This window comes from Canis lupus, chromosome 14 (genome assembly GCF_011100685.1).
Source record: "Canis lupus familiaris isolate Mischka breed German Shepherd chromosome 14, alternate assembly UU_Cfam_GSD_1.0, whole genome shotgun sequence".
Taxonomy (NCBI): domain Eukaryota; kingdom Metazoa; phylum Chordata; class Mammalia; order Carnivora; family Canidae; genus Canis; species Canis lupus.
The window spans coordinates 6603643-6747821 of record NC_049235.1 but is presented as its reverse complement, the minus strand read 5'-3'; the positions used below and the strand labels follow the sequence as shown (position 1 = coordinate 6747821).

The 144179-nt window shown below is 40.9% G+C and overlaps 2 protein-coding genes and 1 non-coding gene across 4 annotated transcripts; 1 reads left to right on the top strand and 2 right to left on the bottom strand.

Moving 5' to 3' along the window:
• Window positions 1-41122: 41122 nt before the first annotated feature.
• On the bottom strand, window positions 41123-63165 carry ZC3HC1 (zinc finger C3HC-type containing 1). 2 transcript variants are annotated; one of them, XM_038556530.1, is made up of 10 exons: window positions 62567-63159; window positions 60938-61049; window positions 56399-56549; window positions 55774-55857; window positions 50153-50280; window positions 46893-47047; window positions 44903-45146; window positions 44348-44560; window positions 43680-43886; window positions 41123-41564 (listed from the first exon to the last, which is right to left on the bottom strand). In XM_038556530.1, exons 1-10 carry the CDS (start codon window positions 62710-62712, stop codon window positions 41496-41498), a joined length of 1509 nt encoding a protein of 502 aa, XP_038412458.1. In that variant the 5' UTR covers window positions 62713-63159; the 3' UTR covers window positions 41123-41495. The 2 variants fall into 2 exon arrangements, with proteins under 2 accessions (XP_038412458.1, XP_038412459.1); XM_038556531.1 differs by lacking the exons at window positions 44903-45146; window positions 46893-47047 and having other exon boundaries at window positions 62567-63165.
• TRNAM-CAU lies at window positions 60231-60303 on the bottom strand. Its single transcript has one exon. It is a non-coding gene; the product is annotated as a tRNA-Met (tRNA).
• Window positions 63166-80683: 17518 nt separating the features above from the next.
• KLHDC10 (kelch domain containing 10) lies at window positions 80684-142868 on the top strand. The gene is made up of 10 exons (XM_038556529.1): window positions 80684-80966; window positions 111688-111774; window positions 127245-127466; window positions 128799-128953; window positions 131323-131471; window positions 133055-133139; window positions 133983-134049; window positions 134620-134667; window positions 136680-136819; window positions 137699-142868. Exons 1-10 carry the CDS (start codon window positions 80795-80797, stop codon window positions 137906-137908), a joined length of 1335 nt encoding a protein of 444 aa, XP_038412457.1. The 5' UTR covers window positions 80684-80794; the 3' UTR covers window positions 137909-142868.
• The last annotated feature ends 1311 nt before the right edge of the window (window positions 142869-144179 follow it).

Genomic DNA, 144179 nt, shown 5'->3' with positions numbered 1-144179 from the left:
GGATCCCGCCCTGAGCCCAAGGCAGACCACTGAGCCACTCAGGTGTCCCTCCTTTCTAGATTTCTATCTCAGGTGGCCATGGCCCATTTCTGTGAAGAATTTCTCTGCTGGCCTTCCTTGCCATCTAAGAAAGAAGGCCCTGGGAGTTCCTGTGGCACAGAGGCATTCCGTCCAACAGCATCAGTTCTCATCCTCTTTCCTTCCCCTGTTCTGTTCTGCTCCCTCACCGCTGCATTCTGTCTGTATCAGACACACGGTGACCCCCTCAACCCACCGCACCCCCGCCCCACACTGACTTCTCACATCACACCTTCCATGAGGAAGCCACTGCTGCCAGGCCCACCGGTGGGCTCTCTCTTGTCTCCCTCCCCGTCACCCAAGCAGGACCCTCTCAGGCCTAACCTGAGCGCGAGTGTGCCCGCACTGGGAGGAAAATCACAGTGTTAGAGTTTGCTTCCCACTGCCTTCCAGCTCTCTACCAGATCAGTAATTAAGTCAGGGAGAGAAAAGAAAAGAATCTGTAAATGTGTTTGGTACGACTTGTTTTGGAGAAATAAATGTTTGTTGGTTATTAGATACCTTTCTCTCAAACCCTGCTGGGTTTTGATTGGTGTCCCTTGAGCTCCCACACACAGCTTGCTAGAATTAAATTTCTCTCGCTGAGGGATAACAATGTGTCTGCTCTTGAGATAACAGAGTGCATTTCCAACCCCTCCTCTGTTTCTAGGGGAAAGGAAGGAGATACTGAGTCAGAAGATTATGCCAAGGAGCCTTCCTTTGGCTGCCTGCCTTCTGGAATGAAATAACCCTGCTTGCAGTGGTCAGCTGTGCTAACAGTGTTCGTTTTCAGCACGGGTGGAACACTTCATCCCATGGTACCTTGGTTTCTGGGGCAGTGCCGTTTCAGCTGTTTATTATTTGGTCAGTTTTATTAATACCTGGAAGCCAAGGGTTTGATGGAGCAATCCCTAAACAAATAAAAAACAAAACAATCATTTACATATACACAAGGAAACAAACAAAAACCTGTCCAATCACACAGATGGTCTTCCAGTGTTTTCCTCGGGTGAAAATTTCCTCAAATGAGACTATATTTGCTAAATTATGAACACATTGACTATTCACTGCCTGGAATCAGGAACATTGAGTCTACTGACTAAACATGAAACTGATCTTCACAAGCTGGCAAAGATTTGGCCAGATATGATAGAAAATTCCAGTACAAACTTTCAACTTTACGCAGACCCGTCCCCAGTCTCGGAAGACAAGCTGCTACTACTCGGTGAAAATCAGAAGCTCTCTGTTGGTGGAAGAGAATGCCAAACGGAGACCTTGATATTTATGCCTTGCAATGTGGCCCGTAAGTACAATATTGTCCCGAGGGTTCTGAATTCCACGGGCAACGTGTTCATTCATCCGACATTTATTATGCACTCATTTTGGGAATAAAAAGATTTGTAATATGAGATATCTGGCCTCAAGATATTTCTAAGGCTCTTAGGGAGACTGAAACACAATTATAACACAGGTGAATCTTTTTCTTTATCTCTTTTTTTGGTTAGGACACATGTAAATGCATGACATATGTAGTAGAGTCATCTAAGAATCCACTTGTGTTCCTTTTTGCTGCTGTGAATGCCTTAGAGGGAATGAAAGGCATTTCCCCTCCCAGTATGGTAGGGCAGGCCTCTATTCCAATTCCTGGGAAATCTTTACCTTCAGAAAGTGATAATGGGAGGTACTATAATCTCCTATCAGTTAGATTAGATTTTATTGTCTAAGAAATGGGTGGGATATTCAAGGAGTTGGAAAGAGTCTGAAGCTAGGTTCCTGGAGAGGTTCAAGACTGGAACGAAGAATTAGGTTGGTTAAGATCAGGAGGCCTGGGGGAGGGGTGGAGATGCAGGGAGCTGAACCAGGAGGCAGCTGGATCCTATGGAACGGGTCAGTGACTACGACAGTCTAGGATGGGGCCTGAAGCAGCAGCTCCGGCTCATAGCACAGAAACAGCAGAGCAGAAAAAAAAAGGGGTGGTGGTGGTTGGACACGCCTGGGTGGCTTAGTGGTTGAGCATCTGCCTTTGGCTCAGGTCCTGGTCCCAGAGTTCTGGGATCAAGTCCCGTGTACGGCTCCCCATGGGGAGCCTGTTTCTCCCTCTGTCTGTGTCTCTGTCTCTCTCTATGTCTCTCATGAATAAATGAATAAAATCTTAAGAAAAAGAAAGAAGAAAGAAAAGAAAGAAAGAAAGCAAGCAAGCAAGCAAGCAAGCAGAGCCAACCAGGGCCTCTTTGTGCTGGAGGACTAGGAGTCTGGGGTATGCCTTCTAAGCACTCCATGGTTGAGTGATGATCCAAAAGAGTGGAACCCATCTCTGGAACAATTAATATCAGACTTCTCTCTAATCCAGGTGGGTGGGCTTGGAGTGCTTCTAATTAATGCCGAAAACTTTTTTTTTTTTTTTTAAGATTTTATTCATTCATTCATTCATGAGAGACACAGGCAGAGGGAGAAGCAGGTTTGTGTTGTCTGCTTGGTCTTCTCACTCTGCAGTCTCAGGATTATTTCTGTGATGAGAGGAGCACCAAACATTAGTTTTGTTTTGTTTTGTTTTTTAAAGATCTTATTTATTCATGATAGACATAGACATAGAGAGAGAGGCGCAGAGACACAGGCAGAGGGAGAAGCAGGCTCCATGCAGGGAGCCCGACGTGGGACTCGATCCCGGGACCCCAGGATCATGCCCTGGGCTGAAGGCAGGCGCTAAACTGCTGAATCATCCAGGGATTCCCCCGCCTTTTTAAAAAAATAACATAACTGACACTCTCACTGTTGTTGAACAGTTCATATCTGCTACCTGTGCAGGATGCTCAGTCTGGACATGTAGCCCAAAGTGAGGAATTTCAAGGAGGGCTTCCTGGAGGAGGTGACCCTTTAGCTGAGAGCTAGAACATCTAAATGAGCCAGGCTAAGGAGGGATTTGGGATAGCAAAAAAAGAAGTATTTAGGGAACAAGAGGCACAGTTAAAGGGCATGAGGGGAGACAATGGGGTACCTAGAACACAACAGAACATGTTAGATGGGCTCCTGGTAGTTCAGGGAGGCTGGGGAGCAGGGAGGGAGGAGAGAAGAAGAAGTTCCATATTCCATCTACCACAGGGTCTAGAGGTAGGTCAGGTAACTTTCAGGATGTTCCCAAACCACTTCTCTGTCCTTGCCCAGAACCCCCATCTCCTCAAAGCGTAAGCTATCAGTCTATGACAGCTGCCAGCCTTTGGTAGCAAAAAGTACTGAGCACACAGCCTTCCTTTCCTTCTAGCTAGGATAACTCCAATTTTGTTGGGGAAATCCATCTTCCTTCACACTGATACATGTCAGTGTGAAGTGATACGCTAAACCAATAATAATCATCTCTTTCCCGTGCTAGAGATTTCAGAATAGAATGTAATACAATTTCTGACCTCTGAGACATAAAATGGAGACAATGCAGGCCTTCTGGGAAAGAGCTCTTTGTTCCTAAAATGCAGTGGAAGAAACGGAGCCTCCTCTTTTGAGAGATGTTAGTGGGTCTGCTTGTGACTCTGGAGCTGGGTCAACCATCTTAGGGGCCATTTGAGAAGCCAGCCAGAAGGTGGCTTGACACTTTGAGGATATGACAATCTGTTACTCTTGACCATCACTTCCTACTTTGCTAGCTCACTTGCTCTGGGACCTTCCACTCCATGGATCGTTCATCGTCATCAGGACAACACTGCAGTGTCACTGTCCACACCCTCTTCAGGTACTTACATCCTTCTTATCCACTTAGGTTCCTTGGTCCATTGCTGTATTTGTTTGCTAGGTCTGCCATAGCAAAATCTCATAGACTGGGTAACTTAAACAACAGGAATTTATTTTCTCATAGTTTTGGAGGCTGGAAGGCCAAGATTAAGGTGTCAGAATGATTGGTTTCATCTGAGGTCTCTCTGCTGGGCTTGCAGAGGGCCACCCTCTTGTTGTTTCCTCCCACAGTCATCTCCTTGTGGCCCTTGTGTGTCTTCCTCTTATACAAACCCCACTCGGATTGGATTAGGGCTCTATCCTATGGGTCTTATTTTAACTTAATTGCCCCTTTAAAGATGTTAGCCACAAATACAGTTACACTTTGAAGTACTGGGGACTGGGACTTCAAAATATGGATTTGGGGGATGCCTGGGTGGCTCAACAGTTGAGCATCTGCCTTTAGCTCAGGGCATGATCCCGGAGTTCCAGGATTGAGTCCTGCATTGGGCTCTTGCAGGGAGCCTGCTTCTCCCTCTGCCTGTGTCTCTGCCTCAGCTCAGACCCAAACCATGACAGTTGTTCTTTGTTGAATAGTGTAAGCAAGGCACAGAGTATGCTGATACCCGACCCCCACACCCCCACACCCCCGTAAATTCTCAGCCCTGAAGTTAGGTAAAATCTCCCCTTTTATCTCTGTTTCTGTCTCTCTGTCTCTCTGTCTGTCTCTCTCTCAGGCTCCAACTGGTACTACTTTGGATCATTAGCAAGCTGAGAAAATGGACACTCTGGTCATACGTATTCAGGAGCTAAGTCATACAGGGTAGGCATACAATCCTAAATAGATAAGAGACTGTAGAACACTTACCTTCCAGAGCTGGTGCCCCAGATAATGATCACAATATCTCACATTGTATATAATTTTACACGCTTTACAAAGGGTTTTTACAAATGTTTCCATATTTAATTTTCACAGGAATCCTGTGAAAAAGACAGTACAGGTGTTATTTATCTTAATTTTTTATGAGGAGAGACATTGGATTGCCCACCACATCCTGTGTACAGAGCTACTCAGGTACTGAGCCTTGATCTTCTCACTCCAGGCCACCCCTGATTCTGTAAGGGCAAGCAAGGTCATGGCCCAGATCTCCACGCTCTTAGGTGTTGAGATTCCCGTAGAGAGATGATTATGTGCTGGGGTCTTCAAACGTATGTATGTATATATTTTTAAATATTTTATTTATTTATTCATGAGAGGCAGAGACACAGGCAGAGGGAGAAGAAGAAGCAAGCTCCATGCAGGGAGCCTGACGTGGGACTTGATCCCAGGTCTCTAGGATCACGCCCTAGACTGAAGGTGGCGCTAAACCACTGAGCCACCCGGGCTACCCTTCAAATGTATTTAATATAGATACATTACCTGGGCTCAAGGACTTTTCAATCTAGTAATGAAAAAACAAGAGCAGTTCTAGACATATGCAGAAATAAGAAAATTCTGAAATAGAATGTAACAAGGTCAAAAGTATTAGAGCACAAGTATTTGCAACCTTACTCTCCTCCCAAGTTCGACCTAAGAGGCTGAGTTCTGAGTGTTTGCATCCACCCCAAACCCATATGGGACCTTTGGAAGGTAATTACATTTGGATAAAGTCAGGACGCTGGGGTGGCTCAGTGGTTGAGCATCTGCCTTCGGCTCAGGGCATGATCCTGGAGTCATGGAATCGAGTTCCACATTGGGCTCCTTGCATGGAGCCTGCTTCTCCCTCTGCCTCTCTCTGTGTCTCTTATGTATAAGTAAATAAAATCTTAAAAAAAGAGAGAGAGAGAAAGAGAGTTGGATGAAGTCATGAGAATGGCCCCCTATGATGGATGGGATTAAGTGTCCTTATAAAATGAAGAGACCAGAGTGCTCTCTCTCTCCAGCGTATGAGGAGACAGCAAGAAGGCAGCCATCTGCAAACCAGGAAGCAGGCACTCACCAGACACAGAATCTGCCAGCACCTTTGTCTTGGACTTCCCAGCTTCCACAATGGTTCCCAGCTTCCACAATGGTGAGAAATAAATGTTGTTTAAGCTCCCCAGTCTATGGTATTTTGTTACAGCAGCCCAAGCTAAGACACTGAACTTCCTCAAAATCAGTTGTGTGGGGTGAAGCTCTAGGGCTGGAAGAAGTTTAGAGAGGGGTACCTGGGTGACTCAGTTGGTTAGGCGTCTGCCTTTGACTCAGGTCATGACCCCAGAGTCCTGGGATTGAGCCCCACCTTGGGGTCCCTCTCAGTGGGGAGTCTGCTTCTCCCTCTCCATCTGTCTGCCACTCCCCCTGCTTGTGCTCTCTTTCTCTCTCTGTCAATTAACTAAATAAAATCTTTTTAAAAAGAGAGAAAGGAACTTTAGAGATGTATGGAGGGTGGGGAGGACAGGGAGGTCGGAGCAATATCTCTACCACAGGAAGCATGACGGTAGAAGCAACAGATGCACAGAGACTTCAGAGCAAGCCTGTGGTAGAGGGTGAGAGCAAGGCTTATTTCCACCTCCCAATCTTGGCTAGAGAATCTGATTTAGGAGCTACTCTAACTTCCCTCCAGGTCCCAGGTGTGCATACATGCATGTGTGCGTGCATGCGTGCGTGTGTGTGTGTGTGTGTGTGTGTGAATTTCTTGGGGACAGGGGAGGTCATAGAGCAGAGACATTCAAGGTGAACTGCCCATCAGAGATACCTCCATCATGGACTTTGGGAACGTAGTCCCCGAAGGGATCCACCAACAGGTTTCCAGACGAGCGAGAGGAAGAGTGAGGGCCCCGGCTGCTCTGCACCTGCTCCTTCCTTTCCTTTCACCCCAGGGCTGAGGAAGAGTCATCTTTTTTGCCAAAAGGAAGAGCTCCTCACCTAGCTACAGGACTGTTACCAAAGAAGAGGGGCACAGAAAGGAGAGTCACTCAGGCAATTTGGGAGGATATGTGTAAGTGCTCTGAGTTGATTGAACAGGAAAGACTCAAAAGTAGGAGTAGATTTTGAAAGATAAGATGTAGAATCACTGGGGTGCCTGGGTGGCTCTTTTGGTTGAACACTGGACTCTTGGTTTTGGCTCCGGTCATGATCTCTGGGTAGTAGGATCGAGCCCCACGTTGGCCTCCACACTCAGCGCAGAGCCTGCTTTGTATTCTTTGCCTCTCCCTCTGCCTCTCCCCCACCTCGAAAAAACCAAATAAATAAAATTTAAAAATCTTTAGAAATGTATTTTATTTATTCATTTGAGAAAGACAGAGAGCATGAGTCAGGGGAGAGGCAGAGGGAGAGGGAAAAGCAGAATCCCCAGTAAGCAGGGAGCCCAACTTAGGGCTCGATTCCAGGACACAGAGATCATGACCTGAGCCAAAGACAGATGCTTAAGCATTTGAGCCATCCAAGCCCCCAAATTTAAAAACCTTAAAAAAAATAAAAGGTACAGAACCACCACTAGCCTGGGTAGAGACTACAGTTCCAGGATCAGACATCAGCTTGCATGAATGAAGTGATGTCAAAGCCTGGAAGGCATTGAGGTGACCAGCCATGGTTACACACACACAGCAAGTGAGTGATAACAACTTTGCTGATCATGTAGAGTAGATTGAAATGAGGGTGAAGAAGGAAGCTTCTTTCACGAACCCCAGGTGTACATTTCCAGGTGTCTGTTGGAAATCTCCAAACAACATGCTTGAAACCCCATCCAGTGTCTTTCTCTCAATCCTGCTCCAGTGTCCCCTGTGTGTATTCACAGCACTCTTATCTTCCTACTTACCCAGCTTAGATGCCTCTGCCCCCTGCCTTCCCCTTGCCCTATCCATTATCAAGTGCCATGGATTCCACCTGGAGAAGGTCTTCTAGCCCTCTCTCCTGCAGGCCTGAGCCAGGTCTTTATCTCCTGCCCAGATCCCACCCATTATAGCAGCTGCCCGTGCCCTCTTCTTTTACATTCCCTTCTGAGTTACCCTTTGCCCTGCTGCCAAGCTTCCTGCCTTCCTAAAGGTGGGTGCCTAGCCCTTGGGTCTAAAGTCCTTGAAACTCTCCTTCTGGGTGTCTACCAGAACCTCGTCCACAATTGAAGACATGGTAGATATTACTGATGGGATTGTGGGGAGGGCGACAGAAGGCTCCCATCCCCAAAGAAAGACCATTCGCTGATAGGATAAAAAGCCCAGTGCAGTAGCTGTGATATTGTAGCAGAGCCCAGCCAAGACAGGAAGGGATGATTCCATGTGCAATGTGGAGGCTGATTCTAGAAAACAGTTATGTCACCTCCTGGCTTGATAAACATAGGCTGGCCCGCACTGGCTATGGGATAAAACCCCAACTCCTTTGCTCGGTCTACAAAGTCATTTGCAATCTGATCTCACTTTCTCTCCCCTGCTTCCCTCCCCTGTCTGCCACCCCCACACTCTCACTCCACCCTTCCTGAAGTGCTCTCATTGCTCTAAACAAGCCTTGACTCTCTATAACAACTTATATTTGCCCATACATTCTTCTACCTGGAATGCCCTCCTTTCTTTATTTCCTGGGCAGACACTTGCTCCCCCTTCAAATGACCTTTGCCTCTGTGAAGCTCTCCCTAACCCCCAGGGCTGGATTCACTCAGACCTTGGCTCATTGTTTGGTGCCAATCATATCTGCCATAATTTATGTTCTTGCTTGTTTACCTCTAAAAGTTGGTATATTTTAGGGACACGCCCTTCAGTGTCCCTTTTTGGAAAAACACCTTCTCTCACAGGCACGGAAGGAGCTGTATTTCAAATCTTTTTTTTTTATTTTTATTCATGATAGGCACACAGTGAGAGAGAGAGAGGCAGAGACACAGGCAGAGGGAGAAGCAGGCTCCATGCACCGGGAGCCTGATGTGGGATTCGATCCCGGATCTCCAGGATCGCGCCCTGGGCCAAAGGCAGGCGCCAAACCGCTGCGCCACCCAGGGATCCCAGGAGCTGTATTTCAGACAGGACTCTGCTACCTGTGTCCACAACTAACTGGGCTAGAGCTGGAGCCTGAGCCAAGGACGGCTATCAGTAGGCTGACCATCAACTGTGACTTGCAGCCGCCTCCAGAAGATAAACCAAGGCAATCAGATATCTTTTTAATTTAATTTAATTTAATTTTATTTTATTTTATTTTATTTTATTTTATTTTATTTTTTAATTTATTCATGAGAGACACAGAGAGAGACAGAGAGAGGCAGAGGCACAGGCAGAGGGAGAAGCAGGCTCCATGCAGGGAGCCCGACATGGGACTTGACCCCCGGATCCCAGGATCCCACCCTGGGCTGAAGGTGGCGCTAAACTGCTGAGCCATCAGGCTACCCTCAGATATCTTTGTTGGGAATTTAAAAGTAGAGAATTGAGAAACTGAGTCAGTTAGCAATAGGGATAGAAGCTGAAAGAAAGACTGCCTCAAGAGTAGCCATGGAATGGGGGAGCCACTGGGGCTAGTGTTCAAGATGGGATCATGCAAAGGTGAGGGGCACAGTAGGGCAAGAAAGAGCAGCCTGGCACAGAAAGGCCGTGAGATCGGGGGCAGGGGTGGACACAGAAGGCTCCCCACTTTCTGGCTTTCTTGGCTCCTCTACTGGGCTAGAGGAGGTTCCTCTTCCTTCAACAATCCTCCTTCCTTCCTCTTGAAAAAACCTCTGTCCCTGTAACCAAAAAAGCCTGAGATATTTGGCCCTGGACTGTAAGAGCTTCAGCTTTTCCCACAGTGTTGGCACTGGAGTCAGTGCTTATTGTCTGAAAGTTTTTTCTTTCTTTTTTCTTTTTTTTCAACTTATTCATGAGAGATACAGAGAGAGGCAGAGACTTAGGCAGAGGGAGAAGCAGACTCCCTGTGGGAAGCCCGATGCGGAACTCGATCCCAGGACCCCGGGATCATGACCTGAGACGAAGGCAGGTGCTCAATCACTGAGTCACCCAGGCACCCCTGAAAGTTTTCTTAGTGGCACTTTTCTGGTCTTTGGGTCAGAGAAAGCAGGCTTCTGGCGGAACTTCATCAGTGCCCATTCACTTTTCTGGTTTCTGCCTTCTTCAGCTCCATCTCTGAGATATATGAGGAAAAAAAAGATCCAGGGAACTCACCAGAGTATCATTCTTTGGGATATGAAGTCCCTTTCTGGCTTGACTTCTGCCCACCTTTCAAAATCTTCTTATATTTATTTCATGTTGAATAGCTGGGGCTTTGGGCACCTGGTGGCTCAGTTGGTTAAATGTCTGCCCTTGGCTCAGGTGGTGATCCCAGGGTCTTGGGATCAAGTCCTGCATCAGGCTCCCTGCTTCTCAGGGAGCCTGCTTCTCCCTCTCTCTCTCTGCCTCCCTCGCTCTGTCTCTCATGAATAAATCAATACAAATCTTTAAAAAATAAAAAATAATAGCTGGGGCTTTTAGTTGCAGCAGTGGGAAGAACAGGGAAACGTTTGTCTACTACATCTTCTGAGAAGCCGAAGTTCTTCGAAGAAAAATTTTGCAAAATGACCACCAATTACCTTGCACTTAGCCTGAGAAAGAACATATCTGCTGTGCCTGTGTGCCTCTGGCTGTCCCTTCTCAGGTGGCTTCCAGTGGGAACCTCTTCCCTCCACTTTCTCTCTCTCTTTTTTTTTTTTATTTTTTTTAAGATTTTATTTATTGGGCAGCCCGGGTGGCTCAGCGGTTTAGCACCACCTTCAGCCCAGGGCGTGATCCTGGAGACCCGGGATCGAGTCCTGCGTCGGGCTCCCGGCATGGAGCCTGCTTCTCCCTCTGCCTGTGTCTCTGCCTCTCTGTGTCTCTCATGAATAAATAAATAAAATATTTATTTAGTATTATTATTTTAAAGATTTATTATTTATTTATTCATGATAGACAGAGAGAGAGAGAGAGAGAGGCAGAGACACAGGAAGAGGGAGAAGCAGGCTCCATGCAGGAAGCCTGACGTGGGACTCGATCCTGGGATTCTGGGATCACAACCTGAGCCAAAGGCAAGACACTTAACCGCTGAGCCACCCAGGAGTCCCTCCTCTACTTTCTTTATAGTTTCCCACACGTGCATATTTGCTTAAATGACATTGGATTATCTTTTAAACCTTATATAATTGGGACCATGCTGTATTATCCGGTCAGCCTTCCTCACTCAGTGGTGTATCATGAGTTCACCAATGCAGGTGAGAGCGGCTATCATTTATGTATTCGTTGCTGTATCGTAATCCCTTGTATGAATGTACTACGGTTCACATAGATACTCTTTTATTTATTTTTTAGTTTTTTAAAGATTTTATTTATTTGTTCAACGGGAGACAGAGAGGCAGAGATATAAGTAGAGGGAGAAGCAGACTCCCTGTGGGGAGCCCGATGCAGGACTCGATCCCAGGACCCCGGGATCACGACCTCAGCCAAAGGCAGACACTCAACCACTGAGCCCCCCAGGTGCCCCTGGATACTCTATCTTCAATGATGTTTGCATGGTTGTCAGTTTTATGCCCCTGGAACGGTGCCACCACGCGTATTCCTGCGTGCATCTTCTGGTGCAAGTGTATATAACTTTCTCTCTTTCTCTGGGTACATACCTTGGAGTGCAGTTGCCTGGTCATGGGATAAGGACCTGCTCACCTTGATGGGGTAAGGTTACCTTCCAGAGTGGCTGTACCAACATTACCAATGGGACTTTTACCTGTTTAGCCCTATTTATGACTGCTTTCTGTTCACTTTTTATGAGACTATAAATATTTTTAAACGTTTTATTCATTTATTTCACACACACACATACACACACACAGAAAGCACAAGTGGGGCACGGCAGGCAGAGGGAGAGGGAGAAGCAGGCTCCTTGCTGAGCACGGAGTCAGATATGGGACTTGATCCCAAGACCCCAGGATCATGACCTGAGCCAAAGGCAGATGCTTAACCGACGGAGCCACCCAGGAGCCCTAAAGAAATATTTTTTAAAATATTTATTTATTTATTTATTTATGATAGACATAGAGAGAGAGAGAGAGAGAGAGAGAGAGAGAGGCAGAGGCAGAGGCGGAGGGAGAAGCAGGCTCCATGCCGGGAGCCCGACGCGGGACTCGATCCTGGGACTCCAGGATTGCGCCCTGGGCCAAAGGCAGGCGCCAAACCGCTGAGCCACCCAGGGATCCCCATAAAGAAATATTTTTAAGTGAGAAAAGAAAAATGATAGATGAAGCAGGGGGACAGGTGACCCCTGATGTCCCTTCCAGCCTGACATTCAGTGAGGCCATACCTCTGCCTTGATGCTGGACACATACTCCTTCCTGAGTTCTCCTGAGAGACTGGGGTTTGCTCCCTACAATCTCCCCGCCTCCCTGCCCAGGCAGAGGTGATGGGCATGAGATGGAGAGAGGTGCAGACAGATGGCAGGTGAAAGTTACCTTCCCGGAGGACCAGGCACACGTTTCCCCAAGTACCCAGGGAGATGGAAAACTCCAGATGGAGGCCTGTGCAGGTGTCCTGGTGAGCGAGTACCATGGAGCTTTCCCACTGGGGAAGAATTTACAGTCTGAAGAAAAGAAGGCTACAGAGAAGGCATGTGCCCCAGGTGTGTGACTGTTCCAGGGACTGTGACCTCCTTGTGGCAGTAACTGTCCACCCCTGGTAATTACTCAGGAATATAGGGGTGACTGTGTTGTCATTGAGCCTTGTTTTGGGGTAGGTAGACGGAGGCAGAGAGGGAGGAGAGGAAGAAGGGAGAGAAGAGAGGAGCTAAGGGTAGGTTTGGCTAGAGGCGTGCAGTTCTATACCTTCCGGAAGCTGGGATATATAGCCAGCTTGCTTCAACCCCGGGCCTTTGCAGTTCCACTGCCTGGAATGCTTCATGCCTGGTTTTGCTCACTGTCTCCTTCCTGTCTATCAGGGATCAGCTGAAATGTCAGCTTCTCAGAGAGGCCTTCCCAACCTCCTCCTCTAACACGGTTGCCTCCATCCCACCCCACCCCCACTCTTTATCATGCACTTTTATTTTCTGCAGAGTACTTCATAGCCGGCACTGTTACCTGTCTCCCCAAAGGCCATCCCCCTTCTGCCTAGCCAACAGAACTCTGATTTTGTTCAGGTGACTCTTCCCACCCCCACTCATCTCAGGAGTGAATTTTTTTTTTTTTTAAAGATTTTATTTATTCATGAGAATACACAGGAGAGAGGCAGAGACACAGGCAGAGGGAGAAGCAGGCTCCATGCAGGGAGCCCGACGTGGGACTCGATCCCAGGTCTTCAGGATCATGCCCTGGGCCCAAGGCGGCACTAAACCTCTGAGCCACCCGGGCTGCCCTCAGGAGTGAATCCTAATTAGCCTGAGCCAATTCTGGTGCTCCCAGTCCCCTTGCCAGTTTGGGACTGATATGTGATGATGTCCTGACCAATGAAAGATGAGGGAAATCTATTGGGGGACTCCTGGGAAATCCTCTTTTAGTTTCTGAAAAGGAGAAACGTGGCATGAAACAGTCCCTCTTTCCTTCCAGAGAATTTTGTCCTGAGTGGGATGACTGGAACTTCAAAACACCCTTCAGGGGCACCTGGGTAGCCCAGTCAGTTACGCGTCTGACTTTGGCTTGGACCACGATTTCCTAGGCAAGTAGGAAATTCTTTATTTTGGAGATTTGGTGTCTGCATAATTTCAACAGAAACCTTACTTTTTAGAGGGGCAGAAATGATGTTTGGCTCCAATCAAAGCGTTGGGGATTTCCAGTTGCAATCCAACAAGGAAGTGAGCTCAAAGAGAGCGTGACGGGTAAGGGCATTGACTCTGAGGTTGGCGTGAATCAGAATCACCCGGAAACTTGTTTAAATAATTCAGATGCCTGGCTCCACCACATGGACTCTGATTTAACGAGTTTAACGTGGAGCCCAGGCATCTGTATGTTTAACAAGCCATCCAGGTAACTTTAACAAGCTACCTATGTTTTGAGACACGCCTGACCAGGAAGGAGTCTGAACTGAGGAGGGCTGGGAAGAGAGGGGATTCAGCTGCTCTAAGGCCTCAGGCTGCGAGGGAAACTTGAGTCAGGTCCGTGAAGGCCAGAAGGCTTAGAGGTTGGGACCACCTTTCTGTTTAGGTCCAGTTGGGCCTGAAGGTGTTTGGACCACATCAAGCATGAAGAGCAGGTGATTACCTCAGGCCCAGACCTGCCCCCTCCAACAGGAGGCTGGACCTTTGACCTGCTATCCTTTTCTCTGACCCTTACATTTTCTGTTTTCTGGTCAGTTCTAAGGAGGGAACAGACCTGGCTTGAGTTACTGAAACTTCTGCCGGTAGCTTGGGAGTACGTGAGGACTGGAGATAATCCAACCTGCCACACGTGTCTAAAAATAGAACCAAGCCAGCAAGAAGCCAGCTGGTTAGTGATCCTGAGGCCTTCCTGCGTGATGGAGATACCTCTGAGGCATTGCAGCCCTCTGGAAACCATAGCCTTCTTTTCAGCCTGGCCCTTGGCAGCTCCCACTGTGTCAGGTAGCTACCACCTGACCCCGAAACAAAGCCACTCTTCTCTGGAGCAGCCAGCCATGCAGGTTCAGCTCTACTGTCATGTTGGGTCAGTTGGGTTCCAGTGGGCCTTTTGAGTCTGCCCTGGCCACCAGGAGGATTATTTTATTTTATTTTATTTTATTTTATTTATTTTATTTTATTTTATATTTATGTATGTGTTTATTTATACTTATTACTATTATTATTTAAGTAGGCCCCATATCCAGCATGGAGCCCAACGTAGGGCTTAAACTCATGACACAGAGATTAAGACCTGAGTTGAAATCAAGAGTCAGACACTTAACCAGCTGAGCGACCCAGGAGCCCCATGGTGGGGCTCTATTTTAAATTGTGACAGGATGGTCCCCATGGAACAGTTGAAGCAAGTACTTAAAATAGAGGGCCCTCTGTTTCCCACTCCTACTTCACTCTTGGCTCACCCTGCCTTCCAGAGAGCAGAGAACTGCCTCAGTCTCTTCATTTGTTCATACCATAGAGAACCAAGGTGGAGGGGAGACATTATCACAGTAAACATACCCAAGGGGAAAGGAGTTGGCAAGGGGCTGCTATCTGCTGAAGCAGATCTGTGTGTTGGGACCTTGAGCTCTTAGAGGTGTATGTGTGTGTGCTTTATCCTAGAATTTTTTTTAAGTTTTTTTTTTAATCCAGAGAGATTTTTATTACAACAATTTGATTTTTACATCAATAAAATCTTAATATATACTAATACAGATGAAAAACTATTTTTGAAAGTTTTTTAATTTATTTTTTTAAGACTGTATTTATTTGATAGAAAGACAGCACAAGCAGAGGAAGCAAGAGAGGGAGAAGTAGGCTCACTGTTGAGCAGGGAGCCCAATGTGGGGCTCAATCCCAGGACCCTGGGATCATGACCTCAGCCAAAGGCAGATGCTTAACCAACTAAGCCACTCAGGCGCCCTTAATAACTTTTTTTAAATAAATGTAAAAAAAATTTTTTTAAATAAATGTTTTTATGGATGATGTACCTTGTTGATAGATCCATGCTGGGGACCATGAAGCACAAAAGAACAGCTCTGGTCCCTGCTCCTGGAGAACTTGCAATGTGCTGGGAAAGTTACTCGCTCACTGAGCTCGACCATGTGCCAGGCACTGTTCTCAAGGCCTTCCAATACCCTAACTCATTTGATTTTCACAATTATCTTATGTAGCAGTTATAAGGTGGTCACAATTATTATTTCCTCTCTAAAGATGAAGACACTGGGACTCCTGGGTGGCTCAGTGGTTGAGCATCAGCTCAGGTCACGATCCCAGTGTCCTGGGATGGAGTCCCACATGGGGCTCCCCACAGGGAGCCTGCTTCTCCCTCTGCCTGTGTCTTTGCCTCTCTCTGTGTCTCTTATGAATAAATAAATAAAATCTAAAAAACAAATAAATGAAAATAAATCAAGATGAAGATACTGAAGCAGAGAGAGACCTAGGCCACAGATAATGAGGGACAGAACTGGGGTTTGAATCCAGTTGCAGGTACCCAAGGCTGGACCATCATTCTGGTGCTAGACTGTCCTCAGTGTGTTTGGCACAGAGTGTGGGTTGGAGAGAGGGAGAGAGAGAGAAAGAGAGAGAAAGCGCAAGCACAAGGGGAGGAGCAGAGGGAGAAGGAGAGAGAGAGCTTCTCAAGCAGACTCTGTTGTGCTCAGAGCCCAAAATGGGACTCGATCTCACAACCCTGAGATCATGACCTGCAGACTTGGGGTTGGGAAGATGTTGCCTCAGGCCCCTTCCTCCTCCTGGGAATTCATAACTATGAAGTACTTAGATCACATTTTACACAAAAATAAAACCCGGGGCTCTCCAGTTCACAAAGAATGCAAAGGTTGTGGAGACCAACAAGCTAGCTGTTCTCTGGAACTTCACATCTGAGTGACTGTTGCCCTTTTAACCTTTGAAGGCCACACAGTGATGCTGTTGTGGTTCCAAACATTCTTGGCTTTCCAGTTTTGGAGCTGCTTCCAGAGACTGTTTTTGAGCATGACAAGAATCGGCCCCAAGAGTCACATTTATTTTTTAATTTTCCTACCCACAGTGTTATTACCTAGCTTTATCACACCAATTACCTGCCAGACTTCACACCGAATGTCTTCTATTTCTGAGAGTCAGATCCACTGCACACCACTCACAGTTTTGCCACCACTGAGGTTATTCAAAGAATGTTCCAAAGTCTCCAAACACTATTCCTTGTGAAAAGCTAAAAAAACCAAACTGAACCAAACAAAACTTTCTTTAAAAAAATATTTATTTTAGATAGAGAGTGTGTGTATGTGAGCAGGAGGAGGGGCAGAGGGAGAGGGAGAGAAATCCTCAAGCAGACTCTCTACTGACTGCAGAGCCTGATGCTGGGCTCAATCCCAGGACCCTGAGATCATGACATGAGCCGAAACCAAGAAGCAGCTGAGCCACCCAGGTGCCCCCAAACAAAACTTCCTGATCAGTGGCAGCCTTGTTAGAAGGTCAGGGGGGTGGGGATCATCTCCTGTGGTGACTTTTAAAGGAGAGGACTCATTTAGAAATCTCCATTCTGTATGTTTGTTAGAAATACCAATCTCAAAACAAAACCAAAAACAATCTCACTGCCTTATGACCATTTTCTGTCCACTAGGCTACACACTCTGGGGGCAGATGTTCATTTTGCCCACCTTTGTATCCCCAGCACCTAGCATAATACCTGACCCACAGCAGGTGCTCAATAAAGCTTGTTGAATGAGGGACGCCTGGGTGGCTCAGCGGTTGAGATTTTGCCTTTGGCTCAGGTCGTGATCCCAGGGTCCTGGGATCGGGTCCCACATCAGGCTCTTCACAGGGAGCCTGCTTCTCCCTCTGCCTATGTCTCTGTCTCTCTGTGTGTGTCTCTCATGAATAAATAAATAAAATCTTAAAAAAGCTTGTTGAATGAATGAAATGATACACCAAGTAATAATAGGTGCTATGACCATTAAAGGAAGACAGTAGGCAGCCTATGCCCGTGGTGTATCCTCAGAACTTAAGAGATGGTTACCTTCCCAGGAGAATGAAAATCAATCACACCAGAGGTAAAATTATTCCCCTTTGAAGTAGGTTTGTGGATACGCTTGCCATTGAAGACTGGGGCAACCCTCAAAACCATTAACAGTGCACAGTCAGATCTAGAACTAAAAGGGCATGTCAGAGAACTAATGGTTTTGTCACTTGGCTAAGGACAGGATGTCCTATTCGAGTGCAGGCATGGGGGGGATCCACCTGCAATTTGGAAACTAGCACGTTGAAGAGGAGACACTAGTTGGTGTGACCTCCGGTGACAGAGCTCATGAAGAGGGTGCTCTGAGCAGTACGCCAGGCAGCAAAAGCCATCCCTGCAGAGTCAAGGGAAACCGGAGTGGCCAGGCCTCAATGCCACCAGTGGTTAAAATCTCCTGCTCCTTGGCCTCTGATTCCACACTGTAAAGAATCTTTTGACAACAGTCTGTTTTCCAGGAGGCTTTCTGAGAATGGGCGTTTGGACATCTGGTTGATCAAATTCCAGGGAATTTACCTCACACGAGTTGATACAAGTGGATTCTCTTGAGCCTGGTGAACCCCAGATGCAGTGACGAATCATGCTTCCAGATCTGTGTTGGCCACAGTAATCCCCAAATGACTGCCACCTTCTGCCTTCGACCTCTGTAGCTTTAGTGAAGATGGTAATTTGAGAGATGATAACAATAGTAGCAACTATTGAGCACTTACTCTATGCCACGTACTGTTCTAAGCACTTTCCTGGGAGAAGGGGGGTTTAAATTGTGATAAAATACACAAAGCACAAAATGTACTGGTTTAGCCATTTTTAAGTGTGTGATTTGTGACGTTAAGTACATTCAAAATGTTGTACAGCTATCACCACCATTCATTTCCTAAAGTTTTTCATCATCCCAAACAGAAACTTGTACCCAGTGACTGCCCATTTCTCCTTCCCCAGCCCCTTGTAATCTCTATTCTACTCTCCACCTCTATGAACTGCCCATTTCTCCTTCCCCAGCCCCTTGTAATCTCTATTCTACTCTCCACCTCTATGAACTAGCCTATTTTAGGTGCCTCATATAAGAGGAACCATATGATACTTGTGCTTGTACGTCTGGCTTCTTTCATTAGGGTAATGTTTTCAAGGTTCATCCATGTTATAGCAGGTGTCAGAATCCCAGCAATTTCAAAGCTGAATAGTATTCCAGTGTATATAATATCACCTTTGGTTTATCCATTCGTCTGTTGTTGGACATTTTGGGTTGTTTCCAACTTTTGATCTATGTAAATAGTGCTGCTATGGACATCAATGTGCAGGTATCTGTCTGAATCCTTGCTTTTAATTCTTTGGGCTAATTGGGAATTGCTGGATCATTTGGTAATTCTATCTTTATAAGTATTTTTGTGTAATAAGTCACTTAACCATCACATCAGATCTTATAAAGTAATTAGCATTAGTATCTTCTTCATATGAATGAGCACAGAGAAGTTAGGTAACTTAGTCAAGGTCACATAGCTTATAAATGACAAAGTCAGCAACTCAGGGAATCTCACTCCAAAACCTAAATCCTTCCCCCACCCCCGGAGCTTACATTCTTTTTTTTTTTTTTTTTTAAGATTTTGTTTTTAAATAATCTCTGCACTCAACATGGGGCTTGAACTCACCACTCCAAGATCAATAGTTGCATACGCCACCAAGTGAGCCAGCCAGGCACCCCTCTGGAGCTCACATTCTAAATCATCATGGTAGAGCAAAGATGTTGCAAGATAATAAGTAACCAAGAAATAAATGTGGGTGTTACAGGTAGCAGATACTATGGGAGTTCAGAGCAAAGAATCATGTGAACTGATGTGAGGCTGGATTAAAGCTGAATCTTTTTTTTTTTTTTTCTCAATTTTAAGTAGGCTCTATACCAAACATGGGGCTGAACTCAGGACCCTGTGATCAAGAGCTGCATATCCTACCAACTGAGCCAGCCAGGAGCCCCTAAAGATTAAAGCTGAACTTTTTTTTTTTTTTTTAAGATTTTTATTTTATCCTGAGAGAGACAGAGGCAGAGGCCAAGGGAGAAGCAGGCTCTCTGTGGGGACCCTGGCATGGGACTCAATCCCAGGACCCTGGGATCACAACCTGAGCCAAAAACAGACCTCAACTGCTGAGTTACCCGGGTGCCCTGAAGCTGGATCTTTTTTTTTTTTTTAAGATTTTATTTATTTATTCATGAGTATACACAGAGAGGAGAGAGAGAGGGGCAGAGACACAGGCAGAGGGAGAAGCAGGCTTCACTCAGGGAGCCGGACGTGGGACTCGATCCAGGATCTCCAGGATCACACCCCGGGCTGCAGGCGGCGCTAAACCGCTGTGCCACCAGGTCTACCCGAAGCTGGATCTTTAAAGGGTGGATACAGTCTAGGTGGGGAGAGAGACACAGGAAGGGCATGGAGGCAGCCTAAGTATGGTTTGCTCAGGAAGTTTATACGCAGACCAGGCTGGCTACAGCAGACTCTTCCTGTGGAATTTAAATTTACAAAAGTTGTGAAATCAGACTGGGAAAGCTCCTGTTCCATAGGTAATGAGGAATCGTTGAAAGATTTTGAAAATGACAGGGACTGGGTAAAAGAGCATTTTGGAGTGATCATCTGGCAGGAGTGTGTGCAGGATGGGTTAGACCAGGCAAAGGTCTGGAGCAGAGTCAATGTGGACAGCAATGTAGACAGGGTGCCAGGGGGGTTTGGGCCTGCAAGGGAGAACAGCACAGGTGGGAAAGAGATGCTTGAGGCTGCAAGGGAGGCAGGAGAGACCAGGCAATAGGGAGGAGACTGACCGAGAGTGGCTAGAGAGAAGGACACACAAATTCCAAAGATGACTCTGAAGCTCCAGCCCAAGTGACTAGATGATTATGATGTCAGTGATGGAAGGCAAGAAGTGACATGGGTCACATTGAATGAATTTGAGGTGACAACACGGCATCCAAATGGCAACATCCAGGAGATTGTTAGAAATGTAGACAAAGCACCAGGCAAAAATCTGGGCTAGAGAAAGAAAAGTACAAGAAATCTTATAAAGAAAAGAAAGAGGGATCCCTGGGTGACGCAGCAGTTTGGCTCCTGCCTTTGGCCCAGGGCACGATCCTGGAGACCCGGGATCGAGTCCCACATCGGGCTCCCGGTGCATGGAGCCTGCTTCTCCCTCTGCCTGTGTCTCTGCCTCTCTCTCTCTCTGTGACTATCATAAATAAATAAAAATTAAAAAAAAAGAAAGAAAAAGAAAACAAAGAGCTTGTCAAGGAGAGGCCCCCCAGAACCCCTCTTGCAGCCTCAGTGCTCTCTGACCCCTATCCACCGGAGGGTCCCAGGCCTGCTGAGCAACTGCCACCCTCCTGCTGCCACCCAGGTAGAGGGCTGACCCCTCCCAGCCCGACTTAGGGTACAAATATGTCCTTTCTCTCTACTTCAGAGGACAAGGTTGTATTTTTCATACCAAACATTTTCTAAGATCTGTTGGCTAGAAGGTTTGGGGCCACAAGAAATTAAAAAAAAAAAAAATCCAAAAACCATCGTAATAAAAATTGGTTCAGGCAAGAGTAACTAGTGGAAGGGACTTAATGAGGAACAAGATACTATGCAGTCTCAAACTATGTCCCCATAAATTACTTATTAATTACAAAAGGATTAAGAATAACCATATGGTAGGGATGCCTGGGTGGCTCAGTGGTTGAGCATCTGCTCATGGAGTGATCCCAGGGTCCTGAGATCGAGTCCCGCATCAGGTTCCCTGCATGGAGCCTGCTTCTCCCTCTGTCTGTGTCTCTGCCTCTCTCTGTATGTCTCTCATGAATAAATAAATAAAATCTTAAAAAAAAAAAAGAAGAACCATATGGTAGAGAAATCAGACAATACTCTCACCAAGGGACCAAAACTAACATTTCATTGTGGGGTGAAAAGATACCATGTATCTCCCATCGTGGTACCTGAGGACATTATGTCACTTATGTAATATTCAGGTCAAAAATGTGTAACCTGTGGGGCATCTGGCTGGCTCAGTGGGAAGAGTGAGTGACTCTTGACCTGGGGTCATGAGTTCGAGCCCCATGTTGGTGTAGAGATTACTTAAGAATAAATAAACAAAACTAAAAAAAAAAAAATCCAGTTTGAAAAAAAGAATGTGTAACCTGAAACTAATAATGAGGAAACATCAAACAAACCAAATTGAGGAACATTTTATAAAGTAAAATAACTGAATAACAGGCCTTTTCAAAAGGGTCTTGACGGGCACGTGGGTGGTTCAGTTGGTTGGGGTCTGCCTTTGGCTCAGGTTATAATCCCAGGGTCCTGGGATCGAGTCCCGCATTGAGCTCTCTGCTCAGCTAGGAGCCTGCTTCTCCCTTTCCCTCTACCCTCCCCCTGGCTCTCTCTCTCTCTCTCTTTCTTTCTCTCTGCTCTCTCTCTCTCTTGCTCTCTCTTTCTCATGTGTGCTCTCTCTCATAAATAAATAAAATGTTAAAAAAGAAAAAGGGTCTTGAGATCATGAAAGACAAAAAAAAAAAAAAAAAAAAAACCCACAAAAACAAACAGAAAAACTCAAAGGCGAAGAAATGGTTACATATTAAAGAAGACTGAACAGTGATGACAATGAAATGTAATAGGTCATCCTGAATGAGATCCTAGGATAGGAAAAACAAATATGAGACAACATTGAGACTGTTGACAAAATTAGAATATGGACTATGGATTAAATAAGATTATTGTGTCAGTATGCTCTCCTGGATTTCATAACTGGACTATGATTGTGTAAGAGGCTATCTTTGTTCTTAGGAAATACACTGAAGGAGTATAGATAATAAAGGGACATGAGATATGTAGTCTACTCTCAATATCAGGGGGAAAAAAGTTGTCCGTGTATGTATAAAGGAAGGCTTAGAAAACAAACATGGCAGGAGTGCCTGGGTGGTTCAGTTGGTTAAGCATCTCACTCTTGGTTTCGGCTCAGGTCTTGTTCTCAGGGTCCAGAGATCGAGCCACACTCACTGGGGAGTCTGCTTGAGAGTCGCTCTCCCTCGTCCTCTTCCCCTTCCCGCAGTCATGCTCTCTCTCTCTCCCTCTCTCTCAAATCAATCAATCAATCCTTAAAAAAAAAAAAGATTAAAAGAAAACAACTATGATAAAGTGTTACAAGTTGGGAACTTGAGGAAAGGTTTATGAGTGTTTTCTTTACTATTTTTGTAACTTCTTTGGAAGAAAAATTATTATTTAAAAAATATTTTATCTATATATTTGACAGAGAGCACAAGCAGGGGGAGGGGCAGACGGAGAGGGAGAAGCAGGCTCCCCGCTGAGCAGGGAGCCTGATATGGGACTTGATCCCAGGACCCTGGGACCATGACCTGAGCCGAAGGCAGCCACTTAACCAACTGAGCCACCCAGGCTCCCCGAAAGTAAAATTATTTTATTTTGTTTATTTTTTTTTAAAGATTTTATTTATTTATTCATGAGAGACACACACATACAGAGAGAGAGGCAGAGACACAGGCAGAGGGAGAAGCAGGCTCCACGCAGGGAGCCCCATGTGGGACTCGATCCTGGGCCTCCAGGACCATGCCCCAGACCGAAGGCAGGCACTAAACCTCTGAGCCACCCAGGGATCCCCAGTAAAATTATTTTATTTTATTTTATTTTAATTTGTATGTATTTATGATAGTCACAGAGAGAGAGAGAGAGAGAGAGAGAGAGGCAGAGACACAGGCAGAGGGAGAAGCAGGCTCCATGCACCGGGAGCCCGACATGGGATTCAATCCCGGGTCTCCAGGATCACGCCCTGGGCCAAAGGCAGGCGCTAAACTGCTGCGCCACCCAGGGATCCCTAAAATTATTTTAAAATAAAGTTAAAAGCAACCACCACCACCTGACTTGAACAGGTTTACGTAGTATGGTAGTTTATTATTTCCCATAAGAGTAAGTCCAGGGCAAGACAGGCTACAGGTTAGTGGTCCAGTGACCCCACAATGTCAGAGAATTTAGGTTCTTTCTGTCTCTCCGTTCTGCCACATTTAGCACAGACTTCATCCTCAGGCTGGCTGCAAGGGGCCCCCGTGGCCCCAGGCTCACATGTGGACATGAGCTGTGCGAAGGGAAGAGAGACTGTTTCCTCCTCTGGCTCTTTTCTGCTTGGGTACTCTTGCCCCTACTTTCTTCTCAAACACGGTGCTCCTGCAGTTAACACACACACTCTCCCTCTTTCTCTTGTTCTCTCATATCAGCACTGTTTGTCATGTCTGCCCCTCCCCTCACTACTGGATCATTCCCTCAGCATAAGACACTCAGTAACATCCTTTCTCTCGCAACAAAAACAAGTAAAGTGCTCTTCTAGCCACCACTCCCATTCCCCTTAGAGCAAAAGCCCATCAGTGGTGTTATCTGTATCTGTTTTCGTTACACACACACACACACACACACACACACACACACACACCTCTCATTGGTCTCTTCACCCCCATCCCATCTGGACTTCGCCCCCACCACTGCACTGAAACCACAGCCTCCAGCTTCCCAAGGTCACCATCAGTCCTCAGCCCTCATCTTAGTCAAATGACACCATTGATCATCCTCCCTTAAAACTTCTTCATCACCTGTCTGTCTTTCAGGACACGTCCTTTCATGTCCTAGGTCCCTCCACCTCCCCTCTTCTTGGCTTTTATTTATTTTTATTTAATATTTTTATTTTTATTTTTTTTTTAATTTTTATTTATTTATGATAGTTACAGAGAGAGAGAGAGGCAGAGACACAGGCAGAGGGAGAAGCAGGCTCCATGCACCGGGAGCCTGACGTGGGATTCGATCCCGGGTCTCCAGGATCGCGCCCTGGGCCAAAGGCAGGCACCAAACCGCTGCGCCACCCAGGGATCCCTTATTTTTATTTAAAAAAATATTTTATTTATTCATGAGAGACACAGAGAGGCAGAGACACAGGCAGAGGGAGAAGCAGGCTCCCCACAAGGAGCCCGATGTGAGACTCGATCCCAGGACCCCGAGATCACGACCTGAGTCAAAGGCAGATGCTCAACCGCTAAGCCATCCAGGCATCCCTCTTGGGCAGATGCCTCTGCCCAGCCAGGCATCCCGGCTTTTAAATATCAGGGTTCCCAGACTTGGTTCCTTGACTCTCCCAGGTGACTTCCTCCAGGCCCATGACTTTATTTATTTATTTAAAGATTTATTTATTTATTTATTTATTTATTTATTTATTTATGATAGACGAGAGAGAGAGAGAGACAGACAGACAGACAGAGGCAGAGACACAGAGACACAGGGAGAAGCAGGCTCCATGCAGGGAGCCTGACGCAGGACTCGATTCCAGGACTCCAGGATCGCACCCTGGGCCAAAGGCAGGCGCTAAACCACTGAGCCACCCAGGGATCCCCAGGCCCATTACTTTAATACCAAGTTTATACCTCTAACCTGGCCTCTTCCTGGGGGCCCAGGCTCATGTACTGTAATTTTTCCTTCCTTCCATCTTTTCTTTCAAATGTATAGAAAATCTATAGAAAATGAATCCCATAGTCCTAAGTGCTTTTGTGATGTCTTGCTAGGGATTTCTTTCTTTTTTCCTTTCTTTCCTTTTCTTTCTTTTTTTTCTTTCTTTCTTTCTTTCTTTCTTTCTTTCTTTCTTTCTTTCTTTCTTTCTTTTTTCTTTCTTTCTTTCTTTCTTTCTTTTCTTCTTTCTTCTTTCTCTCTTTCTTTCTTCTTTCCTAAAATTTTATTTGAGAGAGAGAGAGAAGAAGAAGACTCCCCACTGAGCAGAGAGCCCAATATGGGGCTCTCCATCCCAGGACCCAGGAGTCATAACCTGAGCTGAAGGCTGACGCTCAATGGACTGAGCCAACCAGGTGCCCCTTGCCATGGATTTCTAATGAGCATCTCTAAGTTAACTATGGCCAGATGAAAACTCTTGACACCCCCTCAAATATGCTCCTTTCTTGGTCTTTTCCTTTCTCTGAGCTCACACCCAAACCCCAACTGGCATTCTTTATTGAATGAAGAGCAAGCAGGGCCCAGACTATGCAGATCCTCTGTTATACACCCTGAAAAATTGCAGTTCCAAAACTGGTGAGGGCTGCACATTCATCTCTGTCCACAGGGTAAATATACACCCTCAATAGATACAAGGCTGTAGAGCCCTTACCCTCCCCTGCTGGAAGGTAGATAAACAAGCCTACCTACCCCTGAATCCAAGAAAAAAAAAAGCTGTGTCCTTTGGGAAGAAAAAGGAAGAAGAGAAATGTGTGCTGGGTGGGTGATGACTGGTCTACTATACTAGCCCATTGCTAACATCCCTCTACCCAAATGAAAATAAGAGTAAAAGGCAAAAACCAGATACAGTGTATAGATCACTACACACACACACACACACACACACACACATGCATATACATACATATATATACACACACACGCAAATCTTTCTTCATCTGTAAAATAACATTCATATAGTATTCACATAGTATCTTACTTCACTTAAACCTCATAATGCTGTGATAAAGACAATAGCATAACTAATATTTAAGTTTCATAAATGCAGAAATTGAAGTTGAGAGGTGAAATGATGTGCTTAATGCTGCAAAGGCTAATAGGAACTAAATCCTGGAACTAAATCCCAGGTTTTGTGACCTCATATCTGTTGTTACCTTGCCCTACACCCCAAAGATTTGCCATGTATAGTTGGGCAGGCTGTTCACCATGGTAGAGGCCATGCTCTGCTAGAAAGACTTCGTAGGGGTGGGCCAGCAGCAACCCTGACCATATGCTGTATCACAACTTAAAAAAATATCTTATGTATATGTAAAGCTTTATGTTTTACAAGGTGCTTTCAAAACTACCTTTATCTTGAATTTTCCATTGTAGTGTTTTAACAATAGTGATGCAATCAATAAAAAGTAAACTAAAGTAGAAACAGTCCAGGTCCTGAGTTGGATGGGCTCAGATCTTTACTCCATTTACTGACTCTGCAATTCTCACTTCTCTCATCTGCAAAAGGAAGTTGAGACTAATGTCTATTTACCTAATTCTATGGAGTTTTTGTAGGTCGGATCAGACAATGCACTTATGAGAGGTTTGTGAGTGATAAAGCTCTTTGCAAGGCTACTTACCCTTATCTTAATAAAAACTAAATAGGGTGCCTGGCTTGCTCAGTCGGTGGAGCATAGGACTCTTGATCTTGGAGTTGTAAGTTCGAGCCCTACATTGGGTGTAGAGATTGCTTTAAGAAGAAAATATAAAAAACAACAACAACAACAAAAGCTAAACCCATGTACTTGCACAGAAGCCCTCTCATGTACCTACCCCATGCTGAGAATGTTAGATGAGCTGGAGAGGTGTCTTATGTTACAACCTTCCTTTTTTAAAAAAAAAAAAAATTTTTTAAAGATTTTATTCATTTATTCATGAGAGACAGAGACAGAAGGGGGGGGGGTAGAGGCAGAAACACAGACAGAGGGAGAAGCAGACTCCATGCAGGGAGCCTGATGTGGGACTTGATCCTGGGTCTCCAGGATCAGACCCTGAGCCAAAGGCGGTGCTAAACCACTGAGCCACCCGGGCTGCCCTGTTACAACCTTCCTCATGTGGGAAAGTCAGACTACACACCTGCTGGGGCACTCCGCCCTTCATTTCTCAGCCTAAACACAGCCCCAAATTTCCCCTTCCTAGCACACGGCTAATTTCCTTCTCCACTTCCCACCTGGTTGGCCCTCTTGAGGCCAAAGCATGTCTTCCAGACCCCAATCAAAGTAGATTCTTCAAGGGACCAGAATGAAACCGTTCATCTCTATGCTGTCCATTGTTGTGGTTTTTTGTTTGTTTGCTTGTTTTCATGAGAGACACAAAGAGACAGAGACATAGGCAGAGGGAGGAGCAGGCTCCCTGCAGGGATCCTGATGCGGGACTCGATCCCAGGATCATGACCCAAGCCAAAGGCAGATGCTCAACCACTGAGCCACCCAGGTGCCCCTATGTGCAAGACAAAATGAGCTCTGCTTCCAAACTCCTATACCAACTATCAATGTCTGTTTGCTCATTTATGCAGCAATTACTTCTGGAGCACTGTCTCTGGGTCAGGCACAGGGCTGAGTACTGGGGATACAGGAATGGGGAAGACATAAAGTAGTTCAGAAGTTCCGAGAGATGAAAGTCATCTTATGCGCAATTTTGCATTTTTTCAGTGCTCAGTTGCTTGGTTCCTTTTCTTTATTTCTCACACCCTTATGTAATGTTGTGTCCCGGAGAAACTCAGGCCCAGGATTTTTGGAACCCAGGGGAACAATCAAAATCAGCTTCTTATTGGAAAGCTGTTCCTGTACAAAGCTTCAGTATGCCTCGAGGGCACCCAGGTCCTTTGTTTCAGGAAAAAGTGCTAAAATTGGTCTTGTACATATGGAAATACAAAGGCAGAGCTTTTTCCAAAATGAAGATGTTGAATGTGTTCTGACTACGAGAAGCCAAATCAGCCTTAGGATGCTGAAGGCCAAGAGCAGAGGTCTGTGGAGAGGAGGAAGTTATGTCTCTCACCCAGCAGATCCATGGTCTCCATTCCCATCCCCATGGTTTGAGGACCAGGGCCAGAAGCACAACCAAATGGTTCACAAATGACTTTGGGAGACTTGGACCATACACTGAAGCTTTGGGGTGCATTGACAAAGCTTGGCACCGAATCAGGGTGAGGGGCATTATCCTCACACAGAGAACCCCACTTCTTGCGGGCACCCAGAAGCATGGCAGTTTGGGCTCCCTCAAGTGGCCTTAGGGGTATGTGTGGTCAGCCAGTGGGAGCTGATGGAGGCTGGCTGCCCCATGGCAGACTGGCTTGTGGATGCACATGAAGCACCCTTTTGGGACTCCCTGAGAGATCTGGGGACCTGGTCTGCCTTCGGCTCAGGTCATGATCTCAGGGTCCTGGGATCGAGCCCTGTACTGGGCTTCCTGCTCCACAGTGAGAAAGTACAAGTGGGGAAGTGGCAGGCAGAGGCAGAGGCAGAGGGAGAAGCAGGCTCCTCGCTGAAGAGGGAGCCCAAGGTTTGGCTCAGTCCCAGGACCCTGGGATCATGCCCCATAGCTGAAGGCAGACACTCATAATCACTGAGCCACCCAGATGTCCCATAATTCAAATGTTTAAAAAGAATAAAAATTAAATCTTAAGAAAAAAATCAGAATTTTCAAAGGATTGTCTTATTTGCCTAAGATGGACCACAAACCACGAGGTGGTGACCTGCTCTGCTGAGCTAGTGCCAGCTCTGGCATTCACACCCCACGGTCTCTAGGCTTCTACTGTCTGTTTCTGGCTTAGCAGGCAGTGCTCAGGGATGGGGTACAGCCCAGCACCCAAACAGCCTGCTCCTTGGCGGGCAGGCTGGGCACCAGCTTCAGGTCTGCATGCATCTCAGAAGGGGAAACCTCAGCCACCGAGGGGAAGAACATCACTCTGCCCAAGGCACCACCTGATACCCCTTCTTCTTCCAAACCACAGCCCCAGAGCTTCTGGGCCTGACTTCTCAGGGTTTTTTCCTTGGTCCTCAACTTTCCACGGCCATCTCTCCCTTCTGCTCTTTCCCTGGTTTTGTCTTAGATGCCAGCTGCTGTCTGCACCCCACCCCCGTCCTTGTGGTAGCACCTCTCATCCCCAGATCAAGTCCAGCTGTGACTCCTCACAGCTCAGGTGCGGGGAGGGGTGTGTGAGACAGAGATGGAGACAGAGACAGACAGATACTTTCAAACTTTTCCCAGAGGCCTCTTGGCATCACCAGTAAGTTCTGGACAAGTTAAATATTCATGATTACCCCACTGGACAGACATGGAGATTGACTTGCCCAAGGTCTCCAGGGTGACCTGGTGTTGGGGCAGTGGGACGGCCAGGCCCCACATTCCAGGCCTGTCATCTCCACACCACAGTACTTCCTGTAGGCAGTGTACCAGGCATGCACAGACTGTCTCATGTCTTCTAGGGCGGTTCTGAACTGTCATTGTTTTATTTTTTTTAAGGTTTTATTTATGGGAGCACCTGGGTGGCTCAGCGGTTGAGCATCTGCCTTCATCTCAGGGCATGATCCTGGGGTCCTGGGATCGAGTCCCCCATCAGGCTCCCTGCAGGGAGACTTCTCCCTCTGCCTGTGTCTCTGACTCTCTCTCTGTGTCTCTCATGAATAAATAAAATCTTTAAAAAAAAAGATTTATTTATTTGAGAGAGAGAGAGTGGGTAAGAGAGAGAACACAAGCAGGGGCAGCAGCAGAGGGAGAGGGAGAGGCAGGCTCCCTAGGGAGCAGGAAGCCGATGCGAGGCTCCATCCCAGGACCCTGGGACCATGCCTGCAGCTGAAGGCAGATGCCTAACCGACTGAGCCCCTGGCGGCCCCTAAACTATAATATTTTCACAAACACAGTCCCCCTTGTTAGGTCACACATGTCAAGTTTTTCCTCAGAATGCGCGGTGGTGAAGGAGTCTTCCGGGCCCGCAGGGTCCAGGCCCGTCCTGAGGGGTCAAGCCGCGAGGCCTGGAGGAGGAGCGCTGGGCCGGCGCCGGCAGAGCTCGTCGGGTGAAGCCCAGGCCTGCTCCCTGCCTGCCGGGAGCCACACAATCCTTTACGAGGCCGTCATAAAGGTCAAGCCTGGGAGTCGCCCTCGGTTAGCAAGTTAACCAGAATGCCAGTCGCGATGACACTGAGGTCATGTTCTAGTGAGCAAGTCCTGAACTAGGTCTTCCTCCACCCTCCCGACTGGCTTCTCCCTTCCCTGCGGGGATAATCTGTCATCAGCCTCGCTTCCTGCCAAACTAGAAAGCGTGAGGGGCAGTGGGTGGCACCAGGAATGCTGAGGCTTTAATGGGGAGCAGATTGTACTGTAGGAGACATGACTGCCAAGCCCCTAATTACTTGGGGGGGGGGTGCTGCAGGGAGACCAGCAGTAACCACAGCTGTGGGGGGGCAGGGCCTGAGGCAACGCCACCACTCAGGTCCCCGAGGCCCCGGGGAAAGCTGGCCTCTTGGCCTGCACTTCGTTTTATGGGGCTCTTCTGCTCTTTTCTTGGAGGAGCTACATGCCTAGGTTTTGGGGATTGCTGCCTTAAAGCACTGCTTCCTGTGTCCCCAGACCCACCCACAGGTGTCCCCATTTGACCTTCTTGGGTCCCCTTTACCAGCTGTGCCACAGATGGTCCTTCCGTGGAAATCACCTCCAGGCTGTAAACTTCTTCCTCCAGCCCCAGGGACGGAGTCCACATCTCTCCTCTTGCCACATCCTTCTCGTTTCCCTTACTCTGTGAGTCAGAGTGGGTAGGGGACTTCATTCCTACTTTTTTTTTTATACTTTCGAAAAAGTATTTTCTAGTTCCAACTTGAAAATATTTCTGTGAACTAGAGCATCAATTTTCTTCCACATTTTACTTTGGAACAAACCCCAGGTGGAGCTAGTGGGAGTGGAGCCTAGTTCCCTGCTGGCCTGCTGGGTTGGCCTAGGGAAGGTTAGGGGGCCTGGGGCGTGGGGACTCCTGGGTGGGGCCCAGGGAGTAGCCCAGGGGTGAGGCTGCAGGTGGCAAGGAGGCGGTGAGGAAGCCACTGCCTGGCAGTCTTCTAACTCCTGATCTCATTTCTGATCCATGGAAGTGATTTTCCAAAGGCTGTGAGGCCTCTACCCTGGTCTTGCTCACCCCAGAATGAGGCCTGGGCCAGGCTCCTCGCTCAGTTTGGAGCTGTGTGTCCCAAGCCACACTGCCTTGACTTGCTCTCTGAGGGGAGAACAAGGAGGAAGGGCTAGCGCTCACCAGGGTCAGCACGCAGAAGGTGTTCTAGACTCCTGGCAGCCTGCTGGTTCAGGTCCAGGCCCAGGTGGCTACAGGCCACAGGATGGATGACTCACATATGTTGTGCTGGACAAACAGACTAGTATTCTCAACCCAGTAGAGTGATGACAGTAATTAGCTTTTGTGTCGTCATTATACCACCACCTTCTGAGGGTGGACTTGCCAGGCCTGCAGCCAGGGAGGTTGGCAGGAATGTGGTTATCTTGGTCTGTATCTTGTTGCCTAGGATTCTTCTTGATGCTTCTAGAGCTGGGCTTGGAGCTGAGCCAGCAGCACCTGCGTTGTATGATGATGTCATGGAGGCTGCTGGACTCAAAGAGCCTACTCAGAGCAAGAATAATGTGAAGTAATTCTGGTGAGCCTCTTTCTCTTGAGCCCGACACCCATCCTTTCATTGCACCCTTCCCTCAGGAGACCCAGAAGACCAGGAAAACTGGAGAAATGGCCAGAGGGATGGTTGGGTGGAAGCCAGTAGGGTAATTGAATGCCAGGTGCGCAGCTACGAATTGTTGTATCTGCCTTATTTAAATAATATTTTAAAAAGAGCTAGTATTTACTGAGCACTTTACGTATCTGCTTTGCTTCTCAAAACATCCCTATGATGTAGCTACTAGCCTTAGCTTCATTTTATAGATAGAAAAACTGGGGCATGGAGTAGCTAGCTCGGAAGCACATAGCTAGTAACCAAAGAATCCAGAATTTGAACCCTGACTACTGACCTGAAGCCCATGCTTATCACTCCCATGGTCCTGCCTCTCTTCTGCTGTCACTGGGGCTGTTCAAGGGGGCTGTACACAGAAATTTAGGATTCTAGGCCTGGCCCACTCACTACACCCACGGTGTGATGTTGGCTATCACTCTGGCCTTCGGATCCCTCACTGTAGAAGCAGAGACTGTGTACAGGTGTTGGGCCAAGGAGTCTTTGCAACCGGGAGTTTCTCAGTCTATGGCTCTGGGGCACATGGAAACAGCCCTGAGGAAAGATCCCACTCTTCTCCTCTGGACAGCCCACTGGAAGTGTTTACTCCTGATTATCAAGGGCAGCGTCAAGAGCATTTGGACAGGGCAGTGATAAGCTCATGGCCTGGTACCCCTGCCAGAGGGAGCAAAGCTGCTTCCCCACTCCACACATCAGTTTCCCTACTGGATTCAGTGGAGACAATGACTACTTTGTGCTCTGTTACAGTGAGTCAGGGTTAATTAGTATTAGTCACAGGCTTTGGAATCTTCACAAGGAGAGGTCATCTGCTGGGTCCTCGCTGCACTGTGGCCGTGATGACACACATTCTGGCCCATGCCCCTATGAATGTGTCCTCAAAGCTTCATTAGTGGCTTGCCTAACTCTATGGGTTGACCCTTAGGTGACCTAGCTTCAAGTGCTGGTGCTGAAACTGGCATGAGGATGACACCTCAGGAAGGCCACCTCATTGATGCCAATGTAGTTGCCAATGGCCTATCATGCTCTGGGATTCCTCTCGCAGCTGAATTCCTATTCAAACTGGCTTCTTGGCCATGCTACTCTTGCCTCTAACCCTGGACACAGTGTCCTACACCTACCTTAAGGTGTTTTTCTTTCTTCTCTGGCTTCTCAGTAAACATCCATTCTCTCCATTTTTCTCTCTCCCCACCGACTGTCTTGTGTTTTCTGACCATCTCTTTTCCCAATCCCTGTATAAGCCTATGGAGGAAGCAAGGCAGCTGCAGCCTTTAAGGAATATCAGTTTGGTTGGGAGAAAAGACCGTAGCAAAGTGAGGACAAATGTAAGAATGATGCTGAAAATGAGAATAAGCCGAGTGAGAAAGAAAGAGCTGTAATATCTGCCACGGTCGATCTGTTAGTGATTAATATGAAGTGGAGAGGCAAGGCTTGTCTGGTCTCTGCAATTCGTGTTCAATTCAGGCCCCTGAGGAAGTCAGATGTGGAGCATGGGGGCCATCTGGTGGCTCCAGAAGGTACTGCTGCATTTCTGCTCAGCACTAAGGCCACACACCTGATCTTGACCCTCAAAGTCTGTTACAGTGACTTGGGGACTTCCCGCCCAACGTCACATGATGGTTAAGGAGGTGAGCTTTTCCAGTCACTTAATATCTGATACATCACCTTTCACTTGACAGATAACTTCCTTAGATCTACAGAAGAAAGGTTTCACATCCGTTTTCTTCCCCTAATAGAGAAGGAGGAGTCTTCATAGAAGACGAAGACGAAGACCATGGCACAGCTCGAGGGTTTCAGAGCAAAGATGTACCCAGACATGTCGATGAAAGGAAAAGGGATGATGGACGATACTGCCCAAATCTAGATGGGAAGGATTAAAAGGTTCTACAAAAGTAGCCATTTGTTTTCTTTTTAATGTGGTAAAACACATATAAAACATACCATCTTGGGGGTGCCTGGGTGGCTCAGTGGTTGAGCATCTACCTTTGCCTCAGATCATGATCCTGGGATCCTGGGATCAAGTCCACAGCAGACTTCTCGCAGGGAGCCTGCTTCTCTCTCGGCCTATGTCTCTGCCTCTCTCATGAATAAATAAATGAAATCTTTAAAAAATATACCATCTTAACCATTTTTGAGAGTACAGTAAGTAGTGGTAACTACATGCATATTGTTGTGCATAGATCTCTAGAACTTTTTTGTCTTACACAACTGAAACTCTATACACACTGAAGTCCCCATTTCCCCCTCCTCCTAGTACCTGGAAACCACATTCTCCTTTCTGTTTCTATGAATCTGACTCCTTCAGATAGAAGCAGAATCATACAGATTTTGTCTTTTTGTGACTGGCTTATTTCACTCAGCATAATGTCCTCAAGGGTCATCCATGTTCTAGTGCCTGACAGGACTTCCTTTTTTTTTTTTTTTTTTTTAATGGCTAAATAATGTTCCATAGTATGCAGATACCACAGTTTTCTTTATTCGTTTATCTGTCCATGGACACTTAGTTTGCTTCCACCTCTTGGCTATTGAACAACGCTGCAGTGAACATGGGTGTGTAGCCATTCCTTTATTAACAGTCTCTCTCCATGAAGAGACTCAGCTCAGAAAAGGATGAATTAGATTCCACAGTGGAGTGAAGGTGAATTGAAGATGAATGGAAGAAAGGGAGGGAAGGGGGACAGAGCACTCTCTATATCCATTCCCATATTATTTAGAACAGGTCACCTTCCTATCCAGTCTATAAACTGTGAAAAAGAATACATGGTATGAGCTAGGAAGCTACAAAGAATGTTTTTTGTATATTTTTTAAAAAGATTTTATTTATTTATTAATGAGAGACTGAGAGAGAGAGAGGGGCAGAGACACAGGCAGAGAGAGAGAAGCAGGCCCCATGCAGGGAGCCCGATGTGGGACTCAATACCGAGTCTCCAGGATCGCACCCCAGGCTGAATGCAGGCACCAAACTGCTGAGCCACCCAGGGATCCCCTGTTTTTTGTATATTTGTTCACGTATCAAATATGTAGCAGAACTAGGTAATAACTTACTTGGAAACTTTCAAGATAAAGCTTTATTGTTATTCTATCTGAACATGGTGATTTATTGCTACTTTTACTGTTTCTCACCTACCTTATGTCAAAGGCAGACAAAAGGGAACAGCAGAAACAATAAAGTGTGAAAACTTAGATACCTGGGGGTGGTGGTGGAGAGAACATAAAGTTACCAGAAATGTTTGCTAGGCCACTGAATACTGGTTATAGAATTATAAAGATGAAGGAGACACAAGTTTTAATTTATTGTATAAGCAGTAGGATGAAGATTAAAACAAAATCCAAAGGACATCACATGTCCCATTTGAATACATTATCTTTTCATTCTCTCAAGTTCTCTTCTAGTCATGGCTATATAAACCCCACCAGAGAGAGGTACATGCCCCTGCACCATTGCCCACGTATGTCACGAATGACTTTCCTCCCTGCAACAGGTTTATTACAATTATTATAAATTATTATAACTTTTTGAATCATATTACACTGATTTGTACTCTGTGAAGCTGTTAGATGTTTAGGTTATGTTCAGTTTCTTCTTAGAAGTTACCATCGAGTGAACATTTTCCTATAAATCCCTTTTCTTCTTTTGAACTATATTCTTGGTTAGGAGGCAGAGAGAGTGTTAGCAGAGTCATTAAATTACACTTTAATTTGCTTGTTTGTAACATGGAGATAGTGTCTCTTTCTCACTTGCTATGAGGATTCAGTGAGGTAAAAAATGTAGTGTTTAGAATAGTACATGCCCACAGTGCTTCCTTGGATTGAGAGCTATTTGTAGTGGTAGCAAATTCAATTTTTAGGGCTTCTATTCAAGATTGTTCCTGTCCCCGGTTCAGGTCACACTAAAACGGCAGGCTCTAGCTGCAGGCTTTGCTTCACTATCGCTTCAAAATGGCTCGAAACCCACCCACCACCAAGCCATCCGTGTGTGTATTTCCTTCTTCTCCTTTGGTTCTGGTCTTGGCTGGACAAGACTCACTAGGAAACGGACATGGAATCTAAAGATGATTTTCTTGTCTCTGGGATCTTGGTTTTCCTCACGAGAACTCTGAGAGTCCCGGAGGTGAACCTGGAATTATTTCCTGGTCAGACATTTATGTTTCGACTTGCATCCTCTTGAAGGTTGTTACTGACCTACTGTGGGAAACAACCCTACCCCCACCCCCCATATCTACCTACTGCAATAGGAACAGGCAGCTGACAGAAATGAGGACACAGAGCTGAAAAGTGTATTATTAAAATGGCCTGAATCTTTGGATGGTCTGACTAAACTACCATGTCTCCATGGCCTACCACTCCTCCCCAGAGACCATACAAACTTGGTTCCCCTGCCTTCTTTCTCTTCCTCATTGGCTTCTGCTACACAACAGCCAACTGATGCAGATTGGCACAGTGTAAAGAAAACCAGTAGCCACTAGGAACACTTTAGCCAATAAGCAACAAGAGAAAAGAGAGAATGAGACAAAGATGGAATGAGTGGCCTCTGATTAAAGCTGCAGCATTCACTTCGGAGGGCATGGGTCAATTGATCCAGATACCAGCTACCTAAAGCCAAAGAAGACCAGGGTAGGGATAAAACTATAAATAGCAAGGAAAACTGAGGAGGCAGTGTTTGTACTTTTGCTGTTGGTCAAGCTGTTTTTGTTACTAAGATGGAACAGGGTGGAAGGGATTTAAAAGCTGGCTCTGAAGCAGCCACAACTGGTCTAAGGGTGTGACGAGTAAAAGAGGAAAGCCCCCAAAGAGCATGTTGCACCTGCTAACTTAGTCTCTTAAACTTGGCTAAACTTTAAAAAGAGCCAGGTGAGAGACTCACGTCTGGATACCAGTATCCCATGAGCAGTTACAAGATATTCCTGTCAGCTGTGAGACACAGATCTCAACTTTGTGCCCAGGGAAGGAAGATCACAGAGCCATGGCACTGAAAGATATTCCCAGCTGTATCATAATGGAAAGTTCAGAAGGCTGGGAAGAATGGGTCAAATGCAGCTCTGCCACATTCTAGCCATTATGATGGAGCTTGTTGTAAAGGCCATGGAACTCAGTCTTTCCCTTTGTAGAAACAAAGTCTCCTTGGATGGGAAGTGTAATTTTTGTTAAAACAAAACATAGAATCTTAGAGACCCCAGTGGAGAAAAACAGTAAGGGGAATAATCTGAAAGCAGGAAGGATTGGCCGAACCAGGGAGTCTAAACAGCCTAAAATACCAGGGGGTCTCCACCCTGTTGCTGGCACCAAGACTGCAAAAGAAGGTTCTCAGCTGTGAAGTAGAGAGGAAGGCCATGGAAGTTCTGTTTGCCAGCAGATGACTAACACAGAGATTACACAGCATCCTCATGAGCTACCTACCGTGGTTAATGAAAGCAAGAAAATTCCTTACAGTGATGATTTATAGTGCCAACTCTGGGGATGGTAAAGTAGCAAAAATGACATTTTAGGCAATTATCTTCTTTAAAAGAATCTGCCAAAAGAAGAAAAAAAAATGTATTTTCAAATAAAGAATCAAATCAGGAAAAGTGGGTTCCTAGAAAGGCCACACCAAACTTTTATGGGAACAAGAAGAACACTTCAGCCTGGGTTTGAAGTGATGTCCTGGTGTGTGGAAGAGAGAACAGCAGCTTTGGGAAGAGGTTCATGAGCTCAATTCCATTTGTATCAGCGTTTTCCAGGGAAAGAGAAGTGGTATGATATGTATAGATACAAAGATTTACTAGGGGAATTGGCCCACACGATTTCAGAGGCTGAGGAGCCCCCAATCTGTCTCATGATAGTTGGAGGTGAAGGAAAGCCGGTGGTGCAGCTCCAATCCAAGCCCGAAGGCCCGAGACCCAGGAGCTCCGAGGTCCAAGAACAGAAGACAGATGTCACAGCTTGAGCAAAAAAACACATTCACCCTTCCCCTGTCTTTTGTTCCATTCAGGCCCTCAATGATTGGACCATCCCCACTTGCATTGGTGAGGGTGATCCACTTTACTTCTTCGCCAATTCAAAAGCTCATCTCTTCCTGAAACACCCTCACTTATATGTCCAGAAATAATATTTTCTCAGCTATCTGGTCATCCCTCAGACGAGTTAAGCTGACACAGAAAATTAACCATCACTCTATCTGAGAACACCCACTACTGTTTGAAAGTCCAGTCTAGTAGTGTAGTCACCAGAAACTCGGACAGGTAGTCTCGAGCTTTGGTACATGGTAACACAGGCTGATGTAAGGTGGATGGCTTTACTTCTACTCAGCTCTCTAGATTGTGAGCATTTGAAACAATGACCCTCGACTGCAGCACACTGGGTCCTCCTCTTCTGCGCCCTGGGACATTGTTTGTAGACACTGAACTCAAAATGTTAAAAATACAACTGTTGTGTTCCCTCTCCACTTGGGTTCTCGATCTGAAACGGTTGGCCACAGACCATGAGGTCACCCTTGATTCCTCCCTCTTCCTCATGCCCACATTGTTCATGTTAAAGTTGTCACTGACGTTGCTGTCAAGTCATCCATTGTCTCTGCCATCACACCTCCCTTAGAGCTTTTTTCTGTCTCCCCTAAGGTGCTATCCACACACACCACAATTATCTTCCTCAGTACAAATGTCATTTCCCTACTAAAAAATTCACCAAGGTTTCCTTTTCTCACAGAATCAAGACCACAGTCCTCTGGAGAACACAAAAGACTCCAATCTGGCCCAACTTCTATTCTCTCACCTCTCTCTTCAACTCCTCAATGTACAGATCTAGCCACAGCAGAATACTTGCTCTTTCAGGAACATAGGAAATTCTGTCCATTTGCTCACAACATTCCTTCAGCCTCAAATGACATCATTTCATTGTCTACTGTATGCCAGGCAGTTTCAAGTGCTGAGATGACAAGACAGACAGTGGGGAGCCTGGCTGGCTCAGTTGGCAGAGCATATTGACACTTGATCTTGGGGTCATGAGTTCGAGACCCATGTTAGAAATAGACTTTATTAAAAAAAAAAAAAAAGATGGACAAGGTCCCAGTTCTCCCAGAACCTACATCTCCTACTCATCTCCAAGTCCAGATCAAATCTACCCACTTCCTGGAAACTCTCTCCAATTCCATTCATGAGAAAACACTTTTTAAAGAGGCTCTACACCCTAAGTGGGTCTTGAACTCACAATGCTGAGATCAAGGGTCACACGTTCAGGGCACCTAGGTGGCTCAGTTGGTAGAATGTCTGACTCTGTTTTGGCTAAGGTCATAATCTCAGGGTTGTGAGATCCAGCTCCACATCAGGCTCTGCGCTCAGTGGGAAGTCTGCTTGAGACTGCTCTCTCCCTCTACCCCTCCCACTCATGCTGTCTCTCACATCTTAAAGAAAAAAAAAGTCGCGCCCTCTGCCAACTGAGCCAGCTGGTGCCCCTCACTTCTTTTTATACTTCTCCTGGTGTATTGAGCACTAAAAAAAAAAAAAAAAAAAAGATTTTATTTATTTATTCATGAGAGACACAGGAGAGAGAATGGCAGAGACAGAGGTAGAGGGAGAAGCAGGATCCATGCAGGGAGCCTGATGTGGGACTCGATCCCAGGATCCCAGAATCACACCCTGGACTGAAGGCGGCGCTAAATCACTGAGCCACCTGGGCTGCCCTGTACTGAGCATTCTTGTGCAACATTTGTGTAGAAACGTGTCTTCCAGCCTGGATGACGAACTCCTTGACGAACTCCTGTTGAGCCCTCTCCACTGCAATTTTTAATCTCTATTTCCCTCCGAGGAAAGTACTCAAATTTCTTTAAAATAAGCAAAGCTCAGGACGCCTGGGTAGCTCAGCAGTTTAGCACCTGCCTTCGGCCCAGGGCATGATCCCGGACTCCTGGGATTGAGTCCCACGTCGGGCTCCCTGCATGGAACCTGCTGCTCCCTCTGCCTGTGTCTCTGTGTCTCTCATGAATAAATAAATAAAATCTTAAAAAAATAAAAAATAAATAAAAATTGCAGTGGAGAGACTTTAAAAAATTCATCCACACTATTAGAACCTGGAATTAGGGTTGTAGTCCTTTTGAACTACATCTTGTCAACGTTAATGATTCTACACTACTCCTAAAGCAGTGACCTAGAAGATGTGAGCTTCTAGAGGGCAGACTTCAAACTCATTTAGTCACCAGTTAGTGAAAGGTTTCCACTCTGGGGCTCTAAGTCTCATCTCTGTGAATGTTTGAGAGCTGTCTGCCAATCAATATCTAAGGGGGACCACGGAAACTGACAATGAACACTCATGCCAAAGGCAAAAGAGTACCCTTACAAAAATAACCTAGAAGCAGCCTCTGGGTCTCATCCACTGATAGAAGTTTGATTTAGGAGAGCTATCAACACTATTTACTCTCTTAAAAATTAGGATTGAAAGATGACAAATTTAAAAATCTGGCATGCATGAAAAAAAAGGGACTGTCCTTCAGACTAGAGATTTATGCAACCTATGATCCTGAATTGGACCTGGTTTGGGCAAATCAAATGTGAAGAACATCTTGGAATACTTAGGAATTTTACATATGGACCAGGTGGGTACTAGATGATGTTAAGGGGTCATTAATTTTTTTGGGTGAAGAATACAGAAACAATGTACTGTTGAAAGATGGAAATTGAAGTTCAGCATGGGTAGAATATAATGATGTCTAGTATTTTCTTTAAAATATTTCAGTATAAAAGTGAATCAGAAATCCAACCAAAGTTACTAAAAGAAAATAGGACATTTCAGACAATAACTACTTTCTAGCTTTCCCGGCCCCTTTATCAGTGGGTAGTCTTATTTAGATGGGGCAGGTCAGGGTCAATCTTCTTCACCACAGACACTGATGCTTCCCACCAGCAGTGAAAGAGCCTTGGGGAGCCCCACTCAAGGGAGCCATATACAGAAGGCACATGGAGAGGCAGGTCCTTCTGCCTCTCATTCAGTTATTGTCAAAATGAAGAGAGAACATTGTCAGCCTATCATTCACTATAACACATCAGGAAATCTCCTGGGGACATAACAAACACTCTCTGGTTCAGAAATACCTCTTTGGGGGCACCTGGGTGGCTCAGTGTCCAACTTGTGATTTTAGCTCAGGTCATGATCTCAGGGTGATGAGATTGAGCCCCACGTAGGACTCTGTGTTCAGAGCAGGGTCTGCTTGGGATTCTCTCTCTCCCTCTTTCCTTTATCCCTCCCCCACCTATAAAAAAAGATGAGAAAAAAAAAAAGAAATACCTCTTTGACTAGAATCTCAAGTAAATTAACACATGTCAGGCTTTGCAGCCAATCTGCAAACTCAAATTTTGATTTTGTTGGGGCGCCTGGGTAGCTCAGTTGGTTAAGTGTCTGCCTTTGGCTCAGGTCCTGATCTCAAGGTCCTGGGATCAAGCTCAGTGGGGAGTCTGCCTCTCCCTCTGCTCCTCCCTATTGTTCATGCTTTCTCTCTCTCAAATAAATCTTTTTAAAAATAAAACAAAAATAAAATAAAATTTTGATTTTGCTTAGTGCTCCACTGAAGTTTTCTGAAGGTCTGCCTTATTTATAAACATCAGCCCAGGAGGCAAGAAGGAACACAGCTCTCCAGCAGTAAGAATATTCACAAATATTTTATTAATACATATTGTCATATTCCCAGTATACAAGAGCCCTTGAGACACTGCCCAGTACGGAAAGACACTAAACGTGCTCAGGGCCTTGGTCTTCTGTCTGGTTGAAGTGACCCCACACTCTTTTAATAGGACCACATGTGTTGTACCTCACCTGTCCACACCCCCGCATGGAAACAGGCTTCCCTTCAGTCAGATGCAGAGAGTGACACTCACTGCCTTTTGCAAGGATGATGGCTTCTGATGGTTATACCAGAATGGAAAAAACTTGGCATCAGCTGACCACAAAGAAATTCAGACTTCATTTCCCAAAGTCATTCATTCTGCTTCTCTCTGGGAAGGGCTAGAATGTCTTCAGGATGAGCATAAAGATTCCCACTGCCGGAATATTCGGAATACTTTCCTGGATTTCTCAGAGAGACTCTATAGGTAAAAAAGCTCATTATTAGAGATTAAATTCTTTTATAGAGATGAATGATGGGGTAATAACAGCTTTAAGGGTTGGTCTGAAAATTTCTCCCATGGTGATCTAAATAGGTCTAGGATTGAGAGAAACTAGTTAATTTTCTATTACTACTTTATATCATATATATGTAATATACACCTAACACCAGACTAAAAATCAAGATAGCCTGCGTTCTACAGTTAGACTACTGCTAACACACTCTGACCCTCTCAAACGCAGCTCACGTCCTCCCTCCACGTAGCTGCATCTGTCCTAACCTTGTTGTGTGAGGCTGACACTACTGACCCACCATTAGTGGGGCACACAGGTTGCACTGGTTTCCATTAGTGATGCTGAATGGGCCCTAGTTCATTATTTCTTGTGAACAAGGATTCACATTTACATGATGCCTCACTGGGGTTAATAGTATAAACCAAGACCAAAGGGTAAAACAGATTTAATGACTCTTTAAACTATGACCCTGGCCTTCTCAGCTTCATTTTTAGCCAGCAGAGCTAATAATAGGAAGACTCTCATTGCCACTTGATCGTGCCTATGAAGTGATCTGAGATTCTGAGAAATGGTGTTACAGGGAGACAAAGCTATTTACTGAAAGATAAAAGTTCTCAGTGAATCAGAACACTTGGTTCTCTCTGACTTTGAGAGTCACAGTGAAGAGCACAGGGTCTCAGTGAGAATATAAATAATAATCTAGCAAGATAATCGATAAAGTTGCCTCCAGCTTCTGACATCAGAAGATATGTCTTCTTATCCTCTTTGCTGGATGAATGTTTCAAAAAAATAAAAGTCCCGGGGTAGGGGGTTGGGAAGAATGTGAGCTCTTCTTAATGATGGAGGGGAATTTACTGAACATACTGACAAAGTTAAAAGAAACTTAAGTTGAGAAAAATAACTTTCTTCTAACATCAATATCTTTGGTCCAGTCTTATTAAACTCTGAATTTCCCCGTCATTGCAGCTATGGAAAGGTTAAACATAAAACCAAAAAGCATCTCAAGTCCTGGAACCCAGGGTCAATTATGAGGCCAACTTCTCCCACTACAAATACAAAACAAAACAAAAAAACCACCAAACAAAAACCCCCACAAAAACCCTGTAGGATTTCTTGTTCGTAAGACAGTGACAGAGGTCAGTCAATAAGACTCTGTTTCATAAAGATCTAGGCAGAGAAGATACATGCAGACATTTGTCTTTAGATAGCTTTACATATTTTTAAAAGTTTTTTAAATTGGAAAGATACAGCTTTTTTTTTTCCTGTGGAAAAACTTTGGGAAGCCTTCATTTATGTTATTTACCGAGGGTACAAATGTACAGTCTTAGGCTTTTAGCACAGTTATATTCTTCTCCAGTAGAATCCCACAAACCTGGGAGTGCTTCTTATAAACAGCTATTGGCATGTATTATTTTACTTTGCCCTTGGAGGACACAGGGCTCAGAAATTATTCTATTCATACCACACTATAAGGCAAATTTGGGAATAAACCAACAAAAGAAAGAGAACCCAGTTGCCATGATTCCTTCAAGTCCACACTCCTATCACTTCCACCCTTTACACAGAGTAAACAATTGACTTGTTTTCTCAGCTGTCATGATGGATTTGCATCTGCCCACATTTTGTAAATAGCAGCAAGCATGACTGCAATGGCTAGCTGAGGCAAAGTAATGTGCCACTGTGAGGAACGAAACTAATTCTGGGGTCAGAGTACAGTGCTCCAGACAGCTAACTGGCCAGGCTCCAAATGCAAGTGACAGCAACTGATAGAAAAAGCAGCTGTTCTGCAACAAGAGGCCGGAGCAGCTGCCTCTCCATCTATTTCTGTTTTTGTACTTCTCTGCTTGGAGTCATTTTAGTTGAGAAGACAAAGAATTTACCATAATTTTAGGGAAGGCCAAATGCTAAGCTACAGGAAGACTGAATCAGTTCCATGTCGATTCTCTAGGACGAAACCTGATTCTGTCTAACTTGACTTCCGAAAGCTGAGGGCAGGCAGGGTGCTAATTATAGTACCAGCCTCTGTTCCTTATCCCATAAACAGCAAGTGCTGCACACACACAGGCAGTGGCTTATCTCACCATGGAGTCTGTTTCAGCTGGCTGGTTGGACTGCTTGTGGGCCAAGAGGATGTTCAGCACAGCCTTCCAGCCTGGCTCTGTAGAGATACTGGCATCTGTCTCCGTTCCACCATGCTCCCTGGTTTCCTTGCCAAGTGTCACATTTACCCAAGGGCACCAGTCTCTATGCTGAGAGGTGGGGTCAAAGCAGCTTCGGGAAGATGTGTCCTGAGAGGAAGAAGAGAAACAGTGTTGATGAAGGGCAGATGCCATGTCAATTCAGGAAGGCACTGCTATGAGTTGTCCAGTCCAGAATCTCTCAACTGCCCAGGTCTCCAGTTGGATATTCTCCTTTAAACACTGTCTATGTTGTGGCTGCTCTCTTTATGAATACTTTCATTCCCTTCATGTTAAACCAATAGCGCCTGATCAGGTCTGTCCCCCTTACCTCATGCCATCCCCACATGCCTGAAATACTACCTCTCCAGAATCCATTCCAAAGAAATAAAGGACAAACCTCTTAAATTTTTTTCCCTTTGGATACCCAGCTGTTCCATCTTCAAACTTATTCACACTGTCTACTTTAGCCACAGGACCCGGGAAGGGGTCAGGCCTGCTTCTCTGTTTGACCCAGTGAGGGCCTGGTGTGCTGCCTGTGCTCAGTAACTTCTACACACAGATGGACTCACTGAGCTGCTAGAAGAGCAGAGGCGAGCTCGTTTGGCTCTCCGGAGAGGACTAGACGGCACTTCCAGGCCACTACTGTCTCCTGTTCCCATACTTCGGGTCACAGGACGGGTTCTGGTGGTGGGGCTAGCGGCCTCTGGCTCAGGACGGTCAACAGGACTGGAAGAGTCCCAGCTCCGAGTTCGGGAGACAATGGGACCTGGGCTCCTTTCAGCCTGAAGGGAAGAAGAGGTAACAGAAGTACAACAATATAAATGACAATGGTCAGAAGAAATATTTCTAGAAGCAAGTAAAAGCTAATTCTTTACAATTAAGTCTAAGAATTTACTTTCTGAACTATTGACATAACTAAACTCTTCAAAAAATGATAGATTTTTATACAAAATCATGAATTTAGCTTCTGTAATGCAACTGGCAAATAAAAACACAGTATTCTGATCAATGTAGTCAGAAGAGAAGCTTACTTGCCTAAAGTAATTTTCAACTTTTCCACCACACTTTTGGCAAAAATGCTGCTTTTGAAAAGGTCATCCCAAGCAAGTTGATTAAGTTTATACCTGCTCTGAGCCAGGAGAACATGTGGCATCCTGGCTCCGAGTCATCATCCTCCGAGGAGACTCAGGCACAAGAGGGAAGCGCTCTGGCCGTCCCTCAGGGCCTGGGATGGGGGAGCTGGTCAGGCCAAAGGATGCATCCAGGTCGGTCATGGATGACTCAATCTGCTGGAAGCCCCAGAGCCCCACCTTCCTCATACACTGTGAACACGTTATTAGGGAGAGCTGCATGGGTTCCAAAGAAGAACTAGGCAGGAACAGAAAAGAGTTTTCTCAAAGAGTAACCTTTCCAAGGGATTAAGTGAAATTATTTGTGAGACAGTTTTATCTTATCAAACAAATCTCTGGAACAGTCCAGTGGACTGGGAATCATGTCATCTCAGGGCCCTGTCCTGTGATCTCAGGACCCCAACTCCATTCTCTCTCATAAAGTTCCTGTAGAAAGATTAAAGGGTTGGATGCCTGGGTGGCTCAGTTGGTTGGATGTCTGCCTTCGGCTCAGGTCATGATCCCAGAGTCCTAGGATCGAGCCCCACATTGGGCTCTCTGCTTGGCAGGGAGCCTCATTCCCCCTCTCCCTTTGTCTGCTGCTGCCTCCTGCTTGTGTTCTCTGTCAAATAAATAAATAAAATCTTAAAAAAAAAAAAGTAAATCTAGATTGGTTCCAACAGTTTTCTTTTCTTTTCCTTCCTTTCCAGGTTTTATTTTTTGTAATCTCTACACCTAATGTGGAGCTTGAACTCACAACACTAAGAGTCAATGCTCCCCGGACTGAGCCAGCCAGGTGCCCCAGTTCCAATAGTTTTCTATCTCAGAGGGAGTTTATGCCAAATTGAGAAGCTAGAATGGAAATACCAATATGGGGACTTGACTCCAGCTGGTATTTCCTTTGGTAGGTTTTATGAATTCAACTGATTTTTCTTTCTTTTCTTTTCTTTTTCTTTTCTTTCTTCCTCCCTCCCTCCCTCCTTCTCTCTCTTTTTCTTTCTTTTCTTTTCTTTTTCTTTTCTTTCTTTCTTTCTTTCTTTCTTTCTTTCTTTCTTTCTTTCTTTCTTTCTTTCTTTCTTTTCTTTCTTTCAGATTTATTTATTTATGATACACAGAGAGAGAGAGGCAGAGACACAGGAGGAGGGAGAAGCAGGCTCCATTCCAGGAGCCCCACGCAGGACTCAATCCCAAGACTCCAGGATTGCGCCCTGGGCCAAAGGGAGGTGCTAAACCGCTGAGACCACCCAGGGATCCCCATTTTTTTTACTTTCTATAAACAGAAAGGAGTTGCACTGTTTACAGGAACATGAACTCTCAGCTGGGAAGTGATAGTAAAAACAAAACAAAACAAAAAAAACTCGGGCGCCTGGGTTGCTTAGTCCGCTGGGCATCTGCCTTTGGCTCAGGTCATGATCCTGGAGTCCTGGGATCAAGTCCCACGTCTGGATCCTTGCTCAGCAAGAAGCCTGCTTCTTTCTCTCCCTCTGTCTGCTGCTGCCCCTGCTTGTGCTGTCAAATAAATGAATAATATCTTAAAAATAAATTAAACAAAACCAAAACCAAAACTAAAATTCAGGTGTTTCCAGCAATTCCTGAGTTCTAATTCTGGTTTTGTTAGATTCTTACCATCCCCTCACCATTCTCTCAGGTTTTCTTTCTTTTTTTTAGAGATTGATTGATTGATTTGAGAGAGAGAGGGAGAGAGAGAGCACGAACAAGCACACATGCACAAGCAGGGAGAGGCAGAGGAGAGGGAGAAGCAGGCTTCCCACTGAGCAGGGAACCTGATGCAGGGCTTGATCCTAGGACCCTGGGATCATGACCTGAGCCAAAAGCATCTGCTTGCTTAATCAACTGAGCCACCCAGGCACCCCTCCCTCGAGTTTTCCTTGTCTGTTTTTCTGACAGGAAATACCATGAGATCTCCAAATGCTATTAGTGACTGATGTGGACCAGTGTATGATCGTGTCAGAGTTCTCATTTTCTTGCAAATTCAGTGACTAACCTACAGGCCCAGCCACATACAGAGAGAACACATGCAGTGACATGGACTTGGATGTCTGAGCCTAATTTGCTTGTAGTTTTTCTCTCTTCAGTTCGGCAATCAAGTTCATCTTCAAGCAAGTGCAGAAGAAGACTGATCTTGTCTTCTGTCAAACACTACAAAAGAATCAAGGTAACAAACTGAAATTTCCAACCACAAAAATCACATACGAGGATGTACCTAGAGGGTACAAGGCAAAAGTCATGAAAGAATTGCCAAACATGAAGACAATTCTCTTCATTATGGAAGGCTTAGTTCTAAGACTGCAATAAGGTTTTACATAGAAGCTTTCTGAATTGCCCTGGATCTGCTGATTGAGGAAAGTGGCAATTTTCCTAGAGCTACCAAATCTTTTCTTAGTTTTAATTTGTTTTCTTTTTTCTTTTTTTATAAAGATTTTATTTATTTATTCATGAGAGAGAGATAGAGAGAGGCAGAGGGAGAAGCAGGCTCCATGCAGGGAGCCCGACATGGGACTCGATCCCGGGTCTCCAGGATCACGCCCTGGGCCGAAGGCACTCAACCACTGAGCCACCCAGGGATCCCCTTAATTTGTTTTCAACTTACCAATTACAGATTTTCTCTGAAACTTGCAAACTTCAAAACCCAAATAATGAAAACAGATTACTATTCATATCTTAGCCTGACAGTGAATTTATTTCTTATGAGAACAAGAGAACTTGTCACAGTCTTTATTTTTATTCTAAGAATAATAAGGTAGTGATAAAGTGAACAAAAAAGCTGCCTTGGCTAGGGACGAGGGACATTTAAAATAGGCACAGAGCTGGGGCACCTGGGTGGCTCAACTGGCTGAATGTCCAACTCTTGGATTTCAGCCTGGGGAATGATCCTGGGGACATGAGATCGACCCTGGTATTGTTTTGTTGTTGTTGTTGTTTTTTAATGATACTGAACCTACCTTCCTCCCTCCCTCCCTTTTCTTTCTTTTTCTTTCTTTCTTTCTTTCTTTCTTTCTTTCTTTCTTTCTTTCTTTCTTTCTTTCTTTTTCTTTCTTTCTTCTTTCTTTCTTTCTTTCTTTCTTTCTTTCTTTCTTTCTTTCTTTCTTTCTTTCTTTCTTTCTTTCTTTCTTTTTCTCTCTCTCTCTCTTTCTCTTTCTTTTTTAAAAGATTTTTATGTATTTATCCATGAGAGACACAGAAAGAGAAGTAGAGACACATGCAGAGGGAGAAGCAGGTTTCTCACAGGGAGCCTGATGTGGGACTTGATTCCCCAACTCCAGGATCACACCCTGAGCCAAAGGCAGATGCTCAACCACTGAGCCACCCAGGTGTCCCCTGGTATTGGGTTCTGTGCTCAGCTTGGGAGTCTGCTTAAGACTTTCTCTCCCTCGGAGGCTTAAGGCAGAGTACCATCACCTCAGGCTTCTCCATTCCGTCTTCCTCAGCTGCCCCTGTCCTCTCCCTCAGAATTTGCATTCTCTGCCTCTTTTTTCCCCCCTTCTTTGGAGGGGGGGTTCCTAGAACAGTGCCTGGCACATAACAGCTGCTCAATAAATACTTGTCGTTTGTTGAATGTCTCCTTTCTTCCACTCTGGGAAACCTAGATTTCTTCTGTTCTGGGTGACTCTGTATTTTCTTTAGGTGTCCACTTTTCCCATTTGTGCAGTTGATATTTCCCTTTGTTTTTTAAGGTTATTCTCTGAGAAGCTGGTCTCGTTAGATCCCATTTAGAACATGTGCTGAAAACATGGCCACCATCCTAAGCCCATGTGGTAGCCCAGGGGAAAGGAAACCAAGCTACCTCATAGCAGTAGAGGTACATATCAAGAAGGTAGGGTTTTCTATTCTAGAGCAGTTTTAGAAAGGGATATCCAGGCTCTTGAAGTCCAAATCCAGGAATCTTCCTGCTCCTCTCAGCTTCAGGGGAGATGTTGACAGTATTATATCTATTTTTAGTCTTCTCAAGCTCTGTCCTGAGCTGTTTCTTTTGTAGGGGTCTGCGCCACTTTGTTGAGTGGGATCCTTCCCTCCTACATAAACTGCTTCACATGTTGGATTTCTTCCTTTTCCCCTGGGGAAAGAGGGACTAGCCTTGATCCCTAAAGTCTCTGGAAAGGCTCCCTCCCACTCCCCACTTTTTTTCCCCCCCACTTTTTCTTAACAAAACTCCAGCTCTGCTGTGTACATATGGAAAAGTGTATATTGCCACCTAAATCATTTGAGTCATTCTTCCAGAGGGGACAAGGAGACCCTCCACCTTTTGGCAACACCTCAGCTCTTCCGTCTGCTATTCCCTTTCCCCACACACCCTTGATTTTTTTTGTCCTGTCCTACATTTCAAATTTCTACTTTGTGTTGAACTTGCTTTTTTTTCATATTGAAAATATACCATTGCCCCAAGAGCCAAAAATAAATGAAAACTGGAAGAAAAAAAAAAAAAAAAGACTTTCTCTCCCTCTCCCTTTGCCCCTCCCCCCATGTTTTCTTTCTAAAATAAATAAATACATCTTAAATAAATAAAGTAAAATAGGCACAGAGGTCAAACTTTGGTTAAAATCTAAACAGCCTCTCAACTAGAAGAAGCAAAATAATAGCTTCTATTTTCCTATAATAAAGTTTGTCTTTGGAGTCTCTACAGGGTGATGAAATGGGACATCAGATATTCAGTTTCGAAGTACATATGCCCCAGTGCATTTCTAATTTCTATTCACAGGGGAGAAAGGAGTTTATAATTTCTCCTGTAGTATTTTCTTTGGGAAATGATATTTGACCATATGAAGTCAAATTTGTTTCTTTTTTTCTTTTTTTAAAGATTTATTTACTTATTTATTCATGAGAGACAGAGAGAGAGAGAGAGAGAGAGAGAGAGGCAGAGACCTAGGCAGAGTGAGAAGCAGGCTCCATGCAGGAAGCCCGATGTGGGACTCGATCTTGGGTCTCCAGGATCACGCCCTGGGCGGAAGGCAGGCACTAAACCACTGAGCCACCCAGGGATCCCCTCAAATTTCATTTCTTCTGTTAAATAAGTACTAAATCAAGATAAAATTGGATGTATGCCATTTAAAGAATCATATCTAGAAGTTTCAATGGAACCCATTATTTAAACTCTGATGCCCTTTTGATGGAGACTGGAAGAGGTCAGTTGAGGGACCACTAGTTCTCTCCATAGCAATCTTAATCCTCTGTCATGTAAAGAAATACTTTATGTACAAATGGTAGTGACAACTGAAGGCCACTGTAGGCTAGCCAAGAAGAACTCACCATAGTTTTCAAGTCCTCTGGCCTCAGGGAAGGAAGCTGGAGGTCCAAGTGACAAAGGCTTTGAAAACGATCTAGGAATTCGCTAACAAGAACAGCAGGCTCATCCAATGGCAACATCCCAAATCGATCTGTGGACAAAGTACACTGGAAGGTCATATTGATGCAAATTGTAAAAAATACAAAATGTGTATAAAACAACGTGGGATAGGTACTGATAAAATATTTGAAGGTATTAAGAATTACTGACTTTTTTTGATGGGGCTATGATGATATTTTTCTGATAGTATTCAAAAAAGAAGATTCTTAAGAAGGGTTTCTCAGGAGTAGTCAGCTGAATTTAAAGACCAACGACAGTGTGTAAAAGCAAAGGCCCTAAGGATGGCACAGGTGGGGAACTCTAAATAGGTTCACAGGATTGGAACACAGTGTGCCTATAGGGAAAGGGAGTAGGAGATGGGCTAAAGTGTAAAGAGTAACTAGCCATGACTTTACTAATGTATGTGATGAGAAATTACTGAAAGATTTTTTTTAAGGGAGTGATATTACGAAAATATGCATTAGAATAGAGATTGTAAGGGGTCAGTTGGGATGTAAAAAAATAAGCTTAACAGATATTAAATTATTTTTTTAAAGGATTAAAAAAAGGATTTCATTTACTTATTTGAGAGCGAGTGAGTGCACAGCACACATACATGCACAAGCAGAGGCAAGGGCAGGCAGAAGGAAAAGCAGGCTTCCTGATGCTGGCCAATCCTCCTGGTATCATGACCACGCCCTCAGCTGAAGGCAGATGCCTAACTAACTGGGCCACCCAGGCACCCTTGAAGGATGTTTTTTTTTTTTTTTTTAAGATTTTATTTATGTATTTTACAGAGAGCATGCGCGTGCAAGCACAAGAAGGGGGAGCAGCAGAAGGAGAGGGAGAAGCAGGGAACCCGACGTGGGGCTCGATCCTGGGACCCTGGGATCATGACCTGAGCTGAAGGCAAATGCTTAACCAAATGAGTCAACCAGGTGCCCCCATTAAAATGATTTGAGGTAGGGATGCCTGGGTGGCTCAGTGGTTAAGCATCTGCCTTTGGCTCAGGCGTGATCCTGGGATCTCAAGTCCCAAATCGAGCTCCCTGCGAGGAGCCTGCTTCTCCCTCTGTCTATGTCTCTGCCTCTCCCTCTGTGTCTCTCATGAATAAATAAATAAAATCTTTAAAAATAAATAACAGTGATTTAAGGTAATAATCCCTGTTAGGTACTAGTGGCAGAGGGATGGAGAGAAAGATCATCAATGTTATAAAACTCTTAATGATCAATAAAATCTCCTATTGTAAGAAATATAGGGCAAAGTAATATACAGTGCTAAATTAGGAAAATGAAAATAAACCTATGATTTTTTTTTAAGATTTTATTTATTTATTCATGAGAGACACAGAGAGGCAGAGACACAGGCAGAGGGAGAAGCAGGCTCCATGCAGGGAGCCCGACGCAGGACTCGATCCCAGGTCTCCAGGATCACGCCCCCTGGGCCAAAGGTGGCACTAAACTGCTGAGACACCCGGGCTGCCCTAAACCAATGATGTTAAATAGAAATCTAGCCGTGACAGTTTCACGAGCACACAAATACGTCAAAACTTACCTAACAGTACACTTAATATGTGCAGTTTATTTTATGCCAGTTATTACTCAATCATAAGGCTGCTTAAAAAAAATTTAAAAAAAAAATCTCTTTTCCAGTTTTGTTATTACGAGGTACAAAAGCAGTAAAAATAGCACTTTGTTCACCATTTATTGTATCATTAGCAACCACATTTTGGTCTCTAATTTAGTAAATATTATCAAACTATGAAAAGTTGTTGCAAGTAATCATATATGCCAAAACACATGCCAACAATTTAAAAAGATGCATCATTTTACTAGAAAAGTCCAATATAAAAAAACCAAAATGAACAAAAAAAGGTATGGATTTTTAAAAATCAAGTAAAGGGGTGCCAAGGTGGCTCAGTTGGTTGAGTGTCCCAACTCTTGGTTTCAGCTCAGGTCATGATCTCAGGGTTGTGAGATCCAGCCTCACACTGTGCTCCCTGCTCAGCGTGGAACCTGCTTGAGTCTTTTCTGCTTCTTCTCCCCCCACACCCTCCAATCAATCCATCAATCAATCAATAAAGTGAGGTTTAACAATAACGTTTGGTCTGATTCCTACAGTCTGAAGAAAATACTAGTAAATATTGATAAAGGCAAAAGAGCAAACAGAAGAAATTAAACCCACCATGAAAATGTTTTAACATAAGTTAAAATATATGTTTTATAATTAATACATGGATTTTGTCTATTTCAGTGTTTGATATGTTCAAAATAATCAGTCTAGCAAATTAATAATTATAAATTAAAATGTTTAAAGAGATTTAATTTAGTTGGTAAATGTTAGAAAAAATTACTTTCAAAATTGTTATCAGATACGCTTAATAAATGTAAGCATTGAAATAGAAATAGTTGTGGGGGAAAAAAAAAGAAAAAAAAAATAGTTGCAGGTGTTCCTCTCTTCACACTAAAGTCTCCGGAATGTGAAAGAACCAAACCAAGGAATGGTATAATTGAAAGGTCACATTTGAGATCTATTTAGGAGGCAGAATGGATAGGACTGGGTGGTGAGGATATGGAAAGGAAGCTAAAGTGACTTCCAGGTTTCTTGCTAGGAGAACTAGAGGGGAGGTCAGTACCATTTAAGACGGAGAAAATATAAGAAGAGAAGTAAGTTTTAGTATAAAACAAAGACTTCAGTTTTGTATATATTGAATTCCAGGTATCTACAGCAAGATACAACACGAAAACGTTTAGAAGGTAGTTGAAAATGAGTCAAGCTCAAAAGAAAAGTCTGGATAGGAGTTAGAAGTCTGTAAGTAGATGGACTAAGAAACCAGAGTCTAGTCATAAGTCAGGACCCCAGCAGAGTCCTGGGCAGATCCTAAAAACCTGGACCAGGTACACTGAGAGAAACATTCACATCCTCTTGGGCCGGAGTTCAGTTGTACTACACAGTGAAATAACTAGACCAATAGCAAAAACTCCTTGTTACATATCATCTTCACTTAAAAATGTTTTTCCTTAACAGTCCCTTTCTGTCACCCCATCATTATCAGTAAATGGTACTCTATGGACACTTTCAATCTCTTTTTTCCTCTCAGTGGTTTGTGGAATATCCCCAGTCATCAGTGACCCTGGAATTGGCCTGAACTGTCCTATTGAAATAAAAACTACACCCACATGGCACTAATCTGGTCAGGCACGAAGTTCTGTACCTAGTCTTGGTAAGCCCTCCAGAGAGTTCTGCTTTGGAGCCTAGTTAGCAGAGTACGCCTATGTGATCAGTAAAATATATATATTTATTTTATTTATTTTCTAAAGATTTTATTTATTTATTTGAGAGAGAGCATGTGAGAGGTGGAGAGAGGCAGAGGCAGAGGGAGAAGCAAGCTCCCCACTCAGCAGGGAGCCCGATGTAGGGCCCAATCCCAGGACCCTGGGATCATGATTTGAGCCGAAGGCAGATGCTTAACCAACTAAGCCACCCAGGTACCCCAAAATATTTATTTATTTTAAAAAGGGTTTATTTATTTGAGAGAGAGAGAGACAGAGACAGCATAGTGAGGAGGGGCAGAGGGAGATCCGAGAATCTTTTTTTTTTTTTTTTAAGATTTTATTTATTTATTCATAGAGACAGAGAGAGAGGCAGAGACACAGGCAGAGGGAGAAGCAGGGTCCATGCAGAGAGCCTGACGTGGGACTTGATCCAGGGTCTCCAGGATCACGCCCTGGGCTGCAGGCGGCACTAAACCACTGCTCCACCAGGGCTACCAGAGATCCGAGAATCTTAAGCAGATTCTGCACTGAGTGCTGAGCCTGACCTGGGGCTTGATATCACCACCCTGAGATCACAACCTGAGCTGAAACCAAAAGTCCAATGCTTAACCAACTGCATCATCCAAGTGCCCAGCCAGTAAATAAAATACTTAAAAAATGGCACTTCTGGGGCGCCTGGGTGGCTCAGTCAGTTAAGTGTCTAACTTTTGATTCAGCTGAGGTCATGATCTCTGGGTCATGGGATTGAGCTCCACATCAGGATCGGTACTCAGTGGAGAGTCTGCTTGAAGATTTTCTCCCTCTGCCCCTCTCCCCACTTTTGGACAATTTCTCTCTCTCTGAAATGGGTAAATAAGGGTGCCTGAGTGGCTAAGTCAGTTAAGCGTCTGCCTTCAGTTCAGGCCATGATCATGGAGTCCCAAGATCAAGCCCTACATCAGGCTTCCCGCACAGCAGGGAGTCTGCTTCTCCCTCTGACCCTCCTTTGTCTTGTGCTCTCTCTCAAATAAATAAATAAAATATAAAAAAAATAAAATAAAATGGGTAAATAAATAAAAAAAAATCCCACTTGTTACTACATTCTGGGCTTTTTGTGTAGACAAACATTTAAAGGCAAAGAGCCTTTATGAGTACAGATACAACTAAAAATAAAAGATACAAAAATATTAGCAACGCATCTTAATATTTTTCACAAAACAAGTTCTAAATCAAGATCCTAAGATCAGTAACAAAGGAGGTATCATCATGTATCTTATAAGGCAGGGCATTCTAGAGTGTGAGGCTTCATAAAACTCTTGTGTCTCTTAGCCTAAGTATAAATTTTGGAACCACAGAGAAAACATACCCTGCTGTTAGTTTCACAGAATACATAGTCAGGTTCACTCTAAAGTAGCTTAGTTCTAAAAAATAAAAAAATAAAAAAATAAAATAAAATAAAATATAATAAAATAAAATAGTAATGACTGAAGTTAATAACTAGAATGAAGATAATCAAAATGCACCTGATTCAAGAGAGTGCGCCCTGTCAAGGCCTTTATACAAGCAGTCTTTGGCTTCAATGCTGTTACAATGTGTCATTTCACTGTGATAAACTATACATTTGTAATCACTCTCATCTGGCTTCCTGTGAGTTGGCTTGAGCAATAGAACCCCATTTAACTGCCACCATTAGTGTACCAAAGGAAGCCTGGGGAGAACATGGGACTGCTTGTTACGGTGGGAAAAGCAATTAGAAATCTGATAAGGGGGATCCCTGGGTGGCGCAGCGGTTTGGCGCCCGCCTTTGGCCCAGGGCGCGATCCTGGAGACCCGGGATCGAATCCCACATCGGGCTCCTGGTGGTGCATGGAGCCTGCTTCTCCCTCTGCCTGTGTCTCTGCCTCTCTCTCTCTCTCTCTCTCTGTGACTATCATAAAAAAAAAAAAAAAAAGGAAATCTGATAAAACCAGTTTTGCCTCCTTACCAGTTGGTTTTAAGATCTCTGATTCTGTTTCCTCACCCCCAAAACTGGGTTGATAATCTACTTCCCAGGGTCCCTGTGAGGATTAAACGGGATAACGTATGCATGGCTAAGCTGTTGGCATGTCAAATACCCTTAATAAAGTTAAGTAATAACCTAATAGGTAGATGAGTGTAAATTCTCCTTGAAAAGCACAAAGAGAAAGGAAGGAAAGAAACTTCAAAGACTAGATTTTCACAAAGAAATAGACAATACTAGAAATGCAATAACCAAGGAGAGATGGTAAATGGGAAATCTTGGAAATAAGTACCTGGGGAGGGGCTGTCTGGCCAGAAACAGAACTTTTCATGGGCAGTGCACAAGGCCTTCTTCAGCTCGGCACATCGGTCCTTATCTGAAACCCACACAGGGAGCAATGCCTTAGAAAACATTATGTAGATTCAAAATCGAATGGCCAAGAACCTTTAGGAGTATGCACAGAATTAAAAATAAAAACAACCAAGATAATTTAAAAAGATATAAAAATATTAGTAACTACATCTTAATATTTTTCACAAAACAAGTTCTAAATCATGATTCTAGGATCAATAACAAAGGAGACAGTATGTATTTTATAAGGCAGAGCATTCCAAAACACAAGGCTTCATCAAAGAGCTGTCTCTTTATCTAAGTATACATTTTTAGAACCATAGTGTAAACATACCCTGTTGTTAGATTCCCAGAATGCATTAAGTCAGGTTCAGTCTAAAGTAGTTTAGTTTTTTTTTTAAATATTAACTGAAGCTAATAATTATAGATGAAAATGATCACAAATTCACTTTGCTATATATAATAGTATGCATTCTTTGATCAAACACATGACTTGTCTTTTTAGAAAAACTAGTCTAATACATCTTTGAATATGGAGGAAAATATAATTTGTACTTTATACTTACATCGGTCAAAATCAAAAGCTGGTTGCAAACTGGCACAGAGAAAAGCCTGACAACTGGAGCACTTGAGCATATCACATTCAACTGTGACCCAGCCATATTTTGCACAGACAAGTGGAGACAGCTCGGCGGGCTTACCTGCCCATTTCAGAGAGTATTCATGTTAAGGAAAACAAGGCTGCAAGTATATTAAAATGAGTAAGTAAAAAAAAAAATGAGTAAGTCAGAAATTAAAACTTTTAACTTATTCTTTTACAGTTACATTAAGAAGAAAAGCAGTAAGAAAAATTTGGAAAACTCTTCTTTTCTTTTTAAATATTTTATTTATTTGGTAGAGAGAGAGCACAAGCAGAGGGAGAGAGAAGCAGGCTCTCTGCTGAGCAGGGGGCCTAATGTGGGGCTTGATCTCAAGACACTGGGATTATGACCCGAGCCAAAGGCAGGCACTTAACAGACTGAGCTGCCCAGGTGCCCTTGAAAAGCTATTTTTAAAGCACACATACTTTACAGAATAATGAAAAGTCATCTGAGTAATAACCAAAGGGGAAAAAATTATGAACTTCTCCTCTACAAAGCCCTGTGTATTTTATGTTTAAAATGTGTAAGTGAGTATGCCTGGGTGGCTCAGTGGTTGAGCTTCTGTCTTCGGCTCAGGGCATGATCCTGGAGTTCCACCCTGTGGGGAGCCTGCTTCTCCCTCTGTCTATGTCTCTGCCTCTCTCTCTGTGTTTCTCATGAATGGATAAATAAAATCTTAAAAAATAAATAAATAAATACTTAAGTTATTATTGGCTGTGGGGGCGAATATAGAAGCCATTCACTTTCACTTATTGTGAAATACTAAAGATTAAGAGCACTAGTAAAAGCACAGAGATATGCCTAAGCAATAACAAGCAGAAATTTTTCCTGCCACTCATCTGTGCTCTCCTATTGTACCATATCTACTTTTACATTTTAAAGAATAGTCAGTAAAATTAATAGTATTCTTCATTATTCCCCTAAAATTTGATTTGTACTAATGTGTGTATCTAGACTATGTGTCTTAAATAGGCTAACAGCACACAGGAATCTCTAAATATGTGCTTGGAAAAATGTCCTAAAACATTTACTAATCTTTAATATTCAACACTTAGTTTTTTATATTTTACCTAAAGAGCTCTTTTTCACAGAATACACACACACATTAAATATGAAAGAAGATGCTGGAAAGTTCTATATTTTTATAAGGGATATGGTAATTTGAAAACATTCCAATATCAGCAAAAGAGGGCCTAATGGCTAGAAAATGGAATTTAGTTATAAACATTAAAGGAGCTGGCATTATCTAAATTATAGGAATGGGGGGGGGGCGCCTGAGTGGCTCAGTCGGTTGAAGGTCTAACTCTTGATCTCTCAGCTTACATCTGGATCTCAGGGTTGTAAGTTCAAGCCCTGTACTGAGCTCCATATTGGGTGTGGAGTCTACTTAAAAAAAAGTAAATAAAATAAAAATAAATAAAAGTAATAGAATCATTTAGTAGCTAAGTTAAATAAATGTCATATCCAAAGCAGTGATCAATTTATATCCAATGAAAACAAAAAAGAATCAAAGAAAACAGTTCTAAATACTGCAGCATAATCAGGAATTAGTCTAAGGAGTAGCAGTAGAAGGACAGTTAAAATAAAATTCCTCGGGGCTCCTGGGTGGCTCAGTTGGTTAAGCATCTGCCTTCGTTCAGGTCATGATCTCAGGTCCTGGGATCAAGCCCCACATCAGGCTCCTTGCTCAGCAGGGAGTCTGCTTCCCCCTCCCCCTACTCATGCTCTCTCTCTCTCTCAAATAAATAAATAAAATCTTTAAAAAAAAAAATAAAATAAAATAAAATAAAATTCCTCTTCCTGAGCAATTTATTCCTAAAGCTACCAGGTGGTAAGCAAGGAGGAGGACAGCCAGGAGGGTGAGGGGAAGCAGCTCAGTGCCAGGTGTCAGTACCCAAGTTGGGGAAAAAGGGGCTGATCACCTTGAAGTGCTGAAGCCAAGTAGGATATAAAGAACATCACCATGGAGCCCCAGTCACAAATCAGGGATAACTGGAGTACCAAAATATATCATGATAGTAATGGATTATATAATCAATGAATTAAATAAGCAGCCCTTGCTATCAATAAATTACTACTTAGTTACTAAAATTTGATGAGGAATGGGATATTTGCATAGTTTCAAAGCACTTCTGCACAAAACACTTTTTAATTTACAAAGGAAGAAGAGAGTTACTTTACAATGGAGAAAAGATGGGGAGACATTCCTTTAATCAAGTGATCAAAGGAACCTTGCCAGGAAAGGAATAAATCAAAATTATTATGCCACCTGAAAAGCTGCAGTGAGAATACAGCACCATTCTGTGATGCTCCTACACTACCTGAATCCAACCCTAAGGAAATATCATACAGATGTGAATTGACATACACTGTACAAAACAACTTGCCTATGATCTCCAAAAGTATCACAATCATGAAATTCAAAGAAAAACAGGAATCTCAACTGGATCCTTTTGCTATAAAGAATAGTATTAGGAAAACTGATGAAATGATTAGACTCTGAGGGTTAGACAGTAATAATTTATTAGGCGAAATTTCCTGATTTTGATTGTTGCATTGCAGTTATGTAGGAAAAAGTCCTTGTTTGTAGGAAATATTTGGGGGTAATGAGGTATCACTTTGACAACTTATTTATAAGTGGCTCAAAGAGGAAGTTCTTTGTAACCTGTGCAACCTTTCTCTAGGTCTATAATTGTTTTATATTTTTTAAAAAATCACTCTACTGAATAGAAAAGGGCAAAAGTGATGGAACATCACCTCTGAGATTAGGTCACAAACAGTCTAGCTTTTATCTTGTTCCCTTTTATTCACTCACTCTGATGGAAACCAGTTGTCTGTGTGGAGAGGCCCATGTTGTAAGGAATGTAGGGAGGTCTCCAGCCAAGAGCCACTAGAGACCTGAAGCCCTCAATCCAACAGTCATGTGAGTGAGCTTGGAAGTGCATCTTTTCCTAGTGCAGCCTGGAGATGGTTGCAGGTCAGCTGCCACCTCGATTGCAGTCTGTAAGAGACCCTAAGCCAGAGGACCCAACTAAGCCACACCTACATTCCTGACCCATACAAACTGTGACATAAATGTTGTTGTTTGTAAGCCACTAAATTGTAGTGTAATTTATTATGCAATAATAGATAATTAATATACACAGGGAAATCTAAAGACAGGAAGTGTATTATGCACAGTCTCAAAAAACATTAGGTTTGGGTACCAACAGCCTTACACTGTAATCCTGGCTCTGCCATTTGCTAGCAGGTTGATCAGAGGCAAGTCAGATAACCTACCTGAAACTGCTTCCTCTTCTGTAAATGAGTATAATAATAATAATAATAATAATACCTATTTTCATAGGTTTAAAGTGAAGATCAAATGTAATAATATATGTGAAAGCACACTACATATAAGCATTAGTTATTATTTCTTCTCCTCTCAAGCTCTTGGTGTTTTCTTCTGTGAAAAGAAAACGTCAGGTCATCTCAAATATCCCTTTGAGGAATAACATTTTTTTAAAAAAAGATTTTATTTATTTATTCATGAGAGACACAGAAAGAGAGGCAGAGACACAGGCAGAGGGAGAAGTAGGCTCCATGCAGGGAGCCTGACGCAGGACTCCATCTCTGGAATCTGGGATCACGCCCTGAGCCAAAGGAAGATGCTCAACTGCTGAGCTACCCAGGCATCCTGAGGAATAACATTTTATGATGCTAATTTTCCTATAAAATTTCTTACCAATTCTTCTTTTTCAATCTTAACTAGGCTCCATGCCCGAAATGGGACTTGAACTCATGACCCTGAGATTATGAATCACATGCTCTACCAACTGAGCCAGCCAGGCACCTCTTACCAAGTTTTTTTTTTTTTTTTTTAAAGATTTATTTATTTATTTATGATAGAGAGAGAGAGAGAGAGAGGCAGAGACACAGGAGGAGGGAGAAGCAGGCTCCACGCCGGGAGCCCGACGCAGGACTCAATCCCGGGACTCCAGGATCGCGCCCTGGGCCAAAGGCAGGCACTAAACTGCTGAGCCACCCAGGGATCCCCCCCTCTTACCAAGTTTAATTCTTAAATTAAAGCATCAGAGTAGCTGAGTGAAGTAAGTCAATCAGGAGAAGGACAAACATTATATGTTCTCATTCATTTGGGGAATATAAATAATAGTGAAAGGGAATATAAGGGAAGGGAGAAGAAATGTGTGGGAAATATCAGAAAGGGAGACAGAACGTAAAGACTGCTAACTCTGGGAAACGAAGTAGGGGTGGTAGAAGGGGAGGAGGGCGGGGGGTGGGAGTGAATGGGTGACGGGCACTGGGGGTTATTCTGTATGTTGGTAAATTGAACACCAATAAAAAATAAATTAAAAAAAATAAAATAGAATAGAAAAAAAAATAAAGCATCAGAGTAAGTGGAGGAATAACAGTTCCAAGAGCAGGCAGAAAGTGCAGTTCACATGACCTAATAAAAAAGGATATAGAAAATGTTTCCACTCTGCTAAAGAAGGCTTCTTTACTTGTAGATTCCAATGGCGGCTGTTCTGCTTGGGGTGACCCATTAACTGACTGGAATGTGGCAGATGTGTCCTTCCTAAAATAAAGTGGCAGAACTCTTGGTAATCCTTTCACAGCATCACTTTGCCCAAACATCTTTATCTCACCTCTTGGCACATCATAGCACCAATCATGCAATGCTGGATTTTAACCTTTCTAAAAATCATTTCAGTTATGTCATTCCTTTGCTTAAAATTGTCAATGGTTTCATAATACTTACTAAATAGAATCCAAATTCTTCAGTCTGGCATTCAAATCTCTTTACAGTTTGGCTATACTTAAATTTCAAATAATTTCTACCTCCAGAGTGCTCCACTAATTCTATATACCAGCAAACTGTTGTAGCTTACTGTTCTCCAACAGTATTTTATGCAACTTTAGTAGACACAACACTGGACTCAAGGCTTCTATGCACTATACAATTCGAAACACCTTAGAAATTTAACTCTTTTAACACAGAGATAATTTTGATATTTCTACCTGGGTCTGACTCTTGATACCCACTCTCCCAGAAAAAAACTAATTAAAAATTTCAAATCAAAGTAGAAATCTTTAGGCAATTTCATGAAAAAAATTCAGGGAGGAAAAAAAACCAACAAAACAATTATCTTATTTTCGGTGAAAGGCATTTCAACAGTGCCTGAGAGGAGTAGAGAGAGGAACTGCTGAGGACAAAAGTCATCTTAATAAAAATAGGGTGACACCAGCTATTATAACTCAAAAGAAATAAACTCATTCTAAGAATCTTTCTGAGAGTCAGAGAGCCTCAGGGAGGTGTGCTTCTTGAAAGAAATTGAGAGGATCCATAAACCTGAATGAGTTAAAGGTGACTTTTTTTTTTTAACTTACTAACCTTTAATTGAAATTTAGCATTTCCTTCAATTATGAATGAAGGTATTAAAAACCCCACAAAATATAGCATCAGCAGGTACCTGTGAATTTGTCACCAATGGAAATCAGATTTTGTCACCAACATTATGGTTGTTGCACATGTTTTGAAATACCATTTATGTTCAGAAGTGTGGTAGATAATAGAATTACTAGATGTTACTTAACTCTTTAATAAAATGAAGCATGTTACTGCCTCCCTTTTTTCTTTTACTATCTTGATAGCTGCATTCCAATATAATTGGTTTTTTATAATCCTATGTAATTTATGCGCTTAAAAATACTCTGAGAAAAAAATATTCTGAGAAGGGTTCATAGGCTTTACGAGGCTGCCAAAGGTGTCTAAGGCTCAAAAAAAAAAGGTTAAGAAACCCAACTAAGAGATGTCAGGTGCATATTGTTAGCGGTCCTCTTTTTTTTCCCTCTTCCCCCCCAAAACCTGTCTTGTGGCAAAATTCCACGGGTGGTGTGGAATCCAGTATATCCCCATAATATTAAAGCCAAGTAAACGCAGTAAACCCATTCTCCTTCAAAACCCAGGAGGTAGCCAATGCCACCAACCGAGGTGCCGACCCAGGGGATCCCCCCACTCCCCGCCCAGGCCCGCGCTCCCCAAACCCCCTCCGATCCGCCGGTGCGGGACCCAGGGTGGACTCCCGAACTCACGCTTCGGCGCCTCCCTCTTCCGGGGCAATCCCCTCATCTATCAGCTGCCGGACCTTTTGAGGGGTCCCTTCTGGGGAGCGAACAACCGCACCCCAAGTCTTTTCAACCCCCGAGGCAAACGCTTGCCCCTCACTGGGCGCCGCCATCTTGGTCCGCTGCCGAGTTGCTTCCCCGCGGGTCTGAAGGCTCAGGAACTTCCGTTCTGCGGGGTGAAGGTCCTCCTCTGGAGGCGCGGTCCCGCGCGTTTGCCCACGCGACTCGCAGAATCCGGCCGCGGGGCCCACCCGGTCGTGGCCATCTTAGAACGAGGTAAACCCTCATTTTAGAACGAGTTAAACTACCACGGGAGGCCCCGGTATTTAAACCTAGACTCCCTGTTTCCTTTATGCACGAGCACGTTTGGGCCGATAAGGGGTTTTTAGAGCGCCGTTTCTCCGAATTCGATAGGGTCCAGGGGCCACGTTTAGTCTTACAGTAATTAACTGAAATGGCCCTCCTAAGTCACATCTTTTTTACAAGTGAAGGGATGGCGACCGTCCCCTGAGCGTACATGATCTAGAAGCTTTCTTAGAAACCGCGTTACCGGTGGGGTTAGAAGTCCGTGGCACTTGGCCTCACCGCACAGCCTCCCTCCTTTGTCCGGTGTGTGGAGCGCCCCCTGCCCACGCTGCGCTGCGCTGGGCTGCGCTGGGCTGCGCTGGGCTGCGCTGGGCTGGGCTGCGCTGCGCTGGGCGCTCGCAGTGACAGCAGTGAACGGAGACCAATGTTAGTGAACAGGACCGCAGACAAATACATGTTCCTGTAGTTTTGAGCTTAGGATCAGGAGTGCCCTGGAAGGGACGCCGGGGTGGCTCGGTGGTTGAGCGTCTGCCTTTGGCTCAGGTTGTGATCCCGGGGCCCTGGGATCAAGCAGGTAGCCTGCTTCTCCCTCTGCCTCTCCCTGTGTGTCTCTCACGAATAAATACATAAAATCTTAAAAAAAGAAAAAAAGTGCCCCAAAGAGGTACTGAGTGTACACAAGGAGGGCCTAATTTAGTCTGCAAGTTTTGCCAGACTTCCAGGTGCTGGAGCTAGAATGGATGAGATTATGGGAAAGAGATCCAGTTGGAAGGAGTTTGTCTCTGATCAATTGGAAAAGAAGACTTGTGACTGAGGCATAGACAGAGATGAAAGTGGGACCACCCCCACCCCTCCAGCTCACTTCTGTGGGCTTCTGACTCCAGTAATGTCCCCGCCAGCCAGGACCTTCAGTCTATTGATCCAGCCTCCTTTCCATGGTCCGGAGCCTCCCTTCCCTCCCTAGCCAGCTAAGTTCATTGCCACTCATCATCATCATCATCATCATCATCATCATCATCATGTCTTTGCAAATTTTTAATATCTGCTCAGAATTAGTTAAGATTGAAGCTTTATTATTTATTTATTATTTATTTATTTATTTATTTATGATAGTCACAGAGAGAGAGAGAGGCAGAGACACAGGCAGAGGGAGAAGCAGGCTCCATGCACCGGGAGCCTGACGTGGGATTTGATCCCGGGTCTCCAGGATCACGCCCTGGGCCAAAGGCAGGTGCCAAACCGCTGCGCCACCCAGGGATCCCAGATTGAAGCATTATTGTTAGTGTGTCATATTTGATAAATGGCATTGTTAATGATTTTTTTTTTTTTTAGATTTTATTTATTTGTTCATGAGGCACACAGAAAAAGAGACGCAGAGACGTAGGCAGAGGGAGAAGCAGGCTCTATTCAGGGAGCCCGATGCGGAACTCGATCTCCAGGATCAGGCCCTGCGCGGAAGGCAGACTCACTTAACCGCTGAGCCTGGGCATCCCTGTTATGATTTTTTTTTAATTTATTTATTTATGATAGTCACAGAGAGAGAGAGAGAGAGAGAGAGAAAGAGAGAGAGAGGCAGGCAGAGACATAGGCAGAGGGAGAAGCAGGCTCCATGCACCGGGAGCCCGACGTGGGATTCGATCCCGGGTCTCCAGGATCGCGCCCTGGGCCAAAGGCAGGCGCCAAACCGCTGCGCCACCCAGGGATCCCCTGTTATGATGGTTTTTTAAAAAAATTACTTACTTTAAAAACAAGGCCTTAAAAACAAAAACAAAAATAAAAAAAAAGAATAAGGACTTAAAAGAGATACATCCCAAAGTATTTATGGTATTATGGTATGATGTCTGGGATTTGCTTTAAAATTCTTTTTTTTTTAATTTTTTAAAAAAATTTTATTTATTTATTTACTCATGAGAGACACACACAGAGAGAAACATAAGCAGAGGGAGAAGCAGGCTCCCTGCAGGCAGCCCAATGTAGGACTCAATCCCAGGACCCCAGGATCACGACCTGAGCCAAAGGCCAACGTTTAACCACTGAGCCACCCCGGATCCCTAAAATTATTGAACAGAAGGACACCTGGCTGGCTCAGTTGGTGGAGCTTTGGACTCTTGATCTAGAGGTTGTGAGTTTGAGCCCCATGTTGGGTGCAGAGATTACTTAAAAAGAAAATCTTTTTTTTTTTTTTTTTTTTAGATTTTATTTATTCATGAGAGCCACAGAGAGAGGCAGAGACATAGGCAGAGGGAGAAGGAGGCTCCCTGCTTGATCCCAGGACCCCAGGATCACAACCTGAGCTGAAGGCTGATGCTCAACCACTGAGCCACCCAGGTGCCCAAAAATAAAATCTTTAAAAAAAAATTCTTGAAGAGAAAAATGTATGGAGGAATAGATGAAAGAAGATTGCAAAATGTTTTTAATTGTTGGATTTGGGTGATGGACTCATGGGAGTTCATTATCATTCTATCATTGACAACATCATAATAAAAAGCAAAGTAAATAAGCTAAAAATAACACATTTTCATGAATATCCTCTCAATTTCCTTGAACGTCTCTTGCCTTATAGTACTCATTTGGCAAAACTTCACTCCCAGTTGAGTTCAACTCTCCACCTACCTCTCTGCTCCTGCACTCAATCAACTGAAAATGGTTAAAGAAAAATGCAGGACATGCTTATTTGTCTCTATATTCTTGACGTCATGGGGGCTGTTAATTCTGTGCAGACATTTTGTCTTTTTTTCTATAATTTCACAATGCCTGGTACATAATAGATGTTGAGAAAATGGCTGAAGGGCCAACCAGCCTTAGAATTTCCCATAGGATCCTCTGGGGCCAACTTTGAGACTTCATCGCATTCCACCTTCTCCCCCTGTCCTATCCTGCAGCCTCCTCCTTTCCATGGTGTGCCCTTCTCTTAATTCCTCTGGACTGCTAATCTCACTCTCAGGGTCAGTTTATCCATTTTGTTTATCCCATGGAAGCAGACAGCTCCTCTGATAGCTCTGGCTGTCAGACTGTCTTTATTGCCTGTGAGTTTTTTTTTTAATTTGTTTTTTTCTAGTAACCTCTACACTCAATGTGGAACTCGAACTCATGACCCCTGAGAGCAAGAGCTGCATGCTCTTCTGACTGAGCCAGCCAGGTGCCCTTGTATGTGTGGTTTTTTAATGTGAGAATATACAAAAATTTATGTAGCTAAGCATTTTATGCAATGTAGGACCTCTTAAGAATGAGTCAAACAGGGATGCCTGGGTGGCTTAGCATTTGAGCCTTTGACTCAGGGTGTGATCCTGGGGTCCTGGGATTGAGTCCCTCCTGCATCAGGCTCTGGAAGGGAGCCTGCTTCTCCCTCTGCCTATGTCTCTGCTTCTCTCTCTGTGTGTCTCATGAATAAATAAATAAAATCTTAAAAAAAAAAGAATGAGTCAAACATACTATGTTTGCTAGTATAATTCTTTAATGAACCACAAAAATGTGTCAGACAGCTAAATTGACATTTTTAGTAAAAATTTAATTTCTGTAAAATGTGACATTTGATAAGTTTTTAAGTGGGGACACATTTATCAAACATTTTGATTTCTTATGGGCTATTTTTTGTTGATCTATAACTTATATAACATAAAAATCACCCTTTAATAAAGTGGTTTTTACTATACTCACAGAGTTGTGCAACCATCACCACTATCTAATTCTTAAACATTCCATCTCTTCCTAGAGAAACCCCATACTTGTCAGCAGTTATTCCCCATTACTTCCGCCAGTCCACTAATATAATTAACCACTAATTATAATTAACCACTAATCTATTGGTCACTATGGATTTGTTTATTCTAGACATTTCATATGAATGGAATCATATAATATGTGGCTTTTTATTTTTTTATTTTTTTTTATTTTATTTATTTATTTTTTTAATATGTGGCTTTTTAAAAAAAGATTTTATTTTTAAGTAATCTCTACCCCCAACATGGGGCTTGAACTACAACCATGAGTTCAAGAGTCACATGCTTCACCAACTGAACCAGCCAGGTGCCTCCAAGTGCTTTTATGTTTAGCTTCTTTCATCTCACATAATGCTTTCAAGGTTCATTCATGATGTAGCATGTATTAGTACGTCATTTTTTATGGCTGAGTAATATTCTATTGTACTGATGGATATACCTTATTTTGGTTTTCCATTCATCAATTGATAGACATTTGTGTTGTTTACATTTTTTTGGCTATTATGAATAATACTGTTATCGATATTTGTGTGTCAGTCTTTTTGTGTGGACATATGTTTTCAGTTCTCATGGATGTATATCAAGGAATAAAATTGGAGTCATCTGGTAACTCTATGTTTAACCCTTTGAGAAACTCTCAAACTTTTCTAAGGTAGCTGTACCATTTTACAATCCCACTAGCAGTGTATGAGGGTTCTAATCTCTTTACTTCTTGTCAACACTTATTATTATCTACCTTTAAAAAATTTTATTTATTTATTTATTTGAAAGAAAGAGGGAGACTGTTCAGCGAAGGGTGGAGGGTCAGAGGGAGAGGAGGAGGGAGAGAATCTCAAGCAGACTCCCCACTGAGCATGGATGGAGCATGACATGGGGCTCTATGCAGGACTCAATCTCATGACCCTGAGATCAAGATCTGAGCTGAAATTAAGAGCCAGATGTTTAACTGACTGAGCCACCCAGGTGCCCCTATTGTCTTTTATTTTAACTATCCTAGGGAATGTGAAGTGGTATCCTATGTGGTTTTGATTTGCATTTCCCTAATCATAGGGTTGTCAAGCATCTTTTCATGTGCTTATTGGCCATTCTTCTTTGGAGAGGTGTCTATTCAGATCCTTTGCCCATTTGTCTTTTTGTTGAATTTTAGGAGTTCTTAATACATTTATGATATTAAAACCTCAGATATATTGCAAATATATTCTCCTATCTTGTAGGCTGTCTTTACTTTCCTGATAATGTTCCTGGGTGGATACATTTTAACTTTACATTTTGATGAGATCTAATTTATCTATTTTATCTTTTGTTACTCATTGACTCCTTTGGTGTCATATCTAAGAATTTCTTGCCAGGGATCCCTGGGTGGCGCAGCAGTTTAGTACCTGCCTTTGGCCCAGGGCGCGATCCTGGAGACCCGGGATCGAATCCCACGTCGGGCTCCCGGTGCATGGAGCCTGCTTCTCCCTCTGCCTATGTCTCTGCCTCTCTCTCTCTCTGTGTGACTATCATAAATAAATAAAAAATTAAAAAAAAATTTCTTGCCAAGCCAAGATCATGAAGATTCACCTCTATGTTTTCTTGTAATAAGTTCTTTATGGTTTTAGAACTTATATTTAGGTCAGTGATCCATTTTGGGTTTATTTTTATCTATGGTCTAAGGTAGAAGTTCAACTTAATTCTTTAGCATGTGGAAATCCAGTTCTTCCAGCACCTTTTATTAAGACTGTTATTTCTGCACAGAATGTAGTGACATCCTTGTCAAAAATACAATGGCCACAAATATGGAGGTCTCTATCTCTTTTTAATGAGGATGTTTACTAGTGTTTTTAAATGTCATTGTTTTATGGCTTTCATAGTTTGTATTTATCCAAGAATCCCTTAAGTCTATGAGATTTTGTACGTATTCTTTTTTTTTTTAATTTATTTTTTATTGGTGTTCAATTTACCAACATACAGAATAACCCCCAGTGCCCGTCACCCAATCACTCCCACCCCCGGCCCTCCTCCCCTTCTACCACCCCTACTTCGTTTCCCAGAGTTAGCAGTCTTTACGTTCTGTCTCCCTTTCTGATATTTCCCACACATTTTTTCTCCCTTCCCTTATATTCCCTTTCACTATTATTTATATTCCCCACATGAATGAGATCATATAATGTTTGTCCTTCTCCGACTGACTTACTTCACTCAGCCGTATTCTTTTTATACTAAAAGAATTAAACATGACTCTATGTTTTTTCTTGAGAGAGATTTTTCAGATAATTTGTAACTTCACAGATATATAAACCAGGAGCCTGACCCCTTTTACCTGCCCAGGTCCCTTTGCCTTTATGCTGATAAAATTATCCAAGGCCAAATTCAAAGGCAATTTTGTTACCTAAAAAGTTGCCAATGCTTAAAATCAATAACATATTATATCTTCATTTTTTAATTCTAAAAGTAATAAAAATCATGTTCTACAACATTCTGAAAAGAGAGATAAGAAGAAAAAATCCATAATTTCACACCATTAGCATTGTTCATCATTTCTGTCTTTCAGATTTGGTACAGATTCCACTTAAACCAAGAAGTCTGTAAACTTAGACAGTATACTGGGTTGAATAGTGTCCCTCTCCAGAATTTATGTCTACCTAGAACCTATGAAGATGACCTTATTTGGAAATGAGTCTTTGCAGATGTAATTAAGTTGAGGTCATACTGGATTTGAGTATGACTAAATCCAATATGACTGGTGTCCTTATAGAAAGAGGAAAATTTGGACACAGAGATACACAGGGAAAGCATCAAGTGATAAGACTGGGGTGATGCAGCTGGAAACTATGGAATGTCAAGGATTGCAACCACCAGTATTTTGGCAGCCCTAGCAAACTAATACACCAATATGACTGGTGTCCTTATAGAAAGAGGAAAATTTGGACACAGAGATACACAGGGAAAGCATCAAGTGATAAGACTGGGGTGATGCAGCTGGAAACTATGGAATGTCAAGGATTGCAACCACCAGTATTTTGGCAGCTCTAGCAAACTAATACACCAAGGAAACTGATATAGTTAGGGAAAACAAGTACCATTATTTTCACAATCCCCTAATTAAAATTTAGCATTTAGCATTTCTTTCTTTCTTTTTCTTTCTTCCTCTCTTTCTTCCTCCCTCCCTCCCTCCCTTCCTTCCTTCCTTCCTTCCTTCCTTCCTTCCTTCCTTCCTTCCTTCCTTTCCTTCTTTTTTAAGATTTTATTCATTTATTCACAAGAGGCAGAGAGACACAGGCAGAGGGAGAAGAAGCAGGCTCCACACAGGGAGCCTGATATAGGACCTGATTCCGGGACTCCAGGATCACGCCCTGAACCGAAGGCAGACGCCCAACTGCTGAGCCACCCAGGCATCCCAAATTTAGCATTTCCATCAATATTTTTATTTGTTTATTGCTGCCTTTGTAAACTTACATCCTAGAAGACAATGTACTGCTTTGGAACTAAGAGATCTTCACTCTTACTGTTGCTACCAAAGGACAGAAGAATGGCCGGAGGTTTAAAAAAAAAAAAAAAGAATAACAAAATCCTGTTAAAAAATAATAACAATGGGGATCCCTGGGTGGCTCAGTGGTTTAGTGCCTGCCTTTGGCCCAGGGTGTGATCATGGAGTCCTGGGATCGAGTCCCACATCGGGCTCCCTGCATGGAACCTGCTTTTCCCTCTGCCTGTGTCTCTGCTTCTCTCTGTGTCTCTCATGAGTACATAAATAAAATCTTAAAAAAAATAATAACAATGAAAAAAATTAGTAACAATGTGTCTAAGACATATTGTATAGGAGAATAAAAGCCACCTGTAGACTACACTCTGTATAATCTCATCTATGTAACAAGCTAAAATAGAATACATTTTCTGTAAATATTTCTGTAAATACATAGAAAAAGATCTAGAAAAATAGACATCAAATCGTTAACAGTCTTTTCGGAAGTAGGATGGGGTAGCAAGTGAGGGAGAGAGTTTTGCTTTTTCTATGTTCTACTTACAGAAGATTACACAATAAAGATGTATTCATTACTTTAAAATTAGAGTTTGATTTAAAGACTCAAAATCATTACTCATATGGCTATTGGGCCAATCTTGGGACTATTACAATCTTATGTATTATTATCTTATTTCACGTCTCCCAGCTAATTAGAAAGCACTTCTTAAGAATATACTTTGTAAAAAAAAAAAAAAAAAAAAAAAAAAAAGAATATACTTTGTGTAGGCAATAGCTCATATTTGCATTGAGACCATAACTATATGGTTTGCATCTGTTTCCTACAACTCTAGAGGTAGTATATCGATTAGGATTTCATTGGCCTTGGGTGACAAACCCAATTTAATCTATTTTAAGAAGGAGCGTTTGGTAGAACAATGTTGCTTAAAATGATTAATGTTCATTCCACCTTTTGATTTTATTCGTCTTGTTTTACACAGAAAAAAGCCTCCTCCTCAATGTTGGCATGTTATTTTTATCAAGTTACTTCAATGCATAAATTATTTATAACCTTGTAGTGCTTAGAAGACAAATCAGAATAAACTTATAAATTAAATAACCATAAATTCGAAACAGTTCTCATGAATAAATGATATTTGCTGAGTTACAATCACCGATGTTGGAGAAAAGTAGAAAAATAGGGCCCAGTTTTGGTTCTTTAATCTCGTGTAATTTACTTTCAATAGTATTAACACATGCAGAGAGTGCCTGTTCATATAAGCTTACCATATCGAAAATACAAAATGATATTAATAGTTTTAAGGTTTGTTTACTTGTTTGGGATAATCAGACTTAATATTTTATAAATCTTTGCCAGAGAGTGTTCTCCTAAAGTCAATTTACTGAGCTGTCATTTATTTGTTTTTTTTTTTTTTAATTTTTTTTTTTTAATTTTTATTTATTTATGATAGTCACAGAGAGAGAGAGAGAGGCAGAGACACAGGCAGAGGGAGAAGCAGGCTCCATGCACCGGGAGCCCGACGTGGGATTCGATCCCGGGTCTCCAGGATCGTGCCCCGGGCCAAAGGCAGGCGCCAAACCGCTGCGCCACCCAGGGATCCCTGAGCTGTCATTTAATATCTTCATAAAACTGTCTTGTTCCCTTGCAACTGCAAGTTAGAGTCACTTTAATCTGAATCAAATGAATATATGACAATTATTGCTGCAATTGGTAACAGGAAATAATATCTGGACTTCAAGTTCAATATCGCAGATTTTGGAAAAAAATGTCTAGATTTAGCCCAGAGCTTTCTATTAGATTGTTGAAGTTAATAAGTAAACACTCAAATGACTCATTCACAAAACTTGAAAAATGAATGACCATAAAAAAAAAGAGGTGGTAGCACCTGGGTGGCTCAGTTGGTTAAGCGTCCAGCTCTTGTTTTCAGCTCAGGTCATGATCTCAGCCCATGTGGAACCCGCTCAAGAGTCTCTCTCTCCCTCCTCTTTTGTCCCTCCCCCCAAAATATAAATCAAAATAAGAATGATTGACCATTATTCAGTTTTCTTTAGAAACTTCCATTTTTTTTTTTTTTAGAAACTTCCATTTTTTATTGGACTTGGAACATTAGGACCACTGTGAAACTTGCTTTTGCATTGCCTGCTGTAACGTCATGCAGCTGTCATTTGACAGAGGTGCATGTTCATGTGCCGTGGCAGCCCTGTCCTCTTCTCATGAACCTTCAACAACTAATATAATATATTACTGCATCTCATCAAGTCATTTTCCAGATGTCAAGTGTAAAACTAAACTTACTCAATAACAATAGAGTTCAATTCTGTTTCAGCCTTTCAGTTATAAAACACCACTACATGAGTATTACCTTCTTTTTTTAAAGGTTTATTTGTTTGTTTGTTTATCTGTACTTTTTAATGTAAGTGCTATGCCCAACATGGGGCTTGAACTCATGGCCCTAAGATCAAGAGTTGACTGAGCTAGCCAGGTACCCCAAGAGCATTTTTTGTTTCTTTTTTTTTTTTTTTTTTTTAAGATTTTATTTATTTATTCATGAGAGACATAGGCAGAGAGAGAAGCAGGCTCCCTGTGGGGAGCCCAATGCAGGACTCGATCCCAGGACCCTGGGATCACGCCCTGAGCCAAAGGCAGACACTCAACCACTGAGCCACCCTGGTGCCCCCACCCTGTTTTTATAGTTGATGATTCTAAGACTACATGGCTTAGCACTAGAACAATATTGCATTTAAACCATGGCCTAAACAAGAATTCCAATCTTTTGTGATACTGCTCTCAAACATGCATGATGTGACATGATAGATCTTCAGTGTAACAGGTAGAAGATCCCTGGGAGCAGAAGTCTTTTCCCTGAGGCTGCTGCCTATAGGGCAGGTTCACTCATGGCAATGAGGAGGCTCCCATTGAAATCCTCAATCCTGGGATGCCTGGGATTGGGCGTGGTTCAGTGGTTGGGCGACTGCCTTTGGCTCAGGGCTGATCCCAGGATCTGGGATTGAATCCCACATCAGGCTCCCTGCATGGAGCCTGCTTCCCCCTCTGCCTGTGTCTCTGCTTCTCTCTCTGTGTGTCTCTCATTAATAAATAAATAAAATCTTAAATTAAAAAAAAATCCTCAATCCAGGGTGTCTGGATGGCTCAACCGGTTAAGTGGCTGATCCTGGAGTCCTACGGGGAGTCTGCTTCTCCCTCTGCCTCTCCCCAACTCTCATTCTCTCTCAAATAAATTAAATCTTAGAAAGAAAAAAAAAAAAAAAGAAGTCCTCAACTCAATTCACTGTAGTGGTCTTTGAAAACATTTATCTAGGGATCCCTGGGTGGCGCAGCGGTTTGGCGCCTGCCTTTGGCCCAGGGCGCGATCCTGGAGACCCGGGATCGAATCCCACGTCGGGCTCCCGGTGCATGGAGCCTGCTTCTCCCTCTGCCTGTGTCTCTGTGCCTCTCTCTCTCTGTGACTATCATAAATAAATAAAAATTAAAAAAAAAAAAAAAGAAAACATTTATCTGATCATGTCATCTCTTTTCTTAAGGACTTCAATGGCTTCAGTCTAAACTCCTTAATGCGGTTTGCCTTCCCCGTGTTTGTCCCAAGCAGAATTGTTTAACTACTTTTCTATTCCAGAATGAAATCTTGGTTTTACCTTTATAAAGCCCAAGGTCTTTTTTCCCAAATATCAGAGGCAAATTTAGGCTCTTATATTTAGAGCTACACAAAGAAACATGGAAGCTTTGAAATTAGTGGTCTGTGTGTGTATGTGTGTGTGTGTGTGTCTGTGTGTCTGTGTTTAAATGGGGGTGGGATAGGGGCAAGAGTTGCCTTCAGAATTTCCATATCAATTTCTTAGGACTGAAGTTACTGGGCCTCTGAGAACCTAAAATGCTGGTAAACACATTGGTCATCTACCCTTATGTTGATCAAATGGCTGCCTAAACATTGTGAGAGGGGAGCTTAAGGTTTGTATAAGGCTTCAGGCGCTTTCAATTTAAATATCTGGAGACAAAGTGTTTCAAGACCTACCTGGATCCCTTTGTCCCCCTACTCCTTTTTCTCTTGCACTCTTTTTTTTTTTTTAATTCTTTTTTTTTTTTTTTTTTATTTACTTATGATAGTCACAGAGAGAGAGAGAGGCAGAGACACAGGCAGAGGGAGAAGCAGGCTCCATGCACCGGGAGCCCGACGTGGGATTCGATCCTGGGTCTCCAGGATCGCGCCCTGGGCCAAAGGCAGGCGCTAAACCGCTGCGCCACCCAGGGATCCCTTCTCTTGCACTCTTATATTTTTATTCTTCTTTCAGGAAATACTGGTCAGGTCCCATTGGACTGATTTCAAGACTTAATGTTTCAAAAATACTATATAGGTTAATCTGCCTATTAAAAAAGATGATATGCATAAAAGTGCCTAGTTCACAAAAGGTGATCAGTAAATGTGAGCCTTCTTCCTTCTTTTCTTGGGGCAGCCAAACTTAACCTTAAGTACAATTTATACTTTATGTTTCTATGACATCTATACATATAAAGCTTGTGTGTATAATGCTTTTATGTATATAGATGCTTGTAATTTTTATAATCAAGTACACCAAAGACTCATTAGTTTGGGCTTCCCAATATGAATGCTGATTTGATCTGGGCTAACGACAAGCAATTAGTCACCTTTGACTATCAACCAAGGAATTTATATGATTCTGGGTGATATTTAATCTGCAACAAACTAACGAACAGTCCAAGAAGTAAACATTTTTTTTTAAATTTTTTATTTATTTATGATAGTCACACACAGAGAGAGAGGCAGAGACACAGGCAGAGGGAGAAGCAGGCTCCATGCACCGGGAGCCCGACGTGGGATTTGATCCCGCGTCTCAAGGATCACGCCCTGGGCCAAAGGCAGGCGCCAAACCGCTGCGCCACCCAGGGATCCCGAAGTAAACATTTTTTAAAGGATTGCCATACGTTGATACATCTATTGATTGCTAATGTGAGAATAAGACTTTATATTTACATAAAACATTATACTTTTCCATGTACTTTCTTTTTCTTTTTAAGTAGGCTCCACACCCAACATAGGGCTCGAACTCACCACCCCAACCAAGGTCAAGAGTCACATGCTCCGATTGAGCCAGCCAGGGGCCCTTCTACGTACTTCCACTAATACTATTTTATTGGTCTCTCATACTAACTCACATGGTGTTAAAAAGGAAGATATTACTATCATTTGCATGTAGTAAAACTAGGGTACAGTTTTTTTGCATGTAGTACAGAGGACTACACCTGTGTTCTCAACCATGGCTATAAATTAGAATAACTCAGGGAACTTTAAAATTATGGCCAGTGGGGCACCTGGGTGGCTCCGTAGTTGGAGTGTCTGCCTTTGGCTCAGGTTGTGATCCTGGGGTCCTGGCATTGAATCCTGCCTGCATCAGGCTTCCTGTAGGGATCCTAGTTCTCCTTTTGCCTACATCTCTGCCTCTCTGTGTCTCTCATGAATAAATAAATCTTAAAAAAAAAATATAGCCAGTGCCTATGCTCTAGAGATTCTGATCCAAATGGTCTGTATGGAAATTGAACATCACTGTTTTTCCAAAACAGCCTCATGTGAGTCCAGTGTGCAGTCAGGGGTCAGAGGCACTGGGTTACACAGTGCTGAGCGTAAGATGTCAATATGATAAATACAACTAGATTTCCTACTGTGATGTGTACTTTTTAACCCTCTCCAATCCTCTGCTCTCTAACTATCAAATGTTGTAATTATAGAAGCTCTGATGGAAAATCCTGGAAATATGTTTGAATCATTGTTTGTGTTCAACATTTATAAAACAATTTCCTGGAAAATACTGTCAATGCAGACTTCTTGCTAATTCTAACTGACTGGTTTTCTAAGTTAGTGTGAACTGCAGGCTCTAACTGCTTGTCAGGCTATTTTTATCAGTAAGCTTCAAAGAGAGTAGAGATTGTCCTGCCATCTCGAGGTGTTATGATAATCCGCCCTTAAATATTTAATTATGAATAATTTAAAAAAGAGATTAAGAAACTGTAACCTTGATATCATTATCATATCTAACAACTATAATGTTATTTCCCAATATCCCCTATAACCTTTCCAAATTCCAATTGGGGAAATTTCCCAATTGTCCGCAAATTATCTTTTAATGTTGATTTGTTCAGGAGGATCCCATACATTTGGCTATAAATTGCATTTAATTTAGCACTGTTCTTTTGAGGACTATTTTGAAAAACCTTGGTATGAGGGAAAAATTAAGAAAAGGAGAGAGAATAGTGCTGTGAACTCCAACTACCCATCACCCAGCTACATGAAACATTAACTCCAGGCCATCTTTGTTCCATCTGTATTCTCATTCTGTCTCCCATGCCCCACTTCCTGGATTATTTTGAAGCAAACTCTAGACATCATAGCATTTTACCTATAAATATTTCATTGTCTTTTCTCTAAAAGATAGCTTTTTAAAAAGACATGTATATGTCCATAATACCTTAAAATTTTAATAATGGTTCCCAAATATAATCCAATATCCAATTAAATTTTCCCATTAAAAAAATAGCTGGCTTATTCTAACCAAAATGCAAACAAGGCCCACACACTGCATTTGGTTGATAAATGTAGAGTTTCGTTGATAAACTCTATTAATCTGTGGGTTCCTTTTCCTTCTTCTTGAAATATCAAGTTGAAGAAAACAGGCTATTTGTTCTATAGAATTATCCACATTCTATATTTTGCAGATTACATCTCCAAGATATAATTTAACATAGTCTCTGTCCCCTTTATTTCCTATAAACTGATTGAGCTAAGGTTTGACTTTATTTGGATTCATTTTTTGGCAAGAATACTTCACCAATAGTTGTACTTGTCAGCACACACATACTGCCCACTTGTTTCTTTTTTGTTATGCTAGCAGCCATTGATTATTATTGCCTACCACTATTATTTACTTAGGGGTCACAACCTGCCCATTGTTTTGTGTTATTTTATTTTGTTTTTCATAACATTGACTTATTGACGAAACCAGACTAGATATGGCGAAGATTGTCCCCCTTGGATTTGTTTGATTGTTTCATGTGTCATTTAAATCTTCCTTTGTGCCCTGAAAATTCCTGTAAACTGAATGTTAGAGTTTAAATCTTGATAAGATTCTAGTGCATGTTTTTGATATGATGACTTCATAGGTGTTATCATGTACTTCATATTATGTTACGTTAGCAGGTACATATTGTCTGCTTGCACTTATTTTTGTTAACTTTAAAAAAATTTTTTTAAGATTTTATTTATTTATTCATAGAAGACAGAGAGAGAGAGAGAGAGAGAGAGAGAGAGAGGCAGAGACACAGGCAGAGGGAGAAGCAGGCTTCCAGGCAGGGAGCCTGATGTGGGACCCAATCCTGGGTCTCCAGGATCACATCCTGGGCGGAAGGCGGCATTAGACCACTGAGCCACCCAGGCTGCCCTGTTAACATTTTTTTTTTTTTTTAAGTGATCTCTACATCTAATATGGGGCTCCCAACTCACAGCCCCAAGGTCAAGAGTTGCATGCTCTACAACTAAGCCAGTCAGATGTGCCTGCACACACTTATTTACTTATTTTTAAAGATTTGTTTATGTATTTAAGAGAGAGTGGGAGTGGGGGGGTGGGAGGAGCAGAAGGACATGGAGAGATAGAATCTCAAGCAGACTCCCCACTGAGCATGGAGCCAAATTCAGGGCTGGATCTCATGACCCTGAGATCATGACCTGAGCTGAAATCAAGAGCCGGAGGCTCAACCAACTGAATCACTTAGGTACTCCTGCACACATTTTTTTTTTTTTTTTAAAGATTCCGTTATTTAACAGAGAGAGTGAGAGAAAGAGAACACAAGCAGGCAGAGCACAGGCAAAGGAAGAGGGAGAAGCAAGTTTCCCGCTAAGCAGGGAGACTGACATGGAGCTCGATCCCAGGATCCTGGGATTATGACCTGAGCTGAAGGCAGATGCCCAACTGACTGAGCCACCCAGGTGCCTCCATACTTATTTTGAAGACTCCTCTGCAAATCATGTAAATATCTATCAAAGTATACTTATATTCCACAGTAAAAAGTTTGGGCTGCAACTTCTCTGGATTTTGCTGTTTGCATCTCTCATAATATTTTTTATATTCCTCTCCTCTGTATTTCCTATAAATTGGTAGTTAGATATAGATATCTGATGAGATTCGGGTTCAATTTTTTCTTTTTCTTTCTTTTTTCTTTTTTTTTTTTTTAGATTTCATTTGTTTATTCATAAGAGACATAGAGGCAGAGACATAGGCAGAGGGAAGAGAAGCAGGGAGCCGGAAGCGGGACTCGATCTCAGGACTCTGGGATCATGCCCTAAGCTGAAGGCAGACACTCAACCACTGAGCCACCCAGGCATCCCAGGTTCATTTTTTTTTCTTCAACAAGACTACTTCATTGTTAGTATGTGTTCTAGAAGCACATGTATGTCATCTTTTTTAAAAAAAAATATATATTTTTTTTTAATTTTGATTTCTTTATGATAGTCACACAGAGAGAGAGAGAGAGAGAGAGAGAGAGAGAGAGCAGAGACACAGGCAGAGGGAGAAGCAGGCTCCATGCACTGGGAGCCCGACGTGGGATTCGATCCCGGGTCTCCTCCAGGATCGCGCCCTGGGCCAAAGGCAGGCGCCAAACCGCTGCGCCACCCAGGGATCCCTAAAAAATATTTTTTATTTATTCATTTGAGAGAGGGAGCAGGAGAGCACAAGCCAGGGGGAGAGACAGGAGAAGCAGACTCCCTGTTGAGAAGTGAGCCCCAGGCAGAGCTGATCCCAGAACCAGAGGATCACAACCCAAGCCAAAGGCACTGACCAAGCCACCCAAGCACCTTGATATGTTATCTTTCATTTTGTGATGCTAGCAGTGGGTGATGTTCAATGGGTTCACTGCTAAATTTACTAAGGGTTGCAAAATGGTAATATTGTATCATTATTTACACTTGGAATACTATAAAAAGAAAATTTCCTTCTTCTGTTTGGTTTACTCAATGGTACAATTTCTTTAGAAAAATTAACACTTACTGATTTTGACTTTCGTATTTTAGAGCCATCAACTTTTTTTTTTCAGGCCTCAAACATTTTCTTAAGTAGTGTACTATAAAGCGCTTACTGGGTAAAACACCTGCTGGGAGGGACTGAAAGGAAAATAAGGAGGCTGGCCCAGTGGTGACATGAAATTTGACCAAAAGCATGTGTATCCTCAGCTATAGCAGATTTTCTCTCCTTTTTTTTTCTTTTTCTTGTACCACGTAAGGTTTGTTTTTTTTTTTTTTTTTTTTTTAAGATTTACTTATTTATTCATTCAGAGAGAGTGAAGAGAGAGGCAGAGACACAGGCAGAGGGAGAAGCAGGCTCCATGCAGGGAGCCGGATGTGGGACTCAATCCCGGGACTCCAGGATCATGCCCTGGCTGCAGGCGGCGCTAAACCGCTGCGCCACCCGGGCTGCCCAAGATTCTCTTCTAAAAAGGTTTACATTAAAAAAAAAATAAGCCACAATACCCAAGAACCTTGTAAAGTTTTGTTTTCCTTGAAGAATATATACGCTTCTCCCTTATCATTCATAAACGTCAGTGAACTAGATTTATTTTTGTGCTTAGCACAGCGCCCAGTATGTTCGAAGCCAAGTTTTCGGTTTAATTTTGGAACAACAGGAATTTCTGATCTATACATCTGCATTTTTCCTCGATTTTGATCTTCCGTACCTGTTTGTCTTTAAGGTGAGTCAAATTTTCTGTGAGGAAAAAAAAAGTTTATTGAACAAAAACATTTTCATAGCCATCGGTCATCTATGAAAGTACCTTTTTCTTGGCACTCTTCTCACTGCTATGTGTTATTTTAAAAATCTTTACCAACGTAATAAGCCAGAAATGGTTTCTCACTGGGGTCTCCACTTGTATTTCTGTGATCACTGATGAGCTTGAACTTTTTTTTTTTTTTCCATGTTTATTAACCAAGCCGAAAATTGTTTGCTTAGGAAGTGGCTTGTATTTCATTAGGGAGGAGCTCAGCCAGCCATTTCGAAGACAAGATAAACGAAACCCAGGAATACCTCTTACATTTAAGCTTTGACCACCCCCCGTCTTTGGGTTTTTTTCCTCCTCCATCCGAGCCCTTTGTGTGTGTCAACTGTCAGGGAAAGGGCTCTCAGTCGGCCAAGCCGGCGAAACACTGTATTTGCCCCAAATACGTGTAGCATGTGCTTATCCTCGTTCGGATTCCGGTGTTTCTGGAAAGGGCTCCCGAACCCGACCCGCGCCCGCAGGACCGGCGATCACGCGGACTCGCTCTGCAGGAGGGGCCTCCCTCGCTCGGCCTTCGATTGGCCCGCCTGATCCCGCAGGCGTCGCCGCGACACGGGCTGGTTCAGCGCGGTCGATGCGTGTGTCGAGTGGCTGCTTCTGTCTGTCTCTCCCCCCACTTTTTTTTAGCCATAGCTATGGTTACCACGTCTCTCCCCGCCTCCCCCCACCTACCAACAAGGCGACTGGCCATTGGCTGCCTGTCACCAAGTAAGCCAGTCATTGGTCACTGGTGAGGACAGGGCGCTCCCCCGGCCCCTGTCTCCCGGGTCTCTCGAGGAGCCCAGGAAGGAGGCTCCGCTAGTGCCGCCGGGCCAGGGGCTGCCGGGACCCGGCTGCGGCAATCGTTACGGGTCATGTCGGCCGCCCAGGGCTGGGACAGGAACCGGCGGCGGGGAGGAGGCGCCGCGGGCAGTGGCGGCGGCGGCGGAGGTAGCGGGGCGGGCGGGGGCAGCGGGGGCAGCGGGGGTCGGGGGACTGGCCAGCTCAACCGCTTCGTGCAGCTCTCCGGGCGGCCGCACCTGCCAGGTGAGTCGTGGGGCCGGGTCCTGACAGGTTGCGGGCGCGATGGGAGGGCGGCTGCCACCTTTCCTTTTCTCCCTAGCCTTTTTTTTTTTTTTTTTCCCCCCTGGGAGGAGGAAAGGCAGGCTCCACGCGTAGCAGAGGGACTGGGGCTTCCCGGAGAGGAAGGGTGTCTTTGAGGCCAGGGAGGGAGCAGAAACACAGAGAAAAGAAGTATTTTTTGCTTTGTTGGAAGCTCTGGGCTGAGAGTTGTGTTTGTTTGTTTTTTTTTTCAAAGGAGAGGCCGCTGTTTCATTGACATTCCCAAATGTTTCGCCTATTCTGTTCCCAGTCTCGTCCTCTTCCGCAGTTTGATCTTTTAAAAGAAAGACATTGACTCCTAGCTGTGGGAAATTCTTTTTAAAGGGGTGCTAGATCGGGGAGACAAGAGGGAAAAGCATTCCAAAGAGTGATTTTGTAAAAACCACCCCGAGTGTGTAAGAGTTAGGCATTCTGAGACAAGAAAGGAGGAGGAAAGGCGCGGGGTGGGGGGTGGGGGACGGGAGGGGGGCGTTGGGATGTGGGTGGGAAACAGAACCAAGAGAATTAGGGAAAAACTAGTTAAATTACTAATATTTTGGAATGTCCAAAGACAGAATGGATAGCGTGATCTGGATTTTAAGGGAAGAAAATGAAGATCAAGAATATACTTAGTGACAAAATTATGCTGTCTCCACTATGTAAAAACAACTGAAGATTGGAAAAAAGCACCCAATGTGATTATTTTACGTTTTGGCCTACAGTTTCCTGTCCTTGAGTTCAGATGCCTTAAAAAAACAAAGACAAATCGATGTGTGTGTGTGCAGACAATTTTTAAAAGATACATTTGTAAGTGAAGTATAGTAGGGGAAGGTAGAGAAGTAAATATTGCACAGAATGTCAAATAATATATTGGGCAAGCTTATTTTTACCTTAAAGAGAACAATCAGGAATGATGTGTTAATCATTCACCATATTGTTTGTGAATAATGTTGATTTTATCGGTGATGTATTTGTTTAACCAATGAGTTTTGAGAACATGATGGTTTTTGAATTCCTTTTACTGCCATGCCTGTACTTCTAAGTAATCAAAATTTATTTGATTAATTTGAAGATAACAAAGGGAATTTTGCACATTGAATGAGACAGTCACTTGTTTTGCGATGAGGTTATTGATGTGTGTTAGAAATGCACATTAAGCATTTATACGTGACATTAAAATGGACATTGAAGCAGTTTTAATGAGGCAAATATATAATATACCAGGAGTTGGATTTGAGGTAATAGTATTAGACTGGGTATTCTAAATATGTGATCTTTAAAAAAAGAAAAAAAAAAAAAGGAGAAATCCTTTTTCTTAACCCCAAATTAATAGCGAAAACTTATATTCTGGTGTATTGACAGATTTTAAGATAAATCTCTTACCAAAGACTATTACCAGTTTGCCCTCTACTATTACTAATTTTTAGGTCTTTGATCTCAAATTAATTATACCATGGGCTGGATAATAGCCATTCCCAGGCTCCAAGAACCTGGTTGGTGCACTTCCTCACTGCCACCACCTGATGGCAGTGGAAGCCATGATTTCTGATGTGGGGCTTAGGTGTGGAGCTATTTCTGCATTTCCTTAGCACACAAGGCCAAGAACAGCCATTTGTCCAGAGGTAAAGATAAATCTGTTTGAGCTGTGAAAATTCATGCAACGGAGTGATCAGCCTCTTCTTTCCACTTTCTTTCGCCCTTGATTGGCACTTCATTCTTCCTTTCCAAGTAGGTGGCCTCTGTCATTACTTCACTATTAGAATCGGGAACATATGCTATCTCAATGTGTTTGAAATTCTTTTACGGCAATTCATTATTTTCTCCAGCATTGCATTTTAAGTCCCCCTCCCCATCCATTGAAAGGTTGTGTATTGAAGTGTTTAAAAAGATTTTAGGTTATGGTGAGAGATAGAGAAAGGTCTAGGCCCATTTTATGGCTGACCCTGGAGGTTAAAGAAACTTTTTTTTTTTTTTTTAAGTTTTTGTAGCTAACTTTTTCCATTGAACTCTAATTCCATTTTCCTTTTTCATCCTTCTCTACCAACACTTCAGATACTTAGCATCCAGAACACTTTCTTACTTTTTTGTGCACCCTCCATCTAGTCCCTGGTGAAACAAAACAACCTGGTCTTCCTGGAGTGTTCTCTATATCCTTTAGTAATAGCATCTTTATCTGTACAGTTATGCAAACCTGAAACTTGGCCAACTTCCTTAAATTTTCTTTTCCCTTGCATTTCAAGTGTAGTTAATCACCTAGTTCTGTTTATTTTATTTCTACTATAACTCCAGTTCATGCTGTCATCATCCCTCAGTTAGGTTTTCTGCAGTAGCTTGCTTTCTTTTTTTTCCCTGCAGTAGCTTTCTAAGCAGTCTTCCTGTTTCTACTTTTGCCCTTCAGGGCATACAGCACACTCCTCTTTTGTAAGCACAAATCTATTCTGGTCTCTGCTTACAACCCTTTACTAGCTCTTCATTGCTTTTAGGGTAAGGCAAAAAATCTTAAACACAGCCTAAAAAGTATTGCATTGTCTGTCTAATTCTCAAGTTAATTCTACATCACGTGGTCTTCCTCTTTGATCGTTTTCTGCTTCCTTAGACATAACATGTTCTCTTCTGCCACAGGGTCGTTGCACATACTATCCCATCATACAAGAACTCTCTTACTCCTCATTCTTTTCCTTTTTTTTTTTTTTTTTTTTTGTAGTTTCTCTTCCATTGGGACTTAGCTCAATCACGCTGTGTTTTCAGGGAAGCCTCCTTTGACCTTCTCTGATTTATCTCTTCTCCCTATACACACTCATAGTGCCATGAAGTTCTTCTTGGGCATACTTATCGTTTATATGTGATTCCTTCAAATGAAGGATTTGCTATTCTTGATACACACACACAAAGTATATATGTGTATGTACATGTGTACATATGCATATATATTCTAAATTCTAAATGAGTATGTTGCCATTAATATGTAAGCAATTATTCCTTGTGAATTTGGTTGATTAGTGTGGTTCAATCTGCTATAGCCCCATTGACTCTGGACAAATGGATAAAATAAAATTCTTACACATAAAGGTAGATTAGACTCTGCATTCATGGTGAGAACACAAATGATATTTTATGAAACTTTGAGCAGCTTCTTATCTTTTTGCTGTCTCCTGAATGCAATAGTGATTATGTGTTTGTCCCATAGGCCAAGAAATTTATAGCTTGTTGGTCCTGAATGTCTAACTCATAATCTCTGTATACACCCAGTAAAGAACAGGGAACATTTTTGTAGAATAAGTATGCAGAGGTAGAACTCAGGGACAAGGAGATCATGGGGATAATAGAATCCAGGTTACTATTGTAATTTCACTGTGTGAGTTTGATTAAATACCATGTATTACTTGAGATAACAGTTAAACATTGCTGCTAATGAAAACTGAAAAACTGACAGAAGGAAAAATGTAACAACTGGTAAAGCCGGGCAAAAATAGCATTGAAATCTTAATTTAAAAATATGAATTGTGATATATGTTCATGATATGAAATCCAAATAGTACAGAAGAGCATATGATAAAAGGTAACTTTTCCTTCTACCTTTGACTTCAGCTAATTGGCTTCCTTCCCTAGAAGCAACCAGTGATCAATTGTGTGTGTGTGTGTGTGTGTGTGTGTGTGTGTGTAGAGAAAAATGGTAGCATTTCTTTGTTTGGATGGGCATTTAAAATGTTTACAGACTTGCTAATATAAATGATGATTCAATGAGTATCCCTCTGTATGTTTTTGCATATGAGTTAGTCTGTCTTTAGAATAAATTCCTGGAAATGCGATTGCTGGGTCAAAGACTACGTACTATTTAAGTTTTGACAGATATTGTCAAATTGCCTTCCATAGAGGTTGTACCAGTTTATGTTTCACTGTTGGTGTTGGAGTGCTGGCCTCCCATACCCTTGGTAATAGAGTGGGTTATCAAACTTTTTTAAATTGCCAATTTAATAGGAATATTTTCCTTTGTATTTTCAATTTATTTATAACATTTGCTTATATTTTTTATTCCTCTGGTTATATTTTTTTGTTCATTATTCTATTAGGATGTTTAATATTTTCTATAGGAACTCTGTGTTTTAAGGAAATTAGTTGTCTTTGATATGTTACAGATACTTTTCAGTTTGTCAGTTCGCTTTTGACTTTATGTTGTATTTTTTCAGCAGAAATTTTAAAAATTTTTGGTAGTTGTAATTATCAATCTTTTTGTGGATTTTAGCTTTTTTGCATCCTAAGAAAGTCTTCCCCTATTTAACTGTTACTTCTGAATGAAATGAAAATTCTTATTTTTTTCCTGGTACTTTTATAATTTTAAATTAAATGTACTTATCTATTCAAAATATAAATTATGTAAAGTATTAAGGTAGGAATGCAGCTTTTTTCCAAATGGCTACTGAGTTACCACAGCATTGAAATATTGTCTATAAATGTACTTAGTTCCTACATATAATGTGGGGTTCTTACTGGGACTTTTATTCTGTTCCATGGATCAGTTCACCTATTTATACCTTAATGACCACATTCTTTGTTTATAATCCTCTCTTCTACTTTCCAGAGTTTTCCTGGATATTCTTGCTTTTTCTCCTCTTCTCCATCCTATTGATAGTCTTATTGGTAGAACATTATAGATTGATTTAGTGCTATTTGATGTCTTTTTGAGGTTCAAACTCTTGTTTAAGAGCAGGGAATAAGGATCCCTGGGTGGTGCAGCGGTTTGGCGCCTGCCTTTGGCCCAGGGCGCGATCCTGGAGACCCGGGATCGAATCCCACATCAGGCTCCCGGTGCATGGAGCATGCTTCTCCCTCTGCCTATGTCTCTGCCTCTCTCTCTCTCTCTCTCTCTCTCTCTGTGACTATCATAAATTAAAAAAAAAAAAAAAAGAGCAGGGAATATATTCATTTCTTGTTCAAGTCTTCTTTCGCATCTCTCAATAACATTTTAAAGTTTTTTCATAAAGACCTTTCACATTTCTTGTTATGTTTAGCCCCTGGTATTTTATCTTTTTTTGTTGCTATTGTAAATGGAGTTCCTACTTTTATTATGTCTTTTCTCTTGTGTAACTAGCCACTTTAGAATTCTAATACTATCTATAATAGTTTGCCAGTTGTTTTTCTAGGGCTTTGCAGTTAAATGGTCACATTATTACCAAATAAAGATAATTTTATCTCCTCCTTTCCAATTTTTATACTTACTTCTTTCTTTTGTCAATTAATTTTGCTAGTACTTTCCAAAAATATTAAAGAGTAAGACAGTAGTGGATCTTTGTCTTATTCCTGACTTTAATGGTATGTTTTTTGTGCTTTCCTGTTAAGATTAGACCTGATTTTTTTAAATTTTATTTATTTATTCATGAGAGACACACAGAGAGAGGCAGAGACACAGACACAGACAGAGGGAGAATCAGGCTCCATGTAGGGAGCCTGACATGGGCTCAATCCCAGGACTCCAGGATCACGCCCTGGGCCAAAGGCACGCGCCAAACCGCTGAGCCACCCAGAGATCCCCCTAGACCTGAGCTTTAAATTGAAGTGTACATACTGCTGAGTGAAGTAAGTCAATCGGAGAAGGACAAACATTATATGTTCTCATTCATTTGGGGAATATAAATAATAGTGAAAGGGAATATAAGGGAAGGGAGAAGAAATGTGTGGAAAATATCAGAAAGGGAGACAGAACATGAAGACTCCTAACTCTGGGAAACGAACTAGGGGTGGCGGAAGGGGAGGAGGGCGGGGGGTGGGGGTGAGTGGGTGACGGGCACTTAGGGGGACACTTGACGGGATGAGCACTGGGTGTTATTCTGTATGTTGGTAAATTGAACACCAATAAAAAATAAATTTATTTTAAAAAATGAAGTGTACATACTTTATCATGTTAAAGTAGTCCACTATTGCCATTTTATTAAGATTTTTTAGTAAATTTTGGGACGCCTGGGTGGTGCAGTGGGTTGAGCATCTGACTCTTGGTTTTAGGTGAGGTTGAAATCTCAGGGTAGTGAGATCGAGCCCTGCATCTGGTTCCAGTCTCAGCAGGAGTCTGCCTGAGATTCTCTCCTTCTCTCCCTCCTACTCACCCTCTCTCTCAAATAAAGAAATCCTTTTACTTTTCTATCTTCTCATTCTGGATGTTTATTGTTCTTTTCATTCTTTCTAAGTAATTAAATTATAAGATTTCTTTGAATTCTGCTTTAGTTATGTTCTGTAAGTTATGGGCTTCCTGTTGTAGTTATTTCCTTAATATCTTGCAATTCCATTTTTGATTTATTTTCTTAGTATGAGTAGTTAATCCTTTTAAACTTTTTCTTAACATTTCCATTTATGTTTTTAATTGCTTGAGATAGAATTCACATGCCATACAATTCACCATATAAATTCACCATTCACCATTTAAAAACCAGTGGTTTATAGTATAGTCAGATATATGCAGTTATTATCACAGTCAATTTTAGAGCATTTTTATCACCTCAAGAAGAAACCCCATGTCTTTTAGCTTTACTCTCTTATCCTCCTGCTTCCATTACCTACCTCATCCCCATTCCACCCCTAAGGAACCACTAATCTATCTTTTGTCTCTATAGATTTCCCTATTATGGACTTTCTCATATGAACGGAATCTTTTGTGACTGCCCTTTTTTTTTTTTTTTTTTTACTTTGCATGGTTTCAAAGTTCATCCATGTTAAAGTGGCAGATATCAATACTTCATTCCTTTTTTATGGCTAAATAATGTTCCATTGTATAGATAAACTACATTTTGTGTATTAATTTGTCCATTGATGAACATTTAGACTGTTTCTACTTTTTGGCTATTATGAATAATGCGGCCATAATTTGCATAGAGGTTTCTATGTGAACATGTGTTTTCATTTCTCTTAGGTATATACCTAGGAATGAAATTGTTAGGTCATATGGTAACTCTGTGCTCTAGGTTTATTCATTTGAGGAACTGTCAAACTTTTCCAAAGTGGCTGGAATTTTACATTCCTACCAGCAGTGAATGGGGTTCCAATTTCATATATATACTCTCTTTAACATTTGTTATTATCCATCTGACTTTTTAATTCTAACCATCCTAGTGTGTGTAAAGTGGCATCTCATTGTGGTTTTTGATTTGCATTTCTCTGATGACTCATGATGTCAAGCATTTGTTTTCTTTCTCTTCCAACTTTTTTGAGGTGTAATTGACATAGAGCATCTTTTCACGTGCCTGTTAACTAATTATATGTCTTCTTTGGAGAAATGTCTTTTAGCTACTTTGCCCCATTTAATTTATATATATTTTTAAAATATTTTATTTATTTATTCATGAGAGACACAGAGACAGAGGCAGAGACACAGGCAGAGGGAGAAGCAAGGCTCCATGCAGGGAGCCCGACATGGTACTTGATCCCGGTCTCCAGGATCACACCCTGGGCTGAAGGCAGTGCTAAACTGTTGAGCCACCCAGGCTGCCCCAATTTATCTATATTTTTAAAAGTAAACTCTCCACCCAGTGTGGGGCTCGAACTCATGACCCTGATCAAGAATCAAATGCTCTACCAATTGAGCTAGTCAAATTGTTTGCCCTGCTCTTTTTTTGAGTTGTCTTTTTACTATTGAATTTAAGAACTCTTTACATATTCTAAATACAAGTTCTTTATAAGATACATGATTTGCAAGTGTTCTTCATGTTCTGTGTTGCCTTTTCACTTCCTTAATTGTGTTGTTTGAAGCACAAAAATTTTAAATTTTGGTGAAGTCCAATTTATCATATCTAAAACTATTGCCAAATCTAAGGTCATGAAAACTTGTCCCTGTGTTTCTTTTCTAAGAGTTTTATTGTTTTACTTTTACATTTATGTCTTCGATTCTTTTTGAATTAGTTTTTATGTTTGGTGTGGGTAAGGGTTATCTCAACTGTCTGCCCTATTGTCCCAGCACCATTTGTTAGAAATTCTCCATGGAATAGCCTTCACATTCTTGTCAAAACTTAGTTGACCATAAGCATTCAGGTTTACTTCAGGACTCTTGATTCTATTCTATTGATCTGTATGTCTGTCCATGTGCCAGTACCACACTGTCTCCCATACTGTTGCTTTGTAGCAAGTTTTGAAATCAGAAAGTGTTTTTCTTACTATTTTATTCTTTTCCAGGATTGTTTTGGCTATTCTAGGTCCCTAGCAATTCCATATAAATTCGAGGACCGGTCTGTCAATTTGTATGAACTCAGAGCTTCTTATAGGGATTTACATTGAATCTGTACATCAGTTTGGGGGATATTACCATCTTAGTAATGTTGTCTTCTAATCCCTGAACATGGGATGTTTTTCATTTATCTAGATCTTTAATTCTTTCAACAGTGTTCTATGGTTTTCAGAAGTCATTTATATCTTACTTGCCTTTCTCAGTCCTGATGTCCTTGTCTTTTACTATGTTTTCAACAGTGTTTGTACTCCTTTATGCTGTGTGCAATGAAGATGTTATATCTGTGTTTGTTTTATTTTTTCTAAAATAAATAGATTTTATTTATTTATTTGACAGAGAGAGAGAACGAGCACATAAGCAGGGGGAGCAGCAGGGAGGCAGAGGGAGAAGCAGGCGCCCCACGGAGCAAGGAACCCGATGCAGGGCTTGATTCCAGGACCTTGGGATCATGACCTGAGCCGAAGGCAGACACTTAACTGACTAAGCCACTCAGGTGCCCCTTTTCCTTCTGTTTCTTTCCTGCTTTCAGCCTGCTTATATTTCCTCCCTTCTGTGGTCTATCTTCTTTGAGTTAGAATCTGTTAAATCTTTTCTGCTTTTGAAATAATCATTAATTTTCATACAGTTTATTGTCTTCCACTTTCTACCACCACCACAAAAGAAATACAAATTCATTATTAAAATTTGAAAAACATTGAGTGAGAACTTGAAAGTCATCCATACTAATTCCCCATAAAGACTACTGTATCAACATTTTTAAAAAAGATTTTATTTATTTATTCATGAGAGAGATTGATTGAGAGATTGAGAGGCAGAGAGGGAGAAGCAGGCTCCTGACATGGGACTCTATCCCCGGTCTCCAGGATCACACCCCTGGCTGAAGGTGGCGCTAAACTGCTGGGCCACCAGGGCTGCCCTTTATCAACATTTTGATATTTTGCTTCCCTCTTAGTTCTTTATCAGTGAATTATGTTTTATTTATTTATTTATTTATTTATTTATTTATTTATTTATTTATATTTTATTTTTAAAGATTTTATTTATTCATGATAGACAGAGAGAGAGAGAGAGGCAGAAACACAGGCAGAGGGAGAAGCAGGCTCCATGCCGGGAGCCCAACGCAGGACTCAATCCTGGGACTCCAGGATCGCGCCCTGGGCCAAAGGCAGGCGCTAAGCCGCTGAGCCACCCAGGGATCCCCAAATTATGTTTTATTTAATACTATGTAAGTAATTACGTATTACTGGCAGCAACTTGAGATTCTATTAAAACTGTTCTATATTTAAATGTTTTACTCATAAACACTCATTTTTATTTTCTCTTATTTCACCAGGAAGAATCTGTTTCTCCTCAATTTATTATATGAATTACCTTTTCGATTTTCTTCTAGCTGATGTCTTATTTTATTTCTTTCATTCACAGCCAAGCTTGCAGAAAAAATAGACTTATTTATTTTAATTTCTTTTTTTTTTCTCTTCAATCTATTGCAGTCTTACTTCTGCCTTCTTCATTCCACTCAAGTGCTCTTGTTAAGCTGATAACTTCCTAATTGCTAAATCCATTAGATATCATCCTACCCAACTTCTCTAGATTTTTATTTTGACTACCTCCTGGACTAGAGCCTAGGAATACATCATAATTAGACAAAGTCTCTATTCCTGGAGAGCTCTTAGTTATCCTTTTAGATCTTGAACTTCTCGTTAGTTTTCCTTTATCTGCCCCTTAGTCTTAGTATCTGAGAATAAATACTTGTTTATTTGTTTTCCCTTCCTACTCTTAGATTTTCCCTGGGTGATATTATTAATCTCCCAACAGTGCCTAAATCTGTCTCGAGCCCAGACCTATTTTCATAGTTTGTTTGCCAATAGCTATTAGACAGTATTACCTAAATTACTGAAGAGTACACTAAATTCAACATGTCCAAAAATAATTTCATCATCTTTCCTGTCAAACCTGTGCTTCCTTCTTTGCTCCTTATCCCAACTGAGCTTCATGGCTAACTCATCAATTTAGTAACTCAAGCTAGAAACCTGAGAATCACAGTAGATTCCTTCCTTTTGCTCATTCCTTATCTAGTCGATTACATATTTCTCCTCTTTACCCTAGTTCTTCTCTTTGTCCTTTTTACTTCTCCATGCTCACCTTTGATGTTTTCATTTTATATTTCAACTATATAGAAGTATTTGTAGCTAGTAACTTAAATTCTTAGAACAAGGAGAGAGATTAAACAAGCACACAGACATGCACTTGTTTGAGCATCTGTTTTTACTGCTTTAGGGTATATACCTCAGAGGGGAATTGTGGGGTCTTATGGTAATATTATGCTTAACTCTTTGAAGAACCATCAAACTGGGGATGCCTGGGTGGCTCAGCAGTTTAGTGTCTGCCTTCGGCTCAAGTTGTGATCCCAGAGTCCAGGGATCGAGTCCCGCATCGGGCTCCCTGCATGGAGCCTGCTTCTCCTTCTGCCTGTGTCTCTACCACTCTCTCTGTGTCTCTCATGAATAAATGAATGAAATCTTAAAAAAAAATCAAACTTGTAATGTACTGCAGTCCCACATCATGTCCTGATTCCATACATCTTATTTTCTTCCCTCTAGAGTTCCATTATTCTAATTGTCTTCTAAGACTCAAGTATACTTTACACGGCTTTTTAAAATTCTCTCTTTTAGGGGCACCTACCTGAGTGGCTCAGTAGTTGAGCATCTGCCTTTGGCTCAGGTCGTGATCCCGGGGTCCTGGGATCGAGTGCTGCATCAGGCTTCCCATGGGGAGTCTGCTTCTCCCTCTGCCTATGTCTCTGTGTCTCTCATGAATAAAGAAATAAAAATCTTCAAAAAAAATAAAATTCTCTCTTTTAATGGTTACTTGTACAGATTAGTTACAATGTATCTGGCCCTGTTCAAGGTGTTTTACAACCATTAACTTCTTTCTCCTCATAACCTTGTGAGGTAAGTAACTTTTGCATCCTCTTCTCTGATGAGGAACTGAGGCTTAATGAGAAACTACATTACTTGCCTAAAGTTCTATAGCTAATTAATGTCAGAGTTCAGATTCAGACCAGTCTGTTGGACTTCAAAGCCTATGCTCATCTACTTCTTCTATGTGCCACCACGGTCCTTTGTGTACATATACACAAATGGTCATAGTACTTAGATATACTGAATTGCAATTGTTTGCTTCTCAACTTATCTACTTACTAAGTGTGTGTTCTTTGGGGTACCTGGGTGGCTCGTGGTCGAGCGTCTGCTTTTGGCTCAGGGCGTGATCCCAGGGTCCTGGGATCAAGTCCCACATTGGGCTCCCCGCATGGAGCCTGCTTCTCCCTCTGTCTGTGTCTCTGCCTCTCTGTGTGTGTCTCTCATGAATAAATAAATAAAGTCATTAAAAAAAAAAGTGTGGGTTTCTTAAAGACAAAAATAAGTTTTTTCTTTACCATATTCTACAGAGACTAGAATGCTGTCCAACTTTTAGTAGGCTTTTAGTAAATGTTTATTGACTGAGTAATTATCAACATCTGCAGTTATTCATGCAAGAGACTTATTTTACATTACATAGTCTAAAATCCTTTTTTTTTTAACTAAGGAATTTAGCACATACAATTTCTTTAAAAGATTTTATTTATTTATTAGAGGGAGAGAGTATGCATGAGTTGGGAGGGGAGGGCAGATTCCCCACTGAGGAGGGAGCCTGATGTGGGGCTCGATCCCAGGACCATCAGGAACTGAGCTGAAGGCAGACACTTAACCAACTGAGCCACCCAGGTGCCCTTAGCACATATAATTTTTGTATGGCTTTTCTAAATATTTTTTTTTATCCCAAGTATATTTTATGTTGAATATTATCAGAAATAGTTGTAGCATTCTTCTGTCTGTGCCTTGGTTCTATGCCTTCCTGCCTATTCAGAAAATTTACATTATTATAATTTCTCTGTCCTGTGTCTTCACCCTTTTTCTCTCCATCAAGTCATTCCTATAGTCTTTGAGCTTTAGGTTTTATCTCTTCTAATCTCTCCTTTTCCTTTTATAGCTAGCTTTGTGAAGACATTGGCTAGAGTTGCTGTCTCATCGCCATACCTCCTCATCACCTCTTTGAAGTTGGTTTTGCTAATTTCACAAATGACATCTGTTGTCAAACTAAATGATGTTTTTCAATCACCATCTTACTTGATCTCTCTTCGTTTTATTTTATTAAAGTTTTGTTTGTTTATTTTAGAGAGAGCAAGCATGCAGGCAAGGGGAGGTGGGGTAGAGGGAGAAGGAGAGAGAGGGAGAGAAGCAGGTTCCCTGCTGAGTGGGGCTCACGGGGCTCTATCCCACGACCCTGAGATTATGGCCTGAGCCAAAATCAAGAGTTGGCTGCTTAACCGTCTGAGCCACCCAGGTGCCCTTCTCTTCATTTTAAAACCTCCTTTTTCCTCAGCTTCCGAAATATTGGGTCTAGTTTTCTTTTTTGTGAGTCTAGTCTCTCACACTCAGTCTTCTTTGTCAACTCTTCCTTTTCTCCCGGGCCTTAACGTGAGTTCTCAAGTCTATGCCGCCACCCTTCTTTATTTCAATTTAAATTTTAAGTATTCTCTTCCAAATCTTTGGTTTTCAATTTCTATCCATATGCCAATAAATAAGGCCACTTTGTAACTTCCCCTGCCCAAATCTTTCTTGAGGGCCATATACTTGGTCTCTTGATGTCTCAACTTACATCCTTATACCCCCTCAAGTTCAGCATGTCTGAAACTGAATTTGTGACCTTTCTTTATTCTAATGGTGAAGGGAGCTATTGGACAGTTTTTTTTTTTTAAGATTTTATTTATTCATTCATGAGAGACAGAGAGAGACAGAGACAGAGACAGAGACAGAGAGAGAGGGGGGCAGAGACAAAGGCAGAGGGAGAAGCAGGCTCCATGCAAGGAGCCTGAAGTGGGACTCGATCCCGGGACTCCAGGATCACACCCCGGGGCCAAAGGTGGTGCTAAACTGCCTAGCCACCCAGGCTGCCCTATTGGACAGTTTTAAGCAGGGGAGCGATATGATGTAATTTATATTTTTAAGATGTTTTTATTTAAATTCTAGTTAGTTAAAATACAGTGTAATATTAGTTTCAGGTGATTCAACACTTTTGTACCTCACCCGGTGCTGGTCACAAGTGCCTTCTTTAATCTCCAACCCTTACCTCCCCAATCCCTCCACCTACCTCCCTCTACCATCAGTTTGTTCTCTATAGTTAAGAGTGTTCTTGGTTTGCCCCTCTCTCTTTCTTTTTTCCCCTTTGCTTGTTTGTTTCTTAAATTCCACATATGAGTGAAATCATATGGTATTTGTGTATCCCTGAGTTACTTAATAGCCCAGTGTGCCCTGCGTGTGTGTGTGCACGTGCATACACACACACACACACATACACACACACGACACTGGGATATTACTCAGCCATAACAAAAAGAATGAAACCTTGGCATTTGCAGCAACATGGATGGAGCTAGACAGTATTAGGCTAAGCAAAACTTAAGTCAATGACAGACATTCTTTTAAAGATTTGTTTATTGATTTGAGAGAGACTGCACATGGATGTGCACAAGTGAGGGGAGGGACAGAGGGAAAGAATCTCCGGTAGACTCCCCACTAAGCATGGAGCCCAACAAGGGGCTCATCTCACGAATTTGAGATCACAACCTGAGCTGAAATCAAGAACCAGATGCTAAACCAACTGAGCCAGCCCAGTGATTTACATTTTTTTAAAGCTCTTTTTTTACCTACTGGATGGAGAATGGAGTATGAGAATCGGTAGAAGTGAAGCATAAAAGCCATTTGGAAGACTTGCTGTAGTCTTCTCAAAGGATGATGGCAGTCTGGACTAGAGTACAGTGGTATAGGTGGTGAGAAGTGATTTAATATGAGACGTATTTTGAAAGTAGCATTAACAGAGTTTATTGTGAGGTATGAAGGAAAGAGAGGAATCAAGATGACTCATATGCTTTTGTCTTAAGTAATTGGATGGATAATGGTGTCATGAAATGAGATGGGACACACTGGAAGGAGAAGGATTGTGGAGGTAAATCTAGAGTTCTGTTTTGATTATGTTAAGCATAAGACGCCTACTTGACCTCCAAGTGAGGATATAGGGTGACAATCTTCATATATAAATTAAACTCAAGGAAAGGTAGTGGCTCAAAATGCAAGTTTTGGAATTATTAGCATACAGATGGTATTTAAAAGCCTCTGGGCTGGATGAGATCACCAAGGAGGATTAAAGAAAAATAAGGGCAGAAGACTGTGACTTGAAGGTGAGAGGGAAAGGAGAAGCAAGCAAAGGAGGTCAATAAATTAAGAGGAAAACCAGGACTACTTGATTTCACAGAAGACAAGAGAAGAGAGTGTTTCCAGAAGGAGGCAGAGGTCACCTTGTCCAAGACTCTAAAATGGTTGACTCTGTAATACTATTACTACAGTACTATAGTTTTTATTGTTGGTAGAGTAGGCTTTTGTGGGCTGGCCTAGGGACCTATTAACTAGAACATGGAAAAAAAATGCTCAGTTTCATACCACAAACTGGCATATAAATTTAGAATGTTGAAATGCAGCCTAACTTTTAATAGCCTCTATACTTTTTAAGAAGCACTTTGTTTTTTTCTCCCTAAACTATTTTTAAGGCCTTTTTAAAAGAAGTCTTTAGTGGTTTTGAACCCTCAGATCATTAGACTGTTACTAGTTATCTATACAGGGCAAGCTTGTAGAACACATAAAATTTATGTTCAGCTAAATATGTAAAGATGATTTCCTGTTATTGAACTCATCCCATCCTATCCCCTCATATTTTTCATGAATTTTTTAACTGAAGAACTCTACATAAATATGGTAAAATCAAATAGTATACAAAGGGGACAAAGTGTCCCTTCTGCCCTAGATCCCTATTTCCCTAGACTCTCCCCAGAAGTATCATCTGTTAGTATTTCTGGTGTATCTTTCCAGAAATAGAGTTTGCATATATATGCATACAGATGCATGTTATCTTTATTTTTAAGCAATTAGAGTACAACATAAAGTATTCTTTCTGCACCTATCCTTTTTTTTTTTTAAACTAAAAATGTATTTTGGGAATAGTTCTGTGTTACCATATTTAGATTGATCTGATTCTTCTTCACGGCTGAAAGTATTGTGTTATATGGATGAACAATAATATACCATCCATTGAATAGATACCTAGATTGCTCCTGGTCTTCCACTATTTGAAAACATTGCTGCATTGCCTAGTGATAAATATTGCCAACTTGCCCATTTAGTGTCTTTTTAAAAACTTTCTTCAAATTACCCCATTAAAAACTCGCACTTGTATTTATCCCTGTATTTTTACTCAGTTTCCCATCCACCTTGTTTGTGAGTCTTTATGTTTTATCCCCATAATAATACTATTAGCCAGGAACTTTTATAAACCTAACCCAGGGATCCCTGGGTGGCGCAGCGGTTTGGCCCCTGCCTTTGGCCCAGGGCGCGATCCTGGAGACCCGGGATCGAATCCCATGTCGGGCTCCCGGTGCATGGAGCCTGCTTCTCCCTCTGCCTGTGTCTCTGCCTCTCTCTCTCTCTGTGACTATCATAAATAAATAAAAATTTAAAAAAAAATAAAAAAAAAAAAAAACCTAACCCAGTGAAGAATAAGTACTATTGATGTTCCCTTTTTACAGAGAAGGAAGCTAAGGCCCAGAGTGAAAATCTTGTCTAAGGCCATTAGTAGCAAGGGACAGAGCTTAGATTTGGAACAGGCAGTGTGGTTCTAAAGTCCATGCTTGTAACCCTGTGCTGTGTTCCTTGCTGCCTATTCTCCTCAGTTATAGCCTTCACTGCTTAGACTGTACTATACTAATAATGTTTTTGTCCTTTCTAGTCTCCTCTCCTATTCTACTCTATATACTGAAACAATATTAATCTTCCTAAAGCACAACTATGGTTATTTGGGGTGTGTTTCTCAGATCAGAATCTTTCAGTGGCTTCTTGCTGCATTTAGAATTCAACCTATGTTCTTCCTTTTCATATTCACTATACTGTCAGTGAATTTACTCCAAGGTTTATCTAAGATACTACCGAGCATTGAGTTGTTTATAAGACTAGGTAATGAAATTAGAAGTGTGATGACTCGCAAAAAAATGAGATAAATAGTCTTTGGAGTTGAATGGTGCTTTTCTTTGAGTTATTTCCCTTTTTACCCACAGTAGCTCCTGCCATATGGTTTCATCAACAAACTGTCAACTCAATGAATTTGAATCAGTTGTGTAATTGATCAGAAAATGCCAACCACAAGCATCGTGGTGTCACATAAGACAAATTCCTTAAAACACACAAACACACAAACCTCATGCAGGAATATGGAATTTCTTTCTTTCTTTTCGTTCTTTCTTATTTATTTATTTGTTTGTTTATTTATTTTCAGGATGCCTGGGTGGCTCAGTGGTTGAGAGCCTGCCTTCGGCTCAGGGCATGATCCTGGGGTCCAGGGATTGAGTCCCACATCAGGCTCCTGACTCAGGGAGCCTGCTTCTCCCTCTGCCTATGTCTCTGCCTCTCTGTGTCTCTCATGAATAAATTCATACAATCTTATTTATTTTTATTTTAAAAATTATTTTCAAGAGAAATAGAGAACAGGGGGAGGGGGAGAGGGAGAGGGAGAGAGAATCTCAAGCAGACTCCCCACTGAGCATGGAGCTGAATGTGGGGCTCCATCCAAGGACCCTGAGATCACGATCTGGACCAAAACCAAGAGTTGGCCACTTAACTGACAAAGCTACCCAAACATTCCAGGAATATGGAATTTTTCAAGTGCACTCCAGACTGAGTACTTTAGAAAGAAGTAACATATTTAGTTTTAAATACACATACATATATAAAACTAAACATTGAGAAAACCATTTGGGAAGAAAAATAACTTTTTAAAGCTACATAAAATTTTTTATGTTCAATTTTGATTTTAAATATGAAACTTAAACTGCATTTATGGAAAAAATGCTACAATGGAAATGTTCTTGTGAAATGGTATCTTTTGAAATTTTTATTTCTGAGTAAAGAATAGCTGAGTTTTTTTAGAATAGCTGTTATTTTTTAATATAATGCTTCATGCAGGTATCTTACTAGCAGTCATGTCTACTTTGGCTGTATTCATATCTGATATTTTTTACTTTTGCATTTAAGTTTTTCTTATTGCTTGTCTACTTGCTACATAACAGGATTGTTACCAATGTTTCAAAATAACTTGATTTTAACTATTAAGCTTTTAAAAACAGGTTTTTTTTTTTTTTTTAATTTTTATTTATTTATGATAGTCACAGAGAGAAAGAGAGAGAGAGGCAGAGACACAGGCAGAGGGAGAAGCAGGCTCCATGCACCGGGAGCCCGATGTGGGACTCGATCCCGGGTCTCCAGGATTGCGCCCTGGGCCAAAGGCAAGCGCCAAACCGCTGCGCCACCCAGGGATCCCCTTAAAAACAGGTTTTAAAATAATTTATTTTAGAGAGAGAGAGAGAGTGCACGTATGTTTGAGCAGGGAGGAACAGAAGGAGAATCCCAGGCAGACTCCATGCTCAGCATGGAGCCTGACATGGGGCTTCATCTCATGACCCTGAGATCATGACGAGCTGAAATCAAGAGTCGGTCACCCAACTGGCTGAGCCTCCCAGGTTCCCCTAAAAACAGTTTTAGATTAGGTAGCAGACATTAGAAATTTGCTATTTCATGAATATTTTGTTGCTTTTTTGCCAGATTTGATCCAACACAAGCTTTTATTGCCCTTGGTCATGTCTAGGTATTTTCTTTGAATACATTGCACTTGCCAACAGAAAATGATGACCTGAGAGACGGGAAAGTGAGTTCATGAAGAACAGTTGTGTCTTCACTTTAAAATTGATTACTTTTCTAATTGTAATCAGGAAACAGAATCAAGTAATAAGTGATATTTCTAGATATGGTCATTTAACGATTAGAATATGCAAATTTCCTTCTGCTTGGTTCCTTAGTTTCACTTGCAGAAATAGGGAGGGTTTTGTGTCTCTAAAGAGCTGCCTATCTTTGGTGCTCCTTAAAGGAGGGAGGTTGCAAAATTTTAGTTCATCAGGCATTATCAGAGTGTATTGATTTAAAAAATCTGTTTTTTATATTTAGTCTCTTGTATCTACACTCACCCAATACATAGTCTTTCTCTCTCTCCCTCAAGGATGTTTTTAGGAAGAGAGATCATACTCTGTTAGAGTGTAGGAAACCCAGAAAACACCAAGTCATGTACTCTGACTCTGGATTATTACTGTACATCTTTATTTTAGTATATTAGGATTCGAATATTTAGTTAGAAAGTAAGCTGATTTTTTTTTTTTTTTAAGATTTTATTTATTTATTCGTGAGAGACACAGGCAGAGACATAGGCAGAGGGACACCAGGCTCCTTGCAAGGAGCCCAGTATGAAACTTGATCCTGGGACTGAGGGATCACCACCTGAGCTGAAGGCAGATGCTCAACCGCTGAGCTACCCAGGCATTCCATGATAAAGTTATTTCTAGGGTTGTATGATGTATGCCATATTCATTTTTATTTTTTAATTAATTATTTATTTAATTTAAATTCCAGTTAGTTGACATGTTAGTTAGTTGACAGTTCAGTATTGGTTTCAGCTCATTTTTTAAATTTAAATTTAAATTTTAAAAAAATATTTTATTTTATATTATTTTATTTTATTTTATTTATTCATGAGCCATACACAGAGAGAGGTGGAAGCAGGCTCCATGCAGGGAGCCCAATGTGGGACTCAATCCCAGAACTCCAGGATCACGCCCTGAGCTAAAGGCAGATGCTCAACCACTGAGCTACCCAGGGGTCACCCCCCAAAAAAGTTTTATTTTATTTTATTTATTTATTTTTTAATTTTTATTTATTTATGATAGTCACACAGAGAGAGAGGGAGAAGCAGAGACACAGGCAGAGAGAGAAGCAGGCTCCATGCACTGGGAGCCCGACGTGGGATTTGATCCCAGGTCTCCAGGATCGCGCCCTGGGCCAAAGGCAAGCGCCAAACCGCTGCGCCACCCAGGGATCCCCCAAAAAAGTTTTAAAATTAACTTTTTACTTTTCCCCCTCTTCTAAAACTCTTTAGAACCATAAAATATTAAAATTGAAAAAGACCTTAAAAATTATTTTACCTTATCTTCTATCTAGTATGGGAATCCTTCCCACAATAGCTTTAATCTTTTTTTTTTTTAATCTCTATTTTAATTTTGTTTAAAAAGTATCTATGCATAAGTTAGGGACTTGAACTCATGACTCCAAGATCAGAAGTCACATGCTTTACTGACTGAGCCAGCCAGGTGCTCCTAAATCTCTATTTTATTTTATTTATTTATTTATTTTTATTTTTATTTATTCATGATAGTCACAGAGAGAGAGAGAGAGAGCGAGAGAGAGAGGCAGAGACACAGGCAGAGGCAGGCTCCATGCACCGGGAGTCTGATGTGGGATTCGATCCCGGGTCTCCAGGATCGCGCCCTGGGCCAAAGGCAGGCGCTAAACCGCTGCGCCACCCAGGGATCCCCTAAATCTCTATTTTAAAGAGGCCTACTAAAAAAAAAACAAAAACAAAAATAAAAAAATAAATAAAGAGGCCTACTTATTTTGACCTTTAGATTGATGGGCTGCCCATTATATTGTGCAGAAGGCTGTCAGATTGTTTGTTGAGTAATTATTACAAAGACTTGCCTTAAATTCAGCAGATTTTATGACTTTCTGCCAGTTGTGTCTTCTTGTAGAATATGGAATAAATCTATTCCTTCTTCCATTTAACCAGCCTTTGGAAAATATTTATAACATTCTGGGTCGGAATTCTTTTTTACTTCATAACCTGAGGTTCATCAATTCATGAATATGTGGCTAGTCTTTAGGGAATTCTATCTTATATAAAATTTTGAGTATATAGGCATTTTTCTGGGAAAAACGGGAAGAGAGCCAATAATTTTATTAGCCTCAATAGAACCTGATTCCCCACCAAAATTAATGTGCCAGACCTACCTAGATGGACCTGGTAATTTGACTTTTGGTTTTGTTTTTATTTTTATTGTTTTTAATAAGTTTGCAATGAGCCAGCTAGTCCAACATTTCAGGAACTATTGCTCTAGTTAATTTCCAAGACTCTTGGAGCATTTCTGATTCCATTGAGAGTTGTAGAATTTTTAGAGCTTTAGAGACCATCTAGTATGCATATAGTTTATGGTATATTTATAGTTAATTCTTTCTATCAAAAGATTAAGCTGATCCAAAAGGGTGAGGTTTTTATTTTAAAATTTATTTCAAAGTCTTGGCAGCCATTCATAAACATTAAGAATGTGGTGCTATTTTAAATCAGAAGTGTTCCGAAGACTTTTTTGGTAAATTTAATATTTTAATCTAGCACAAATCTAGGTTTATGAATTAGGCTTTTTCTTTTTTCTTAAGATTTTATTTATTTATTCATGACAGAGAGAAAGAGAGAGACAGAGAGAGACAGGCAGAGGGAGAAGCAGGCTCCCTGCCAGGAACCCAACGTGGGACTGGATCCCAGGTCTCCAGGATCATGCCCTGGCTGAAGGTGGCGCTAAACCTCTGAACCACCAGGGCTGCCCTGAATTAGGCTTTTTTATTAATTTTTAATCTGTAAAGTTTTTAGCCCTATCTTGTTTTAACTTCCTTCCTTCCTTCCTTCCTTCCTTCCTTCCTTCCTTCCTTCCTTCCTTCCTTCCTTCCTTCCCTTTTTTTTTTTTTTTTTAAGTTTTTATTTATTTATCCATGAGAGACACAGAGAGGCAGAGACTCAGGCAGAGGGAGAAGCAGTCTCCTCACAGGAAGCTCGATGTGGGACTTGATCCCCAGACTGGGTCACTCCCTGAGCCAAAGGCAGATGCTCAACCACTGAGCTACCCAGGCATTCCCCTTTTTTTTTCTTTTAAAGATTTTATTTATTTATTTATTTGAGAGAAAGAAAGAGAACACAAGCATGAACAGGGAGAGGGGCAAAGGAAGAGGGAGAAGCAGGTTTCCCGCTGAGCAGAGAGCCCGAAATGGGGCTCCATCCCAGGACCCCGGGATCATGACCTGAGCCAAAGGCAGACACTCAACTGACTAGCCATCCAGGTGCCCCATTTTTACTATTTCTAAGGAAGGACAGTATGGCTTAGCATTCAGTCTTTAATGAATACTGGTTTTAATATCCCATCTAGCTTTTGGAACAGTTTGAGCCTTGTACAACTCCTCCTGTGCCTGCCTGCCTTCCCCAAAGACAAAACTCCTTAACCAAAGGCTTTTTTCTTTTCTTCAGTAATGCTTGAATAACTATTTTTTTTAATTTTATTTATTTATTCATGAGAGACAGTGAGAGAGGCAGAGACACAGGCAGAGGGAGCAGCAGGCTCCATGCAGGGAGCCCGATGTGGGACTTGATCCCGGGTCTCCAGGACCACATCCTGGGCTAAAGGCAGCGCTAAACCACTGAGCCACCCGGGCTCCCATGCTTGAATAACTAATAGCATAAACCAAATGACAAAGAGCATCTTAAGGTTTGAAAAGATCTTTCAATGTCCTGTGATTACTCCACTTTTATAGAAGCCTATGCATGATAGGCCTACTTTTTGCTGCAAATGTCAGCAAAGAGTAAAGTCAGAAGAAACAAGAGACTAATGTGAGGAAAAAAAAAAAAGAAAAATGAAGTGCGGCCGGGGAGATGAACATGTTTTAATGAACAACAGAAATGTCGAGCAACAGAGATAGCAAGAACCAGCATTTTCATTCACTTACCATTTATTCCTCTCTTAGTGTCAAAAATAACTGAGTTGGTTTATAAACAGAAATATAGATGAAAACAGAATGTTTTAAATAAATAGGGGCACCCAGCTGCCTTAGTTGATAAAATGTATGACTCTTCGATCTCGGGGTCCAGAATTCAAGCCCCACGTGGAGTGTAGAGATTACTTAAATAAATAAAACTTAAAATATCTTAGGGGTACCTGGGTGGCTGAGTGGGTTAATGAGCCCAGGGTCCTGGGATTGAGCCCTATGTTGGTCTCCCTGCTCAGTGGGGAGTCTGCTTCCTCTCCTGCTTCCCCTCCAGCTCAGGCACGCGCTCTCTTTCTCTTTCTCTAAAATGAATAAATAAATCTTAAAAAACAAAAACCTTAGAAGAAAAATAATGTTTTAAAAAATAAATAAGTAAATGGTATAGTTAAAACAGGCAATATAACATATCTGATAGCTGAGGGACATATAGGTGCTTTTGCCTCAATACTGTGACTCCCTGGAATACCTGGGTGGCACAGTCTGTAGAACATTTGACTCTTGATCTCAGGGTCATGAGTTTGGGCCCCACTTTGAATGTAGGGATTACTTAAATAAATAAAACTTAAAAAAAAAATTAAAAAAAAAAGTTTAAGGACGCCTGGGTGGCTCAGCGGTTAAGCATCTGCCTTCGGCTTAGGTCGTGATCCCAGAGACCCAGGATGGAGTCCCACATTGGGCCCCCTGCATGGAACCAGCTTCTCCCTCTGCCTATGTCTCTGCCTCCCTCTCTCTGTGTCTCTCATGAATAAATAAATAAAATCTTTTTAAAAATGTTTAAAGAGTGATTTGGATCTAAACTGTATGGATTTGAATCCCAGATTTTTCATTTGCTTAGCTAAGTGACCTTGGGAAAATTACTTAATCTGTCTTTGTTTCCTTATCTGTAATTGGGAATCATAGTATTACCTACCTCAAAGAGTTGTGGTGAAGATTAAGTGAGTTCTTTTTTTTTAAAGATTTTATTTATTTATTTGAGAAATAGAGCATGAGAGGGCACAAGCAGGGGGAGGAGCAAGGGAGAGAGAGAATCAGATTCCCTGCTGAGAAGAGAGCCTGATGTGAGGCTCAATTCCAGGACCCTGGGATCATGACCTGACCCAAAGGCAGATGCTTAACAAACTGAGCCACCCAGGCACCCTGATTAAATGAGTTCTTAGAACGGTATTGTTATTAAGGGAATGCACTTCTTTATATATATGTATGTATATATAAAGCCATAACAGTACAATGTAGCACTCTATATTTTAGTTTGTATTGATTTATATACCACTTTGTTTCAAAAAGGATTTGAGACAGAACTAAAGCCTCCTAAAGAATACTATATATTCAACCAACACAACCGAATTAAGGTAGGGTTCAGATCTTCTTGCTTTGAATAGCAAAAGGCAGAAACTTAAAGATGAGTGTGTTTAAGTGCTGGGAATAGATACTCAATAATTCTCATAAGTGTAAAAGAAAGTGATTTACTTAATAAGTGGGTCACCACTAGCCCAAAGTGTGCCATTGTGCACATTATTTAAAAACACCTCTTCTAGGCATACTTGGCTGGCTTGGTTGGTGGAGCATGTGACTCTTAATCTTGGAGTTGTGAGTTCAAGCCCCGCATTGGGCATAGAGATTACTTAAATATTAAAAAAAAAACTTTAAATAAATGAATAAATAAATAAAAATGTCTCTTCTGGGTAAACATAGCCCTGTGGGTGCACTGGGGAGTAGAGTGCAGACTGGATTTTAGCCCCACTTAGCCCTTTGGCATGGAGTGCTTGGAAAGTGAGCAATCTACACAACTGTGCATCGATTCTGAATACAGTATTAATTTGCTTCTCTTTTGAAACAGCACTGAATTCTATAAAGCAATAGGACCATACCATGTGGCATAGCCACCTAAATCAGAATTTTTAGATCATGTTGGGATGCCTGGGTGGCTCAGCAGTTGGGCGCCTGCCTTCGGCTCAGGTCATAATCCCAGGATTCGGGATTGAGTCCTGCATCAGGCTCCCTGCAAGGAGCCTGCTTCTCCCTCTGCCTGTCTCTGCCTCTCAGTCTTGTGTCTCTCATGAATAAATAAATAAATCTTTAAAAAAAAAAAAAAGAATTTTCAGATCATGTTAAATAGTTCTATCTTTAAAAATATAATTCTTTCAGATATATCATTTTGAGGGTAATCTGTCCCATGTCAAGTTTTTTCATTAAAAAGTTTTTATACTTCAAGATACTGTAGATTCACATGCAGTTGTAAGAAATAATACAGAATGCTCCACATACCCTTCATCTAGTTTCCCCAAATGATAACATCTTGTTTCTAATGTATGATAACACAGCCGAGAAGTGACATTGATACCACCCACTGACCTTACTGATTTCATTAGTTTTACGCGCATTCATTTGTGTGTACGTTTGTATTGAGATCTGGGTACATCTATCACATGTGTAGATTTGTGTGACCACCTAATTAAGATACAGAACAGATCAATTGCAGTGACTCCTCATGTTATCCTTTTATAGCCACAGCCACCTCCCCGGTAAGCCCCTGGCAACCACTAATCTGTTTTCCATCCTTACAATTTTGTCATTTCAAGAATGTTATATAAATGGAATCCTACAATATGTAACCTTTTTGACATTGACTTTTTTCATTCAGCACAATTCCCTTGGGAGCCATCCAAGTTGTTAACATAGATCAGTAGTTCATTAATATTGAACATTATGCCATGGTATGGATATACCACAATTAAACCACTCATTCATTGGAAGGTGTTTTCCAGATTTTGGCTATTATTGAAGAAGCTACAGTGAACATTTATGTATGGGTTTTTGTGTGAGCATACGTTTCTTTTTTTCCCAGTTTGCTGGGTATTGAATTTTACCAAGTGCCTTTTCTTCATTGATTGAGATGATCATATGGTTTTTCTCTTTATTCTGCTAATGTGATGAGTTGTACTGGTTTTAAATCAGCCTTAAATTCTTGGAATAACATGATGTGATGAGCACTGGGTGTTATACTATGTGTTGGCAAACTGAATTTAAATAAAAAGAATTCTTGGAATAAATTTCACTTGATCATGATGTATTATCCTTTTATATAATTTGATTTTACTTGGTAATATTTTATTTGGAATTTTTGTGCCTGTTTATAAGAGATGTTGACCTGTAGTTATTCTTAATATCATTATCAGATTTTGATATCAAGGTTCTATTAGTCTCATTAAAAAGTTTCTCTGTTCTCTGAAAACATTGTGTAAGATAAGTATTATATCTTCCTTAAACGTTTGGAATGAAGCCATCTAGTTCTCTTAAACTTTTTACACAATACCGAATTTGTATTTTCCTATCAATATCTGAGTTAATCACTTTCTATATCTTTCTTCTGAACAAGGCAAAGACTTTATCATTCTGCTTTTCCTTCTCTCAACCTTATTGCCCTCACAATCATTCCTTCAATACCATCTGACATTGTAGTTTTAAATATTAGTAAACTGGGACACCTGAGTGGCTCAGCGGTTGGGCATCTGCCTTTGGCTCAGGGCGTGATCCCGTGTCTGGGATAGAGTCCCGCATCAGGCTCCCTGAGGGTAGCCTGCTTCACTCTCTGCCTGTGTCTCTGCCTCTCTCTCTCTCTCATTAATAAATAAATAAATCTTAAAAAAATAAATATTAGTAAACTTTTGTATTTTGTTCTTTTCCCAATTAGCACTTAACTTCAAGGCCTTACTGGTTTCTCTCCTTACTCCTTTCTTATACCTTGTTATTGTTTTTGGATTAATTTTTTAAACTCCAGGTATATATCGTTGAGTAATTCTTTCACCAGAAGTCTGAGGGAAACAAAATTTTTGTGTCCTTGTACATTAAAAAATGTCTTAATTTCACACTCACAATTAAAAGTTTTAGTAGATATAGAATGTGGACCATCTGTTGAAAAGACTGTTCTTCCCCATTGAGTAGTCTTGTCACCTTTGTCAAAAGTCAATTGACCATAGATTTTTGGGTTTACCTGTGGACTCTAAATTCTGTTCCATTGATGTATATGTCCATCGTATGCCAGTACTAAACTGTTTTGAGTACTGTATCTTTATAGTAAGTTTTGAAGTCAGGAACTGCGAATCTTCCAATTTAGTTCAAGATTGCTTTGGTTTTCTGGGTTCCTTGAATTTCCATATGAAGTTTACAATTAGCTTGTCTATTTCTGGAAAAAAAGGCAGCTGGAGTTTTGTTAGAGATTGCTTAATTCTTTTAATCTTAACTTTGTGAAATACTTTCTACTTTTCTTCTGTACTGTGTTCTGCTGAGTTTCTTGGCTCCATCTTTCATTGTACTAATTTAGTTTGCTCATTAACTATATCTTTTCAGTTGTTAGGTTTTTTAGTTCAGTGGTCAAAATTTATTTTCTAAGAGTTCCAGTTGATTTCTTTTTAAAATAAATGTATTATTATCTTGCATATCTCTGAGGATATTAGTTATATTGATCTAAGGTCTTACCCCATTTAACCTATCAACTCTCTTTGGGTGTGAGTTGTTCTGTTTGTCACACTCATGCCTCTTTTTCATGTTTGGGTCTTGGTTTTGTGCTCATTCATCTTTATTTGAGAGTCTTTGTTAGCCTTCCTGTGAATGTTATGTCTATTATTGCAGTAGGTCTCCACTGATCGTGGGTAGAGATGAAATGTGCAGTGAGATAGAGTGTACCATTACAAGTCTTTTTTTTTTTAAGATTTTATTTATTTATTCATTAGAGAGAGAGAGAGAAACAGAGACACAAGCAGAGGGAGAAGCAGTCTCCATGAAGGGAGCCCGACGTGGGACTCAATCCCAGGTCTCCAGGATCATGCCCTGGGCTGAAAGCGGCGCTAAACTCCTAAGCCACCGGGGCTGCCCCATTACAAGTCTTCTTTAGTATATCTGTCCCCTCTTCTACCTGGGGATTAATATCCATCCAGGGTTCTGTCTTATCTCTGATCCAATGTTTATACTCATTGTTCCTACCTGTCTTTTTTGATGCCGCTATTCCCATCTGGAAGCAAATACCCCTATTCCATAATGCTTGACCCAAAGAGGTTAATGGGAGACAGGCTGATTTGCTTTGTAACTTCTGTGCCACCCCCCAATCTGTAAACTCTCTAAGTTTTAGTTCTTCTTGCTATTTTTTGCCTTTGGGCTTATTTTACTGTAAGGGCTGCTCTGACCATTTGCAGTAGCCCTCTACTCTGGGTGTATAGGACCGTGTTTTTTGTGTTTCAGTGATTCCTCATAGCATTAGTCCACTAAAGACATTTCTTGCTTTCTTTTGATTATAGATTTTTTTTTTTAATGGCTTCTGTGTTATTTGCTAGGCTTTGGGGAAAGGGGAGTGTGCTCAGCCTACCACTCTATTATATTTCAGTCAATGCTTATGTCATATTATTAATGAAATAAATTTAGTAGGAAGTAGAAAAAATTTTAAATTAGCAAAAAATAGGGGTGCTAGGCTGGCTCAGTCAGTAGAGCCATGACTCTTGATCTTGGGTTCATGAGTTTGAGCTCTGTGTCGGGCATAGAGATTTCTTTTTAAAAAATTATCAACATTAGCAAAAAATTAAATATTAATATCATTGAAGACATGTTTTTTGTTTTTGTTTTGAAGAGTAGAAGCAATCAAATGAAGGTTGGCAGTTTGAATATATAAAAAAGCTTCAATAAACAAAACTGCAGAACAGGAATATATCTATATGCAATTGGAAACACATATATTTGCTATGTTGCTGGTTTCTGTCTGTTTCTGATCTTTGGGTGAAGGAAGAAAACATGGGTTCTGAAGTCAGTGCCTACTTTTCGTTAATAACCTCTGTAGAGTCAACATTAACCTGCACCTATGACAGACTTATGTTGGTGGTTGACAGAGAAACAGGCCAAAGATGTTTGACAGAGCTCTGAGAAAACATCAAAGGGATTTTTTAAAATTATAATTTTGGTTCAGTAATTTTCAATGTTATTCCCTTAGTATTCTTCTAAATTTGTTTATATTTTTCCATTATAAAATATGTCATGGAATTTTTGGATAATATGAAGGAGACGATAACCCTCAACCCTAATCATAACCACTGCTAACACTTTGGTATATTTCTTTACAGTATTTTTTTAAGCATAGTTTAAAAAAATAAAATAATATGGTATTATTTTTCTTCCAGTCCAAAAGTAATGCTACTCAATGGGAAAGCTTGGAAAATAAAGACCAGCATTAAGGAGAAAAAATCCAAAAATCACTCATAATAACCAACCAAAGATAACCACAATTAAAAATTGATGTATATATCCTTCCTGTATTTTTCATGAATTTTTCAAGCACTTTTTTCTTTATTAATATGGTGTCATACTCTGGTACAATTTTGTACTTGGATTTTTTGTTTGTAATATATTGTGAATGTTTTCTCATGTTAATAAATATTATTGTATATACTTTTTAGTGGTGTGTGGAATATGACCATATTTAAGTATGTTTACTCGGCATACTTAACCATCTCCCTATCATTGGACATTAAAAGTGTTTCTAATTTTTTACCATTATAAATAATATCATAGTGAATATTTTTGTCCATACATCTTTCCATGCATCTGTGATTGTTTCTTTAGGAATAAATTCCTAGAAGTGGAATAGCTGGGTCAAAGGGTATGTACATTTTAACACTTTTGATGCATAAAAATGTCAAATTTTAAGCTAATCACTTGTTATATTCTGTCTTGTATTGCTATCTAATTGTTTTATGTGTCTGTCTTGTCTCCCTAATTAGACTATAAGCTTCTTGAGGGCAAGGGAAGTTTCTTATACATCTTATGTATCCTTTGACAGTATGGTTTACAATGTTGGACTTAGGAGTCATCAACACAAATTGTATTGATTTAAAGCTGTGGTTCTCCAGACTTTTGGATGTCATTAACTTGTAATTTAAAAAATAAATGTATTTTGGGGCTACACATAGGCTTGTAAGTTTTGTTTTTCCAAGAAAGAATAATAAAACCAAAACCAACTACCTATTTCCTAGCACCTTCATCTCATAAAATAAAGCATATTTAATAACAAAAAATTCCTAATCTCTGAACAAAGGACAGGCCTTTACATGGAACATTTTACCTTAAAAAAAAAAAATCACTGCCTTTTCCATTTTTTATTTTTTGTTTGGGACTGGTCAGTCTTCACCTTAGGGCTAGCAGTGGTCTGCGGACCAACATTTGGGCATTGCTGATTTAAAAGACTTAGACAATTAAAAAATAACCCTTTTGCAAAAACAAATAATTCTTCCCCTTGCCAAAGAGTCTGTTTTCTCTACAATAATAAATACATATGCCAAAGAGTCTGTTTTCTCTACAATAATAAATACATATGCAGCAGTAATGCCATTTCATTACACACAATTTGTGTATCTCTATATAAAAGTACTACAGTAAACAAACCAGACCTTGCTGATGAACATCTAAATATATTTTCAATTGCCAAACCCACTTTCTAAGGAACTTAAGACAGGGTAAGTGTGGTGTAGTATAGTGGAAAGAAGGCAGGTTTTAAAGTCAGACAGACTCAGCTTGGATGCTGGGTCAGGCATTAAGTCACTTAATTGTCCTTTGGCTTCCTGACTTGTAAAATTAAGATGATAATATCTTCCTCAAAGTGTTTTTATGGCCACTGTTACAGCAATTACTTCACTGTAATATAGTTATTTGTTTAGACACCTGCCTTCCTCATAAGACCAAAAGCTGTTGAGGGTAGGAGTCCTTCTTGTACTACCCTAGGGCCTAGCCTAGGGCTCATGGCATAGCAGATGCTTAATGAAATGACTGTTGAATCCATACAGGATTGTTGTGAGGATCAACTGAGGTAATATGTGTGGAAGCTCTTTGTAAACTTTAAGCTCTATACAAATGTTATTTGTATTGCCAGTAAAAGCTGTCTTTGGGAGCTATCAAAATTTTGGGAAGAGATAGAATTATCCCATTTAACAGTTCGATAATGTCTTGTATTTTTCTACTATAACAAAATAAGTTTTAATTGGGATTAATATGGAGCTGAATTTCCTTTTTTTCTCTCTCTCCCCCAGTGGAAGCGCCAAGATACTAAATGTTTGCTTTATTTGGTTGTCATCATAACATTTTAATTATAGCATTTTAATCGGCTTATTTCATATTCAAAGAATGGTGCCCATTGCTTTATCCTCTTAACCATATAACTAATAAGAGAATACCAAACCTGGAAGAAAACAGGAGCCCATATTGTGCCAAATTAATTTTAGCCAGAGCTCCTTTTTTGACATTCACTGATTTTTTTAAAATGTCATAATTTCTAATCTGTTTGTAAAGCTACTGGTGAATTTTTGCCACAAGATGGCATTGGTGATTATTGAATGCATGTTCTGTTGAATCAGAATTCTGAAAAATGGTGCACATGTTGTTCATATTCTTTGAGGATGAGTTGAATACCTTCATCACTGCTTATATATTAATTTAATTTTGTTTTGACTTCCAAAACAGGGTTAAATGCTACTTTACATCATTTCTTTCTGTATTCAAGTATTGTTTTGTTTCCTGTTTTTCTGTCTTTATAACTACAGTAACTGTATTATTTGCCATGTGTTGTATGTGTCTGACTTATTGCTGATAATTGTGGTAACAGGTAAGAAGAAAATACGATGGGACCCAGTTAGGAGGCGCTTCATTCAGTCCTGTCCCATCATAAGGATCCCTAACAGGTTTTTGAGAGGTGGGTGATAACTAGCAAGAGATCTGTGCTTCATATGGGTTAAAGGGAACTTTGAATTTTCTAAACTCAAATCTCTGGTTTTTAAAAATTGTCTAAACAGCTAAAATTGGAGTAAGAAAAGTCTAGAACTTAATTTTAAATCTGTGTTTCATATTGACCACTGTTGGAATTGTAATTACAAGTTTTAGGGAGTTAGAATCACTTAATGTGTATTAGGTGGTAGAAATAAATCATCTAACTGAAATCAGTATTATTCTACTATAAATATATGAAAAAGAACTTTGAGTGGGTAATCTATAAAACATGGGTGTGGGAAAGAATTTTTCTAAATACCATTCTGAGGAAGAAATAAAGATTAGTTTATTTGACTGTATAAAACCCCTTATGTCAACAAAACAAAACAAAACAAAAAACACCCTTATGTCAAAAACCATAAATAACAGCAATCTCTCCTTTGTTGTCTGGCCTGCCGTTCCCTTGCAGTGTATTCAATAAACTTAAAAAAAAAAAAAAAAAAAAACATAAAAAACAAGATAAATTTTAAAAAGGGAAATATTTGTAACAAATGGTTACTATCATGAATATATAAAGAGCTCTTATAAATCAATAGTTTAAAAGCAAATGCCCACTAGAGAAATAGGTAAAAAGACATGAATAATCAATTCATAAAAAGGAAAAGTCAATAAACATGAACAAATATTTCTTTTCACAGTTATATAAACATGACAACTAAAATAAGATATCATTTTCATCTGTGAGGTTGGCTAAAGACTAAAAATAAGAATACCAAGTGTGGACAAGAATATGGTGATATGAAGCTCATACACTGAGGGAAGTGTAAATTTAACACAGCGTATCTGGATTTAATTTGGCAATATGATGTAGAAAGCCTTAAAAATGTTGACATCCTTTGGCCTAGTAATTCTTACTCTTAGAAATGTTGCATTCCTTCTATTTCTTATTTTTTTCCACCAAAACATACTCCATACCAAAAAAAAAAAATATTTTTCTAGATATAACAAATTGTCAGACAAGCATGCTTAATGTGGTGATTTAGACTTTATTAAATTATTTTTAACCCGCTATATCTAATTTTGACTGAAGATTATTTAAAAAAAAGTCTTGCAGCTGCTATAGATGTTTCTATATCTAGTACCGAATCTATTTTTGACAGCCATGTTCCACAGCATAGAAAGAATAAAATCTAGACTAAATGGGTCAAGATAAGATACTTAGGGTGATATGTTATCCTTAATAAATAATAATTTTCTTGATACAAATTAAGATCTAGTTTTAGCATTATATGACAAGGACCACTGTGCATATGTGGCCATGCAGGCACATCTATAATATTTTTTTTCTACTTATAAACTAAGATGCTAAAAAAAAAAAAAAATAAAAAAAATAAATAAATAAACTAAGATGCTAATTTATTAATTTACAATGAGAAAGCTAACTTGGGCTAACTAAATTTAATTACAATTAAGACATTTATAAATTAGGGTATAGAACTTAATACCAGTTTTGTACAACTATAAATATTTAAAAAAAAAACACCCAAAGTAGTGAAATAACCATATATCTGGTGAGATTTTATTTTCTTTGGAGTATTCTTTTTTTCAATTTTTTAATTATGGAAAAAAGCTTAGCGCAGGTAAGTCGGACACCATGGATTATTTTGTTGTAAGCCCTAACCTGCCTCCAACAATGGCTGAGGAAGGTGGCTTCTGCCAGTGCTGAGGGAGGCGGGAGTAAACCCAGCATCACCATCATCAGCCACCAGTGACTGCCTCTCCGTCAGTGGTCTTGTCTTAGTTCTCGCCTTCTTTGACCTGTTTGTAGTGTTTGATGCTGTTGACCACCTGCACCTTCTTAAATTTCCCTCTTCTTTTAGGTTACTTCACTGTACAATCTTAGATGTTTTCTTCTTCTCTTTGATTGTTCATTCTGTTTCCTTCACTAGCTTCTTTCTTCCTCCCCACTAGAGGTGGGTACCGCTCCAGCGTTCTGTCCTCCTCTCCATTATCTCTCTCCTTTGGTTCTCTCATCAGCCTTCACAGACTTAATTCTCTTCGTTCGTTCGTTCATTCTTTCATTCTTTTAATATTTCTTGATTGCCTCCTGTGTAACAGGCAGTGTACTAGCTCAGTATCTAGATAATAGAGGATCAGATAAAGAAACAATTACAGAAATTAACCTGAGTGTAATTCTTTGTGATAAGTGTCCTATGAGGTAGTATGGTATGAAATTACACAGAAGAGGTACCTGACTCCACTTGTGGGGAGCATAGAGAAGAGTGGCCATCAGGATGACTTCAGAAGAGATGTACTTAAAGGCTGAGTAGGTGTTAATGAGCAAAAGAGGGTTAGAACATCTCTAATCATGGGGATCACATAGCTTAAATATAGGGAGTTAGGCAAAACAGAGCCTAGTCTCTCAGAGAACTATAGGGAGTTCAGCATAGTGGGAAAGAGTATGGAGAAAAGAAGCTGGAGAAAGCCAGATTAAGTGGGATGCCACCCAACAGGAGTTTTCAGAATCCTTTTGTTTTTTTAACAATTGATTTTACTGAAAGACCAATTATGAGGTTATTACAGTTATCAAGGTGAGAAATGATGGAGGCTGCAGCGAAGATAGCTGTATTAGAAGCAGAGAGTAGGGAATTAATTTGATATATAAGGAAGAAGAATCTGATGAGACTTGATTGGTTTAACTAACATTGAAGAGGAGCTCTTTGTGTGGACCTTTGTGCTCTTTGTATGTGTTATATAGGTGGGTAGTGGGGTAGATTTGAGAGAAAAGATGATAAATTCAGTTTATGATCTCCCCAAACCAATAATAATGCATTTTTGACCCCTTAGTTTAAGAGTTATTTCCAGGGAAAGCTCCTTGGAAGGCCTATCTCTGTTCTGATGACACCCTCAGGGTACCTCCCTGTATTATATCACTTATCACATAGAATTATAGTCATTTGTTTCCTTGTCCATGCCTGCCATTAGACTGTAAGCTCTGTAAGGGCAGGGATAGTGGGACAGTGCCTTTCATTTCATTTCCAGTCATAGTACAGTGCATGTGGTAGGTATATCATTTGTATTATAGTCCAATTGAATTATTAAGAAGGCCACTGTCAGGGAATAGGATGGCACTAAAATTTTTGTACATCCTCAACTTCTCTCTGGTGGTGTGACAGTAACTAATGGGTTGTTGAGAATACAAAAATACTTTTGTTTATTGTTTTCTTAGATAAAAAAAAAAAACCTATACTTTTGAAATTGCTACTTTCAAGTCTCTCATTTTGGGAATCCTATATATTACCTCTGTTTATTCTGATTTAACAGTTTCAAAGGGCTTGTTTTCTGTCACTGGATTCCTTCACTAGATGCTGCATTTTCTCTGAAAGATCTCTCTATCAATTAAAAGTGTGGTGTGAAAACAGTACTGGTGTAATAAAAACAATGGGTTTTCATTACAAAATGATGGCCTAAACATACCCATTTACCTTTCTATGTTTCTTAATACCATTGCAAAAGAAAAGGCAGACATAAGAAAAAGAACAAATCATAATTGTACAATAGGAAGGCTTTGAACCCAGATTATCTATGTCTGAATCCAGGCTCTAACATTTACCAACTATGTGACTTTGGGCAAGTTTCTTACTCTTTTTTTTTTTTTTAATTTTTGTCTTCAATTTCCTCATCTGTAAAATAAGGATGATGATAGTAGTACCTACCTCATAGGGTTATTGTGAAGATCAAGAGATATTATGTACAAAGCACTTGAGTTTTTATGTTTACCCAGTGTTGAGTTAATCTTAGCTGCTTTCATTTATTATTTTATAATACCAGAAAGTCTAAGGAATTTTAGGGTAATAGAAAGCAGTTGGAATTATATTGATTGAGAAATCAGAACAGAATAAAATGCAACCCAAAATAGGTGCTCCTGCTGCATGCTGGAAGTCAGAGAATTCTTAGTAGGGCCTCTTTCCTGAAACTCCAAGCCCAGCATCAGCAAGTGTGGGAGTAGGGAGCAAGTATAGGAAAAATGGAACATCAAGGCAAATAATTAGGGGACTTTTGCCAAAACAGTTCCCCTCTCTCTTTTCATATAAATAGCTCTGGCAACAGCGTTCATTCCTAGGATAAAGAAAGCTATGAGGACAGCTCCTCAGGCAGAGTTAGAGGATTTACTTTGGGGGAGGTTGAGCAGGCAATGTTCCTATGCTATGGACTGGGATTAGAGAGAGAGAGTGGAGATACAAAGCAGAGTTTGGGATGAGGAAGGTGGAATAGGGGCAGGAAAAGAAAGGGAGCTCCATCAAGGTGTGACGTGCATTACAGGACTGTACCACAAAAATACGACCTTTCTCATCTGGCAGTACTAAGGCAAAGCTACTTACCTCTTCTTTACTTCTAAAGGGCAACTCGTCTGTCAGTGTACCATTTACCTGCAGAGGCCCACAGTGAGAGAGACCTCCCATTTGGAGGTTTGTAGACAGAGTAATTCAATAGTTGAGGAAACCATGTCTCTTGCAATTACTAACCAAGTAGTCCTTCATTTATTAATATAAGTGGGTGATCCAGACCCATCAGACATTGGAGGGAGATTAAACTTGAAAGAGTATAACTAAGATGAACAAATGAAATAGCTGAATTGGTGGAAACAGAGATAATGAGGAGGCAGAATGGAACTTTAGGAAGTTCTGATCATAAGAGGTTTCCTCAGAGTCAAGAGTGAATAGGGTCCATAAATAAAAAAACAGCTACTGTGGAGAAAAATGAATGATTAAAGAATTACTTCTGTGTTGAAGTCTTGATTGCTGACATAAAAATGCAGTTGGAGTGTTAAAAGATAAGTTTAAGACCAATTTTTATGAAAATTAAAAAGAAGAAATATAGAGACCATCATGAAGACCAAAGGAGAAAATACATGAGAGAAATTAATACTTTGAGGATAAATCTAAGTGATCCAGTATCCATTTCATAGAGTTACAGAAGGAAAGATCAGACAGTGGAAGGCAGAAAATAAAGAAATACAGAATGTTTCCCTATACTGAAGAAAGGCTGACTTTTCAAGTATAAAGGGCAGGAAGAACACAAAAACAAAAACATCTAGCTATATATTGCTGACTTCCTTATGATTCCAGAGAAAGAACGTAGTTTACATTTTCTTAATCTTAGACCAAGACTAAGAATCAGACTGGTTTTGAATTTCTCACCGGCAACATGATTTGCTAGATGATAATACCTTCAGTGTTCTGAGAGAAAATTATTTTGAACAGAACTTTGTACCCAGCCTCACTAATGTTTAAGTGGGGTAAAAATAAATGAGAACTCTGGAAGTTTACATATTCTTTTTGATAAAATTACTTTGAAGAGATACTCTCAGTAAAATGAAAAATCCAAGAAAGAAGAAGGTTGGGATATAGGAAGCAACAGTGTGCAAAGAAACCAGTAAAACGTAGAGTTGCATCCAAACAATTAAACTTGAAGCTGAGTTTAATTATTTAAGAAAAGATGTATGAAAATACAGAAGAATAATATTAATGTGTGTATGTATGTGTGTGTATATGTTTTATATATACATAACATTCTATAACTAAAAATACAGAATAATATAAATACAAATGTATGTATGTGTGTGTGTATATTTATATGTTTGTATAAATAGATGTAAGTAACATTCTATAACATCTCAGATGATTTAAACAAATTGGGGGTAGGGAGACAGTAAAATTGCTCAAGATCATCTGACTTTGTTTTAGAATTTATGGGTGTAATATTGGCTTATTAAAATTCAAATAACTTGGAAATACATAAAAATGAAGGTCCTTATCTCAAGCATTTATAACAAATTTGAACAGATTAGTAAGAAAAAGACAGACATCTCAGTAGAAGAATGTATTGAAGGCTTGAGCAGGCATTTCTCAAAAGAAAAAAAATCCAGTTAGCCAATAAACAGGAAAAGGTGCTCAGTCTCATTAGTAATGAGACAAATGCCTATTAAAACCACAATGGAATAGGTCTACAAACTGATAGGAATTGGTAAATTAAAAAGACTGACAATACCAATAATAAGTATTTTGTAAACAGTTTGGCTTTATCTAGCAAAGGTAAAGATTTCCGGGATCCCTGGGTGGCGCAGCGGTTTAGCGCCTGCCTTTGGCCCAGGGCACGATCCTGGAGACCCGGGATCGAATCCCACGTCAGGCTCCCGGTGCATGGAGCCTGCTTCTCCCTCTGCCTGTGTCTCTGCCTCTCTCTCTCTCTCTTTGTGACTATCATAAATAATAAATAAATAATAATAATTTAAAAAAAAGTAAAGATTTCCATATATTGTGACTCAGAAACATTTCTAGGTTTACAGCCAACAAATGTGGGTCCCTGTGCACCTGAAGACATGTATAAAAATGTTTATAGCAGCATTAAGCGTCACTAATTTGAAACAACCCAAATGTCCATTCATGCGACATAGAGTGGATAAATCGTGGTATATATTCATACAAAGAAATACTATTTGACAACGGAAATAAACAGACTCCTTCACCTTGAACAACAAGATTGAATCTCAGAAACATAACTATGAATGAAAGAGCCCAGAAAGAATACATACTTTATCATTCTACTAAAATATACTTCAAAACTAGGCCAAAATACTGTTTAGGGATGCATACTTAGGTATAATAGAGCTATTAAAAGAAAGTAAATTTTATGGTTACCATAAAAATAGGAAATAAATTTCCTCTAGAAGTGAAGGAGGTGGGATGGAGAGAGTTGTGACCTTTTGGGGGCATCTTAGTGCTGGTAGTGTTCAGTATTTTAACCTGAGTGATGACTACCTTTGATAATTTATTAAGCTATGCATTTATAGTTACATGTGTTCCTGTACATGTGTTATATTTCACAATAAAAGAGGTTAAATTTAAAAAAGCAAAGGTCCTGCTTCACATCTTTACTCTTCACCTTATTCCCTTCTTCAGAAGTAATCACTGTTAATAGCCAAGTTTCTTTCCATATGTGGTTTCTTCTTCTTCTTCTTTTTTTTTTTTTTTTTGAGAAAGAGAGAATATGTGCTTGAGCTTGGTGGGGAAAATGTGGAGGAGTAGAAGAGAAAACATCTTAACCAGGCTCTACAGTGAGCCTGGCTGATTTCACGACTCTGAGATCATGACCTGAGCCAAAATTACCAGTCGGTTGCTTAACCAACTAAGCCACCCAGGTGCCCCTGTATGTGGTTTATTCTTAATATTGTTAGGAAAACAAAAGTTTAAAGATTTATTTATTTGAGAGAGAGAAAGAGAAGGTGCTTGTGTGTGCGAGCAGTGGAGGGCCAGAGGGAGAGGGAGAGAAAATCCTCAGGTGGACTCCCTGCTGAGTGAGGAGCTCAGAAGGACCCTGAAATCATGACCTGAGCTGGAATCAAGAGTAGGCTGCTTAACTGAGCCAGCCACCCAGGTGCCCCAAGTTTATGGATTTAAAAAATATATATTTTGAGGTAATAGGATGTAGATCTTTAGGAGAAAAGGAAGGAAAAATAAGAAAGCTTAATCATTTCAATAAAATCAGAAAAGTGGAGAAACCAGTAAGATTTTCTTGATATCAAAAAAAGCATTTAAAAAAAAGCATTTAATAAAATTTGATACTCAGTGTGTTCATTTTGTTAAAATGCATCAAGCTCTCTTTTTTTTTGCATCAAGCTCTTATTTGCAATTTTCTGTATATTACATTTCAATAAAAATTTTATTAAAAACCATACCCATTCCAGTAAGGAACAAATATGCAAACATCCAAGAATAAAGGAAAATTTATTTTATTGAAAGGCTATCTATAAGAAACCAACTGCAAATATTGGATATAAAATGGTGAAACATTATCAATATCCTCATTAAAGTAAAAATTAGACAAAAATGCTATCATCTCCACTCTTCAACCTTGTTCTGGAGGTTTCAGCCAATACCATAGAAGACAAGGGAAAAAATAAAAGATACATACATATATTGGAAAGAAAGAGCTGAATGTTGTCATTAATAACATGTACATTATTGTCTACTATAAAATTCAAGATACTTAATGATAACTAATACCAGAGTTCAGACAGTTGGCTGGATAAAATTTGAACTTGCAAAGATAAATTACTTCCTATATATTAACAACTCAAGTAGAAAATAAAAGAAATAATCCATTCACCATTGTGTGGAAAATTATAAAGTACTTAGAAATAAAAAACAAGAAGAAAACAATAAAACTATACTGATGGTTATCAAAAAAGATGAGGTTAAGTGACTAGAGATTATGTTCCTTCATGACATAATTTCAAACTCAACAGAGAAGCTATAAGCATGGCAAAAAAAAAATTCTATACCCTTCCCCAAATGTTAACATGTGATCACATTTGCTTGATCCCGGTCCCTCTCTTTTCCTCTCCCTGTTCACTATATATATATATATATATATAGCACATGTATACATATATATGTGCATGCACATTGGTTTTGTTTGAACCATTTGAGGGTAAGCTACAGACATGATGCCCTGTTACCCCTAAATACTTTAGTGTCTCTTCCTGGGAAACAAATACTCTCTTTGGCTGCAAAGCTAGTACACAAAATAGGGTATTAACACTATAAATTACCATTAGGGGTATGGATAAAATTACCACTAGTATCTAACTTACAGACTTTCCTTTCAGATTTTGCCAATTGGTCCAACATCCTTTGTAGTGAAAGAAAATCCCAAATTATGTGTTGTATCCAGTTCTCATTTCTTTAGCTTTGACATTTATATTTTTTTTTAACATTATAGACCAGTTATATTGTGGAATACCTCTTATGAAGTTTGGATTTGTCTCAAGTTTTTTCATGATTACATTCATCTTATGCTTTTTGGTAGGAATACCCTGAAGTCATTTTTTTTTCTTTTAGAGCACGAAAGAGTGAGCCAGGAGGGGCCAAGGGAGAAGGAGAGTGAGAATCTTAAGTAGGCTCTGTGCCCAGTGTGGAACCCCATGTGAGGCTCAATCTCATGACCCTGAGAGCATGACCTGAGCCAAAATCAGAGTCAGACGCTTAACTGACTGAGCCACCCAGGTGTCCCCACCTGGAAGTAATATTGTGTTTATTTCCATTGCAGTGGTGGTGATTTGTCCCATTATGATGATGTTAACTTTGATTGCCTGGATAAAATGGTGTCTTATACCAAGGGACTTTTTATAGGGCCTTTTTTTATTTTTTAAACCAGACTGATTCCAAAATTCATCGCAAGAGTAAATGGAGAAAAACGGCCAAGAAGTTTTTGAAAAAATAACACAAAGGGGAATTTGTTCTACTAGATGTTGACAGATACCTCAAAGCTATCATAATTGAAACAGTGTAATAATGGTATAGGAGTTGATAAATATACAGCACAACTGACAGAACTGAATAGAGCCCAGAAGCCATTGATGATATGTAACTAGGTACAGTGTAACAGCTATCTCAAGTATGCTGTGCTCAGCGTTTAAGATTAACTTAGGACAACACCAGAGCCTGTCAAAGCAAATTTATTTTATTGCTGCTATCTTAGACACTAAGATTACTCTGCCCTGAGAAGCCAAATCTTACATATGCATCTCATACAGGGTGAGGAGTTCCTTTGGTAGGAAATGCTTACATAACTGTAATAGTGCATACTGATATGAATGGATTGCTTTTGCCTGAGCAGCTTGGACTCTGGGAGTAGTAAAAAGGTCTGCTTGCTGGCCAGGAGCAGGAGCCAGCTGGCTCAGTCTTCCTTGGCTTTCCTGTCCAGGCTTCCAGGTGTACAACAGAAGACCTGTCTTCTCCAGTAGAGGTAATGGAAAGCTTTATATTTGGGAAAAAAAAAAATAAAAGTGGCCAGTTAAATGAAACTGAGTGTATCCTTTAGGCTATTTGATATTTATAACTAGCTAATACTTTTAGCAATAAAGGTTTTTACATTTTTAAAATGGCCTCCCCACAAATTTTTAATAGAACATTTAGAGATGAATACATCCTGTTAGTAGACTTATTAAGCAATAAATGTTATGCTATTTTATTTGTAAGCTTTTGTATTTAAAATTCTGTGGTATTGCTTTATACTGACTTCTTTTCTTTCTTTTCTTCTTTCTCTTTCTTTCTTCTTCCTTCCTTCCTTCCTTCCTTCCTTCCTTCCTTCCTTCCTTCCTTCCTTCCTTCCTTCCTTCCTTTCTTTCTTTCACTTATTTATTTATTTATGAAAGAGAGAGAGAGATTCCCAAGCAGACTCTGTGCTGAGCACGGAGCTGGTCACAGGGCTTGAGCTCACAAACCCTAAGATCAGGACCTGAGCTGAAACCAAGAGTTGGACTGCACTACCCAACTGCACTACCCAGGCACTCTGATTGTGTGTTTTCTTAAAGAGTAATGGATTTTGTGTCCAATTTTGTGATTAGACCTGGATATTGGGATTTCCCCAAATATCAATTTAGTATGTGATAACAGTGACATTTCAACTCAGTATAGTGTTTGCCTGCCAATCCATTTTGGGGGGAAAATTCGAGCCCTACCTCCTGTAATACACAAAATAAGTTCTGGGTTCCGAGTATAAAAATCAAAACTATAAAATTGCTAGAAGTAAATGAAAATATTTTTATAATTCTATGATTCAGAGATAAATGAGATAGAAAGCAGTCCTTTTCTTTTCTTTCTTTCGTTTTTTTGTTTTTTGTTTTTTTCCAAAGGAACTTTTATTAAAAGATTGAGAGATTGGGGCAGCCCCCGTGGTGCAGTGGTTTAGCGCCGCCTGCAGCCCAGGGCGTGATCCTGGAGACCCTGGATCGAGTCCCACATCAGGCTCTCTGCATGGAGCCTGCTTCTCCCTCTGCCTGTGTCTCTGCCTCTCTCTCTCTCTCTCTGCATCTCTATGAATAAATAAAAATAAAAATCTTAAAAAAAAAGATTGAGAGATTCAGTTATATGGAAACTTCCATACATTAAAAGATGCCATAAACAAAAGACAAGCTGCAAGCTGGACGAAAGAAATACAATAAATAAATAATTTCCACAAACCTGTGAGATAACCCAGTAGATGGAAAAGTAGGAAAGGGATATGATCGTGCAGTTCCCCAAAGAAGAAATATAAATGGGCTGATAAACATGTGAACTAGTAAAAATCAGGGAAGTATCAATTATCTGAGACCACTTTGCACCCTTACCGATGGACACAAATGAAAAAGGTTGAAGAGGGGTGAAGAAATAGGCACTTCCAGAAAGCATTGCTGGGAATATAAATTGTTGCAGTCTTTTTGGAAAGCAATATGGCTCTATCACATTGTATTTATAACAATTTAAAGCGTATTTTCCTTTAACCCAAAGAACTTACACATTGGTATATGAACGTATGTAATGGAAGCTTTGTTGTAATGTTGTGATGGTGAAAACATTGGTAGCAACCTAATCATCTGTCACCTTACGTTGGACAGCTAGCTTCTTTATTTGGTCTAGAAACTAAAGCCCATTTTCCTGGTTACCATACCTTCTGCTTTTGCCCTGGGGTAAAGAGTAAGTGTTTGTGACAAGGTGAGCACATGTAAGAGAAAATGGCTCAAACATCGTAGGTACATGCTCCCTTAGCTGGATGTTACCTTCTGGATACTGGAAGTCCACCTCTGCATACAAGTTCAGTTTTAATTTTTGACTTTTTAACATTTTACTTTTTTATATTTTCTAGTGGAAGTTCCTGAGTCAGGTAATCTAATTCTCTGGGTGATTTTATTAGTGGCGAGTCATTTTTAGGAAAGTAGGATTTGCACATGGAGAATTTGGGGGAGGATTCAGATAACTATCTAACAATCTAAAACCCAATTTTATTTTGGTCAAGGCTGATGAGCCTGTGCTATATCCCACATAATGAAAATCAATGCTTAGTCTCCATGGCATTAGCCCTGACAATTCCCATGATTTATTTAAAATAAAATTTGACTTTCTGATACGTTAGTCACTCTTGGGCTATAAATATGTACAAAGAAATCTCTAGTTACTTACTAAAGAGAAAAAAGAGTTACCTCTTTACTCCCAGCTATCAGACTTCTTGACAGCATGTTTAATATTTATCAAACATTGATCAGATGCTCTTTACCCAGCAATTTAATTTGCATAGATAATGAAATTACTTACAAAAGCCAACAATTGAGTTAGACCAGCTCTGTTCAATAGAAATGTTTTAAAAATTTCTAGTAGTCACATTAAAAGAGTAAAAGACAGGTGGCATTAATTTTAATACTTTTTATTTAACTCAGGACATCAAAAATATCATTTCAACATATTTTATATGAAAATTAGTAATTTTATATTCATTTTTGGATACTAAGTTATTGAAATCCAGTGGGTATTTACATTGAAAGCATATCTCCGTTTGGACCATCCTCATTTCAAATGCTCAACATTAACATACTCAGAACTAGAGTATAATAAGCTCTAGAGGACAAAAATGGTAGTGGTCCACGGTATCCCCAGCACCTTACACAGTACCTGGTACATAGCAAGTATCCACTAATATTTTTGGCTTAATTAATGAATCAGTGAGTAGATAAATATAAAACCATCTTTTCACTAACTCCTCAACCTTTTTTTTTTTTTTTTAACTCCTCAACCTTTAAGTTAACATTTGTCACAAAAATAGTTGTCAACTTATAATGGAATATCTGCTATATACCAGCCACTGAGAGAAAATCCTAGAATATATTGTATGTCTTTTCATATTTGTTGAAAAGCAATTTTAAAAAATTATCTGTTTATTCCAGGTGGTAAAGCAAATGACATTTTAGAGATTCTTAGAGTTCCCATCTGTTGACCACAGCAACTCTGTTATGTTTTTTTCTTTAAATTTGCCTCCCTGATTTTTAGAAGCATTTCTGCTTTGAGAAGACTATTGCACAATTCCATCCCCTGCCCTGGAAATCCTATATCTCTTAAGTCCATTGAGAGCTATACACTGTTTTGATCATCCCTGTCACTGTGTACTTTGACCTGAAAACTGATTTCACTAAATCAGTGAGGCTCTTAGTGTCTTTTTTATAACTCCAACTGTTTCAGGTGTTGTGGGTAATACAAGGATAATTGTTATATATGCTCTTTGCCCTTGAGGAGCTTATAACCTATTTGGAGAAGAAAACAAATGTTAACAAAATGAGTAGAGAAAAACTAGATTTGTAAATTTTTGTTTAGTTTTTTTGTGTGTGCCTTAGGCTTGCTGCTAGGAAGGTGAATGAATGCAACTACATTCCTCTTTCTTCAAATAGCTCACAGATACTTGGAAAGATTCCAAATAAACCAATAAACATTTAAATAGAAATATGAAAAATCTGTGAGTTACAAGAATAATATCCCCTTATACAGATGAGGAAGCTGAGATGCAGTGAGGGTCAGTGACTTGCTCAAGGTAGCAGTTAGAAAAAACCTGGATTCAAATCTAGATATTTGTAGGAGCCTTTGCTTTTTCTTCCACACCACACTTTCTGTGTTTCAAGATTCCTAGAAAGAGAAATTGAGTTTTTTAGTTGAGGTAAATCACAGCTCATGAGTAAATTTTCTAACTGTAGTTTGCCTAATACTATATTCATGTATTTACATAGTTATGGTGTAATAATCCTGTTGTGTGTATTTGAATTGCAGGGTACTGAACCATAAAGGCCCTAGGTTTTTTTTTTTTAAGATTTTATTTATTTAAAAAAAAATTTATTTATTTATTCATGAGAGACACACAGAGAGAGGCAGAGACACAGGCAGAGGGAGAACCAGGCCCCATGCAGGGAGCCCGACACGGGACTCAATCCCCGGACTCCAGGATCACACCCTGGGCCTAAGCCAAACCGCTGAGCCACTGGGGCTGACCGCCCTAGGGTTTTATTTTTTTTTATTTTTTATTTTTTTAAAGATTTATTTATTTATTTATTCATGGGGGGGGGGCGCAGAGACACAAGTAGAGGGAGAAGCAGGCTCCATGCAGGGAACCCGATGTGGGACTCGATCCCGGGACTCCAGTATCGCGCCCTGGGCCAAAGGCAGGCGCCAAACCGCTGAGCCACCCAGGGATCCCCCGCCCTAGGGTTTTATTGACAAGAAAGCTGTAAGGGCTGGACTCAGAGGCATTTCCACAAGTAGGCATTGAAGGGTAGGGGACCAGGCCAAGGGCTAAGGGAAGAACGTGGCTTTCCAAGCAGAGAAACAAACTAAAGCAGGAGTGTGAGAGATCAAGACAAACTTAGGTCATGAGAGGCTCAAAATAACAGACTGAGGACTCTGTACTTGAGCAGGAAGGAGCCAGCAGAAATTCTCAGGCAGGACTGACAGGAGTTGAGGGATTCAGTGATCATGTTTCATTTGTTTTTTAGTTTCTCTAAGTCTGTGTGACTTCTTTTTAGTTCTTATTGGAAATTATACCCTAGGATGTGGGATTTTGATTAAGAGAATTTATAAAGCCTATGTTAGGTTGGTAATAAGTATTTATTTATATAACAGATGTTTGTTAGGTGTCCAGCATTGTCCTAAATATTAATTAATGTTATACTAGTATCTATTCCTAATATAAGAAAGTAGCTGAGTCTAGGGTAACAGACAACAAGAGACAACAATAGTAGCTTCTTATTCCATCCAGTATGGACTTAAGCATCCTTGGTTCTATAGCTACGTAAGAGTTTGTGTAGGCTGGTATAAAAAATTGTAAGGATAATAGAAATAACATAACATTTTAGGACTTTTTACTCTAAAATAACCTTGAAGTAATTTTTGGTGAATTAGTTGATGTAATTTAAACTTCAGAAAGCTTTTAAATATAAATTATAGCTTTTCTTAGTAAAGCTCTTAATAGAATGAAAGATGCTCTTTGAGATAACTATAAGGATATTTTTTGTTAACTGCCATAATGTCTGGAGTGGTATTTAAATTCTAAATTTTGCTATAATTTTGAAAGCTAGTTTTCTTTTTTTAAGTGTTTAATTATATATTGTGGACAAATCATAGGTTTTATGTGTGTGTATTTTTATTTATACATGACTCATTCACATTTGTGATTATATTTATGTAGTACTCTAATATTTTCAGTTTAATTTAGTTGGCCTGTGTTTTTGTTCTCCTCTAAGGAAATTAGAAAATTTGCCCTGTTAGCTTTTGGCTTATTAAACCCCTCCTTCTTTTCTTGAAAATTTCAAGTTGTCCGCCATTCTCTTGAGTTTATAATGCTATTTTACCTCCCTTGGAAAAAAATTTTTTACAGTTACCAAAATCTGAAAATAGTCATATGAAATAGAAATGGAGGCTAGCTCCTTAAAATCTTAAGTAGTGTGTGTGAATGTAAAAAATAACCTAAGCAAATAAAAAGTAAATCCATGTTATAAATCTTCCCTGATTCCCTTTTAAAGCTAAAATGATTGTGACCAAATTTTGTTTGTGCTTTTAATCTGCTTGGCCATCTGTGGAAAACTGTCTTCTTCTCTCGTAGGCCACAGACCTCCACCAGCACGAAGTGGACATCGTTGTGTGGCAGATAATACCAACCTCTATGTGTTTGGAGGTTATAACCCAGATTATGATGAATCTGGAGGGCCAGATAATGAAGACTATCCTCTCTTCAGGGAGCTTTGGAGGTATCATTTTGCTACAGGAGTATGGCACCAGATGGGCACAGATGGCTACATGCCCCGGGAACTGGCATCTATGTCACGTGAGTGCAAGAGTTGTCAATAACTTGTAATACAACTATAATATGATTAAACTCTTTTAAGGGATGGACTTTTTACTATGGTAATAATATAGTATGGTGATTCAGAATCACTTGGGAGTTGGCTAGTCCTGAATTGGAATCTAGCTGTGTGCCATTTACTTGCTTGATGACTTTTAGGTTCAAGCTCCTTACCTGTAAAATGGAATTAATAATATCTCATAGGGTTCAGTATATAAAGTATCACATATATGTAGGTAAAATGTAGTCAAGGATCAACTGAGGGGGCTTATTATGACAATAATAGCATTTGAACAAAGTACTGCACGTGTAGTATCTGTTTACCCCACAACATCTCTATGATGCACACATTAGAATTATTGCCATTGTACAAATGAGAAACTAAGGCTACAGAGAGGCCCTGCAGCAGTGGCTAAAAGTGCAGGCTCTGGAGCCAGAATGCCTGCTTGAATCCTATCTTGGCAAGGTTCTTTTTGGGAAACCTTCAACAAGTATTTAAACCACTCTCCACTTCATCTCATCTTCTGTAAACGCGGAGAAGATAGTATTAGTTCTTACTTCCTAGGGTTGTTGCGAAGATTAATTTGGAAAGATTGAATAACTTTACTGAGGTCACCTGAGAATTAAAACCTAGCTCTTGCTGGCTCCAGAGCCCATGCTGACTCTTACACTCTATCAACTGAAGAGCTGAATCTTAAAAATGCCATTGAAATAATACAGTAGTACGATTTGGGGAGTATTTGTCATTAGAGAAAGAATGTGTGTGTGTGTGTGTGTGTGTGTGTGTGTGTGTGTTGGCAAGAACACCAAAGTTACCAGCAGGATATTGGTGTTTCTTTTTATCTGGTGGAAGATTAAGATGATAGAAACATAATTTAAAATGTAGAGATCATTCATTCCCCTGACAAAAAACAGAGTGATCCCCTTATCCCTTCATCCAGAGTCCTGCAGGGTCTTTGCTGAGGCAAAGATGATACTTTATTCTCCTCTACTTTGCCACGTACTTGAACTGTCTTTGGTGGCACTGGTGTACCGCAGTTCATATCATTCAGCATTGTTAGGCACAGTGTCTCATGAGCTCCAAAAATATGTGCTGGATACATGTCCCATACTAACAATGAGCCAGCTGTATTATATAGTTCACACAGAATGTGAATGAATCCTTTTTCTGCAGAACTTTATAGTAGTTAGATGTCAGTGGTTTGAGCTATCTTCTAAGAACATTTTTGTAGTGTCTCAGTAATTCTGGGTCCCTGTGGAAACATACTGCAGGTAGCCAGTATATAAATGGAATCTGTGTGTCTCCTTCCCCAGTTGTGCTGCATGGAAACAACCTGTTGGTATTTGGAGGTACAGGCATCCCGTTTGGTGAGAGCAATGGCAATGACGTCCACGTGTGTAACGTGAAGTATAAGAGATGGGCTTTACTCAGCTGTCGGGGGAAGAAACCCAGTCGTATATATGGACAGGTACTAATCCATGGCCAATCATGGTGGTTGTATTTGTGCACATTTTTCTAGTTCTGGGGACAATGTTAGAATATTTGTTACCACTTTTTTTTTTAAGAGTATGAATTCACAGTTTAATATTTGATTTTTCAGTTCATTAAAAAAAATATTTATTTGAGACAAGAGAGAAAGCATAAGTCGAAGGGCAAAGGGAGAGGGAGAAGCAGACTCCCCACTGAGTAGGAAGCCCGACAAGGGGCTCAATCCCAGGATCCTGGGATCACAACCTGAGCTGAAGGCAGATGCTTAACCAACTGAGCCACCCAGGTGCCCCCACCCTAGTTCTTTTTTTTTTTTTTAAGTTTTATTTATTAGAGAAAGAGTATATGCACGTGAGTAGGGGGGAGGGTAGCGGGAGAGAGAATCCTCCAGGACTCCCCACTGAACACGGAGCCCCATACAGGGCTTGATGTCATGACCCTGAGATCATTATCTGAGCCCAAACCAAGAGTCAGGCACTCAACTGACTAAGCTGCCAAGGCGCCCCCTGATTTTTCAGTTCTAATGTGAAGTTGTAATTTGCAAATCTGGTTGCTCACCTCCTTTCCTTTTTTTTCCTTACTCTGTATTTCTAATCCAATTTGGGATCATGATCTAAATCTATACAGAAGGAGTACCTGGGTGGCTTAGTGGTTGAGTGTCTAGATGCCTTTGGCTCAGATTGTGATCCCAGGGTCCTGGGATCGAGTCCTGCATTGGGCTCACCATAGGGAGCCTGCTTTTCCCTCTGCCTATGTCTCTGCCTCTCTCTGTGTCTCTCATGAATAAATATATAAAATCTTAAAAAAATAAAAATAAATCTATACAGAAGTATTTTTAAATGTCAGGACCCATTTCACCTCCACTCTCACCCCCAGTAGAGATTGGGCTCTACATACGATCTGGGTGCTATCATTTCTAGAACTATATGATTTTTTTGGAGAGCTTTCTAACCTAAGTAATACAGTAGATGATCTCTGCACTTGGAAAGAGACTAATAGACTAATCTGAGCTAAAATGCAGATTATGTGGAGATTAGTTTCTAGTTAGGTTCAAGTGGTTCAAACCTTAGGTTTGAAAAGTTATATCCAAAAAGCTAGAGAACAACCCACTAACATCAGAGACCCTTTGAGAGTAATGGGCTAAGCTTAAAACAACTTTAGCTTCTTTTTCAACTGGCCAACATTAGTACTGATAAATACCTTCTGAGCTATGTGTAGAGGTACATAGTGGATAACTCAGTATTCCACCCAAGAAGACATTAAAACTCTGGAAAAATGACCATAACAAAAGCTGAATTTATGCTGAAGGGAGTCTGGTGGGAAATGTGAAGTCTTTAGGACTGCCAACTCTAGACAGTTTATTTTACTTAAGGGCTTCTGGTGGCTTATTTTCTTATCTGCTTCTTCTTCCTGAGAGCCTCTTCTTTTTCACACTGCTGAGAAAGAGAAGCAGCTTTGCATGGAAATGCTCATGTCCATGATGTATACATTCTTTGGTTTGCTTGGACCCATAAGGAATATCCAGCCCTCTTGCCTATTTAGGTAGAACTGCTTTCCAGTTGAGCAAAGCTTTACTTTCCTTTTTTCTTTTTTTTTTTTTTAAGGTTTATTTACCTTTTTTTTGGTTTTTAGATTGAAAGAGAGAGAGTGCATGCATGTGAGGGGAAGGGGCAGAGGGAGAGGGAGAAACAGGCTTTCCCACTGAGCAGGGAGTCCAGTGTGGGACTCAGTCCCAGGATCCTGAGATCATGCCCTGAGCCAAAGACAGACACTTAGCCAGCTGAGCTACTCAGGCACCCAGGGAGAGAGTCTGAAGTAGACTCCACGCTGAGTAGCCCGATGCGGGGCTCGATCTCACGTCCCTGAGACTATGACCTCAGCCAAAGGCAAGAGTTGGACACTCAACTGACTGTACCACCCAGGCATCCCAAAGCTTTACCTTTCTAAAAATGATTTCTGGGTTTTCTAAAATCTTTAATCATTTATTTATTTATTTTAAAATATATTTTTTAAAGGTTTTGTTTTTTATTCATTTATTTGAGAAAGAGTGTGAGTCGGGGGAAGAGCAGAGGGAGAGGGACAAGCAGACTCCCCTCTGAGCAGAGAGTACAGTGCAGGGCTTGATCCCACTACTGTGACAAAATCTGAGCCAAAATCAAAAGTTGGATGTTCAACCAACTGAGCCACCTAAGTGCCCTAAAATCTTTAATCTTTTAAAAATCTGATCTTTTAGAAGGCTAAAAAGTACAAGAGAATTTCATGAAGTCTGATTTTGGGGTATTTAATAAGTTTATATTCTTTAATCAAGTGTTAATGAGTCAGTGGTTTTCACTTTTCCTTGATATCCAGGCCATGGCGATCATCAATGGCTCCCTTTATGTTTTTGGAGGGACAACTGGCTATATTTACAGCACAGATCTGCATAAATTAGATCTCAATACCAGAGAGTGGACACAACTGAAACCAAACAACCTATCCTGTGATCTGCCAGAAGAGAGGTGAGGTTCTAGGATCAAAGCATATTTATTCTTTCTTGCTAAGATTTGACTTTTTTCAGAATATTGGTAATACAATTTAAAGAAAACTCTTATAGTCTGGTTAAAATAGCCAACTAGCTGGTAGATCCCAGTTCAGCATTCAAGAAAGGTCTTCTAGTTACAGAAGATTCTTCCCCCTTAACTATAGATTTTTTTCTCATACTATTTCTTTTTAATTTTTCTGCCTTGGGAAGATAGTAACACTGAAAAATAAACCAAGGGTAGCAAATGTAATTAAGTATCATATTGCAGACAAAACAATTACTTTCTAGTTACTTTTTGATTTTCCTTCTTAACTTGCATATTGGGATTCTTTGGCTCATTTGCTCTCAGCTGTACACCCAGAGTGCCTGTGGCACTCAATTACCATAGTGGTACTCAATGAATATTGATCAGATGGATGGATGGATGGGTGGGTGGATGGGAGGAAGGACATTCATTTTAAGTGCCCTGTTAGGCACGCAAACATCTCTTGGTGCTCCTAGCTGCCTTCTGGGAGCAGTCCTAGGCCTTCCACTTTTCTTTCCTAATAGAGGAATTACCTCTTAGAATTTAACTCTGTGAAATACTTAAATTTTTCCCCTCCGGTTTAAAAGCAAAGATAGTAAACATTTTTTATTTACTTGGTTTAGATGAATCCAGTTCCCTCTTTGTTTCCTTTAAACAAAAGGACATGTAGGTGCTAAGGAAAACTTTATTGTAGTATGTCAGTGGGCTGATGATTGCAGAGCTTCCGTGTGAAGACTTGGGAGGTGGGCTGCTACTGGAATAATTTTGATGTAATTTATTTTATCAGCACCAGGGCCTTCAGGGGAAGGAGGAAATAGATTAAGTTTTCAAAGCATTTTCACATGGTTGCCTTCTTGAATCATTTTATGGACATATTATAAATTGTTTCAGCTTCTAGCTAGACTGCTTGGATAAAAGTTCTGGTAGGTGTTTCACATTATATTCACAGTTCTATGTAACATAATCTTTCTGATATCTTTGTATCTGTTAAATAAGTAACTTAATTTGAAAGCCCATAGTCTAGGGTTTCTAATGAAATGTAAGACAGATCACTTTTTAAAAATTCTGTTGTAATTTCCTCCCTTATACAAAGTTACCACAAAAAGATGATAGAAAATCTGGAAAATACAAATAAGCAAAATAAATAAAATAAAAAACAAAACCTAAATCTAGAGATAAACAGGGTTAATATTTGGGATGTATCTCTGTAGTCATTTTCTATGGATATTTGTGTATCTGTATGTTTTTAATGGATTATAGCCTATCTGCTCCCACATAACTTCTTCTTCAGTTAATGACATGAAAAGAAGTTCTCAGTGTATTAACTGTCCTCTCTGCCTACATTCTTATGGGTTGCACACTAATCCATTTTACATATGTTCTATAATTCATTTAACCAATTCACTATTGTTAAATACTTAGGTTATTCCTAATAATTTATTACTATGAATAATTATCCAATAAAAAGCCTGTGGCTAAATCTTAGGTAAATCACTTTTCACTTAGTTATAAATGGATTTTATGTATGTTTTCAGATACAGACATGAAATTGCACACGATGGGCAGAGGATTTACATCTTGGGAGGTGGTACTTCCTGGACAGCTTATTCCTTAAACAAGGTATATTTGAAAATAATAATAATAATAATAATAATAAAGAAAAGGATAGAGAGAGGCATGTTTCATACATGCAAGATAATTCTGTTACTGTAGATAGTTGAATTTTTGAACAGTTTCTTTGTTAACACCTATTTTGTGTTCCATGTTCTTTATAACATATGGCCACACTCTGTGCCCCTGATATGCATTCCAGCTGACCATTGTATTGATCACACACGAAAATATATGAAAATCATCCCTGGCATAAGCTGGATGAGGAAAGTGACTGAGAGGAAGATACAGTAGCTTGAATGAAGAAACTAATAAGGACTGGAGCCATGATGCTCAGAATGTGACCTCTCTATCATCATCAGTGCTATGTATATAAAAAGAACGGTCACATCTAGGGCTATGCATCTTTAGGAAGCTCTGAAAAGTTTTTATTCATCCATTGCTAAATCCTCATCTCCCAGGAGAAATCTTGATGAGGCTACAGAGCTCCTGGGCTGCTTTGGAACGTTATTAGTCTTTTTCAAGTTTTGTCAAAACTGTGTTCTCCTATTTTCTTATCAACACTTACTTTTTTCTCATATAAAAATGATAAATGTTCATTGTAAAAAATGTGGCAGTTGCAGAATTCCAACTTTTTTTTCTGTGATTTAAAAAAATTGGAATCCTATATCTGCTTAATTTTCAACTGCTTCATTTAATGTTTTGCTTTCCATTAAAATTAGGGAAGAATGGAGAAAAGCAAAAGAAACGAAGACTTTTCAACCAAGAATACATGTTTAAAAAATCCAATTTTCAGGCTAGCTAAAATTATTTATGTGTGTGTATCTTCTTTTGTTTTTTTTCCCCCCCAAGATCCATGCATACAATCTTGAAACAAACGCATGGGAGGAAATTGCCACAAAACCCCATGAAAAAATAGGTAAATTTAAAATATTGATTCATGTATCTTTAATAAATATATTTTAATTTACTTGTTTTAGAGGAGAAAAATATTTTTATTGAGTTATATGACAAGTAAAATATCTGTTATGCTAGTATTATAAATTATTTTTATTCCTTAGTCCAATTATTATTCTTCCTCTGTAATTGTGCAGAGAGTTTTAATGGGGATTGTTGAGTTTTATGGAAACAGGGAAATGTGGGTGGGTTAGGAAGCAGACACTTGAATCAAGATCTGCCTGTCTTTTTGCGGATTAAAAGGCTTGGGAAAGCCACTACACCCCTGCACCTACCATCCCATTTTGTTCCCCTGGCACCAGAGCCATTGTACAGTTGGTGAGTTATGTGAGACTCACCAGTTATGGTAAGACTCAGATGGCCTTAGTTTAGTTGAAATAAGGAATGATTGGAAGGACTAGTCAGTTTGCTTAAGGCAACAGTGGGGTTGTTTTAAGTGAGCTACTCATAGTATGTCTTTCACCGTGGCACATCAACGTTAGTCTTCGTCTTTCTGTGAATAATTGAATATCTGTGTTTATGTGTTTGGCAGGTTTTCCTGCAGCCCGAAGATGTCACAGTTGTGTTCAAATAAAAAATGGTAAGGCTTCTAGTTCACTTTGTAATTGTATATGCTGAAAATATCATATATATATATATATATATACACACACACACACACACACACATATATATGTATATATATGGCATAATTTTGAGAATTGTCTATTTCTTGTAGTTTAAACTTGAAGGGAAATCCGTTAAGTTATGATTTTCTCAGTGGTTTTCATTAAGTACATGAGTAGGGTATTTGGGTTCCTTCAGTTACCAGAGATCTCAAAGATCAGTGATAAATAAGCTTTTATTATACTGCCTGACCTTTTAACACCCCACCCCCAACAGATAATCTGTGGCTGTAAGTGAGTAATACTGATAATCTTGACATATAATAGTGACCTCGGTGGACATAGTATTAAAATTACAATAACTCCTTCAGAGTGGTGTTTCATAAAGTTTATTCTGTGCTCTATCTGATGCCAAATAGGACTCTTGGCTCATTCTTTGGCCTTATTACAACAGAGGCATTGTATGGCTTCAGAAAGCAGCTGCAGCTACTTCATCCAAGTGTGATAAATGACTCCTCTTTGGACAACCCTCCTGTCTTTTAATTCACAGCTTATTTTATAATTTGGTAAATCACCTTCCATTTTTCCTGGGAGGAAGGTGTGTCTAAATGAGTTTGATAGCCCATATCCTTTCAGCAGTTGAGTTAGGATTTAACTAGGATTATGCTGCCATCTCCAGTACAGACGCTTTTTATTTTGTTGCTGCTTTCTGGATAAGATGTGTAGATAGTGGGATTGTTCAGCTTTGCTTTGGAACTGAAATTTTCTTGTATCTTAGCCAAAAAAGTTTCCAGTATATTTTATAGTGTAATTAAGTATTGATTTAAACTTGATCTAGACCTGAATTAAGACTTGTATTCATGTGATTCACTGAGGCCAGGCACCACACCAATAGAATTCAGCCTTAGTTTGGGGCATTTAGTTTGAATGTTCACATAGACTTTGTTACAAGTTGACCAGTTATAGCTATCTAATTTGACAAAACAACAACAACAACAACAATTAAAAACCCTTGATTTTTTGGGAAGGTTGAAAGAACGTAAGGAACTGTATAGATAAATAGGACTTCACACTGTCCCCTTTGGCTAAGGAAAGCTTGGAAGAACCACTTATGCCCCCAAACTGAACATTGCAGTGAATATTTCTCAGCAGGTTAAATGTCTACATAAGAGGATGTTTGTACGGGCAGACAAATATCCATCCTTCCTAGGACATTATTTGAAAGAAGAATTTGCAAACTGGTGGCCTGCAGTTATGTTTTGTCTGGCTCATATATGTATTAAAATTGTTTGGATTAGCAGATAACACTTAAAAATTTAAAAAAAAGATTTTATTTATTTATTCATGAGAGACACACAGAGAGAAAAAGAGGCAGAGACACAGGCAGAGGGAGAAGCAGGCTTCATGCAGGGAGCCCAATGTGGGGCTCGATCCCAGGTCTCCAGGATCAGGCCCTGGACTGAAGGCAGGCGCTAAACCGCTGAGCCACCTGGGCTGCCCAAAAAATCAAAATGTTAAAGAAAAAATCAAAATGTTTCACTTAAAAAAAAAAATATCCAGATTTCCAGCTTCTCTGGAAAAATTGGAAGATCTGGCAGTTGCCGACCTTAAGTTCTACATGTGCAGCTGGTGCTGCATCACCATCTCCTCCTTTAGAGTATGTGCACTCCTGTTTGCTTATTTTCCCTGGACCTTGTTCATTCACTTCCTGTGTCTGGTACCTGTAGGTATTTGAAGTTGAGGATCCAGACAGGAAGCCTACTTAGAGGCTTGCATCCCTAGGCCTAGTAAATATCCCAACATAATATCTACAGTTTACTGAGGGACAAGACAGCAGCAAGAGGGGACCACCCAGCTAAAGTCCTGTGTGGTAGGGGCACATCTACTGAACTGGTCCCATGGCAGCTAGCCAGGTGATGTACCTCAAAACATGCTGTAGCTGTGACTCTCTTCTTTTGTGTGATCTGGGTCTCTCTTTTCTCAATAGATGTGTTTATTTGTGGGGGCTATAATGGAGAAGTGATCCTGGGAGATATCTGGAAGTTGAATCTGCAGACTTTCCAATGGGTAAAGCTCCCAGCTACCATGCCAGAGCCAGTTTATTTTCACTGTGCAGCTGTTACACCAGTAAGTTTTTATTTTCCTATCTTCCTTACATAGTTGCAGGTGATAAGGAAATTTTTTTAGTGATACTAGCAAGAAAAAAAGATTTTGAAATTACCAGCCTTGGATTAAGAATATGTTTCTAAAACTTTCTTCAAGACAAAGCTGGCCCTTCCTCTGAGAAAAGGGGAGAGAAGCCATCATACACGGTTTAAAAGAGCAGCATAAATGTCAAAGAGAGGCTGCATGTGGCGTTCAGTCCCTGGCCGTTACATAAAATGTGTTTTCTGGGAGGGCAGAATAGCTCTATCCCCACGATGCCTTGTTGTCAAAGATCCCATTAGTGTCTCAAAAGCAAAGGCCTTTATTTTCATCTTTGTAGTCCCAGTATTTGGCACAGTGAATACTTAATTTAATGTTAGTTTAATGTTTGTTGAAGTTAAAGAAGGAAGGAAGGGAGGGAGGGAGGGAGGGAGGGAAGGAAGGAAGGAAGGAAGGAGAAGAAGAAAGAAAGAGAGAGAGAGAGAAAAAGAAAGAAAGGAAAGGAAAGGAAAGGAAAGGAAGGAAAGGAAGGAAGGAAGGAAGGAAGGAAGGAAGGAAGGAAGGAAGGAAGGAAGGAAGGAAGGAGGGAAGGAGGGAGGGAGGGAGGGAGGGAGGAAGGAAGGAAGGAAGGAAGAAAGGAAGGTAGGAAGGAAGGAAAAGAAGCTAGTTTTCCCCTAGTAACTCATAAATTATTTAAACCCTTCTTGATCTCTGCACTGTGTTGGGATCAGTGAGAAATTCTTTTTTGCTTCACCTCATCTCAGTTTGGCCTACTGTATATTTTTTTGCTGAATCTTCAGCCTAGGTATTGATTTCACTCCCATTTGAATTTATCCTCTTTTGACTGCCATTTGTTCGTAGGCTGGTTGCATGTACATTCATGGAGGAGTGGTGAACATCCATGAAAACAAACGGACTGGGTCATTGTTTAAGATCTGGCTGGTGGTACCTAGCCTGCTGGAACTGGCATGGGAGAAGCTGCTTGCGGCCTTCCCTAACCTAGCAAACCTCTCCCGAACACAGCTTCTGCACCTTGGACTCACACAGGGACTCATCGAGCGCTTGAAATGAGGATTTCTGGACTGTTCATTGATACTGGAAATGTTAATTTAAAGAGACTCCTTTATTTATGGGCAGTGTAGAATGTGCTACAAAGAGGATTGGTTACCCTGATCAAGGCCTTATTCAGAAAATACATCAGATGCCTTTCTGTAAATTGGTTTTAAGTTTATGGAAATCTCACTTTCCCTTGTGCTTCTTTCTTTGCTTCTCTCCCCCCCTGCCCCAACACACACACACACACACACACACACACACACATACTCACATACTCCCTCCTCCTTGATGGATTTGAGGGAAAGTCTTGAAGGTACCTTAATAATGTTGTGAATCAAGATAAGATAAAGAATTTTTTAAAGGAACTCTGAAACTATGACCATGTCAGCCAGTGTTCTGCAAGTTAAAGCAGCATCACTGACAAAAACAAACAAAATTTAGAAAAATTTAAATCCAGCAACAAGAATAGGAAGTTTCAGGATAGATAAAGGCTAACCTTGAGAATTGTGCAGGTTATGTGCAAACCTAGATGTTTAACTTACTGTTTTTCAAGATGCTTCTAATTGAGTAGCTGGATCTGATGGCGGCACTGGTCGACATCTTGCAGCATAGATACCCAAACCCATCCTTTGATTTTGGAGGAAAGTCAAGCGACTCAGCAACTCTTGATCAGTGATTTCTTTTCTCATTTTTATGGTGCCAGCAATGGTTAGATTTGGCTCGTCATGAGGCTTCTGTGTGTTGTAGTCGTGCTGTTTATTGTTGCTCTTAGAAATTATGGCACCACGAACGTTTCAAATCAAGGAATTTATGGTGGTCAAAGTTCTTCGTTCTGGGCAATTTCAAAATTCTCCTGTGCTCATTGGTTTCAAGTATCTCTTTTGACTTCTTCGTGGGGGGGCTTGTAGACCTAAATATGTGGCAGAAATGCCATGGGACATAAAGTAAGCTTGTAAGAGGCCAGAGAAGAGCAGGGCAGAGTGGGCTTGGGTGCCAGGCTATGAGCCCCACTGGTCATTTTGCCCGCTTCCTTTTCACAACTTGTTTCTTTTCTGACACCGAGCCATGCACCTGCCATTCTCTCAGGCAACAGATTTTATCTCTAGAAAGCCAACTGGCCTTTGATTTTTTTCCCCTTAGCTTATTGTCTCCTTTTTTGTCTGCTTTTAATGTGCATGGTGCTGTGAGTAATTGTCTAGTTATTGGATAAAAGGTCTTGGGGGGGAGGGGAAGCCACAGGTCATCCTTCCCAAAGAACTAAGTATCATTTTAAAAACTAGCATGAGGAAGGAATGAAACTGAGGATCATTAGTTTTTTGGTGTGAAGTTTTAGTTCTGGTTTGTTTTGTTTTGTATTTTAACTCTAAAAAAGGAGTGACCTGAATTTTCACTTCTTTGCCATCAGGCTGCTAGATAATTGAACAAGTCACTGAGATGTGAGCATTTGGAAGTCCTCAGGTGTACACAAGGTGCTGCAGGCATACAAGAAGGCACAGTGCTGATCATCCCGTTGGTCACCTCACAACAGGAGACTCCAGTGGGAGATTTGGGACACATTTTTCCTTTAAGTGCCTCTTTTCCACTTAGTTTTTAAAGTTAGTCTTCTTTTTTCCTTCATCCCAGAAGGGATCTCTTTAGCTCATGTGTGGATTTAAAATCACCTTTGAGTTACGGCTAAAAAGTTACCATCCAGTGTGGAGTTCTAGGGAAGAGAAAACTATGGTCTCTAGACTTGGACTCCTAACTTTCATGCCTTATTAGGACGTCCCATCCATGTTGGGTTGAGTTCAAGGAGCCAATAGTCTGCAAGAGTCTTAGAATATCACTACTCTCTGAGTTTGGATCCTTTTGGGGAAGTGAGGGGTATGGGGCAGAGGCAGGAAAAGGAGCAACTCCTCTAGAGGTCCCACCCCCATCTTGCCATGACCAAGTCTGTTTGACATTTAACCTGTTACCACCCGCTGCTAAGCTTACTCCAGTGAGGAGCTCTCTCCAGAGCAAGTCAGGTTGAGCAGCTCCATGAGTTCAAAACAAAGCTTTGCTGCATGACTCCAGCCCACTCTGGATATTTGGTGGAATATATCCAGTTAAATAAGCTGTGCTGTCTAGGGTGGTGAAAGGATTTTTTTCATGGATTTATATAGGGACCAAAGCCTGACTGCTAAGCCTCTGTGCTTATCCTTCCATGCTCCTTGGAAAATAAGCAGGTCTCTATAGCTTTGCTACACTGGAGAGCTAGAAAGAGGGTCTAGTTCAATCCACACTTGCTAGCAAAAAGGGATTTAAGCCTTCTGAGGGCAGTCTTCTCTGAGGTAGACTTTGGAGGCCTGACATCCAAGACCTTGTGTGTGACATTTTTATATTTTATAAAAGTACATATCCTTGGTCTGAAGTGTCTTCTTTTAATATAACACTAGTGAAAAGGATGTAGTGTGACCATCTCTGAGTGCTATAGAACCACACATATGCACATGTTCTGGATGCCAAATGAGTCTGTGTGTATGATGACTTAGATGTAGATGACTAGAATTTTATATAGGGGGTCCCCAGCCATTTAGTATACCTATAACCAGCACCCTGAATTCCTGACAGTTACTTGGTTTAGGAAAGTTTATGCCTGCTGCTTCTCTGCCTCTTTGAGGCACTCCCTGCCATCTTACTGCAGTCCTGTAAATTGAAGTGCAATATATAGAAACACATATGAATATATACAGATATTTATATAGGGTGTAACTATAAAGCAGGTAGACTACTTTTTTTTTTTTTTTTTTAATCTGCTTTGGGGAAGCCAGCTCATTCCTTTAGAGTCAAGGATTTGAGGTGTGATCAGCTAGCGTAAGCCAACTCTTGGGTCAGTCTGGGTTTTCAAGTCTGTTTTCTTACTTCGATTCCTAGAGACTTTATATTCCTAGGGTTTGTTAGAGTTGAGACTTTTCCCCAGTCATCTTTGTACTATCTCATGTGTTCATAACTCCCTACATTTCTTTGCCCACAAAAAAGTCTACCTGTAAGGAATTTCCTAAATGGAGAATTAAAACCTAATATTTAATACTATCAGTTTTCCCATGTACATACTAATTTATCTGTGAACATAATGCTTTATTAAATGAAGACGATGCTTTCTTCATTTAATAAAATATTTTCCACATTCTGGAAAAATTTATAAACCAGTATAGAATAGATGGAAATTTTAACTGTTCTTCAGGGGCCAAACTAAAATCCTTTCCACTGGCAGAATTTTTTTCAGGGCCCTAGTGACATGGTGTAAAAATTTGCTCTAAATTATTCATGTCCATTACATAGATTTAAACATATAATAATAAACATTAACATTTCTAAGCAAAAGGTTTTTAACAGTGACCTTTGGTTACCCATAGTAGCAAGGGTAAAGCACATATAATTGAAATTCATAGATAATCAGTGTTTCAACTTTTCTATCAAATAATTGATTCATTTATATTCTTCCTCCCTAGCCCTCTCCCAAAGCACCTCCTTTTCAGTGGAATGGGGCTAATAAGTAGTTAGAAATGAAAAAGAAGAATCACAGAGGGCTAGAAACCAGCAAGCATATAAGCAGCCCTATTAGCTGTAATTGTCAATTTGATGACAGCTGTTGAATATTGAAATTAGGACCCACGGGTGGTAATCCTGAGTTGAGATGTTAACTCTTCACCCCTCTGCTTCCGCGTAGTGTTCCTGCCCTGAGTTCTAGGCTGTCTCTCCTCTAACCACCAAAGAGCTCTCAGCGCCTGTGGGAAGAAGCAGCTACTGTGTGTGATGCAGAGGAAATCCCATCATTTGAACACATTTCTTCGGCTCTTGACAAATACTTGCTTTTCCTCTGTTCTTGCAGGAGCCTTATTTCTTCCTTTGGAAATACCTTTTCCAGCCATATCGCTTGGCACATAGGAAAGGTCAAATTATCTTCTATGTCTGTGTGGTTGTTTAATTCTGTAAAAGCAGTTTGTTTTTATGTGGTCTTACAGATGTTTAGGAAGTGGCACCGTCACTAAGTTGTCCAGCTGCCAGCACTCTGATGTAGCACCAAAAGCCATTTCCTTCTTCTACATTGTCCTGGCATTGCACTCCAGGACAGGTGGGGGCTTATGGTCCTGTGATCGTGAGCTCCCCAAACTGGTCACTCACTGTTAGCTCCAAGTGCTTTGGTTCCCCAAATTCCTTGGGACCCTCGGAGCGTTGGCAGGGCCCAAGGCAGGCTTTGCAGGGCTCTGGACTCTCTGTGTGTGTTGCACAAATTGTGCCGGTGATGGCGTTTCCCTTCTGAGGTCACTGGATTTGCCGGAAAGGGACCTCTTCTCCTACCTGGTGTTACAACAAGAAGTTCTGAGTTGTGCTTCAAAAGTGATACCATCTTTTTAGTATAATTTTCATCATTTTATTTTATTTTCACTTTACAGAAGTTTTTAAAAGGCCCTGCTTAGTCAGTGTACAGGGTGAGTCAGAAGCAGTTTCACCAAGGTGTAGTAATTGCTGTTTTACTAGTTGCACATTTAGAATACAAAGGAGGCATCAGAAACACACTGACTTTTCCAAAGCCACTTCCTTGTACACAGAGTCTGAGCAGGGACAGCGCCAGGCATCTCCCTGTAAAGGCACCTGCCGATGAGGATTTGACTAGAAGAACGTAGGCAAGAAAGGGAAACCTCTCATGCAGTCTCTGAGAGCGGGCCTGGGCTTGGCTCTTCGTCCAGGGTATGCTTAGGCCACACACGATGCTTGCCTTACTTTAAAGCTATTTGCCACAGTCCTGTTAAGTAGTGTGGAAGTCCTTTTGCAGTCTGGTGTGCATGCCATATGATCAGGACAGCTTTTCCACCTTACCTGGTTTCCTACAGACAAGTAGGAGAAATAGTGAATTTACCCTAAAATGTCCAATCTGTATTTATGTACCTTGTCAGTGTTTTGCTGTTGGTTTTCTAAAAACAATCTGATCAATAAATCTTATCCAAATCTATTTGGTTGAAGGCTGCCTTGACTATCTGGTGGTAATTTATGTGTCTGTGAGCTCACCTCCATGATGGAAGAAGCCACCCACCTCCATTGCGCCTTTCCCAACCCACGAGCATCCACTTTACTCTGTAATATCAGTGAGTCATCTGCCTTCACCACTGCCTGCTGTGGCTCCTTCCCTCTGCTCACCCCCTGGAACTCTGGAACACACCGCAATCCTCTCAGCAGAACGTGGTTCCCCTCAGGACATCAGCAAGGGAGTGAATGACCATGGGGGCAGGTCACATTCCCTTTGCCTGTCCCATCCCGTATATTCCCCAAGCTACCCCTAGCCAAGTCTGTATGGACACATCAAGACTTCTCTGCAGAGCTGGGGGGCTACAAGGGAATTCACAGGGAAAATGTGAGTCTTTAGCATTGGGAGTCACGACTGTGTTTCCGATTCCAGAGAAAAGACTCAAGAGGAGCTGAGCCCTTCTCTGGGGTCCTTTGGGGATGAAACCACAGTTCCTAGCTCTGGCCTTGGTCTTCCAGCTGCTCCTTTCTCCAAGACCTCTGCTTTTGTCACTTCACCATCTATTAGGTTAAGCAGTACTTTTATGCGAGCTCTGAAGTCTGCCATCAGTGTGGACACTCCAAGTCTGGTCACTTTTAAGGTCTCCCATCCAGAATTGCCTACGCACCTCTTAGTCTTCAGTGTTCCCATCAACCAACCATTGGATCAGATATACCCTCCTGGGACTAATAATCTTAGATATCATAAACCAACAGGATTTGGTTTCTACCCCTTAATATGTGTGTGTGTGTATCTCCCCAGCCCACTTTACAGGTTTGGTTTTGTTTTTTAAAGATTTTCTTTGAGAGAGAAAGAGAGCAAGAGAGCATGAGCAGTGGACAGAAGCAGGCTATGCTCCCCATTAAGCAGGGAGCCCGATGTGGGGCTTGATCCCAGGACCCCGAGGTCATGACCTGAGCTGAATGCAGATACTTAACCCACTGAGCCATCCAGGCGCCCCACCTTACAGTTAATACACTTATTATACAGAGCAGTCTTGTTTCCTTTGCTTTCTTTCTCCTACCTCCTCCAAGGTAGAGTCCCCTGACACCTACTAGGAATGAGAAGTGGACCCTCCACCTTTTAGATTTTAGACAGCCAGAGCTTTGAAAAGAACTCCTGTTTGTATCTGATTTGGTTCTTAGTTACGCCGCAGCTTATCTTGGGTGGGAAGAGGTGTCTGTGGCTTAGTTGGTTTGGGTGGTTTTGTTCTTCCAGTTCCCTGTATAAAATTCGAGTTTGTCAAAATGCCATTACTAA

Excerpts from the sequence above, each read along its gene's own strand:
- ZC3HC1 (XM_038556530.1), bottom strand. The coding sequence starts at position 62,712 with ATGGCGGCGCCCAGTGAGGGGCAAGCGTTTGCCTCGGGGGTTGAAAAG. Across the intron at positions 47,048-50,152 it reads CAGAGGACTTGAAAACTATG|TGTTTGACAGAAGACAAGAT; the intron begins GTGAGTTCTTCT and ends ATTCTTTTGTAG. Across the intron at positions 45,147-46,892 it reads GTATGTGGCTGGGCCTGTAG|TTCTTCTTTGGAACCCATGC; the intron begins GTTAGTCACTGA and ends GTTCCTGCCTAG.
- KLHDC10 (XM_038556529.1), top strand. The coding sequence starts at position 80,795 with ATGTCGGCCGCCCAGGGCTGGGACAGGAACCGGCGGCGGGGAGGAGGC. Across the intron at positions 127,467-128,798 it reads GGAACTGGCATCTATGTCAC|TTGTGCTGCATGGAAACAAC; the intron begins GTGAGTGCAAGA and ends CTCCTTCCCCAG. Across the intron at positions 131,472-133,054 it reads TGTGATCTGCCAGAAGAGAG|ATACAGACATGAAATTGCAC; the intron begins GTGAGGTTCTAG and ends GTATGTTTTCAG.